General features: G+C 38.3%; 2 protein-coding genes across 4 annotated transcripts; one reads left to right on the plus strand and one right to left on the minus strand.

Moving 5' to 3' along the window:
• Nucleotides 1–30046: 30046 nt before the first annotated feature.
• LOC125109815 (proliferation-associated protein 2G4-like) lies at nt 30047–33705 on the minus strand. The gene is made up of 2 exons (XM_047746946.1): nt 33649–33705; nt 30047–31130 (listed from the first exon to the last, which is right to left on the minus strand). Exons 1-2 carry the CDS (start codon nt 33703–33705, stop codon nt 30288–30290), a joined length of 900 nt encoding a protein of 299 aa, XP_047602902.1. The 3' UTR covers nt 30047–30287.
• A 19441-nt stretch (nt 33706–53146) lies between these two features.
• On the plus strand, nt 53147–117989 carry PELI1 (pellino E3 ubiquitin protein ligase 1). 3 transcript variants are annotated; one of them, XM_047744918.1, is made up of 8 exons: nt 53147–53463; nt 61488–61528; nt 104192–104331; nt 107333–107462; nt 110223–110324; nt 114524–114721; nt 114817–115005; nt 115565–117989. In XM_047744918.1, exons 3-8 carry the CDS (start codon nt 104261–104263, stop codon nt 116129–116131), a joined length of 1257 nt encoding a protein of 418 aa, XP_047600874.1. In that variant the 5' UTR covers nt 53147–53463; nt 61488–61528; nt 104192–104260; the 3' UTR covers nt 116132–117989. The 3 variants fall into 3 exon arrangements, with proteins under 3 accessions (XP_047600874.1, XP_047600873.1, XP_047600875.1); XM_047744917.1 differs by lacking the exon at nt 61488–61528; XM_047744919.1 differs by lacking the exons at nt 53147–53463; nt 61488–61528 and adding an exon at nt 90930–91030.
• The last annotated feature ends 26190 nt before the right edge of the window (nt 117990–144179 follow it).

Consider the following 144179-nt stretch of genomic DNA (forward strand, 5'->3'; position numbering starts at 1 on the left):
ATATCACCCTACAGGATGCTGCATCAACTTTCTGGGCCCCCATTTCTTCATCTTTTAAAGAAGGAAAATAATAATTATACCTGCATGAAGGGTTGTTTGTGAAGCTTAATGATATTCGTGTGAAACACCTAGAACATGAATGTGAACTATTATTCTTAGCTAGCTCTGTATTTCTTTAGGTGTTAGGCAAGGGAAATATTGGAGACAAATTTTTAATTAAAGGCAGAAATTATGCTTTTATTTTTCCAATCCAAATCAACCCGAATGTGTATATCTAATGTCAAGAGGAACTGTCTAGCTGAGGCATCTCTTATACCCCTCCCCAGAATTTAATTGCTTGTCAACTCTAACATCAAGGGAGCTTTGCATTTATGATTATGATTATATTAATTAAATTTCATTAGATTAGAGCCAGTTTGTGGGCTGGGCTGTAACTAGCCACTCCATTTCAGGGAAAGCTGAAAACCTGCACTAAAGAAATAATATCTCTTTTGAAATATCTAATTTAGAGGTTAGGAAAGCTCCAGAGAATTGAGGGTTTTTTTCACAGAATTATATAAGGTTTTATATTTAATGCATTTCTGGTGTCTGAGCTGGGGGGAGGGGTGGGAAATAGGCCCTTTATAAATATCAAATCATGTTGTTATCTATGAAGAGTGTGCCAGTTGGTTACATAGAGCCAAATTCTGTTCAGTTTGATAATTACTGAATTTGACATTCGTAGAGGTTCTTTTTTAATTCTGGAAATAAGAAATTAAAAAAACTCACTAAATTATGAAATGTTTCAACCCTATTTTCCTAATATAATCACCCCACGGGCTACACTGCCACAGGAAGTCTTTAGGACAGCTCCCGGTGTTTGGAAAGTCTCAACAACAGGGATTCAATTCATATAAAAGCCACCACAGTGTGGTTTTAAAACATGAAACACCTTATCCAAGGTTATAGTTAATTACTCCAAGGAAAGATATAGTTACTCATGCCCTACACAGAGTCTCTGTCTCACAAATTCATACTGGTGTTCAAATAGAAGAAGGACAAGAACCGCCCCCACAAAAAAAAAACCAAAAACCAAAAAACAAAAAAAAACAAAACCTGTTTAAGAATACCAAGGGAGAGGAGAATTGGCCACAACATCCGTCTGTTTCTTTTGAGTAGTAGTAGTAATAATTCATTTACATAGCTATATTGCCATTTCTTCCTTAGCCACATCAAGGGAAATCTAATTATTTCTCACAAAATAGGAGTTTCTAATGAAACTTTTCTTATCTAACACATTTAACAAACAATAAAGGTCTACATAACACCTAGATTTTGTCTTTAGAAACCCTGTCTTCATGTCCAGCTTGAAATATTCCTGCTCTAATAAATGGAACAAGCATGGTAGAAAGAAAGCACTTGGGACAGGAAGTCAGAATTCTGTGACTTATAGCATGGACATGGGTGAGACATTCAGTAGTGAAATGTTGGACATTCACATGGTCTCAAAATATCACCCCATGAAGTACTTCTTCGTTACAAAGGGGAAAGATGCCTATATAATGGACATCACCTAGCCTAATGGTCAAACTTCATCATCAGTAAAGGGCAAACTGACATTATATGAGCTCATCCCATGCCCATAGCAGGTATCATGAATGGTTCTCAGCATGGTTTCCCATGAAGTCAGGTCACAGCCTCACAATCTTTCTCGAGACTGATGGCATCCTCCTAGAGAAGGAATCTGAGACCCTAACTTGGTGCTGATGTCATCCCACTTTGGTCTGAAATACTAAACACAGCATAAAGTAGTGCCACTTCTAACAGTCGGGTGGGCCTCCGAGACATCTCCCAGATGGCTCTGAGATCCTTGGTAGAGGAAGGATTGTAGATCCCAGAGCCTTACAGATAGTACAGGGAAGATGGCTTTACTTACTGAAGAGAAAAGAAACTGTGTGTGTGTTTATTTTTAAGCCAAAAGCAAAAAACAAACAAACAAAAAACCCCAAAACCCAAAAACAACAAAAAACCCACAAAAATAAGCCAAAAAAGTGAGCTGCCAAGTGAGACACAATCTATTCAGTATCACAGATTATCTGTGATAACTGTTATTTTTTAGGTCACTTTGCTGATAAGGATCGCACTCCCATATCCTACAGAAAGATTTGCTGTGGGAAAAGTGGGTTCTGCTCAGTCCATTCAGATTTTAAAATTGTCCTCCAAAATTAAAGCTTAAAGCTTACTCATTTGAATAATCCCAATGGTGGCAAGTGGACACCCTTTTAAGCAGAATTCCTGAGTAGATGTCCCTTTTCCCATCTAATAAACTGGTTTCTTCTTGTTATTTCTCAGTTCAGCTCCTTATCTGTTTCCGTTACGCCATTTATCCCAACTGGCAAGTATTTTTTACATTTGTTTGTCAGCATGTTGTTATGGGGGTGGTTTTGGTCTGTCTTTCCAATTACATCAGCTCCAACTGAGCAGGGACCGTTTCTGCCTTATGCATCACAGACTCCTCAGCTTCTAACACACAGCCTGGCACACGGGGCAGTCAGTGGATTTTTACTAAATAAATAAATCAATAGATGAATGAATAACTGAATAGATCTGATTTTTTTTAATATCTCGAGTTACTTGGCATTAAGTCTATGGAGGAGAAAAAGAAGTAATCAACCTTCTGTGACATGGCTAAAAATTGATGTGAAACACTAAATAGTTCTAAGTGATTCACAAACCCTACCCCTGCTTATAAAGGCAAGTCTAAAATAAAAAGTTTCAAAATGCTTTGAGCAATGGTGTCTTTGTGAGAATAAGTATATGTCTCCCAATGTGACTCCGGGAAGGATAATACTAATTTGAATGTATAAATTGTGTCATTTTTTTTTAGTTGTGTCTGTTTTTAAAGCAAGTTTTATTCATTGCCTCAGAGTCCTGCATGCCCCAAATATCTTACATAACACATGGAGAGGAATGTTCTCACTATAACCCTTACTTTAGAAAACTCTCTGGTTGTCAGCTGAAGCCCATGAACAAAGTGTTCTTTCAGTGCTGAGCAAGACCACAGCTGAATAGCAGATCAGATTAACCAATGCCACCATAGCTGTAATGACATCCTTAGAAACACGAGAGTCCTCACTAAAAGAACAAAGATCAATATTTAGTTTCTTATATTCCTTCTGGGCGTTCCATCACATTTATGGCCTCCTGTTCTGCCACTTCCCTCATTTCAAACTCTATATTGCTCTTCTGGGAAAATGAAAAGGCCAGACTAGAAATAATAGTCAGACAGATATAAAAACACTTTCAACAAAATGTAAAGTTAGATCACAATATTTGTGTTTTGTTAACACCAAGGTTTGTCTTTTTCTTCTAAATACATTTTTTGCTGATATATTTTCAAACCTTTCTGCGTATTTTTAGTACAAGCCAGATGGACTTTACTCTTGATTAACTCTCAGGTGAAAGGAAGAAGTAAAAGTAATTATCTAATTATTTTATATCCATTTTATTCACTGAACCCCACAATCCTAAGCATTGCAATTAAACTCTTGGCCTCAACCATTCCCAGATATAGACTTTACACACTGCTGCCAAAGTTCCAACTCACTCAATATACCAACCTCCTAACTTTCACACATTTAATTTAATTTTTTACATGGGCTGAAACATTCTTTTATTGAAAAACTATATCCAGACATATAAAAACTATATATTTATTATAAACACCTTTCACTTATGTGACTTTACATAGTGTAATCCATGAACAGTGCTGCAAACACATTTTTTTTTTTTTTTAAAGATTTTATTTATTTATTTGACAGAGATCACAAGTAGGCAGAGAAGCAGGCAGAGAGAGAGAGAGGAGGAAGCAGGCTCTCCACTGAGCAGAGAGCCCGACGTGGGGCTCGATCCTAGGACTCTAGGATCATGACCCGAGCCGAAAGCAGAGGCTTAACCCACCAAGCCACCCAGGTGCCCCGCTGCAAACACATTTTTAAAAGAAATAACACTGCACTTATTCATATCCAATATTACCTACCATCCTTATCAACATCTGGCATGGGCATTCAGATAATCTTAATTTAATTTTTAATGGAACAAAAAAATTAAGACTAGTTTTGGAATAATAGACTTAAACCATCCATCAAAGCATTTGGGTTTGGAGCTAATGGTGCAGTGGCAGGGGCAGGGGGTTTGCTGGTGGCCCATGTAATGTGACATAATATCATGTGCCGTGAGGACCTAAGCCTGATCCTGGTCACCATCCATCTTTCCTGTTTAGAACACATGACATAGTTCTGAGACTCAATTTCCAATGGAGGAGGGGGATTCCCCCTACATCAACAAACAATTCTCAGACAACCTGTTGGTGTCTGAGAATCCAATTCAATCCTGACACTACCTACCCAGAGACAGCATCAGATTCCACAGGTGAAGGGTTTAGTCCTACAAGACCACCCTTTCCCCCACCTCACTCATAGTCGCAAGCCCAAGTTTTTACCTGTGCTTCTGACCGACTAACTATAAATATCAGAAGTTCCATGAACCCCTCCTTAGGTTCCATTAATTTGGAGAAATATTTATTTTTAATGTTTATTTTAAAAGAACATCATTCAGGAACAACCAAATGGAAGAGATGCATAGGGGGCGGAGATTACACACCCTCTCCTGGAGCACCACTGCTCCTGTACCTCTGTGTGTTCACCAACCCAGAAACCCTCTGAACCCAGTTCCTCTGGATTTTTATGGAGGCTTAGTTACGTAGACATTGATTAAATCACTGGCCATTGATTCAACCTCCCACCCCTCTTCTCTCCCAGGAGGTGGGAGGGGACTGAAAGTTCTAACTCTCTAATAATGTGGTTGACTCCACTGGCAACCAGCCTCCATCTTTAGGTAGGGTCCAGAAGTCACATCATTAACATAACAAAAGACACTTTTGTTGTTCTCATTGCTTAGGAAATTCTAGGGGTTTTAGGAACTGTGAGTTAGAAACCATGGGCAAAGACCAAATACATATGACAAATATATTTTGGTCATCCAAATGACCAAATATGTATTTCTTAAAAATCACAATATTACACAACATTTCCATTAACATCACCAAGAGTTTCCCAGGGTAAAAATAGAAGTTGTCTACCAAACAGAATATGTTGAATGAATGACCAATATCACCTGAGCGAGTCTACAGCCAGAGGGTGATGAGACAGGGCCAACTAGATTTTCAAAAGACCTGAGTAGCACATGGCCCTGAGTGTGACAAGACTTCTCATCCCACATTCTCGTGGCAGATGTGGTGGAGAGCATGGAAAATGGCAGAGCTAATGGTTGCAACGTACTGCCTTCTGCAACTCAGTCAGACATCACCGTGGACGTTTTTGTTCTCTAGGTTGTGAATAATCGTTTTTATGCCTTAATTATTTTCCACACATTCATCATTTGTGGAAATAAATTCCTTGATCATGATAATGAGATAAATAAAAATGACAGAATTTTTTTCAACCTACTGGAGCACATTTCATTTTTTTTCTTATGACACAATCTATTTTTATGTTTTTAAATTACTCACTTCTCAAGAGCCTAACCATCCTGTTGAGCAAGAGAGAAATAGGGTTCCTTGTCCAAGGTGCCCAGGCATTAGCTGATTGGGTCTCTGGGCAATGGTACCACTGTAGATCTGTCACAAACTTTCCTCTCCACCTCTTCCCACAATGCCCTGCGGACATACCAACCCAGTATGCTTATCTCAGGGGGCCTTGGATCTCCAAAATGATCCTAAAATGATCCTATCTTTTTTTTTTTTTTTTTTTTAAGGCTCATACAAAGAGGCCAGCCATGTGAAGGGTCCAGCCTCATGCAAAAATGAGAAGTTGAAATGTTCCTTTGTTTCTATCTTATCTGCCCTTCTGCCTCATATCCCTCTCCTCTGACATTCCAACAAGGAGGAGGAACAGGGAGAGGGAGGTGGTCCTGGGGTTGCAAGGAACATAGACTCTGTGTAGGATCATCTCTTTTTTTGGGTCCCTATCTACCTCTTCAGAATCTACCAAAATTTTCCTTTGGCTGGAGGAGTCAGATAGCTCAGTGGAGCCAGAAGGTGGTCCCACAAGCTTAATGATTTGTTATCCAGTTTGTGTTTGATTTGCAGTTTCACTGGTTGTGAGTTGCCAATTAATATTTAATAGGACTTTTAATTCTATTAGAGTATTTCATGTTTAGCCATACTTTAAAAGAATATTTTATATTTTGTTCACTGTTGCCTACTCTCCAGTTTTCACACTCAATTCTCTCAATTTCAGAGTATATTAGTTAGGGTAACACTAAGACTATGCTAGATAACTATCGAAATGTCAGTGGGTTAGCACAATATATCGGACAGCCTTTGCTGGGTTATTCTTCCATGACAATCCCCAAATCAACAGCCAAATCTTATTTTTTGCTCATGGTATATGTTGACTGTATGTTAGTTGCAGCCCTGCCCCATACATCTTCTTCATCTGGAACCCAGACTGAAAGAAAGCCTCTAGCCTGAACAAGCAGCTTCTACATGATGCTTGCTGTTCTCAGGGCAGAACAAAGAATAATAGTGGAGCCATGCCACAACTCTTGATGTTATGCTCATGTGTGGTCTATATCAATTCTGCTGCATTTCACTAACCAAAGCGAGTCATATGGCTGAGTCCAATATCAGTGAACAGGAAGTACAACCTTTCTCAGGGAGACTCACCTACATAGACCCCTGCTGTACAGCAGCAGATAGTTGGGAACAATAGTACAATCTATCAAACAATAGAATTTTGTTTCTCACTCACATAACAGTCCAGTACAAGTGTTTCTGGTTTGTAGGCAGCTTTCCTCCTCGTGATCATTCAGACTCAGGCTATTTCCATCATGCGGTTCCACCATCTGTATCCAGCCAGCAGATGGGGAAAAAAGAATGTGAAGAAACTCCACTCACTTTTTAAAAGCCTGGCCCTAGAAGAAACACATATCCCTTCTGTCACATTTATTGATGACCACCTGGATACAAGGAGTCAGAGAGATGGGGCATGCTGAAAAATGTAGCCTCTGCCTAAATGACCACCTCCCACAACTCCACTGGGGACGGAAGAGGATGAATTTTTGGTGATCTCTTCATCATTTCTGCCACAAAAAATTTCAAGTTTCCTATCCTGGACATGCTTAGGCTTTATTTCTAGATCTATTTATGCTGAAACTTGAATGGCCAAAAAATATTCAGGATCTTGTGGTTTGGTTTTATTTTTCTTGTTGTTGTTGTTAATATAGATCTTCCTCAAATAACAAAGCTTCAGCTACTTAGAAAACTTCTGTTCCTTGTCTAAGAGAGACATTAGTCCTATCTATCATATTCCGAAGACCAGTATAGAAGGAAAACATTAGTAATAATTTTCACAGATTACCTGATAATTTTCCATCATCACTTTGGGGTAACACAACCACTAAATAGTTGTGTTTGTCTCCAAACCCCTGAATTTGCACATGCAATTACTCAGTTGCTTACCTACCCAAATGGAAAGAACATTGGTTGATTATTTACAAGACTGGTGAGTAGGAAGAGGGGACTCACAGAATCAGGGATGCAAATATATAGACTAAAATTGAAAATTGGCCTCAATGACCACAAATACCTTATTAAAGTAGATGCTTCTGCAGTCAACTGATAATCTCTTTATCACTAAATCCTCCAACTAGCTGCAACTCACTCCCTAACGGGCCCTCTACTTTGGCCTTCTTCAAACCTTATGGTAACCCATATGTATAAGATATTATTTCCAGAGTTCTATGCAGACATAGCCCAGGACTCCCAAAGAACTTTGTTTTTACTTCTTTAACAGCATAGTCACATTCTGTCTTGTGCCTTAGTGGTTTGTATACAGCCCTTCCATCTCCTTCTAGATAATAAGCTTCTTGAAAGCAGGATCCACACCATGTTTAATCTCCCTATTTCCCACAACACTTATTGGCACATAATCAGTCCTTAATGTTTATTTGTTGATGTGAATTAGGTCAAGTTATAGATTAATCCAGGCCCAAACCTACAACAGAGGCCACGTCCAGATGGTGCTTCCACTAATTTAGCTGCTGGACACCCACATTGCATTTGCTAGGTTGGGTGCCTTCAGGCTGCTAATTCCCTTCTTACATACCCTCCACTTCTGTCTTCCTTTTCAACAAAGATGCTGATGTCACTGAATCTTGCTTCTACAGCTTCACGTGTAAAGAAGAGGAACTTGAGAAGGAAAGGGAAATCTTTGTCCAGACCTCACCCTTAGCTTCCTTTTTTCCTTTCTTGGTTTCCATTTTGGTCATGTGACAAACATAGGAAAATGTTTTAGAGTTCTCTCTATAAGGTTTCTGAGAATACAGAGAAGACTCCTAAAACTCTGGGCCTCCTTTGTGGTCTCTTCATACTCTTACATTCAGAAGCCAGGACATCCTGTCATCTTGTTTCCTTCAATTCTTTAGAAAATTGGAATCTAATCCCAGCCAGACCTTTCAAACTTCTCTACTGTGAGACTTTACACGTCTCACTAGTATCTGTGAAGAGACCAGAATCCAATGTTACAACAAAGGAAAGGGAAGGAACCATGGGAAGTAACAATGACATGATGGAAAGAACCATCTAGGCAGGAAGGAGAGGACTTTAGGTTTGATCTCTGGCTCTTCTTTTTTATCTGGCTAATTCTGGACAAATCAGGTCACCCTTCTTGATCACATTCCTCCATATAAAATAAATAAGTTCATTAGGCTACCACTACAGTCCTTCCCAGGCTAGGAAGTAGGAGTCACTAATTAGGCAGATGATGGCCATTACACTGGACCCACCATCTCTAGCCTACCAGACCAAGTGGTTCTCAATCCAAGCATCCACTATCTGTCTTTTTGCATGTTGGCTGCCAACCCATCACCTGACCTAGACGTGAAAACTTATCCAGTGAATTAAGTGACTTTTCTCCCATTTTCCATCTAGAAGAAGCACAAAAATATACATCTTATCCCAATAAAACAGATTTTCATTTTTTAAAAAGTGTAACTAGTGGAACAAGACCTTCCCACCTGATCATATCTCTTCAAGCTGTTTACTCTGGTGGGACCAATAACAAGGCCTAAACTCCCTCTCTTCTGTATTGAGCTCAAAAGTAAATAATGGTCCCAAGCAAAGAAAAAGTTTTAATTTTTGAACTCTAGTTGGAGCAGGGGGTTCTGTTGTTTGGCAAATTGTTCAAGTGAGGTTCTCACAGTGGGAATTAGAGCATTATCTTGGCAACAGGAGAAAGGAACTGAAAGTATTCTACATAAAAAATGTAAAATTCTATCTCCCTTGTGGGCACAGGGATTTGGGCATATATGCTGTATTTAGAAGGGAAACAAGGTAGGGGGTGGTTCTTACTCTTAATTTGAATTTAGGTTACTCAATCTCTGATAATTGTTGCACTTGCACTGATGTATGTGCTTGTGGTGTGTGTGTGTGTATTGTGGGGAGGAGGAACAGAAAGGAGAGTCTCCTGTTCAGCCATTCAAAGCCTGTGCAGAGAATAGGAAACATCTGCACATCCCAACAGTGAAAGAAACCATGGAGAGAACCTTTCCTGGAGGGCCATGGCCTCCTACCGACCTTCCTACAGAAGTTCCCACAGGGCTGTTCTTAACTGAATAACTCACACCTTGGGAAATGCTGTTGTGGCATTGTTAGACTACCTGGTCAGATAAAAGGAAGCATCTGGTAGTCCATTTAAATTGAGTTTCCGCCTTTGGTGGAGAGTTTTACCCCTGAGGCCAGCTAGTAGAGAACTAAGAAGGAGAACATAAGGTTTTGATTTCTTGGGTGGCGGTACTGTCTCTCTTTCCATCTCACACCTTTTAGACCTGAGGGGGAGAAATGGAAATGGGTTTTCCTAAAAAGAGGAGGGTCAGGGAAAAGCTGTACATAAGCTCTGGTAAAACCAAAGAATGGACCCCTCTCAGAGAGAAGAGACAAGAAAAGTCTTTGAAACACTAGAGCAACGTGAAGAACTAAGTGTGCCCACAAAGAAAACATGGACAGTTTAAATTGCTTTAGTAATTTTACCTTACTCTGCTAGAATATGCATCCTTTAGCAGGGGTGGTATCACCCCAAAAAGACAAAATTGGTTCTTGGTAGAGATAAAATCTTGGTGTAAAATCTTAGGTATTACAGTGGTTTATGGCCCTTTAAAAAGGCTACGGTAAATAAACAGATGTACAGTATATCATAGTGTTTAAATTTCATGGGCAGGGATGAGGAAATGGATGGGGTGTAAGTAGGAGGAAAAAAAGGACTAAAAAGTCTCCTTAGGGGGTGATAATGAAAAAATGCTAAGGAACGGAGTACTAGAACAATCATACTTACCATCAGTTTCACATTATCCACTTCTGTTTGCAATTCCCCTCCTATCCTTCCATTAAAAAACATACAAGTCTTGTATTGGGGGGGAGGTGGAAATGGGCTCCCAGCAGGGCCACATAGAGGGAGCAGCTAGAGTCCAGGGATCCCAATGAGGACATGCAGTGATAGAAGCAATGGCAGAGATAAATGATGGTGGGAGGTTGGTGGAGAGAATATTATGGGACAATTCAGGAGCTGACAGGAGGCCAATATCCTCTATGATTCTCAGAGTACGGTCCCAAGATGGTCAACATCAGCAATCACTGGCAAATTGTTAGAAATGCAAATTCAAATTCTCAGTCTCACTCTAGACCTGTGAAACAGAAACTCTGGAGGTGGGGCCCAGCCATCTGTTTTAACAAGTCCTCCAAGTGAGTCTACAGTGAGTCAAATTTGAGAGCCCCTGAGCTAGAGGCAAGTGACCCAAGAGAGTGGAGCCATCCTTTGGGTGATAGAAGGAAGTACAAAGTAGGGGCTCAGTAAATGAAAATGTTCTACTCTCTAGTTTTTAGTCCTCTTTTAAAATTTTCTTTCAGGTTTGATTAAAATAAACATTGCTCATTTTCATAGGCAAGGAAGACAACTCTGCAGTCATATTTGCTGAGTACAAAATGGAGGGAAGTCTACACAAAGCTGGCTAATTAAGGCCACTTGATTAGTTACGTAATCAAGGCAAGCAAGTCAAGGACAATAAATCTCATCTGTGACTTGTTCTGCTGTCTTCACTGATCACCCAAACTGAATGATCAGCAATCGCTTCTTTATTTCCTGCTATGTAGACATTGACAAAAAACATTCATAAAGTATTTCTAATTTATAGCAGAAAGATCAAGGTATTTTCTCAAATCTCTCTGTAGGGAAACTAAGTTGCCTATTCAGAATCACACCATCCCTGATGGCAAGATCCAAGATTCTGATTCTAAACTTGCAAAGTTATCAAGTTGAAATTTTTTCTTTCCCTTTTAACTCTTTCCTTCTTTATGAACTATAAGAATTTAATGTATAGCTCTAATTTGCTCTGTTTATGAGACATTCATAGTATTTGTCTTGAAAACATACTGCCTTTTTAATAAGAGGTAAACTAAGGTTGAATGCAAACAATCTGGTAACAATTGACTTGAATTTGGCTCATCCTGCTCCTTAGGCCCCTGCATATTGTATGAGCTTGCAAAACCCTATATTAAAACCCAGGTTCCTGATGATGCTTTTTCTTAGCATTAACATCCATCAGGGACCTACTAATCACAGACTGATAATAGAAGATACCTTAAAGAATAAGGCCTTTCCACCACTCGCTCCAGTATCAGTCCCTCCCCCAAGTTACACTATGAAGGTAGACTCCAGTGAAAATACACCAAGGATATTTTTTTCTTGACCCAAACTAGCTGGGTCAATAAAAAGTTGTTTGCTGTGATTAATGTTTATGATATAATAATTATGCCTCCACGTTATTCCTGGTTTACATTTAAAATGACCTTGTATCAAGGTAAAGAGGTATTCCCATAGTAAATAGGTAGTGGGGATTAACCTAGAAGGTTATTGACTTCCCCTGCACCCCAGGATTTAAATTTACATTTACACCCCAGGATTTTTTTTTTAAGATTTAATTAGTTAATTTATTTGACAGAGAGAGAGAGATCACAAGCAGGCAGAGAGGCAAGCAGAGAGAGAGGGGAAACGGGTTCCCCGCTGAGTAGAGAGCCCGATGCGGGGCTTGATCCCAGGCCGCTGAGACCACGACCTGAGCAGAAGGCAGAGGTCCAACCCACTGAGACATCCAGGCACCCCTCCAGGATTTTTTTTTTTTACATTATTTTACATTATTTTTTACATTATTATTTTTTTACACTACTTTTTTACATTACTATTCCCCTTTCTCCTACTGGGCCAGGTGATGTATCACTTTTACAATAACTTCTCCCCTGTGTTTCTCCAAGGCTCATCCTGGCCCACCTCACACATTGAATTTCAGATCCGTGTAGTTATTTGAAAGCTCACAGCATCTTTCTTCTTCTCATGGACTTTTAATCAGATCCTGTTGTACCTGGGTACAGAGGTCTGCCTCAAGCCAGCACTCACTCCCAAACCCCAGATGCAAACTGACCAACGACCTAATGAGAATATATTCCTGCAGAAGAAAAGAACCCCTCTTGAGATGTGCACTCTCTCTTTTGTGAAGTTCTTTAATTGCCTTTTTTTTTAACAAGTGAGACAGTGAGTCACTAAGTGTTCTATTATGTTATCAAATGAGTACAGATGTAAGGAAAGCCTTTTTTTTTTTGCATTCTTTTTTATTTGTAACACTGAATTAACCGAATAATTCATAGTTAATGGCAGTTGTAATCCTCCTTAAGGACATTTCTTAAGGATCACCAGCCTTTAGGTGTACCTGAGTTTATTCACTATGAAGTGATATCCAGTGGGACCTCTATACAAGAAGCTGCCTTGGTACAAATCATCAATAAACAAGTCAAGCCACATCATAAAAGCAAGGCTGAGCTACAGATAATAAGAGCTAATGTTTATTGACCTTTTTAGCTTTTGGGGTTTTTTGGCCAGATACAGACCTATATGTTTTCTGTTTATGAATTTGCTCTTCTTAACAACACAATGACATAGGTGCTTTCCTGATCCCCACTTTAAAAATGAGGACAGTGAAGCCCAGGAAGGTTAACTTAGACAAGGTCATACTGCTGGTGAGTGACCAAGCCAGCTCACATGAGCTCTAATATGCCATTTGCAAAGATCTCTCCCTCCCTCACTCTTCCTTCACTGACTCCCACGAGCCCTCCTTCCCATACAACCCCCCTAACCCCCCGCCATGCATTTTATACTGTGGGGTTAGCCTGGAGCCTTGGTTGCCTCCAAGCTCATTTATCTCCCCAAATCCTGTGTTCCTGGTAGCCGCATCCCTGTCCCTGGCTGGAATCACACAGAAAGCCTGAACATCTGATACACATTGGTCATGCCTCCTCCCTTTGGGGACTAATTTCATGCTGTGCTTAGTGATGCATACAAGAGCATTATCTCCTGCTGCAAGCAGCAGCCTCTAAGGTATTGTGTACTCTGCCCATGGCTAAACTTGGGGAAACTGAGGCACACTAACTGCAGGAGCAACTTAATTCCTCTAATGCTTGGCCGATGAGGTAAGGATGAGATGGATATATTTGAACCTACGTTTCAATCTGGTGGCTCATCTACCTCACTGCCCCTCCCCTTAAGCCTTTCTCCCCTGAGGACTACTTTTTTTTTTTTAATTTTATTTTTTATAAACATATATTTTTATCCCCAGGGGTACAGGTCTGTGAATCGCCAGGTTTACACACTTCACAGCACTCACCATAGCATATACCCTCCCCAATGTCCATAACCCCACCCCCTCCCCGCATCAACCCTCCCCTGAGGACTTCTTGGTGGTGAGTTGCCCAGTCCACACCCAAGCCAAAGCTGACTGGCAGAGCACTGCCAGGGCACCACACCATTTCTAATAAAGTCACGTGGCTACTGCTCCTTGCTCTTTCCCCTTACGTGAGTGCCCAGTAGATACAGGGTATCTGACCTGTGTATCTTACCTTCAGCTAGTTATCATTAGCTGACAAAGCCTACAGGATAAAAATGAAAAGAGTCTGTCCATGAATAGTGAATATGCCGTCCTCCTCTGCTCCCCCCCCCACCAAATACTTGCGTCAAAAGCAGCTGGAGGTAGCAATTGTTCCATTCAACATTTGTCCTCTTGAGACCATCTTGGGGTGTGCCTTATCTCTGCCAGCAACTGAAACCATGGGGAGTTTTAGGATGGGTCCATACTAGTCCAGGTTTATCTTTGCCACATAGGACTTGGACCATATTGAGGTCATCCTCCAAAACTTACTTGAGGAACGTGTACTGTAACATCCACAAGTTTTAGAGCTTACTTAGGGAGAGCTTTAACAGGAAGATGAAGCACAAAGCCAGGCTCCTGGTATGGCTGAACTGTGGCATAAATAATTTCTCTTCATTCCACAGTCAACGCAGATTTATGGCATCTGCCAAGTGCCAGGCCCTGGGCATGCAGAGGTGAGTGCCACAGACAAAGTCCCCTGTCCTGATGAGACTTTACCATGGTTTATTCTGAAAGGATTCTTGGACATCAACTATTTGCTTTCAAAAGATTCAGTGGGAATTATTTTAATTTAAGAAATACTCATGACAGCCGGTTCGGGGGCAACTTTTCCAAACATGCTGTAACAAAATTGGCAATTTTAGCTAAATCACACCCTGTTCTTCAGACACTTGACTTAGATTTTTCTTTACTACAGTAAATCTGTGTTCAGAACGTGGAAACTTGTAGGGACCAGCCACTCCAGCTCAACCTTAAAGACAACTTTTCAGGCTAGGCTGCATTTTCTAGAAGAACAAATCCTTTAAATATTTTCATTGATAAAGGACAGTAACTGACAGGACTGACCAGACAGGTAGGCCATTAGTGACCACTGGTGAAATGAAGGGAATTCTGTTCCCCTAACCACTATTCTTCCCTGTCTCCCCCTCCACACACAGAAGCCTGTGCAACAGGAACTCCTTCATATAAAAAAGTAGGTCAGAAAGAGTCAGTGTAGGGTAATAACAACTTAGGGAATTCCCTAGAACCAATGCCTGACACTGGGAAGAGAATGAGCACATATCCTGATGAAAGCAGTCAGTGTGGATTTTATAGAAAATTGAAAACAATCAACAAAGCACAGGGGCTTCAGAGTATCTGCAGACTTGAAATTTGAGACAGTATCCCCTCCCTCTGACCACTCATGAAGATCTTACAGGAGGGCACAGGGAGGGGTATGTGTCAATATTTGTAGGTGACATAAAACCGTCAGTACTGCATCAACCCAAGAGTTCTCCATGGCTCTATATAACACACATCTCCAGAATGTTCCGTAGGTGTGTTATGTAGTGGTTTCTGTTATTGAAATGTAATATAACTCTGATGAAGGCCTGCCCCTAGCCTAATTCAGATGCTTTCGGACACACTGGGTAAAGGGTGGGAGGAAGGATAGAGCTCAGCCATCTGGCAGCATTCCATAAAACTGGACAGATTTATTACAAAATATGGCACTGGCAGAAGTAGTAGAGACAACTTTATACCCTTTTGAGGTTGATAGAGTATATTTCCCTTAGATCCTGCCTGGATATTTTACCAGGGTCAGGATGTTTTGAAGAGGCATTGCTACCCTGACTCCAAACCCCAAATTAAAAATACAGCAAGTAAAATTACAGAGTGTCACATGCTATGTTAATTCTGAGCCACCGTACTTTAGTGGCTTCTTATTTAAGAGTACATAATTATTTTCAAATTATCATTTATCATTTTCATGGTTAAATTAGATTATCAGCTAGAACTTTCAGGGAGATTGAAATTCTACATGCAAACTAGATTCTTCTGTTCACTATTTATGCTCCTTTTGGTTAGCTTTATTTCCTGAACCCTCAGATCATCTGTTTCACAGATAACCATCCTAGGGCACTGGGAAATATTCAGATGGGAAAGATCAGTCCTATTTCATATGGCATATTTGCAAAAGACATAGTTTGTCTATAATAGAAACTTAGCATTCAGTAGTGGTCTAGGTTTCCAAGAATATTAAAATATTTCTTCAAGGAAATGTAATTTATGTGACCTCTGACTTCTTAATTATACCCAGGTGTGTGCACAAGTTTTTTTTCTACACGTTATTTTAATAAAAGAGAAAAAAGTTCTTCAGAGGGTCTCTACCTTTTTACACTGAGACAAAATGACTTGGAAACTCCCTGGATATCCTCTAATCAACTGTTCTTCTTGCAATTTTGACAACTATAATGTTCCTTAAAACACCCGCTCCTGATGTTCTTCTTCTTCTTTCTAAAGAGAAACAGTGATTTTATTTACACATACAATCAGTATGATAATTTTCTAAATGTGTTTCTACCAATCCTGCATGATGTCTGTAGTGTCAACTGATAAAATCTATCCATTTCATAGGGTCAAACAGCTTTTAGATCCCAGGTCAGAGGTCACTTCCTTGGGGGAAATCAGAAGACTAAAAAAGTTGAAAAGACTGGATTTCCTCAAAGAAATTGTCTACATGGGATGATCTTACAACCTTCACATTTTCCTAATTCCCACCAGCTACGTGATTATTTGATTCGTGTTCATCTATTCCATGAGGCATTATAAATTCCATGAAGGTAGCGTCTGGGTTAGTTTTGCACCCCATTGTATTCCTAGTGCCTGAAACAAAGAAAGAGCCCAAAAAGCATTTGCAGAATTAATGAATGTAAAAAAATATATATGTGTGTGCATTGATAAATGAGTGAAGTAAAGAAATTGCTCAAAGAAGCTTTATCCATAATACTTGGGAACTGCACTCTCCATACAGTAGCCACTCGCCACATGTGGCTATTTCAATTTAACCTTAAATGAATTAAAATTAATAAAATGGAGAATCCAGTTTCTCACTAGCACTAGCCACATTTCCAATACTCAATAGTCACAACTAGTGGCTATTGGAATAGCACAAATTAAATTTGACAGTGAAGATTATAGGGCATTTCCATCATTGTAGAAAGTTCTAGTGGACAGCACAGCTCAAGTAATGCTAACATTCTTGTGAAAGGGGAGTCTTATTCTTCCAAACTCAATCAGCTCATTATTATTGCTGCTATTGCTAATATTAACTGGGTGACTTAGACCCCCTTTCCTATAAAACTGTTCCCCACTCAATGATTGAACGTAATCTTCATCTTCTTCTTCCAAATCATCAACAAATCATTTGACTGCTTTGATTTCTAAGGTCCAAGCACCTTATTGGTTCTATATACTTTCCCGAGTACTCAAAAGAATCCTTGAAATTGAGAAAAATTTACTGTTCTAAAAGTGCATTTATTATATAGGCCAGTTCTCTATGTGCTATACTGAGAATAAAAATGGGAAAGATGTGCTCTGGAAGTCATCATTAGTGTACAAGGAATTTGGATTTGTATTAATTATGTTAAGTGCATAATTGCACACATTCCGAAATTGTAATTAAGTGTTAAACTGGTATAGACTTCCAAATGAATAATATTCAATATGTTTATTGAGTTTTTTTATTTCCACAACTAAACATTTTTAAAAAAATAAGACTGCACTTACAGCCATCTTATTCCATACACTATAAGCAAATATTTTGTCTCTGTCAGCAGAGACTAGAAAGTTGCCAGGGGGTAGGATAACAAAACTATAACATTTATACTCAATTAAAAGTAATAATTTGATTTAGGGCACCTGGGTGGCTCAGTTGGTTGAACGACTGCCTTCAGCTCAGGTCATGATCCCGGAATACTGGGATCAAGTTCCGCCATCGGGCTCTCAGCTCCATGGGGAGGCTGCTTCTCCGTTTGATCGTCTCCTTTCTCATGCTCTTTCTCACTGTCTCTCTCTCTCAAATAAATAAATAAAATCTTTTTTTAAAAAGTAATAATTTGATTTAAATACCCATACAAGCAAAAGTATCTTTAGTGATGATACAAGTGCTAGAACGAAGGTAAGGGGCTGATGAAGATGATATGCTCGATTGAGGACCACAAACCAGGAAACTGAGCACACTGGGAGAAATATGAAAATTTCTAGGAAGCTTTGTCTTTTGTAATAAAAAAACAGGTTCTATGCCTCATTTTAGCAAGCTAGATTCTATATAGTCCCATTTTTCTCTGTATTGCTATTGAAAATGTGTTCTCCAATAAATACTTTGGTTACCTTAACTACACCCACATGTTTTAAATTATATATCACAAACTTTTGTCAGTCTGTATTGTAAAATACCAAAACAAGCTTTTGAACCAAACACATTTACCACACCATCATTATCATGTCTCAGGTTTCAGTGACAGTTAATAAATTCAATGAATACTAGCCCTATTTTTGACAGACAACAATCTCAATCCCAAACATGCTTGTCAACATAGCTAAAACACTATCATTTATCGTATTCTGATAACTTCAAATTTTCATACCACAGGTGTTCCAAACCATAGGAAATCAAATATTTCCCTAATACCACACTTCAAAACTTCAAGACCTACAAACTGAAAAGTACACAATTAACTTTTTTCCAGGTGCATTTGCAGGGATTGAGCCTGGTCTAACTATGAACAGCCTCAGATTTTCTGCTTCACTCTCAGCCTTTATGTCTCAGGACTTTTTGTTTACAAATGCCTGTCATGTTTGGCAAAGGTGAAATTGTGTGGTTCCACTACTGGGCTTTTAAGCAACTCAGATATTCTTTCTTAGAAGGCAAACCAAGTGGTTGTCAGAATGCCACACAGCAAGTCTATCAGTAAAGAACTTTAAAGAATGGGTTCAGAGGTGAGAGGCCAGAGGAGTAGGAAAAAAGAATTGAGAGGATTCATGCCCCTCATCTCTGCTAATTTCCATGTGGAAATCCAAGACTAGCCAACCCCTTTGAAGTCTGTATTTTTTTTTTTTTAAGATTTTATTTATTTATTTGAAAGACAGAGATCACAAGTAGGCAGAGAGACAGGCAGAGGGAGAGGAAGGGAAGCAGGCTCCCTGCTGAGCAGAGAGCCCGATGTGGGCTTGATCCCAGGACCCTGGGATCATGACCTGAGCTGAAGGCAGAGGCTTTAACCCACTGAGCCACCCAGGCACCCCTGAAATCTGTCTTTTTAGAGATGGTTATTTTGCAGGAATTAGACACTCAATGTCTTCTAGGTTAAGGGATATAATATTCGATGAGTGAAGTAAGGCTACTTGACAGATAAGGACGGATGAATGGGAACTGTGATAAGCCCCACCCGAAAACATTAAATTTTTTTAGAAGTATGTAAGAGATAGCACAAGCCCATCAAGTACAATCTATGGAGGTGCAGATTTGAAGTTTCTGCCTGAGCTTAGGCCAGAAGCCAGAGTTCCTTGCTGGACTTTGCATTCCAATAAAAGTCACAAGGCCATGCTTTAAACGGGACCATAGAGTCCATTTAGAACAAGTTTTTCAAGTTTTAGGTTGTAAAATTGTATCTAATTACAAACTAACTTCAACCTTTCTTCAACTTTCCGCCATCTCTCAAGTCCCTCAACCTTCTATTGGCTTGATCAAAGCTGCTTCACCCAACACTGCCCCCTCCCAAGTCCTTTTTGACCACTGGTGGTGCAGTCTGTATCGTGGAGAGCAGATTTAGAATTTGCCCCACTTTTGTGTGAAACAATAACAACAGAAAGGGAATTCTGAGATCCTTTGTAAGTTCTGAAGGTGCTATATTCCTGACAATAATCCTCTGACAGGTGGTATTCCCACTTCTAATGGCAACAGAGTATTTAAAAGGGCTGGGCTTACATTATTACACTGTAAACAAACAGGTACTGCGTTCAAATCTTTTGAGATTTGGGGCAAGAAAATAATCTTTCTACTTCAATTTCCTCAACTTTTAACATGAATGATGATGGTAGCTAGCTCATAGGGTTGTTGTCAGCATCTTGTGTGTTGATGCATATAAAGGTGCAGTCATATCACCTAGTAAGTAGTCAATAAAATAATATCTATTTTATGGTAACACTTCCCACATCATTTGTTAATAATCCGGAGCATTGATGATACAATGCCAATGACAGTGAGAAATCTGGTTATAGGGCCTAGGTAGAAGATACAACGTAAGAGTAAATGGATTGAAAACAAAGGAGAATTTATTTACCGGGTGCTCACAATGTGTCAGACACGGTGATAAGTACTTTATTTATATATATTAAGTCTCATCTACTTTTCACAACATCTCCATGGGTTATGAATTCTTAAAAACTACATTTTGAAAATGACTCATATGATGGTTTGTACTGCAAAAACCTGGTTAGGTTAGACCTAGTTTCCCAGAACCACTTCCCTGTATGGTTCTGGGTTTGATTTGGCCAAAAGTGGAATTCACATGAGCTTTGGAATACAGAAGTAAGCAGCAGCCATCACTCTCTGGAGGTCATCATGGTTAGAAGCATCAGTGGCAGACATAGCGATGCCAGTTCGTTCTCCTCCACTCCAGATCCTGTTCTTTGGAGGACCTCTGGCCCTGCTGATGAAACGCAGCATCACTGGATACTTGCATGCAAACCTTTCAAGGCTGCAGCTCCCCCATGGACTTCTTTACAGCTCCCTCCTCACAGGCCCATTCCTGCAATTGGTCATGCCTGTCTGATCTTCACTTCCGCAAAGCCTCCCACACTAGCTGTTCTGTTTCCCTAATCAAACCTTGACTGATCCAAGGTAGTGGCATCAGGACAAGATTAAGTAGCTCACTCACCCAAGATCACTCAGTGCATGACGGAGCCAGAATTGGAAGCCTTAATCTGCTTCCAGAGCCCACACTCTTAATCACCAGTATTCAGGATTGCCCAGGAGGAAGAAGGAGAAGGGAGGGAAGAAAGAAAAGAGGATTTTAAATTAGGAGGGAAGGAAGCAAAGGTAACATGGCTAGACAGAATGAGAAGGAAACAGGGAGGAAAGGATAAGAACTACATCCTAAGCAATTGGGAGAGGGAGAGGAAAATGCAGAGGAAACACATACTAAGCAGGGACAGGATAATCGCCTTCCCAGCTCTACTTGCTTTGCCAGTATGTCCTCCTCAGCACAAAGAGGGAATTTTAAGCATGGCTAATATATGCCAGAGAACTGCAGAGTTCTAGTGCTCAGTTGTTAAGGAATCAAATGCCCTTTAGGTTTTATTCTTCTATTAGAAACTGAATCTAAATTTTCATAACAGTTTCTTTTTTTATTTTTTTAACAGAGGACCTAATAATATCTCAAATTATTCTTTTCTTTAGCCTCTGCTAATTAATTTTTTATAACCTTGCATAAGTCTCGGCAAATATCAACTCATAAGCCAGCAACCTTTGTTATAGACTTTGTCCATAAGTTGAGAAATCAAATATTTTTATGCAACAGAATAATGACTAATAATTTAATTACAGATCATCATGTTCAACTGGGGTGAAAATCAATTTAACTATGTGATATTCAACATGAGGGATATGGCAAACTTCACACATAATTCCAAAATAGAGGTGTGAAATATCATTTTCCCCTGTGGCTACTTGGTTTACCCTAGATATTTACTATATTTAATATTAAAGCTGCCAAGGAGACATAGAAATTAATTTAAAATCTTGCTGGACTTTATTTTCTACTTTGAAACAGCTAAGACTTTTAAAATATCCTGTTCAGGGTACAGAACATGCTCTCCAAGTGTCCTGATGTGCATAGAGGTGAGAGGACATTATGCCTGACTTTGAGGACAAATCATCTCATCCCCACCATCCTCCTGCATGATTGTCCATGCATTGATCCTGACTTGCATTTTAAGCATTTGTCAGCATACTTTTGGCAAGATTGTGCCAGGAGAACAGGTTTTATGAGAGGACAGTGATAGAAGATATGATAATCTGGCCCTAATACCATCCCTTCTCTCCTCTGGGCCTTGTCCTCCTCTAAACTCCATGATGTCATAGTCTCTAGTTAAGGGGCCAGGCAATAAAGGGACAAGGGGATGCCAAACTTTTTTTTACAACTGGTTGGCCTCTTCCTGCCCCAAGATGAGGTTAAGAAGGACAGGCCTGAGTCAACATATTTTTTTAAAAAATTTTTAAATACTGGATTCATTTCACTGGATTTTGGTGAGTTTTGTCTCTTAAAATGTTATCACAACCTCAAAATGACATCAGAAGCCAAACTTCCATTCATTATTTATATAGAATTTATTATTATAAATCATTAACATAGGAAGTAATTTTCTTATCATTATAATAGGTAATGGTTCATTGTTTGCTATCACTATAAAAGAAGGGGCAATATTAGTCCCCTGGAGCTTCTGGGTCCAGGCCTGGAAAACCACCTGAACCTATCCAGCTCACCCATACAGCAACCATCACCATGTGTAACTGGGCACATGGAGCCCTAACACCTTCAGCCTTTGTCTACACCTTTTCAGGTGTCCTACACCTACATCTTTTTTCTTTACTAGTTATCAGACTTTCTAGATTTTAGCCTCCTGGGTTATTTCCTTGTCTGTAGCCTCAGGCATGATTCTGCTGACAACTTCCATGGTGCTAACCTCTGCCTCTCTCTCTGTTCACAATCTGGTTACCCAGTTAAGACCATGCGTTCCCACTCTTCACCATGGACCTTCCCACGTAGCAACTTCCCAGTTCACCCAGCACCAAGGGGGACTTGGACACAAAGGTAGAAAGCAGAGAGACATGGTATTCCCTTAAGTGAGCCTCAATTCTGGGGGTAGCTATTAACAGCTTGCTCTCATACCTGCATTGTGGCTCTGGGGGATAGTGGGGCCATGGTGGTGTCAACATTATACCTGCACTAAGCTTTCCTCTACCTGAACCCTGGAATACATGACAGGGCAGCGGGGAGCAGTGGACAAAAAATATGGGGGGAATTGCAAAGCAGGGAGATGGGCATTCAGAGATCCAGCATGTTTGCTTTGCCTGAGCTTATGAGCGGCCAAGTTTTCCTGTACCAAAGAGGCAGGACCCAATAAAGACCCAGCTCTGTTACCTCATTCAGACTTCAGTCAGGACCTTTCTTACCCGATTCAACTTATACTCAGCTTCCACAGTTGGTTTTGGTTAACTGATATTTCTGAGTTTCTGCCTCATCTCCTGGCAATAGTTTGAGCTCTTGGGTTAGGTTTAGATGTGATGGTGATCTTCTGTTATAGACATTGATTTGCCTTCTCAGGAATACTTCAAACATGCTTTGTAGAACACATATGTTATGTAGCTAGGCGACAGCAATAACCCCTATGCTCACTTCTGCATGGAGCTCTAGCCCTCCGCCCAGCCCAGTTAGCTCTAATCCCTAAGAAAAGGATTTGAACAACTTCAGAGCAAGGGAAGAAGTCGCTAACATTTATTAAGCCCTTGTTATAAACCAAGTATTCTTCTAGACATTTTGTTCATAGTAACATGAACATAGTATCATTTTGTTCATAGTATTTCATGATTCATTAGAACGTAATTTCCATGAGGTCAGAGAACTTTGCTGTTCCATCTCCAGTACCCAGAACAGTTCCAGGCTGATAGAAAATGCTCAGAAAATATTTGTTGAGCTCACACAGGACCCAGATTTTGTTTTCTAAATGCCATTCCCTAATAAAAGGAACCAGGGCTCTTTGGAGAGATGGCTGACTTTAGAACTGGAGCAGAGAAAATACAAGATGAGCCTAGAACATCTTATAGTCCTAGAAAACAACGAAATGCTCAAAACCACAAAAGGGTCAGAATATGTCAAAGGGGCACAGGAAACAACCTGAAAGGGCTCCCCATGGACAAAGCTGGAACAATTTGAACAGCAAAATAAACAACATAGCATTAGATTACTACCTAAATTATAAAATATTTGTAAGTCCATAGTAATATAAATGAATGAATAAAAGTTAATTAATTAATTAAGAAAAAAAAAATTCTTCCTTACAAAAGAACTCCAAATATTATTTAAGGACATTGCCCCTCTAGGAGGCAGAGCTTAATCCCCCACTCCACACTCCCATCTTGACTGTCTGCAACCTATGCCCAGCCTCGTTCCCAGAGCTCCCCATTCTAGCTAGGCATTTACAGCTTGTAATGACAATGTCACTATAGGTGTCCCAAATCTTAATAACTATTTGCTGCTTAATATAATCAAGTCAAATTCTGCCCCTAATATACACTATCTGTATTTAAAGTATTTGAGTATTTTATACAGTTATCCAAGGCCTCATAAAATATATATATTTTTAAAGATATTATTTATTTATTTGATAGAGAAAGAAAGAGAGACAGAGAGAGCAGGAACAGAAGCAGGAGTGTCGGAGAGGGAGAAGAAGACTTCCTGCCAAGCAGTGAGCTTGACCCAGGACCTGATCCCAGGACCCTGGGATCATGACCTGAGCCAAAGGCAGATAGATGCTTAATGATTGAGCCACCCAGTTGCCCTCAGAAAATATTTTCTTTTGTGTCTTAAGGTTTGAGTAATAACTTATATTTGTTGAAGTCATATGTGGGGGCATAGTGTTCACTATAATCCTGTATTATTATGGCTCGTTTTCTCAAATAAGGAAACTGAGAGTCAGTGAGGTTAAAGAACTTCCCTACACAACTAGTAAGTGGTAAAGTAAAAATTTAAACTTATTTTGATTCTTAGGCCTCTATTTTCCCACTGTGCCATCCTGCCTCACCAAAAAACAAACAAAACAAAACAAAAAGACCTTAAAAGTTCTATAGATTCAGTAGTCCATATGCAAAGTGCTGTGAAAACAGGTAGAGCTAAAATTATGTCTTCCAACTTTGTTTCAGATTCTACATGTGTGCTGAGCTTATTGTTTCTCACCTGATGATTTACTTTCTATACTTGCCTGACAGAGAAGGTAACAGATACAGTGTGAGAGCAAAAGAGTAACAAAACGTGTCCTGATGCCAAAGTCAAAATTAACAAGAGGGAAAAGTTGAGAGAGGGAATTTTCTTTTTGATGAGTTTGCTTTGGATCACCCGTGCTTCTATAACAATTTACAAATCACAGAATATTTTGGTACTCTACCTTGTTTTTAAAAATTGTTTCTTTAATGGAAAGGTTTGCAAATTTTAAAAGAATAGATAGTTTAATTGTTCCCAGTTATTTGGTTAGATGCATTTCTTTTTCTACCAGGTTCTGTGATCTGCAGAGACCACCATGTCTTATTCATTTTTTAAATCCCTACTGCCTGACAAAAAGTAGGGACCTCCAAAATAATGACTGAGTGAAGGAATAAATGAATAAAGGAACAACAAGCAAATTATTATCAAGTCAAAAATAGTCCAAAGGAGTCGGGCATTCACCCGAAGTCTTCTCTACCAACCAGAGAGTTCTTTCCAGTCTTCTATCAATCCTTTTGATAGGACAGATTTTCTTTCCTCAAGACTACAGGGTGCTTAAAAAGCAGATTCAAATTCAGTTAACACCCACTGAGTACCTGCCATGTGTCAAGATAGTTCATGTACAATAGCTTATGTAAAACATCTAATAACCTTGTAGCTATTATTATCCCCATCTTTCAGATGAGGATGCTCAGGCTCAAAGAAGTTAAATGCTTTGCCAAGGGTCTCACAGCTAATAAGGGGCACAACTGGAAGCTGAACCTGGTCTCAATTAAATTTCAGCACTCACTCCACTCCTCTGCCATTTCCTCACAGTGTACCAACCCAGTGCCACATTTTGGTAGAATTTATGGAACACCTTTTTTACCACTTAACATCCCTGAAATAAGAATGCATATTATAAATGATAACCTTTAAAATTCCTTGAAATGTGGTAATGGTTTCTCAAAAAATATTGAATTCGCCACCTTCATCCTGTATCATTTCCTCTGACCAAAAGCTAGTATTGGAGACCTCTATTCTGTTTATAATGTCAAAAGAAAGCTGAAAGAACCTAACTACAATAATTTAAAGAACTGTAGGAAAACAGCTCTGATCAAAAACCTTTTCTGCATTATTTTGTCACTTAACTATCAGAAATTCTTAGCTTAGTTAATAGCGGTTTAATTAGCTCTTTTCCTCTTAACTTCAATTGAAATCACCTCAGAGGCAATGAGGGTTTTGACTGGGAGTGGACTGGAGGGCCAGTGAGGGAGATGATACCACTGCAGAGGAAAGATAATAAGGTTCCTCAGGAGAATGTTAAACAACAGGGACAGGTTAAGGAGTGGAGCTTAAAATGAAATAAACATTCTAAGACAGTAAATAAATACACTCTAAGTAGAGACTACTATACATCAATAAGAGTATTTGTAAGAAACTATGGCAGGTAAGCAAAGGGAAGCTGTTATTTCACATTTATGAATAAATCAACCAAATGCTCAGGTTGAAGTGATATAGCCCTTTATTTATTTATTTATTTATTTATTTAAAATAATTTTTATTAACATATAATGTATTATTTTCCCCAGGAGTGCAGATCTGTGAATCATCAGGCTTACACATTTCACAGCACTCACCATAGCACATACCCTCCCCAATATCCATAACCCAAAGTCCCTAATTTATACTCAGACATCAAAACCACTTTTAAATCACTGATTATTACACTGCTCTAAAGCAACTGTTGCCTTTTGTACCTATTACCAACCAAAACACTCTCAAAATTGATTATCTAGGTCTTGATCAAAAGTATCTAAGAAGTCATCGAGTTCCTGCATTTGACCCAGGGTCATTGGATCCACTTTTTCTGTCTCATCTAGTAAGATTCATGGTCAACTCAACAAAAATTTTGTCCTGACCCAGAAGTCCCAGGTCAATTTCCAGGTCAAGACCAAGGTACTTGCACAACCAGTTCAATGCACTGTGGGTACAGCAATGGAGTACTGTCCTCTCACTGGCCTGCAGGTCTGTGTTCCAGTTTACTGGATAAACCAAAATGGACTCCAACCCATAGTTCCTCCTTTTAAGCATGAGGGGCCATGTTTTGTATCTCATAACCCAACCCCATGGTTATTAGTTGGATCAGGGGATGGCATCTAATTCAAGGAAAGCCCCTTTGTAGACTGCCCAGAAATGTACGTAGTCTGGTTCAAGAACACTTTCTGATAGTTGCCTAACTTGGATGAACTGAGTTCTCTCTCTTTGAAAGATGAATGTTTCAGGGATGAAGAGATGCAATGATGCAGAGAAAGTAAACTGGCCATTGGAAGTGGGGGAAGAAGACAGACACAAAAGAGAGCATAATAAAAGGGAATAGCTAAGTTACTCTACTGTAGAACAGCAGAGTAGATGTGGGCAACAAGGATCATGAACAACCTTCCAGTTCTGTTTTCTGAGACAGCTGGCCATGGTTCTTTTTCCTGAGATGTTTTGTTTATTCAAATTTATCCTGAGTCCTCATGACCCCCAGAGCTTTGGTCAGATATGGTTAAGTTTTAACCAAATGGTTAGGGTAATGTGTAACATGAGTACCTCAGCAGTTTAATACAATGAAAGTTTATTTCACTTTTTACAGAATTTGCTCCAGATTTAAGAGACTGTACAGGGCATATGTTTTTCAAAATTCCAGATTTCTAGCTGAGAATTGGTCACTGACTCAAAAGTCCTCCTTATATATGATGCAACACTTCTGCTCCCAGTAATTGTCCAGAGCTTATCACAGGGTCTTGTTAATGACAAGGGAACTGAGAAATGTGATTTTCCAAGTACTGGGAAGAAGAAAACTGGAAATAGGAGTGAATCAGGTACCTAAATATGGGATACCTTGCTACCATATTTTTAACCTTTTCTTGGTGCTTTATGTTAATCATTTTAGCCCTTCCTATGCTTCACTGAAACACACCAGGTAGTGTTACATTCATGTCATTTAACTCACCTTTGATTCACTGTCAGACATATCTAGTCATGCCTCTCTAGTCACTAGCAAGTTTGATGCTTCACAATAAATTTAACAAAACTTGTAGCAAGCAGGGACTTGCACTGTTGAGTAGATGCTTTTAGTAGATGCTTTTTTTCCCTACTAAAATAAGAACAGTAGCAGAGAATGACGGATTTTTGCCATGTGTCAGGGAAGGCAGGGGAGTGGGGTGAGAAGATAATGAGAGCTACTGGGATCATCTCAGTAAGAGCAAACTACTGTAATTTATTTTTTTGTAATTCTGTAATTTACTTCTTCTCTAGGAAGAGTAAGTTCAATCTAAAAAGAAAAAAAGGCGGGGGGGGATAGATGGAGCTAAAATTTACTGAGTATCTACTATGTGCCATCATTTCATACAGATATTACCTAATTTACTTACAACCAACGAGTGTCTATGGGTTAGATATTACTATTGTCCAGCTGTAAAATTGAGACATGAAGAGGTTATATGATTTTCCCAAAGTCACACAGTTATGATGACTGAGAATTCAACCCAGGCTTCTAAATCCAGATCTTCAAATCCATGCTTCAAATCCAAATTCACAATTTCATGAAACACAAATAGGATCAAACCTAAAATACATCTTGGAAGACACAATCCAGATTATCTGGGGCTATTCCTAAAGGAAATAAAGTTCAGGAAGGATTGAGTTGATTTTAGAAAAATCCCTGAGGAATTTGAAGATGGTGATTGCATGCATTTAATTACTTATTCATTTATTCAAAGAGATTTAATAAATGAAGACAAAAAGGAAGTGAAGGTAAAAAGACAAAATGGAAAATCCCTGTTCTCAAGTTGCTCACGGTACTTAGGCATAGCCCCACAAGTAAATAGACAATTATGATGATATAGTGGGATAAGAGTTGTGATAGAAATAAGCAAGTGCTGTTGAGAGTCCTAAGTCAGTGTTGCTATGTAGTTCCCTGTGAAATAGTCTGTAAGGTGGAGATTTGTACATAGGAGTCTTGCTTTCAGGACTGATCGCCTGTAGGGGAAGTGAAAGAAACTGAGCAGAAGAAGAAGTTGGGCTATGATGCAGTCACAACAAAGTTCTCAGCCTTTTCACAGGAAGATTATAGGGATAGGATGCCCTGCAGAATTGTCCCAACTGGGACAATGGGACCAAGCCTCTGTACTTTTGTATCAACTAGTCATTGCATATGGGCTGCCCATAGGAAGGAAGGCATAACTTTAACCAAGTGGCTCTCTTCAACCAAGGTCAATCTCCAAAATGAAACTTGGCTGAGATCTATCTGTTACCAACACTCTCAGAAGTTAGGGAATGAATGTTTCAGTCCTGAGGCAGTAGAGGAATCCAAGCAGTCCCACTGGAATCCACTGGACCCACCATACCCACCTTTGTGGAAGGTTTTCTGGAGAGAATGGCTCTGGAGCTAAATCCTAAAGGACAAGCAAGGGTTATCTAGAATGGCACATATGAAGATATGGCAGCCTGGGGAAAGTTTAGGACAGTTTATCATGCCCTTGGGAACAAATAATGCATAAGAGAAAGCAGCAAGTGCTGAGGTTTAGATGTAGAGGTCAGATCCTGCAGAACATGGCACCCTATGATAAGGAGTCTGACCTTCTTCCTGAAGGCAATGGGAGGGCATTCAAAACTTTTATTCAAGGAGTGATATAATCAGAAAGATCATTCTGACAAACAAGTGGAGAGTATATCAGATGGGATGAAACTGAAGGTAGAGAAGCAGACTCATTAGGAAGCTATGACAGTGATCCCAAAGAGAAGAATAATACCTGAATTCACAAATAGCAGTAGCAGTGAGGACAGATAAAAGTGAATATTAAGGATATTGCAGAGATATTAAGTGGGCAAAACTGAGAAAACTCAAGAAATCAATTAAATGTTGTGGGTAGGGAAAATTTTAAAGTCAAGAGTAACTCAGAGGATGGTTCCATGTATTGTTGATATAAATTGAGAGGGAAACATTTGTGGAGCATTCATGTGGGGATCTCCTCCAATAGATATTTGCCCTCCTCTTTTATTATTCAATTTCTCTTTTCTTTTTTTTTTTTTAAGATTTTATTTATTTATTTGACAGAGAGAAATCACAAGTAAGCAGAGAGGCAGGCAGAGAGAGAGGAGGAAGCAGGCTCCCTGCTGAGCAGAAAGCCCGATGTGGGGCTCGAACCCAGGACCTGGGATCATGACCTGAGCCGAAGGCAGCGGCTTAACCCACTGAGCCACCCAGGTGCCCCTCAATTTCTCTTTTCTATTTAAAGTAGTCTTCAGTGGTTGGGAAGCCTGGCCTCCCAAGACCAGAGTCAGTTGGAGCTGGTTGTTGTTGGAAGGGGTTGGGGTGGGGACAGGGATGGGGGCAGGGAGACCCTGCTCTGTTGGTGGTCCTGGGTGGAGAAGACGAACTGCACTTCACAGAGCCTGGGGTGTGGTGGGAGGGGGATGAGGCAGGAGCAGCAAGCTGGGGAGATGGGACCCACCTCAGTCCCCAGCTTCATTCTCTTCTAATGTTTCCCCACTGGTGGCATTCTCTGCAGTCTTGGAGGCCTTCTTTTTTTTCTTTTTCTGGGTTTTCCAACTTGCAGAACTCTGGAGGAGGGCCTTTAGCTCTGCATCTTGGACCTCCATCTCAGACTTGTAGAGTTCAGGTTCAAAGGGACCACTGGTTATCCGCATGGGGCCATTGGGCATGAGCAGGACTGTAAATTTAAACTGGGCAACAAATTCACCCTCCTTCTCATAGAGAACATTAAATGGCTGCAGCAGTTCATGTTTGGCGCACTCCACCACACCCATCCGGGCCTTCTTCTCGTCTTCAAATGCTCTTAAAGTAAATGGCATGGCATCAAAACGCCTTTCAACCTCACTGAAGAAGGCACGTGAAGTTTTCATTTTCAGACCATACTGTTTAGAAGGGTCTCGTTTGTAAATGGTGGTTCTCTGTCCCGCATCCTTGGCCTTGCCCTCTCCTGAGCTGAAAAGCACATCCACGGCATATACTTCATGTACCTCAAATTCAGCTTTTTCATGGTCCTTCTTCTGCTGGTCTGTGGGATTCTGGATAATTGTTTTCTCTCCATCGATGACATGCTGCTTCAACTGATGAGACAACATACCTTCTATTGGTGTGCAATTAAACGAGTGGGCAACCTTGTTCCAGGCTTCTGTCACTTGTGTATTCTGGTTTCCAGGTTTGACCAGGCGCAGGGCAGCTTCAGCACAAAGGTGAGCTGCCTTAATAACATCTGCTTTCCGCCCTGTTACTTGGGTCCCCTGAGCTACGTCAACCACAAAAGGATCTCCTCTGGATCTCAGGAGATAAATCTAGGTTGACGACAGATTCAGAATTTGCATATGGATGACGATAGAAGTTATGGGAATGGAAAATTGTGTTCTGATGTACATGGACACAGAAGAAAAACTATTTAAGGTGAAGAGGAGCAAACAAAGAAGAGTTAGGAATGTAGGAGGAAAATCAGGAGAGAGGGATGCCTTGGAATTGAAAAGAGAGGAGAGTGTTAATAAGTTCCAAGTGCAGTTGAATGCCACTGAAAATTTTTTTAAAAAGACAATTTTCCACAGTATTGAGTAAGTTGGGGGTCACTGGTGACCTTGGCAAGGAACAGTTCATTGACATGAAAAAAATAAAACAAAGACAATAAAAGAAACATGACTGACCTTAAGGACGTTATGCTAAATGAAATATTAGTCACCAAAGCACAAATACGGTATGCTTCCCCTAATATGAAGTACACAGAGTTGTCAAACTCACAGAGATAGAAAGTAGAATAGTAGTTACCAGGGGCTGCAAGTTGGGAGGAGGAATAGAGAATTATTGTTTAACAGATATAGAGGTTTGGTTTGGAAAGTGAAAAAGTTCTGGAGATGGATGGTCGAGACAGTTGTAGAGCAATGTCAGTGTACTTGGTGCCACAGATCTATTCATTTAAGCTTTATGTTATGTGTATTTCACTGAAAGAAAAAAGAATAAATAGATTAAATGAGAAGTGAGAAAATGTAGGGACTGAATATAGCCTTTTCTCAAGGCTATATTGGGTGGGAAGAGAAGGAGCAAGAGAAGGTAATAGCTAAAAGAGGGTGTACAGTCTTGGACGACATTTTGAGGAGGGCCAGTAGAGAGATTTCCTGGAGGGGGGCCTGGGTGGCTCAGTTTTTAAGCGTCTGCCTTTGGCTTGGGTCGTGATCCCAGGTCCTGGGATTGAGCCCCACATCGGGCTCCTTGCTCAGTGGGAAGCCTGCTCCCCCTGCTTGTGTTCCCTCTCTTGCTGTGTCTCTCTCTGTCAAATAAATAAAATCTTAAAAAGACAGAGAGAGAGAGAGACTCTCTGGAGATGTCAGAAGTGCATCAAAGAGAAGCAGTTCTGTGATCTGAGCAAGACAGAAAGATGGTGAAATGGGGACCTTGAGAGCAACAGTTGAATCTCATTCTGGTGAACACTGAGAAGGGTGGAGTAACATAACAAAAGAATGACTTTTGACCCAGGAAGAATAAAAAAAAGGTCTTGCTCTGCCCAGATGATGAACTTCAATTGAGAAAATTTAGTAAACCATTAATGCTCCCTTGAGGTTTAAAAATCAACATCTAGGAGCACCTGGGTGGCTCAGTGGGTTAAGCCTCAGGTCATGATCTCAGGGTCCTGGGATTGAGTCAGGCTCTCTGCTCTGCAGGGGCCCTGCTTCCCCTTCTCTCTGGCTGCCCCTCTGCCTCCTTGTGATCTCTATCTCTCTGTGTCAAATAAATAAATAAAATTTTTTAAAAAATCAACATCTAGTTTATTTGACTATTTTAAGCAGCTAATAGTGGCCACACAGTCTTTTACAGATTACATTGGTCAATCACATAATATAGTGTGTTGTATGCAATGAATAGACACCATGATAATATTGTGATATGTAAGTTTTTATTTTCCCATTATATGTTGGGTGACATTTTATCCAATAAAGGACAAAAACATACATGAACTTCAGAACTCACTAAAATGTCAAAAAAGAGAATTGTCTAAATTTTAAGAGAGAGTATTGTCTGAAAGTTACACTCTTTTTTTTTTTAAAGATTTTATTTATTTATTTGACAGACAGAGATCACAAGTAGGCAGAGAGGCAGGCAGAGAGAGAGGGGGAAGCAGGCTCCCTCCTGAGCAGAGAGCCCGATGTGGGGCTCGATCCCAGGACCCTGGGATCATGACCTGAGCCGAAAGCAGAGGCTTTAACCCACTGAACCACCCAGGCGCCCCTGAAAGTTACACTCTTTTTTTTTTTTTAAAGATTTTATTTATTTATTTGACAGAGAGAGATCACAAGTAGACGGAGAGGCAGGCAGAGAGAGAGAGGGAAGCAGGCTTCTTGCTGAGCAGAGAGCCCGATGTGGGACTCGATCCCAGGACCCTGAAATCATGACCTGAGCCGAAGGCAGCGGCTTAACCCACTGAGCCACCCAGGGGCCCTGAAAGTTACACTCTTAAATAGTTTCCTTTTTCACTAAATTTGAAAATACTATATACTTTTATAGTATGTTATTTTAAATACCTAGAAGAAAAATATATTCAAATCATGGGTCCCCTTGAGTTACTAGAAAAAAAAAAAAAAAGTAAAGTAAAACAACAAACTATTTTCTCCAGAGTGAAAAACAGAAGGGTCTTTTTAGAAGCACCACATTTAATTCATATATTTTTAGTCTGTCTAAATGGTCTGTGCAAATTAGTATCATACACATCAGAAATAATGCTCAAACATTGAACTGTATTTATTTGTCTAGACATAAAAGTTTATAAATTACAAAGTTAGAAATCTTTAGTATACCTTTTCGTGAACATACACATACCCTCACAAAGTGCTTTGGGAAGTCATGGCCGTTGGCCACAATTATGTGAATTCGCATCATTTCTTAGTTATATAAAGACACAGCACCAGGAAATCAAATACAAACAAATGTTCTCTCACTTCCAGTCCCCTGATGTGAATGGAGTTTTGGGCTTTCTGTGGCAGTTTTAGATTTACCCTATATAAATATGTAGGTGGTTATAAGAGCTCTCCTGTTGGGTACATGTGTATGAACTTGTCATTAAAAAACTTCAGGGTCATAATATGAGGTGGTAATAATGACACTAATAAACAACTTTCTGTGCCACTATATGATTAACCTCAAAAGAAGTAAATTTAAAGTCTATATTTGGCAAGAAGTATGTCATAACCATCATAAAAGATGTGTAACACAAGTATGACACAAAAACAAGTATGTCTTAGGAAGCGCCAATATCACACCCATTGTGTGTGCTTGGGCATTTGATATTGAGGATACGCCACATTCAAGATGAGAGTTCAAATTGTCCCCTGAGGTCTGGAACATGTGAACCAATTAAAAGTTGTAAAGAGAAAAAGGAAGGAAATTAAAAGTTTGTTCTTCTCTGAGAAGCTGTCAAGCAGGTAGAGATAAGATTCCCTTTCAACATTTTCTTTTTTTTTCTATTTTATTTTACTTTATTTCTTCTCAGTGTTCCAAAATTCATTGTTTATGCACCAAACCCAGTGCTTTATGCAACATTTTCTTCTAATAAGCAAGGACCGTCTTTACACTGCTGCTGCTAGAATGCTTCCTTTCCTTTGAAGGGGAAGAAAACGGGACATTGTGTTCTTTTAATGAATTTACTATCTGAGACTCATCTAGGTGTGTAAAGTACTGTTCTAGGCCAGTTGTTCAATTGTTGCTTTGACAAGGCCTGTCATACTGATTGAATGTTTAAATGATTTCTTAGAAAATAAAATAAGAGTAAATTTTTTTAAAAGGAGAAATGCTGTCCTAATAATAGATGGACTCTTCCCAACTTACAGACTAATCAATATACATGTGTTATTTGAAGCCTTAAACTGGAAGAAAGAATTTTCAGAGTATCTCTGGTATAATACAGCTTCATATGTTCTCTATGTTGTTATAAACTCAGATCATATTTCATAAAATATCTGAAGCCCATCAGAAGACCTGTTCACAATCAGTTACTCTTTTTTAATTAAATGCTCCAAGTCTCCATGAGTGTGGGATCCACCTATAAAAACTCTCTGATGTTCCTAAGCACCATTTAGAAACAAAGTCAAAGTAAGATTTTCCTAAAAATATTGATCATTACTCTCTATGGTGTTCAAACACTTTGAAACAAAAATCAAAATGAATGGTTTAACATGGTTTTTAAATGGAGCATTAAAATTGGAACTGTCTTAGAAACTCTACAAAAAGTAGTTATAGCTACACATCCTCCATCTACTGTGAATTTGCCCGGGGAAGAAAATATTTTCCTTTTTCTTATACTTTAAACTACATCCATTTCTTTGACTTTTTAAAAAAAATAGCAAAAGGGCTTGAACAAAACTAACTTTCGGGGGCACCTGGGTGGCTCAGTGGGTTAAAGCCTCTGCCTTCTGCTCAGGTCATGATCCCAGGGTCCTGGGATCGAGCCCCACATCGGGCTCTCTGCTCTGCAGGGAGCCTGCTTCCTCCCCTCTTTCTCTCTGCCTGCCTCTCTGCCTACTTGAGATTTCTCTCTCTGTGTCAAATAAATAAATCTTAAAAAAAAAAAACTAACTTTATGCATAATTATGTTTCTGTCATTGACATAAAGCACCACATCTGAGTGAACAAATATATATGTCTAAATTAAGTAATTATCTCCAACACAAAGTTTTCTTGCAACCCAAACAAAATGTTAAAGCTATTCAGTAACAAATGGTATTTTTTTGCTTGCTTGAATGTTGTCTATGATCATTAACCAATTGAAAATTTCTTAACAGCTATTTTTAAATTGTTAAAATTTTTCATTAAATATACATCAAACACCTAAGCAGGACATGGGATTTTAAAAGAACATGCAAGTCTTGGGGAGGGTATGTGCTACGTTGAGTGCTGTGAAGTGTGTAAACTTGGTGATTCACAGACCTGTACCCCTGGGGATAAAAATATATTAAATGTTTATAAAAAATTAAAAAATTTAAAAAAAGAACATGCAAGTCAATAAAAGTAATGTGCAGTAAATGAAAACATTATTTTCTTATATTTCTAGGAATACTCTTCATAAATTTTTTTTAAATGTTTTCATGAATAGACTGGAGAGTGAAATTTTCTAATTAGTATTTGAGTTATCTGAAAGTTACTAGCTAAGCAATACTTGGCTCACTTTATTTAAAGGTGGTAATCGAGGGCACCTGGGTGGCTCAGTGGGTTAAGCCACTGCCTTCGGCTCAGGTCATGATCTCAGGGTCCTGGGATCGAGTCCCACATCGGGCTCTCTGCTCAGCAAGAAGCCTGCTTCCCTCTCTCTCTCTGCCTGCCTCTCCGTCTACTTGTGATCTCTGTCTGTCAAATAAATAAATAAAATCTTTAAAAAAAAAATTTAAAGGTGGTAATCGAATCTATTACTCTCAAATTACACTGAATGTAGTTTTTAGCTTTTTTGTCTTTTCGTAGCTCAGGGTCTGTGCTCAGCTCACTGTGGATCATGATTAACATCATGATCCACAGTGGTTGATGAGACCATTCATGGTTGATGAGACCATTCATCAACACAGCACTATAGGGAAAGTATAGGAAATACAGTTCAACATTGTATGTAAGACCTACCATATATATTACTCTTTAAAGTAAACTCTTGGTTTATTTGGTGCTGAATACCTGAATTTTTAAAAATTATTTTTATTAACATATAATTTATTATTTGCCCCAGGGGTACAGGCCTGTGAATCATCAGGCTTACGCATTCCACAGTGCTCACCATAGCACATACCCTCCCCAGTGTCCATAACCCAAACACCCTCTCCCTACCCATCCCCGCACCCCCAAGCAATACTCAGTTTGTTTTGTGAGATTAAGAGTGTCTTATGGTTTGTCTCCCTCCTGATCCCATCTTGTTTCATTTTTTCCTTCCCTACTCCCCAAACCCCCCGCCCTGCCTCTCAAATTCCTTATGTCAGAGAGATCATATGATAATTGTCTTTCTTTGATTGACTTATTTTGCTCAGCATAATACCTGAATTTTAAGTTCAGAGATCTCTGAAGAACATCTGGTATCCTTTTTTTCTTACAGAAGTATAGAATGGGGAGAAATCCAATTATTTTACTTTCCTGATAGCTTGAATTCCTAACAAATTATAATTTCTTATAACTTGAAAAAACACATTTTAGATACTGTATGATTCAGTATTAACACATAATCCAAGTTGGTATTAAAGTGCTGGGACTGTTTTGTTGGGCTCTATGACACAAAATAGTGTTAACCTTTATTTAATATGTCTATTTGTACTGTTTCCCAATATAGGAAACTTTAGTTATCTGGCATCATTAGAAAAGAGGTATTATTCCACATAGGAAAATTTTGCAGATACTTGAAGCTCATCCCTTTGAATGCACGTTTAATTTTAACCATATCTATTTTTAAACTTTTTAAAATATACAATACTTTCCCCTGTTTTCTTAAACAGAGAGTGATCAACATAATGTCACTGATTCTTGATTACTGGGGTCTTAATTGTACACATTTTATTGTACCACTGTTACATTCAACCACTTTATGCATTCAACAAAACTCTCAGGCTGGTGTTGTGTGTTCAGGGCTCTTGCCTTTTATACAGAATTGTAGACAAAGTGCTTTATAAGTTCCTGTGTTCCTTGGGCTTGTAAGAGGGGTGAGATGTAGGAGAAAGAAATTAAGTTTCATATCAGACAGACATGAATTCAAACCCCAGGTCCACTGTTTACTAACTATGCAATTTGGGGGGAATTTATTTAATGCTTCACAACCTCAATTTCTTCATCTAAAAAAGGGCTGCTTCTAAGTTACAGAATGGTTGCAAAGAATGAATTCAATAATCAATGTAAAGGGTCTGGTGCTCCCAATCCTCAGCCTCCTGCTGTTGTGCTATTGGCATCAGTTCTTGCTCCTACCAGCTCACTCCTCTCACAGTTCCCCAGCCCCTGCAGACCTTGACAGCAGGGGCCTCCCCAACCTGTTCATCACTGGATTCACAGTTCCTGATGTCTGCCATTAATGTCCAAAAGGGTGGTCTCTGGTAAAACACTTGTATTGGAACCCTGACCCTCCTGGTTTCTGTGTGATTGTGGGCAAATTTAACCACTTCCTTCTACTTCTGTTTCCTTGTCTAAGAAATGAGGGGAATCATAATACATACCTCATAGGATTAAGATAGCTATTTATGTAACTATCCCTCACACATAGTAAACATAATAAACACAATACATGTTAGAGTCTCTAATAACTGGGGGTTAAAAAATATTGCTTCTAATTTTCTGTGACTAGGGGAATGAAATATCAAGTTTATTTAGATGAGTTTAATATTAGCACATTTTCTACTAATACAGTTGTGACTTTTAATATATAGCTTTTTAAACATTTTTTTGCCTTTTTTTCCCCCCTAGCAGCTCAGAAGTTTTACCTTTGGGTTATTGGGTCCTATTTTGATTGCTGGATAAATGATCTCAAGATAATTGGGATTTTTATGCTATAGGACTATGAGATAACCTATCTTTTTTTCTTTTTTTCCTCCCAGTGTCATTTGGTTTCATTTTCTCTCCTCCATTTATGGAAATAGATTTGAAGTTTCTTCTAAGCTAACCAGTTTACCTGTGTGCAGGTATAGAAATGTTTGCCTTTTATTCATGTGTGGTTGACCATATCAATAGCCTAGGTCACAAATGGCCATGTCATCAGTAAAAATTCATAGCAGTTATATTTCTAAATCTTAGTGTCTAACTTATTTCAAAATGAAATGCTTACATTATGTATTACATTTCTTTATGTTAAGTATCACCTATTTGTCTTCAACTCCTAGCTCAGTCTAATCATCCTGTTGAATAATCCGTTGGAATTTGAAATTGGAGAGTGAAAGATGAGGGTAGAGAGCTATGGTTATGGAATGAATAGCAACAAATTGCTTTGAATAGCAAAATAATCTCATGAGTGTTATTATATGGTTCTAATTGAACAATAAAATTTAGAAATTAAATAAAAGTTCAAACTGAACCTGCAATTATGAAAGTTTTTTTTTAATTTCATATCAATTCTACTACTTTATATGTATAGGACAAAGTTTTTTTTTTTTTAAGATTTTATTTATTTATTTGACAGACAGATCACAAGTAGGCAGAGAGGCAGGCAGAGAAAGGGGAGGAAGCAGGCTCCCCGCTAAGCAGAGAACCCGATGCTGGGCTCAATCCCAGGACCCTGAGATCATGACCTGAGCCAAAGGCAGAGGCTTAACCTCCTGAGCCACCCAGGCGCCCCTAGGACAAAGTTTTTATTGAATTCCTGTTTATTCTTTTCAGTCAGCAAGATCACTTCTGAGTGGCAGAGCTTTCCTGAATTCTAGTCTTCTGGGGGATAAGAATTACTTTTCAGGATTTCCCTAAATGTTAAGTCTGGTCAGTAAGAAACTAAAATGTAGATGTCTGTCATAGTAATGATAATCTTCATATGAGTCAAGTTGCTTTCTTTAAAAGTATATAATACTAACGGGCTTTTCCAGTACCATTTCCCCCTCTACATCAAGAAGGTTTTTTTCCTGCTTCCTAGAGATGATCTTTGAAATTCTTAAAGCCAGAGAGAAACTAGTGAGTGTAGGCAAGATGTTCAATAAGCAAAGGGAGACCCGGGCTAATGACCCATGATTTAGAACACGCTGTTTATGAGAGCATCTTAGGAGAGGGAATTATAGGAGGGGTTTATGGGAATCCTGGTTGGGGCTGGGAAGGAGGCTGGAATTTCTCACCGTAGGGATATAAGTGTTGTGGTCAAGCACTAGAATGTCTGACTTGACTTCAAGAAGTATCTTCAGCCTGATATCTAACCTTGAGAGAAATGTTAAGGGTAAGTCTGAAGCAAAAATCTAGTGGTATATTTTCTACTATTGCCTCTCAAGAGAATGGTATTAGGGATAAGAGATGGAAAAGTAATTGTTATGATATATTTGGAAAATATGGCCATTATGCAATGTGTTGCCTCTAGTATCTCTGATAGTTCTTTATACCAGCATTTGCTTAATTTGTGGAGAGCCAAATGTATGACTATAATTTACAGAGGTCTTGGGGAGCAGAAAATCTATCTCAATATGTAAATCACCAGGCATTCAGTTTTATTTGTTATGCTGATCTGCTGCCACTTAATTAATTAATCAGACTCTTTACAAATTGTTTTCGAGGTTCATACCTAGAATAAGACAATTTTTTAATCCATATTCTGGACTCACTTGGTCTGTTTTTACTATTTTCCCATACATTTTATGGGGATACTATTTTATATATTTTCCTATACATATACCTTCAAGTCCAAGTCAGAGCTTTTTTTTTCTTTTCATTAGTGAGGCAAAGGCTTTTCTGTTTCTATTACTTCTCAGCTCCCAGGTAAATTGATTCTTCTCATGACCACACATCTTCATTAGGTAGTATGTCTCTCACTCCCCATTCACTAAAATATGTTAGAACTATATTCTTTGCATTTGTTATGTACCAAGCTCTCAGTCTTTTCTTTCTATCAAGTCAGATTTTAAGCTAGTTTTCTTAGGCACTTTTACATTTATCTTTCTAGACCTCATGCCATTTCTACCTCTACATTATGATATTGTTTTTCTCACCTAAGTAGGTTTCTTTTTAGTAAAAAAGTTAGCCTATCTAAAACCCAATCTACCTACACCTCCTATCACAATGAGTTACGGTTACACTTAAATATACATATTTTGAGGCAGGATACCCCCATCAAGCCTAGTTCTTATGGGACTATAGTCCTATCGAGCTTGCTGAAAAGAATAATTTTATTCTTTTTAGTTGCCCGATTTCTGGGGGATTAGAAAGAGATGCTAACCCTGTTTTATGTATAGAGTTGATTCTCATTCTTCATGGAGTATGTATTCATGAATTAACCCACTAGCTAAAATTTATTTGCACCCCCAAATAAATGTTCATAGTGCCTTCGCAGGTCACTCATGGACATGCAAAGAGCAGTCAAAAATTTGAGTTACCTGGCACCTGCATACCTAGCTGAGGCTGAATAAGGCAATGCTCTGCCTTCTTGTCTCAGCCCTCATAGTGGAAAGAAATATCCTTTTTGTGGTCTGGTTAGCACCAAATTGTTCAAATTTTTTGCTTTTTTTATTTCGGTGATTTCAATGTTTAAAATGGCCCACAAGCATAATGCTGAGGTGCTGTCTACTCTTTCTAAGTACAGGACAGCTATGACGTTGCCCTCAGAGAAAATATGCATCTTAGATAAGTTTCATTTAGGCATGAGTTATAGTGCTGTTGACTGTGAGCTCAATATTGATGAATCAACAATATATACTAAATAAGTTGTCTTTAAACAGAAGTATACATAAAATAAGTTTATCTATCCCTCAGTTGACTAAAACGTTGTCACCAGATGCTCACAGATCTTAATCTTGTATTTCCTTGAAGGGGCATGGTTTAGTATTCACTAATTCAGTGTTTGCAGCAACTTTATAGATCGTAGCTACTATGAATAATGAGATTCAACTGTGCATGTGTGTACGTAATTTCTATGTAGCAAAATTACTGCCCCTGGCTAATACCAGTTACTGAACCACATACTATAGTTTATAATACACCTCTGAAAATCCTCTAAATTAAATCTTGTGAAATTATAAACACATTTACCCTTTGATCCAACAATCTTATTTCTAGAAATCCATTCGAAAGTTATAGTGACAAATAAAAGAACACCCATAACTGTGAATCTTCTAATGGAAGCACACAACAGCACCTTTGAAACAGTCTTGACAAAATTGAACTTGAATCTTTTATGCCTCTAGATCTAACTATCAATTTACAGAAAATTCAAGGGACAGAGGAAAATGTAAAACATATGTAGATGCATGGGGCATCTGGGTGGCTCAGTGGGATAAAGCCTCTGCCTTTGGTTCAGGTCATGATCTCAGGGTCCTGGGGTCGAGCCCCACTTCAGGCTCTCTCTGCTCAGCAGGGGGCCTGTCCCCCCGCCCCGCCTGCTGCTCTGCCTACTTGTGATCTCTCCCTCTCTCTGTCAAATAAATAAATACAATTAAAAAAAAAAACAACATGTAGATGCAGTCAACAGAATCCAGACTAGACATTCTACTGGACAAATAACCTTATTTCCTCAACAACAACCAACCCCCTACAACCACCTACACATACACACACACACCACTTAAACCTTAAAAGAGACTTAAGCACTGGTAGTCTTATGGAAGAATGTTCATAGCAGCTTTATTCTCAATAACAAAAACTTTCATTAACCAAATATCCATCAACAGGAGAAAAGAGACACATATTATAGTAGTGATAGCAATTATAGGAAGTAGACTAAATGAATCTCACAAACATTATATTGAGAAGAAGCTGGACTTAAAGAGGAGAAAGGCCTAGAACACACACTAATGTAAGGTTCAAAAAAGTCAACATAGAAGTTTCCTGTGAAGGAGTAAGAGGCACAAGGGGACTATCTAGAGAGATGTAAATTCCTGTGTGATGATAGGGATATGGGTTATATTGACATATCCATTTATCAAAACTGTACAGCTAAGATTTGTATGTTGAAATATATGTAACATTTTACCTCAAAACACTGTTAAAAAAATAAAGTTGGAGAGTGGGTAGAAGTAGAGATGATAGAAGGAGATAGATCACTGGTCATGGTTGAACTGGGTGTTACATATATATATTACACGGATACAAAGCTTTTTTAAAAAAGGGACTTAAGTGATAATAACAACCAATGGCATTTTGGCCATTAACAACTGTCTGGATAAGACTACAAGCTCTATTACAAAGCTGTAATCATCAAGACAATTTGGTACTGGCACAAAAACAGACACATCAATCAATGGAACAGAATAGAGAGCCCAGAAATGGACCCTCAACTCTATGGTCAACTAATCTTCAACAAAGTAGGAAAAATGTCCAATGGAAAAAAGACAGTCTCTTCAACAAATGGTGTTGGGAAAATCAGACAGCCACATCCAGAAGAATGAAACTGGACCATTTCCTTATACTACACACAAAAATAGAGTCAAAATGGATGAAAGACCTCAATGTGAGACAGGAATCCATCAAAATCCTTGAGAAGAACACAAGAGAACACAAGAGAAGAACACACAATCCTTGAGAATAACGAAGCACCTCTTCGACCTCAGCCAAAGCAACTTCTTCCTAAAAACATTGCCAAAAGCAAGGGAAGCAAGGGCAAAAATGAACTATTGGGACTTTATCAAGATCAAAAGCTTTTGCACAGCAAAGGAAACAGTTAACAAAACCAAAAGACAACAGACAGAATGGGAGAAGATATTCGCAAATGACATAACAGATAAAGGGCTAGTATCCAAAATCTATAAAGAACTTATCAAACTCAACACCTAAAGAACAAAGAATCCAATCAAGAAATGGGCAGAAGACATGAACAGACATTTCTGCAAAGAAGACATCCAGATGGCCAATAGACACATGAAAAAGTGCTCAATATCACTTGGTATCAGGGAAATACAAATCAAAACTGCAATGAGATACCACCTCACACCAGTCAGAATGGCTGAAATTAACAAGTCAGGAAATGACAGATGTTGGCAAGGATGCAGAAAAAGGGGAACCCTCCAACACTGTTGGTGGGAATGCAAGCTGGTGCAGCCACTCTGGAAAACAGCATGGAGGTTCCTCAAAAAGTTGAAAATAGAGCTACTCTACGACCCAGCCATCGCACTACTGGATATTTACCCTAAAGATACAAATGCAGTGATCCGAAGGGGCACATGCACCCAAATGTTTATAGCAGTAATGTCCACAATAGCCAAACTATGGAAAGAACCTAGATGTCCATCAACAGATGAATCGATAAAGAGGAGGTGGTATATATATAAATGGAATACTATGCAGCCATCAAAAGAAATGAAATCTTGCCATTTGCAATGACGTGGATGGAACTAGAGGGTATTATGCTTAGTGAAATAAGTCAATCGGAGAAAGACAACTATCATATGATCTCCCTGATATGAGGAAGTGGAGATGCAATGTGGAGGGTTTTGGGGGTTAGGAAAAAAATAAATGAAACAAGTTGGGATCGGGAGGGAGACAAACCATAAGAGACTCTTAATCTCACAAAACAAACTGAGGGTTGCTGGGGGGAGGAGGGTAGGAAGAAGGTGGTGGGGTTATGGACATTGGGGAGGGTATGTGCTATGGTGAGCGCTGTGAAGTGTGTAAACCTGGCGATTCACAGACCTGTACCCCTGGGGCAAATAATACATTATATGTTAATAACAATAGTTTTAAAAAATTGTCTGGATATTTGAGTGTATTAAGGAAATATTCAGGAAGTTATATTTAGGCGTGATAATCATATTATAGTTTTGTTTTTAAAATAAAGATGCCCAGTTTTTAAGAGACATGTATGAATATGCAGATAAAATTATATGGCATCTGGGATTTGTTTTGAAATAAGCCAGTGGGTGTAGTGGAGGTAGAGACAAAACAAGGTTGGCCAGGAGTTGAAATTTCTTCAAGCTGGATGATGGATGCATGGGATTCATTGGACTACTTTCTGTTCTTCTGTATATTTTGAAATTTCATATAATAAAAGGATCTGTAAATAATGCATTAAAAACATTCTCCCATAAACTGAAAAACTCCAGGCTGCTAAGTCTGGTTGAATTGATGGAACTATATGACTTGGCTAATGTGCAACTCTGATTTTATCAGAGGAGAGATAGGCTGGGAGCAGGAACCCCGGCTGGTAACACTAGCAGGGGGCGTGTGGTGACTCAGGTTGGGAGGTTGGGAGTTTTATACAGTGACACAGCAGGGTGGGGTTGTGAAGAAACTGATCTCTGAGAGGTAACTGTGGAGGCAGGACAAGCAGGAGACAGATGCTTAAGGCAGGTTGTGAAACTGAATGGGGGAATCATCTGAGAAAATATTAAAGCAGTACCAGTTCAGGAGACCTGGTTAGGAGGGATCAATCCTGAAAAAAGCAGAGCTTAACTAGGAAAAGTTTATTGGCAAAGTCCAAGATTCCTGTACTCAGGCTACAAAGAGATGTTAAAACAAAATGAAATGAAACAAAAACCAATGAGTTTAGAGAGTAACTTACTACTTTACTTACTAATTCAAAGAACTAGAGAAGACTACCAAGGAGGGATTGGGTTGTGGGGCACCAGCCTAGTTGGGGGGATGAAACAAGGAGACTTAGAGTGAGCACCATGAACTTATAGTCCTATAACTTGCCAACTTTAAATATGGTTATTTACCCTAAATTCCCTCCACACCCCAGCCTGGCTCCCCAATATTCCCTAATCATGCCTCGAAAGTGTATATACTACCACTCCAGAGATGGTAATGCTTCACAGTCAGTGTATTTCTTTTGTACTTGAACGTGAAGGAAGTAGTATTTTAGAAAGTCAGAAATGTTCTTAAAGGTATCAGTAAAAGATTTTTTTAAAAAGAAGAATATAGGTAGTTATGGCAAAATATTTGAAACTGCTTTTAAAAATGAGTGAAAAGTTAAAAAAAAAAAAGTGAAAAGTAGACTTCCACAGCATGGCTGACTGAGCTAATTGTAGCCACCTTTTCTCATACAAATACATAGACATCCTGGGTAAATGTAACAACATAGCTGAACTGAAAGAAAGAGAAATCCTTATTGCCAGAGGGGGAAAAGTGTTGTGTCAGGAGAAGGGGACTCAAAGCCAGAGACCTAAATCTCAGTTTTAAGGGCCTGGGGCCAAGGTTTTAATGCCCCTAAAGGGATTTGTAGTGGTCTGGCAGTGCTGAGGTTAGAACTGGGACCTCTGCTAACAGCAGGACTTTCAGATAGCTGAAAGCCAATGTCCAAGCTCAAGGTAGTCAGGCAGGAGGAAATTCCTCCTTATTTGTGAAAGATTCAGGCGTTTTGTTCTATTCAGTCTTTCAACTGATCAGATAAAGCCCACTCACATTAGGGAGTACATTCGCTTTACTCAGTCTAGTGATTCAAACGTCAGTATCATCCAAAAACACCCACAGAGACACACCCAGAATAATGTATAAGCAAGTATCTGGCCCAGTCAGACACATAAAATTAACGATTGCTAGTACTTATCTATAGAGTTGTGTCAAAGATAAAATGAGATAACGGAGCAGGATGCTTGGTACAGGTAAGATCTTAGTAATGCAATAAATGTTAACTGTTGTTATTGTTATTACTCTACACACTCTCCCTGGGGGATCTTTTTTAAAAGATTTATTTATTTATTTGTGGAGGGGCAGGGGCAAAGAGAGAGGGGGGAGAGAGAGAAGCAGACTCCCCACTGAGCACAGATCCCGTAGCGGGGCTTGATCTCAAGACCCTGAGATCGTGACCTGAGCTGAAACCCAGAGTTGGAGGCTCAACTGACTGAGCCACCCAGGCACCCCTGTCCCTGGGGGATCTAACTTCAGTGATGGTATGAGTCCTCAATATTTATCTCATGTCTACTGGATATCATCACATTCGCTTCAAACTCTGTTGTCCAAAATGAAACTCATTATTCTCTACAAAGTTACTTCTCTTCCTGTGTTCACTATTTTAATGAGTAACTTCAATGTATAATGCCCAGTTACACAGCCAGGAACCTCAAAATTATCCTTCTCTCCTCTTCTCCTCACTTCCCACATCCAATCAGCAATTAAGTCCCATTCATTCTATCTCTTGAATGTCTTCGGTATCTGTTCTCTTCTCTCCATTCTCCACAGCTACTTAGTTTGTCCATCATCTCTCACCTGAATTATTACATATTCTTTAACTGGTCACCCTGCTCAAACACAAATATGATTTATATCACTCCTTGGTTTAAATCCTTTCAACAATTTCTCATTGCCAAACTCCATGGCATGGCATGGCATGGCATGGCATAGAAAGATTTCTGTGATCTGATCCCAGAAAAATTTACCTAACCTCATGATTCCGAGTGCCCAGATCACACCCTATCATCTGTCCTGAACTGCTTATAGGTCTCCAAGTGGGCCATGCTATTCCATCTTGCGTGTTTTTTCTTATAGTGCAAGCTGTATTGAAATGTCCTTGGTCACCTGGTAAGTACCCAGTCATTTTTCAGGACTCAGCTCAACCACTACCTCCTCTTTGAAGTGTTTTCTTACTGTATTCTCATGTAAAACGATTATTCCCTTGTCTACATATCCACTGTTTCCAAAACATACTTCTAGAAAAGTGGTAAGATTTTGTTTTACTTATCTATTCCCTGGCTTAGAAGATTTTGGAGTTTTGGAAACATGACTAATTAATCTTTTACATCCATAGCTTGGCACTATGATCAATGAGTATTCAATGAAAGAATTAATGCATGAAATTTGAAGTATAAAAATACAAGTAATTATTCCATGAACATATAAATCAGGGGTGGAAGCACAATCTAAATCTTCTCTCCATGAGTTTTCCACTTCTCTCATTATTTAGTATTTTTTAAAGTTCCAAAATGACTGCTTGCATATGTGTTGGTTGGCCTAATACTGAGAATATACAGGCTGCATTCTTTGGTATAAAAGCATACTCCTTTAAAACATTAAAATCTTAACTAGCTTGTCGTTGACATTTTCCAAATATATCTAAAATGTCAGAGACAGCATTTGGGGCCTACAAATCTTTTGAGTGAAAGCCCAGGCCTTCAAATTGTGTGCCATTCACAGGTTTAAAATAGGAACATGTGCCATGTTGACTGTGAGCTATTTGGAGACTCTGAGAACATTAAAAGAGAATAATTTTATTTTAGGGAGGACTATTGGAAGGTAGAAGTTTTAAGAGTAACCTACATAATATATGAATATTAAAATGCATGCCTCCCCCCAAAACACACGTTATTACTCTCAAATCTGAGAGTCTTAGCAAGAGTTCAATATGTGGTCTAGGTCTTCCTGATCCCAAAGAGAAGACTGCCTGCATTTCTAGTAAAAAAAAAAAAAAAAAAACCAAACCTTTTTTTAACATACATGAACTAACAGGATATAATCATTTGTCAGCATATGAGAAATTTGGACAAAATATGAAAAGGTACATTCATATGCTGCAGATGAAACATTTGCAATAAAAGGAGAAAAATAAGTTTGTAACAGTTTTTTTCAAGGCATAAGGAAAGATTGATGTATCTAATTCCTGCTACATCATTTACAAGCAAATTAGATTAATTGCATGATGTTTTGGAGAAAGGTATCAATATTGTGATTTTTTTCCTTTATATTCATATTCTAAATACCATTGTCATGTATGTTTGGAATGAGGGTAGAAACACAGTTTAAGTTGATTTTTATATGGTCCAATGGTGGAGGAAACATTGGGATTTACTGAGCAAATTCTCAAGATCAAGAATTTTTTAGAATTTAAGAGATCTAACAAAACCCAAGTTATTAATCCTCCAGGATTCACTTTCTTACTGAAATGACTAGGTATTTGAATATACCAAATTTGAAAGTGCAGATAAGCAAAAAGGATAGCTGTTTTGGTCAAAGAAATGTTCAGTATTAAACTAGATACATAGACTGAATAGATGCTGGTAAGTGAAGGTTCACTCATTTCCTGTGACTAAAGTTTCCTGAATTCAAAGCAGGGCAGATTTTGAAGAACTATACAGAAGTGTATGGTGAACACAATTTCAAAAAAGAGAATCACTCTTTTCATATATAAATGAATGCAACCTTGATTTTCTACCTGACTTTAAAGTACAAACCCCATAATGTCTAAATTGGGCTATTTCCACGTTATTATGGTGGCTGTTTCAAAGTAGTATATATTGACTGAACATTTGCTCTATTCTAAGGACTTTACATGTATTTCCTCTTTCAAGAAAAATTGATTGAACTAATAATAAGTGATGATCATACAAAAGATAAACTATTCCCTCAATTTTAGTGACAAGTACACAAACTCCAGAATTATGTTGAAGTTGCTGCCAATGAAACCAAATTTTGAGCAATGTGTGGGTCTACCTGATTCTGGGAAATATACTTTATTTCATGAAGCTACTTTATTTCCTGAAACAGAAGAGCATGTAGCTCTTCTATGTTCAGCTGTACATACATAGAATACAAAATAACAATGCCTATAAATAAGAAAGAAGCTTACTTCTGTCACACTTAAAAGAGGTGAAGAGATAGAAATTCCAGAACCCATGTCAGCTCTGTGGTTATTAAGGATGCAGATTTCTTCATATTTCTGTTTCTACATTCACACATACTTTTTTTAAGATTTCATTTTATCTCCACTGTTGACTTATTAGCTATACCTGTTTTATTTTTGATGGGTGTTCTAAGATTTAGAATGCACATTTTTAATTTATCACACCTGACCTTCAAATGAGAGTACAACATTTCACATATAATTTAATTCTAACAATATAATTCCATTTCACCTTCCATCCTTTGAATTATTATTGTCAAGTATTTTACTTCTACATATATTATGAACCCTATAAAACACTTATATTTTTAAGTAGTAATTATCATTTAAAATTTTTTAAATGGGGGGCATCTTTTGTGTTTACTTACATAGTTACCATTTCCAGAACTCTTCATTCTTTACTATAAATCCAAGCTTCTGTGTGTGTATGTGTGCATTTAATGCTGAAAAAGTTGCTTTAACATTTTTTGTGGTGCAGTGCAACATTCTCTCAGCTTTTGGTTTATTTAGCTTTCATTTTTAAAAGATATTTTCTCTTGATAGAGGATTCTATGTGACAGACTTCTTTTCTTTCAGCACTTTTTAAAATCCCCTTTCATTGTCTTTTGACTTGCATAGTTTCTGATCAGTAGTTTATTGAATTTTTGTCTTTGTTTCTCTATACTTAAGGTACCTTTCTTCCCCCCCACCCCCGGCTGCTTTTAACATTTTCTTCTTATCACAAGTTTTCAACAATTTAATGATGATGTCTTTTGTGGTGGTTTTGTGAGTATGTGTGCTGACTCTGCTTGGGGCTCATTGAACTTTTTGAGTCTTTAAGTTTATAATTTTTATAAAATTTTTAGCTATATTACTTCAAAGAATTTTTCTGTCACTCTTCTCACCTTTCTCTCATCTGGAACTCCAGTTGCACAAAAATTAGAATACTTGGTATTATCCTACCAAGATCACTGAGGTTGTTTTCCTTTTTTTACTTTTTGTTGTCATTTTAGTTTTTTCCTTCACATGCCAGACTCTACTGCCTTGTCTTCAAGTTTACCAATCTTTTTCCTGAGCATCCAATCTGCTTGAGTGTGAATCTCACCCAGTTAAATTTTTATGTTCAATGAAATTCCATATTTTTATATCTTTAATTTCTCTTTCAGTATATGGAGCATATTTATAATAATTTTTAATGTTGTCGACTGCTAGTTCTGCCATCTTTGTCATTTCTGTGTTTATGTTGACTGACTTTTCTCCTGATTATAGATTACATTTTCCTACTTCTTGTATTTTCTAGTTCTCTTGCTAGTTCCCCGGCATTTTCATGATCTTCCTGCCTACGCCTTACGTGCTGGTGTTCCCCAGAATGCTATTATTGATTCTTCCTTTTCTGCTCTACATACTCCCCCTGGGATTATTTCATCCATTCCCATAATTTTGACTGCCATCTTAGTGATGGTATATTCCAATTATAACTTCTGCTGTCCAGATCTCTCTTCAGAGCACTAGAGTCATATATATATACATATACATATGTATATATGTATGACTGCCTACTCCACTTCTCCACAGAGATGTCCAGAATTATCTCAAACTCAACATATCCAAAGTGAATTCATCAAATTCCCCCTCAAAAGCTGTTCAATCTCCTGTATTCCTTAACTCAGTGAATGGCATCACTAGCTCATAAATCTGTGACTCATCCTTCTCCTTCCCTATAATAGATATTGTGGATCCCTCCCATCCCGTCAGCCTTCGTTCTTCATTTTCTGGGTAATCACCTCAGTTTTCACTGGGATAGCCAGACTTTCTCATCACAACTTGGGGGAATCTGACTCCTTTGGGTCTAGGGAAAGGGTATATGTCTTTATCCTTAAATAATTAGCCTCATGTCATCCTCTGGTCATGTATAGACATGTGAATCAATTCTTAAGGCTTCTGGGAAAGGTGTTTTCTCTCCTTCCTCAAAGACTTTTCAAAAATTACTCTTTTTTTTTCTTTTCATGTACCCAGATGGTAAAACTTAAAACCATAGGAATTTCATAAAACCACTATCACTTGACCATAGGCTAATACTAAGGAAGGAAAAGCAATGAAACTAGAGAGAAACATGACATCTCTGAATTGAATCATTCAGCTCTGTAGCTCACATTTTCATTGGACTTTCTATCTAAGACAGGTAATACCGGTTTATTGGTTAAGCCAGTTAGAGCTGGGTTTTTGCTGCTTGCAACCAAAAGCATCATAATTAATAACTTTCCTTCACCTTTCACCCCCAAACATAGGTAATTGCTCACTAGATTCTATTAATTCTCTCTTTTAAATAGTGTCTGATTAATCACCCTCGGTTCTGTCACTAGTGTCATTGTCCCTGCCAATGCCTTAGTTCAGGCTCTCCTCTTTTTTTAAATGCATAAAATGCATTTCTAAAATACATATCTTATCAAAATTTCATCTGCTTAAGTCCTGGCATGAATTTCCATTGCATCTAGAAAAGAGTCCACATTCCTTAGCATATTGTATAAGATTCTTCATGATCTAAGCAGTTTCCCTTACTTTTTCTGTGTCTCCTCTCACCACTCCCTCAAACCCATTCTACCAATGCTGAACTCTTTGCATAATCAAAATACTGAACAGTCTCCTGCCTCTAGCATTTTGCTCTTGCTACCTTTTACCTCCACCCCCAAGGCTCCCACCCACTTCTCTCTTCCTCTCCTCCACCAAAATGCACAAACACGTTGACACATAGTCATCTTCAAGTTCGAATGTTTTGGAAGCATCTCCTGATCTTGCTTGAGTCTGGGGCAGCTGTGTATTAAAGTACCTGGTGTACTTTCCTGTTATAGTATTTATCACATTGAGTCCCTTTATTTACCTGTGTGCTCTGTGCATGGCAAGCACTTTCAAAACAAGGAAACTTTCTTTTACATTCTTGTATCTCTACTTCTGAGAACTAATAAAGTGCCTGGAACATAGTATACTCAATAAATGTTTTTTTGAATGAGTAATTATGTGGTCTACAAGCATAAGGATTTCTGATCTTGAGATTCTATTTGAAAACCTCAATTTTTCTCTCACGAAATGTGTTTCTGATTTATAAACATTAATCTTTTTCTTCCAGGATATGGGTTTCTAGCTAGGCAGAGCAGGAAAACAAAACAGCTTGCTTGGGACAGGTTCCTTTTAGTCCTGTAGAGATCCAGTAACTTTATCCTGCCTTTCACCACCCTCCTCCACTACCAATTTGCACCTGGGTGCTCGATATGGGTGTAGACTTAGCTGACCAGCCCAACAGCATACTTAGACCTTAGTTCAGACTTCTGTTATTGCCAAATGAAAGTTTGCCAATATATGTACAGTAAACAATTTTCAACATCCCACGTATTGTTTGAATTTATATTTCTCAAAAATCGTAGACTAAAATAAACAAATCTGGATTATTTTACACTGAGCAAGTAAAAAATACCAATCCAATCCTGAACTTTTACCTTTGCTGGTCTTAAAATTTGATGTGACTAAGTGAAAAAATTAACTATGTGATTCCGACAGTTCTAATAATAGTTTCATCACTTGTTAGGTTACTGGAAGGCAGCTACATTTCTACAAGTCTTACGTAAAACAAAACAAAACCAAACCTTGAATTTAAGGCAGAGAGGATTCGTTTGAGGGAAGGGAAGGAAAACTGTATTTGTGATTCAGAATTTTGAAAGAAAATTAAGCAGCAAGGAAGACCGAAATAGCGACAGGAAGTCAGACTTCACTGGCACTTGTGAGTGGTGAAGCTAGGAGCTGGGGGTGGAGCAAAGTAGGAAGGACTAGCTGAGGGCGGGATCCCTAACAGCACCTTAAGACAAGAAGGGCCTTGTTCAGCCCGCTGCAGCAAAGAACACTTCTCTTCCTCGGTGTGTGTCGGTGACCATAGTAACAGTGGGGGCCGACCCTCTCTCCTCGAGCATGCGCAGTGCAGAAAGAGTGGGCCCCATCCTCAACCACAAGGTTTCCCTCTTTTCTTCAGTCGGAAAACTACAACTCCCAAGAGACCACTCCGCGAAGCGTCACCGCCTCCCGCCGTGGCCCTGCCTAGTCCCCTCCCTCCTGCCCCGCCCTCCTGTTAGTCCCCTCCCCTCCCTCTGAGTGTGTGTCAGTGACCCAGAGGCGGTGTGAGGCGGAGGGACCGTCGGGGGGCGCCGCCGCGGCCGCCGCCTCCACCAGCAACCCCAGCCGTGCCGCGCGTTCGGATTTGCCTCGAGCCCTCCGCGAGCGCACCACAAAGCGGGCCCCGCGCTTTTCCCTCCGCCCGCGGCTCCTCAGCACTCGGTTCCGCGGCCAACTTCCCTCGCCGGGCTTGGCGGGTTGGCGAGGAAGGCGGCGCAGAACGCTGGGCTGTCTGCTCGCGCTCCTCGCGTACGCACACTTCACCCCCTCGCTCCGGCTCTCGGGGCCGTGCTGGGATTGCGGCCGCCAGCAATTGTCCGGTGAGTGTGGCGGCGGCGCGCCGCGGGAGGGATGGTGACGGGGTCGGCGAGGGGTGCGGGCAAGGCGGGCGCGTAACTTCCTCGGCTGCTGCTCGGGGCGACCGGCCGACTCTCCCCGCCCGCCTGCGCGCCCCCGCGCTGGAGGCGGCCGAGAGCGGAGTTTGCGGCGCGGGCATCCCGCGCCCTCGCAGGAGGAAGCGCCTTTGTCAGGAGCCTGCCCGACGCGCCCTCCCCCTCCGCCCGGGAGTCCGGCGCGCCGCGGCCAAATCCTAGCCCCGCGCTCTGCGCGCGGCCGCAAGCTGCGGGAGGGGAGCTCCGCGGGGGCAGGGAGGAAGAGAGAACTGAAAGAGAAACAAAGGGGGCGGTGGGCTTTTCTTTTGTTTGTGTGAATCTGCTAACTTCTTTCTCCTTCCTTACATAACGCAGACTTCCAAGTTAGTCATTCTTTTTATTGTTGTGATTATTGTCATCTTCTCTGCGTGTCTCTCGCATTTCCTTTCATCTCTGGATCTCATAGCGTTTAAAAACACTAATTAATTACACCTCTGGGGTCCCTACGAAACAAGTTACTATGCCCGTTTTCGTAAGTGGGTAAACTGAGGTCCGGAAGAGCTCTCTAATTGATGGATGCTCTTGATCTTCCGCCGCGCCTAATGTCTGAGGACCTGAAACCATTTATGAGTAAGAACTCGTTCTCCAATGGCCCGTGGAAAAGTTAAAGATGCTCATTTTAGTTACAGGTTAACTGAAGTCTAAAAGAAGTCTGGGTAATTGTTAGGTAGTTCAAACAATAATTCTTCTTAAATAGTATTGAGGACTATAGTCAAAGGACTCTTGGAAAATGCTGTAAATCATAAACTCACCTCAGCATCTACTTTTATTTTTGTACACTCAGGTCTCTTATGAGGCAAGAGAGCAATGATGGGGGGCAGGAGGGCAGAGTTTTTTTTTTTTTAATGTAGATTTGACAGATATTAATCACTACACACAAGGAAATGTGTCTTGGTTTTAACAGCATCAACAGCCTTCTCTTGGTGTAGTCGTCAAACAGGATGTTAACAAAAAATTGAGGGAACATTTCATCCATAAGGTGCTGATTGTGCCATGGACTGAAGCTTTAAGTGTTTGAAAAAGTCATTTGTTTGTTTTGGTTCAAGGCTGTGTACTTTTCCTCTGCAAAATGTTTTGTTTTCGTAGCAGCTGATCTTTTGTTTCAGAACTGGCTTTGTCTTTTTCTACATTGAATATGTATTATAATTGAGGAGAGATGTAAAGTGCTGTTTTTTTGTTTGTTTGCATTGTAGTGTGAATTTAAATTTTTGAATTGTGGAGAAGGTTCAGTCTTTCAGTTCTTCTGTTACAGTTTATGTTTCCTTTAAAACAGGAAATGTTTTCTCAGTGATCAGATTTACATCTCTCAAAACATTGTCCTTATTGTACAAATATATCATATGAATTCCTTTTGTTTTTTATTCACACCAACAACCTCTTCTGGAGGAAAATGCTTAACTCTGAGAACAAGCTTGTTTATTTTGGTAGTTGAACCAAACTGAAGGGTACCAAAAATTCAAATTAAGCATCGTTTCTCTTAGTTATTTCCTGAGGTGAATAATGATTAGAACTGTAGTAACAGTGAGTACTTTCACTTATCCTAATTACTCCTAAATTTAACTTTGTGTAATATAGTTGTCCCCAAATTTTAGATTCTGGTGGTTCCATCAGAAAAGGAAAGTGAGACATTTGTTCTTTTCATATTTCTCTGCAGTCCTCTAACCTGCCCCCTTCCTGTAGTATATTTAAAGAGGTCTTGAGTTTAAAACAAACAGTTGGAAATCAAACAGTTAAGTGTATGGAAAGCTGCATGTAGTGAAGTGGTTTTAATGCCTCATCTAATAAATTTGCACCTTTTAAAGGGAAAACTGTCATCTAGGTTTTAATTAATGTATTAGAGGTGCTGTATTGCAATAATGGTAGTATTTATTGACTTAAAGAAAAAGCTAGAAATTGTGTCTTAGTGACAGATCTGGGGTGAAGGAGGAGAAGCTGTGCTCTCCTTAAAATTGTCATTTCAGTGACCTTGCAGTTAGTTGGTTATGTTGAACTTTTTCTGAAAGCTTTTACAAACCAGATTTGCCAGAGGCATTTGTGCTTTAAGGAAGCTACTGACAAAACATCTTTACTCAGTCACTGGAGTCCAAAGGCAGAAGCTAGTGTTGACTGGCAAAGGCTGGCGTTGCAGGTTTCCTGATGTCTTTAGGGGAACCCTGAAAGAAATGACTGAAAAGCACAGGTTAGGGAATGAGTCTGGTACCACTGAATGCTAGTCAGGCATGTTTCAAGGGGAAACCTCTGTAGACTGCTATTTGACTTTATTTCAGCTTCTTTTCAGATTGTTATAATGTCACTTGTATATTCAGAATCTTGTGATTCAGAATATGCCTTATGGTAGTTGTCCAGTGGGTCAGATGATAAGGACTATACTGTAGTAATCCTGCTTTGTGAACAACTGTTTACAGACAGAAACTTCTGGGGTTGATAAATATTTTAAGCCTGGGCTTAGAATTGAAAACTATCTTTCTAACATTCTCACACACATACATCTTACCACTGCATATCAATATAGATCTATCCTTGTATTCATTAAATCAAAAAGATTTGTGTGGATTATTTTATTACTATATTTTAACTGTACAGTATATATTAAAATTTCAAAATGACACTTTATGATGGCACTAAGATGGTCCCAGGAGTTTCTTTGGAAAAATCATGTTACATTTATGTCATTTAATTAAAAAGAATGATTTAAGAGCCAGTGGAAAGAAGGAAGAGGAAAATCAACAGAAAGAAGGAAACCTGATAATGTTTTTAAAGAGTACAATATAAAAGATTCCTGGCAACATTATATAAGGGACAAAATGCTAGCTAAAATCTATAAACAGTGAATTCCACTTAGCACTTTCTGTTTATAGATTTCTAGCCATCTTTTCCAGATTCCTTCTAAATATATTACACAGAAAAAGTAAACAGATCATTCTTTCAAGGGATTTGGGTTGTTGGAGATTTTTTTTACACATGTGTTAAGGGGGTGGGTGGGTTATTGTTGTTTTTCTTTAAGTTTGACTTCTGCCAGAGAAGATTTCCCCCACAGTAATGTGTGGGAATCTCAAAACAAGAAATATTGGTCACTGAAACTAGACATAATTTCAAGTTATGCCACTAGCTTTTTCTCACATTGTCTTGAAAGACCACTTCTAATTTTCCTTTCAAAGATTGAAAATAATTGCCTAACATATTACACTTAGTAGGCCCTACATAAGTTCTGTTGTTGTTGCTGAATTAATTTGCAAGTAATAAAGAAGCAGCAATGATTTCTTGAGGGAATATCAGGGAATTTGTGTTTTTTTTTTCATTTTTAAATAGAAATAAGTAATCAAAACATGAATATCTGATTGAAGCCTTTCAATTAGCATAGCTTCCTTCAGGAGTAAACTTAGGAAAAGAGCTTCATCAGGTAATTTAAGAGAAATGAATTGTAAATGAGTCATGAAGATGTGATTGTTTTTTCAGAATGTGTAGGCGATGTTTTAGATTTTTTTTCTTCGCTTCAGTAAACTCTGTTTCAAAGAACAAGAATCTACATAGTATTCCTTGTATTACCCCTATAAGACTTTTATACACCTCAAAATACCATTTACAGAAAAATAGAATATGTTGCTATTGCCTGTAAATGGCAAAATCCAGACATTTGTCATTCCTCAGTTAATTTTGACCATTCATGTAGTTTTTAAAAAAGTTCTAAATTCAATACACATGTAATTTACTTCCTTTTCAAAGAATTTATTACTGATTTTTCTTTTATAATGAACCCTTGGGATGTTGCTAATTCTAAAAATATGTAGTACCCCTAGTTTCCCACCATCTTCTGCAGTTTCTTTTCCTATCATTTTTTGGCTACAATTTGCTTTCTCCCCTAAATTGTCCAAAATGAGCTAAGAAAAGTTTTCACATACTTGACAAGAAATATAGTCAGTTATTTATGATGCTAAACTTCAGCTAAATTTCACTGTACAATGTGCATTAAATTTGTTTTGGAGATAAAAGTATGCTTACTTTGAAAGAGGGAAGGTAAAGTAGGGATAACAAATTTCACCTTGGGTACCAAATCTGGCTCCCTGCACAATATTTAGAAAACTGGGAGTCCCAGTTCAGACTCAGCAGGAAAGAGTGCTATGATTAGCAATCTCTGCTATTGGGTGGGCAATGGACTTTTGACATGAATGCCAAATATTCATTCAGTATTTATTGGATGTCTTTTATGTATTGGGCCCTGGTCTAGATGCTAATATCACTCACACAGACTAAAAAGTAAAAACTCTACCTTAATGGTGTTTACATTCTAAACCAAGACACAGGCAATAAAATAAGTAAGTAAAATACTTCATGTTTTACCTCATTTCTTCTTCTTCTTCTTTTATTTTTTTAAAGATTTTATTTATGTACCTATTTGAGAGAGCTAGAGAGCATGAGCGGGATGGGGGAGGGTGGAGAGAGAGGGAGAAGCAGACTCCCTGCTGAGCAGGGAGCCCTGATACAAGGCTCAATCCCAGGATCCTGGGATCATGACCTGAGCCAGAGGGAGATGCTTAACTGACTGAGCCACCCATGTGCCCCAAATGACCTCATTTCTTCAAAAAATAAATAACGGGAAATAAGAAATGGAGAGGAAGCTGTAAGATTAAGAGAGACTTCAGAGGCATATCCACCAAATGTATAGTGTATGGACCTTAGATCCTGCTTTGAGCAAACTAACTATAAAAAGATGTTTGTGAAAATTGGGGAAATTTGGACATTAGATATTTGATTAAAAGGAATTGTTAGTTTTTGTAGGTGTGATAATGTATTATGGGTTTTAAATACACCTTTTAGAGATCTAATGTATTTATGAATTAAAATACCATGTTTGGATTATTGCTCTAAAGTAATTTGGAGGGGAGAGGAGCATAAATGAAACAAGATTGGCCATATATTGAAAGTTGTTGAAGGTAGATGATGGATACCTGAGATTTTTCATAGTCTATTTTTGTGTATGTTTGAAATTTTCTGTAATGAACAGTTTATACACAAACACACACACACACACACACACACACACACACACACACACACACACGTGAGGTAAGGGGGTAAACCTTGCAGATAATCCTGGGGCAGGACACAGGCAAAGAGAACAGCAAGTATGATGGCCCTGAGGTAGAGAATCTTGACTAGAATGCAAGAAACTACAAGAAGATGGGTGTGACTGCGTTAGAGTGAGAGAGTAGCAGGAGGTTGGGTAAGAAAGGTAAAGGGAGGGGCCAGGAGACCAGATTTTATAGGACCTGCTTGGTTATCCATCCTTGCTTTAAAGTAAGGACATTTATTTTACATACTTTACTTTAGTCACCCTGAAAGCTATGCACTTATTTCAAGAATACTAGCATTAGTCCAAATATTTTTGGAACTACCTTTTTTTGGGAATTGCCTTCTAAGCAAGTTGAAGAGCCACACACAAAAATAACTCAGTACTTTATATTTGTTACTTGTTTTTAAGGAAAAGGGGGGTATTAGCCACATGATATCTCATTTCATTTATCAGATATGGTTCAGAAAAGATTTTGGACAGAAAGAAAATAGGAAATAACTTCAGGCTGTTTCTAAAATTCACATCCACTCTGAGAATGCAATTACTGTTTCTAAATATCAGATCTACCCGTAGACTGAAAAGGAATTTTAATAATGTTTTGGACAATTATAGCATCATTTAGAATAAGGATCTACCTCTGAGAGTGACTAATATGGAAGAGGCTATTACACTCATTGTGATATTTAAGTTTCGTCTGATGCTTTATAACACATATACACACTAGACCATGCACACTTCTTAATAATTAGGTCCTCAAAACAATCATTGCAGGTAAGTTTCCGTGTTGTGTATTCAAGACTGAAGAGATGGCATTTATAATGTATTGAAGTTGTATAACTTTCTTGTTGCTATGGCATATACTTAGGGAATTGAAAGACTAGCACACATTTAGTGTTAGAGACTAATCTGATTCTTAAGTCTTATATTCATGCTTTAGTTCTCAGATTAGTAGTTGTTTCTGGAACATGATGATTTGCCATAATAAAGAACCGTGTTTAAATCTTTTATTACTATAGAAAAATTGATCTCATCCTCCAAATGTTTGACAGTCCCTCTCAAAGAAACCCTCCATAAATATGGATTTTTAAAATCTTCCATTCATGGGACAATATACATGTGGAGATTACTAACTTTGAATGGTTTTACACTAAATTACTTAAAATGATAAATGATTTTCATTCTCTGTAGGGATAAGTTTTCCAACCTGAGAAACTAAACTTATTTCAATGAGTTTTACTGTGTTGATAACATTGAATTTAAAAACAATTTTATAGTTAATTATGCATAATAGGGCACAATGTTTTCTCTTGTATTTTTCATCAATAATATGTAGGATTTAATGAGATAAGTAGAACTTGTGAACTTTTATTATATAATAAATTGCAAGGGCACCTGGCTTCCTCAATCAGTAGAGTATGCATTTTTTATCTCACGGTTGTGAGCTTGAGACCCATGGTGGGTGTAGAGATTACTTTTAAAAAATAAAATCTTAAAATAATAACAAAAAAGTTGCATAAAGTGACCACTGGGAATATAAGTATGTAACAGTATACTTTAAAAAGCTCCCTATTTTAAACATTTTTCAGAAAATTCTTTAATTTCTTTAATTCAACCAGAGTTTTTGGTCCTTTTGGTGTGTATATATGTGTAGGTGTACATATAGACAAATAGAACCTTCCTTCATATACTGTATATATTATCAGGATTTAGATGTTAGGTTGGGTTATTTAATGTATTTTAAACACTAGTCTATTGACATGAAACAGAGAGCCCATGTTTAATTCCTGGGCTTTCCATTAACTCTGAAGATCTTTACAAGCTATCTTTGATTCACCTGTAAAATACAATAAAAAGAAAAATAGTTTTTCATGAAGAACTTTGAAATTCTATGATGGGAATTTCATGGTGTGTGGCTCATCTTAGAAATTGTTTTTAGTCTGTTGATTTGGTAGTAGGATTATGAATCTTTTTCATTTCCCTTTTTGTGGAATAAATAACTTATGATGGAGGAGGAAGAGTAAGAGGGGGAGGGGAAGAGAAGGAAGGAAGGAAAAAAATTGGCTCTCACAAAAGAGTAAACATGTCCATAGATAATTCTTGTAACTTGGATCTACTTAAGTGTCCATGACTTAATGAGCTAAGACTCAAATTTATAAATTAAGTGGAGAATAGTAATAATAATACACCTTCCATTTCAAGAAAAAAAGTTGCTTTGCAAAAGGGACATCTTAAATTTCATATTGGCTTAAACTTTTTCACCATGATAAAGCCTGTATTTATTTTGGGAAATAATAACAATAATGAATTGATAATAATGTTAATAATGATGGTGATGATAATTAACAGAAATAAAGAATTATTTGAAAATTCACATTTGGGGCACCGGGTGGCTCAGTTGGTTAAGCATCCAACTCTTGATTTTTGTCTCAGGTCGTGAATTGAGTTGGGCTCCATGCTCAGTGGGAAGTCTGCTTCTCTCTCTCTCCCTCCCTCCCTCCCTCCCTCTGTCCCTCTGCCTTCTTCTGTCCCTATTCACCTGCTCACATGTGCACGTGCACTTGCATGCTCTCTCTCAAATAAATAAATAAACCTTTTTCAAAAAAAGAAAGTTCACTCTATTAAACTCTGTAGATTTTTATAGCATCAGGTTCCAAGATGTTCTTTTCAACTTGTGCTTTGTAAGATGCTAGTATTCCATGTCTCAGCAGGTCTCACTTCATCTCTCTTTCTTTCATCTCTTTCTCACTTTGTCACTGGCTCTGTTTATCTTCCTTTGCTTGCTTTAGTGCCCATTGCTCCTCCACCATGTTTTCTACATGTCTCCCATTTTTTATACTTACAGAGTGGGCTTGGAATGAATGAAGAGTGTTAAAGAAGTAACAGGTAGGTGACAAATATAACACTTGTCCTATTTGTGTCTTACCTACTTAGCTTCTTTTTTATCTTTTCTTGCCCCCCTTTTTTGGTGTGTGTTCTAGTAGAGAGATAGCATATCCCATCAGCTAGGCACTAAGAGATAAGTATGTGACCCAGAGAACACAGTACTTTTTGAACTGAATAATGTAGGAAGTAGTAGTACACTCATTGAACTGAAAGCCTCATGAGTTAATTCTGCATCCATCCAGAACCTATACCTAAACTAGCAAAAAATTTTTTTGAAACATTTTATTTATTCATTTGACAGAGATCACAAGTAAGCAGAGAGGCAGGCAGAGATAGAGGAGGAAGTGGGCTCCCCTCTGAGCAGGGAGCCCAAAGTGGGGCTCGATCTGAGGACCCTGGGATCATGACCTGAGCCAGAGGCAGAGACTTTAACCTACTGAGCCACCCAGGCACCCCTAAACTAGCAAAATTTAATAGAGTTAGAAGCCTAGTAGAATTTCAAAGGCCATTTTCAGCTCTTGGTGCATGTTGTCTTTTCCAAAAACATCAGTCAGGGACTTCATCATCACTGTAATAATAAATGGCCTTGGAAAAAAACTGCCTGAACTTCTGATAAGGTGCTTTTTGACAATGAAAGGGAAAGGATAAGAAAATCAGTAATGTGGTAAAGAAGTTTATAACTTTTCCATCCTTGCGTGGATTAAATTACAAGGTGATTGGCCCTGATTTTTGGCTAGTTAGATGCTCATTGTAGTGTGCATCATGTCAGTTGGCTTAATCCTTAGAAGGCATCATAAGGTTTAATTTTATTTTTTAACAATAAGTAAAAATTGGAGGCGATTTGTTGGTTCCTCAAAACCTTAGTGTTGGACAGACTTCATGAATCTGAAAGCTTTTTAAATTTACTCACTGCTTTACTGTAATTTTTGTTTAAAATGGGATGATTCAGCCTCTGAACTAAATCCTATCAGTTCACCAAAGGAGCAATAAATGTTGAGTTAGGCCCTTATTAAACTGTTCAACCTGGAATCATGTCTGTGACTTCAGTGACACCAGACCTTTTTTTTTTTTTTCCGTCACTGATACTTAGTTAACAAAAAGAAAGTCACAACTTGATGGTTGTGTCTCTTTTAGAAATGGTGTACCAGTTTATTTGTATATAGTTCACCTCTTAAAGACCAGTGTTTAAAGGCTTTAGCCAGAATCTGCCTCCTTACGCTATCCGTAAAATGGCTTCCAAAAAGGATTTTCTAGATTTCAGAACTGAGTAGGTTGTTAATGATTCAGTATGCCCCCTCATTCTCCTCCTACTTCTTAAATTGAAAGCTCCTTCATAGCATCTAGGTGCCCTGAGTCATCATGGCCAAACTCTAAAGAATTTTAACATGGAAAAACTCACCATGATGTAAAATTGTCAGAAAATAATCTGAGTCAGAAATCATTCACTGATCACTATGATACAACCTAGAGATTGTGGGCTTCATATAAATCTTTGAATGTACTTACATGTAAGTCGTTGTTATAGGACTTCTAAATCATGAGGACTTGTTTATTCTCAGTTAAATTTTAATTGGCTTGATTTTTGCTATTACACAAAAAGGATTTTCTCTTTCGTTGAATAGATGTATCAGAGAGGAAAAGCAGGTGGATTCTGGATAAAAACCAGTATACCAGAAGTCAAGAGACCTAGAACTCTTGTCCATTTATTTGGTGTATGACTCATATTTCATTTAACCTCCCTAGGCCTTAGTTTCCTTATCTTTACAAGGTTAACAACTCTATGGTAGCCCTCTTTGGGACCAACCCATGGCAGATATACCTTAATAGCTGACCCCAAATCAGCTCATACTCCCTTTTTGGTACTGCACTGTCAGCAGCTAGATAGTTGGCAGTCTAGATGAAATATGTCACCTCAGCCTTGTAAGGTGTCTATTAACTCCATGATTCCATGATTTTAAATGACTTGCCAATAAAAAGTCTTTTTCTTAGTCTTTACTGTTTTTTCACGTTGAACGATCAGAGTTGAAACTTACTCTGTGAATTAAGAATTCTTGGTAGTTCTGACTACATGGCATGTGTGTGTTTCATTTAGGACTATAGACTGAATGTTTGTATCTCCCCAAAATTCACGTGTTGAAACCTAATCCCTAATACAATGATGTATTTGGAGGTAGGACTTTGGGACAGGGTTAGGTCATGAGGGGCGCCTGGGTGGCTCAGTGGATTAAAGCCTCTGTCTTCAGCTCAGGTCATGATCCCAGGGTTCTGGGATCGAGCCCCACATCAGGCTCTCTGTTCAGTGGGGAGCCTGCTTCCCTTCTCTCTCTGCCTGCCTCTCTGCCTACTTGTGATCTCTGTCTGTCAAATAAATAAATAAAATCTTTGAAGGATTAGGTCATGAGGGCAGAGCCTTCATCAATGAGATTAGTGATCTTATAAAAGAACTCAGATATCCCTCACTCCTTCTGTCAATGTGAGGACACAGTAAAAAAAGATGACCATCTTTGAACCAGGAAGCAGGCCCCTCCCCAGACACCTAATCTGCTAGTTTTGATCTTGAACTTCCCAGTCTCTGGTACTTTGAGGAATAAATCTGTTGTTTATAAGCCATCCATTCTGTGGTATTCTCTTAGAGCAACTCAAATGGCTAAGGTATATTGTGATGTTAAAAACAGGGGTGCCCGGGTGGCTCAGTGGGTTAAAGCCTCTGCTTTAACCTAAAGCCTTCGGCTCAGGTCATAATCCAGGGTTCTGGGATCCAGCCCCAAGCCGTGTCTCTGCTCAGCAGGGAGCCTGCTTCCCCACCTCTCTCTCTCTCTCTCTGCCTGCCTCTCCACCTACTTGTGATCTCTGTCTGTCAAATAAATAAATAAAATCTTAAAAAAAAAAAAATACATTGGCAGGGACACCCAGGTGGCTCAGTCGGTTAAGTGTCTGACTCTGGTTTCAGCTCAGGTCATGATCTCAGGATTCTGAGATCTAGCCCAAAGTTGGCTCCACGATCAGAAGTGAATCTTCTTCTTTCCCTTTCCCTCTGGCTTCCCACCGCTCTCGCTCTCTCCCACTACCCTCTCTCTAAAATAAAAAAATAAATCTTAAAAAAAAAAATTGGAGAAAATTTATGGGAACACTTAAAATTCCAAGTGAAGTGGAAACATTCAAAAGAGTTGGTGAAGACTTGTTTTAAACTCATTTCAATTCCTAAATGTTGTGATGGCAAAACTGCAGGTTAGTGAGGTTCAACTTGATGTGTCTGTTTGAAAGGTACATAGTGAATCAGAATTAATACTAGCCTGAGAGGCAAAAGGCCTGACTTCTAGCTCTGCAAACTGTTTTTTTAGCCTGGTTAGTGTCTTCATCTATGTAATGTTATCAGACCATTGCTTCTCAGGCATTAATGTGTTATGCAAGTTATCTGGGGGTCATATTAAGATGCATTTTCCAATTCTGTAAGTCTGGATGAGACTTGAGATCCTACATTTTTAACAGGCTACCAAATGTGTTGATGCTGTATGCCATGGAACATATTTTATAAAACTATTATGACAGTTTGATGTTCTTCTGGCTGGGTCTTTAAATCTTAACTACTTCTTTTTCTCCAACTCCTTCACATGAATTTTTATTAAACTTGTTTTTGAAGCCTCATTTCTCTAGGTTCATTCCCTTTTTTTCTCAGTCTGATAGCTCCTTTAATTTTGTTGTTTTTCCCTTCCCAGAACCAACTTCATAGGTGGTCATTCAAGTTACAAGTAAGGTAGTATACAGAAAGAGGTTTTGATATAAAGAAAACTGGATTTAAATCCTTCTGCCTCTGATTAACAGCTCTGCTGCCTTGGGCAGTTGACTTAGTTTACTTAACCTCTCAAAGCTTTAAATACCTTCTTAGTAGAGTTGTTGAAAGGAATAGAAATACATAAAACCCTCAGCACAATGTCAAGCATAATGTAGGTCATCAAAAATTGGAAGCTGTTTTTATTCCTCCCGACATCGTGATTTGTAGAGGTGGGAGAAGAGAGGAAAAGATCTGTTCCCCAACCCAGGACCTCCCTCCTGTGTGCCACATTTAAATTTTCAGCTGCCTACTAGACCTATTAATCCAAATTCTTCAAACTTACCATTGTCAAGAAGATCTCTTCATTCTTTCAGTATCTGTTCTGTCTCCTTCAATCCTGATGGAAGTTAAGGTTTCACTCTATAAATGCCCAAGCCAGGAATTTGTCAGTTCCACCTTGGTTTCTCAAGTACTACTATTCTCTATCCTCATTTCCACATTCCCCTTTGCCTGGGCTCTTTTTATCTGATCTGATCTTGTTGGTTCTAGTCTCCTCCTGTTTTTCACACCCTCTTCCTCCTCACACATCCTCCATAGTGCTTTCAAAGTTATTTTCCTAGAAATTACTTTTTTTCTTACAACGAGTATTTCTTAAATGCTTTACTATGTAGAAGGCAATATTAAGGCATTGAATATATGGGGAGAGAACAGAATGAGACAGTTCCTAATGAAAAATCACAGACTAGGAAGGGGAGTAGATATTAAAAACAAGTAAATATACAAGTAAATACAGAACAGGGTGCTGAGAGAGAATAACAGGAAGGCATCTGTGTTATATTGTATATTGGATGGTCAGAGAACACTTTCTAAGGAATTAACATTTAAGCTGCTATCTCAAAAATGAGGAGCCAGCTAGGCAAAGAACAGGGAATATTGCTTCAAGCTGAGGGTATAGCATGAGCAAAGATGCTGAGTATGTTTTAAAAGTGATATGGTAGGGCATGGTTGTAGACAGAATATAGAAAATGAGGAAGAAGGAGTTATTAATCACTTTCAGGTTTTTGCTATGAGCAATTGCTGGGTTAATAGTGGTGCCATTTACTGAAATAGATTAGGGATAGGATAGGTTAGAGCAGGGGGTACAATCATGACTCTAGTTTGTCAGGTTTGAGAGTCTGAAAAAAATAAATATAGTTATGTCAGTCCATTCTGATTCTCCAGTTAAGCATCTGACTCTTGGTTTCAGCTTGGTTGCAATCTCAGGGTAGTGAGATCAAGCCCCATTTGGGGGTGGAGTATGCTTAAGACTCTTTCCCCTTCTCCCTCTGCCTTCCCCCTACGTCTGCCCCTAGCTTGTGTATGTGCATGCACGTACTCCCTCCCTCTGTCAAAAAAATAAATAAATCTTTAAAAAAACAAAACAAAATGCCAAATTCTGTCTTGGCTTATAAAGTCCTTAAATTGTTGACCCTCATCTACCTTTAGCTTCCCTCTCACTTTCCTTCATTACTGTGCATAAGTCATAATGAAATTCTCATTGTTCTCAAAACGGTTTTGAACCTTTGCATATGTTATTGCGTAGAATAAACATCTTTGCCTGAGACCTTTTCATCCTTCAAAGCCAATCTTCAATATTACTCTTTTATTTAATTTTCTCCAAGTTCTCCATGTTTGGGTTAAGGTCTCAGGCTTTTACTTTTTATTGTCATTTGGTTAATATTTGTTTAATACCTCTGTTACAGCACTGATCACATTGTATTAGAATTTCTCTTTTGACATATCTAGACACATTTTACTAAACCCTGAGCTGTGTGGATCCAGAGATCTAAGCTTATTGCTTTTGTGTTCCTGGGGTCTAGTGCATAGGAGCTGCTCAAAATGAATGAGTGGGTATGTTTCTTATACAAAGCAGTCTGACCGTACCCCCTGAACTGGAATGAGTATTCTTTGCTTCCATGGGGTGCAGACACTACTTTTACCATATTACATTGACTTAAAATTGTTTTACATACATTTCTTAAGGACAAGAACTGAGTCTTGGTTTTCCTTGTTTACCTAGTGCCCAATACTGTGCTTAATGTGCAATGAAGAAAATTACAGTAGGCTTATAGTTTCATGGCAGAATATCTCACCAATATAGCCTTCCTTGGATGGGCATTATGGGGGCTGGAGGTAGGAAGAAGGGAGACCCAATATAATTATCAGTATATCTCAAATGTTTGCTTGCTGTTTTTGATAAAGAGATGTGTAAGTGTGTTTAAAATAAATCCCATTATTCCTTTGAAATGGCTGTGAAGATCATTTACTATCTCCCTACTGTATTAGTGATACTTTTTTTTTTCCCAGTATTTATCTTACTTGACCTCTCAGCAACATTTGACATTGCTAACTACTTCCTACTTTTTGAAGCATTCTTCACTTCCAGGATGCCATACACCATAGACCAGCACTTTGATACTGTCACTTTTTTTTTTTAATTTATTTATTTGACAGAGAGAGATCACAAGTAGACAGAGAGGAAGGCAGAGAGAGAGAGAGAGGGAAGCAGGCTTCTTGCTGAGCAGAGAGCCCGATGTAGGACTCGATCCCAGGACCCTGAGATCATGACCTGAGCCGAAGGCAGCGGCTTAACCCACTGAGCCACCCAGGCGCCCCGATGCTGTCACTTTTTAAAATCTCTTTTAGGGGGCGCCTGGGTGGCTCAGTGGGTTAAGCCTCTGCCTTCCGCTCAGGTCACGATCGTGGGGTCCTGGGATCGAGCCCCACATCGGGCTCTCTGCTCAGCGGGGAGCCTGCTTCCCCTTCTCTCTCTCGCTGCCTGCCTCTCTGCCTACTTGTGATCTCTGTCTGTCAAATTAATAAATAAAAAAATAAAATAAAATTTCTTTTAGGCGGTGCTACTGTTCTTTCAGATTCCTAAATTTTTGAACTCCTCAAGGCTTACTCTTGGGCTTTCTTCTCATACTCTATACTCATTGCCTAGGTAATTTCATTTGTACTTTGAAGGTTTTCAGGTTTGTATTTCCAGCCCAAGCTCCAGACCTGTGTGTATAATTGCCTCTAATGCTCCATGGATGTCTCAAAGCTACCTCAAATTCCCATGCTCAAAGTCAAACTTATGGGAGCTTCAGCAGTACCTGGCTATAAAAGTTGTTGAAGAATGATTTATTACCCTTCATAAAAATTAATTTCTAGGGTTGTCCTTCTCCCCCACCAAATTCTCTTGAGCAAGAAAGAGTTTCTATACTAAAGTAAATATTTAACTGACAATATAAAAATCCAAGTACATAGAAATTGACTATCAAAAGAACTACAATAAATCTTTATTGTACTATGAGCTCTGCACTTGGTCTAATTCTCAAAACAACACTTTGAAGTGGGTAATATTATATTGTTGTAAGGTAATAGACTGTAGTGTTTATAAGTGTGGTCTCTTAACCAAGACTTCCCAGGTTCCCATCCCAAATGCCAGCCCTACCACTTATTAGCTGTGTGACCTCTGGTGATTTACTCATCTGGACCTCAGTTTCCTCATAAAACAGAGAAGATATTATTTCTCTCCCAAAAACACAATTAGGAGTTAAAGAACTAATATGTAAAGTTCTTTCAAAAATACCTAGTACCTATTATGATAAGCACTGCATACATGTTAATATTATTACTTATTATCTTGGGCTTACGGGTGAGGAGATTGAGCCTCAGTAGGGTTGGTCCAAGACTTATAGCTATTAAATAACAGTGCCAGGAGTCAACATAGACAGTCTGACTACAGAATTCCCTCAACCACTCTATTTTATTTCATCTCAACTAATAATAATGTATCTCATCCTCTTGCATACCAGACTCCATATATCTCACTGTGATCATACAAATATTGTAAATCATTCTAGTACTCATACCTGGTGTTTAAAATGTAAAAGATCTAAAATATGCAGTTAAAAGCTCACTTGAATATGATATAGGAAGCACAAGTATATACATCTAAATTCCATATTATTCCACATGCATTGTTTTTCTCTTTTTCTTGTTAGCTGTTAAGTCTCCAAAATCCCTAGAAAGGAGGAGTACTAATTTTAAATATTAAGGTATCTTTAGTTGTTGTGAATTACTTACTCTTTTAAATCTTCTTTTGCTAAATATTTTCAGAATGACTTGGAAGCTCAAAAGCATGTCATATTCACATATTATGTTTAAAATCAGTAATTTTTATGGTTATGATGAACTATACCTTTTGAAATCATGTAGTTATTTGCCTATTTTTAAAAGTCATAGACATTTCAATTTCTTAAGGAAAAGTTTTCCTTTTAATTTTTTCAGCTGCTTTTTGAATCACAACTTTGACTTTAGTATTTTGAGGTCTTGTATTAGATTTTTTATATAGTTGAATCTGCTTAATTTTGTAAGTTTTAGTCCCTGACTCTCATTTAGACCTTTAGTAAAAAAAAAAAAAAAAAAAAAGTACATCTGGTTATAGTTTCTATAGATGATTTACTCCCCCACTTCCCCATTGCTTATTATTTCTTTTTTCTGTTGGTTTTTTATTTTATTTCTTTGTGGCCAAAAGAGAAATTCCTTTGTATTAAGACAATATAAATGCAGAAGATAAAAAGTCTTCTACAGCCTTTGAACTTAGCAAGGAGGGGATCTTGAGAAGGAGAGTGGACTTTGAAAAACAAAATCATTTATGAAGAAGAGTCCATTTTACCATGTTTTTGGAATGGAATTCTGTGGCCTAGTGTATTTACTCTTGGGGAAACAAACTCTATTGTGACAGAAAACTCCACTCAAACTGGCTTAAGAGGGGAAAAGTTTTATTGGTCTGTATAAACTGGACCAGGATAGGTATGGCTTCAGGAATGGCCTCACCCAAGGCTTTAATAATGTTAAGACTCAATTTCTGTGCTTTTCCTGCCTGGCACTACTTCCTCTCTGCTGGCTTTATTCTCCAGCCCTACCTGAGTAGCAGATAACTTTAACCCCTTCAGCTCCTAAATCCCTGCAGGGTGATTTGTATCCAGAAAGATGTGACCATCTTTTTCCTAGAAGGCCCAGCAAAAGCCTCACTGCATCTTATTGGCTCAGACTGGCCTGCTCTGTGGCCACAGGAATGTGAAGCTTGGATTGTCTGGGAGTGAGCCATATGCCTACCCATCAAGTTTGAGGAGTGAGCCATATGCCTACCCATCAAGTTTGAGGAGTAGTCCACTCCACCAGATATATATAGACTGTAATTTCCAAAAAGGAAATGAGGATACCATTATATTGCAGGAAGGGTGATGTATGCTGGGCAACAGAAAATAGATGTCCTTAACTCTTGTTGTATATTTTCCATTTTAAGAGTTGGGGCTCAACTAAAGAAAGACCAGTTTGATTGTTTTTTGGTTGTTTTTTTTTTAAATTTAGTATTCAGTGCTAATTTGGAATTTGTATGACTTCCCTTCCAAATTACTGTTTTAAAGCAATATATAAATGGGAATTGCTAGGACTTTTCAACTTTGAAGAGCTTTGAGAATATCAAAATTTTAAAATTGGGGCTACTTTAACAAATTCCATACTATTAATTTTTGTGTTAGTTATGGAATCACATTTGCTGATAACTAGTTCTTGTGATATGCAACAGTGTCTTTAGGGATTCACATGTTTTTCTAGGTTAATACTTCTTTAATGCCTTAAGCAGACTGGGCTTTAGACCAAAAAGTTCATAAAGAACCATGAAATCTAAGGTTCTCTTATAGACACTCAGGGCCTTGGGGAGAGAAGGAGCAGTAAGTGCTGCTAACAAAGTGCACTAACAAAGGCATGTATTCATTAATGTAACTGATTTTAGTCTGAAAATGGAAACTCAGTTATTACTGAAAAGGCAAATAAAGTACGTATTATACTTTTATTCTTTTTGACATCAAAAATGTGAAATGAAGTGGAAAATTATATTTACATTTCAGTCTCTAATATAATTATTTAGATAGCTCCTCCCATTTATTTTTTTAAAGCTTTTATTTATTTATTTTGTCAGGGAGAGAGAGAGAGCACGTACACAAGCAGGGGGAGCAGCAGGCAAAGGGAGAAGCAGGCTTCCCTCTGAGCAGGGAGCCTAGTGTGGGACTAGATCCCAGACCTTGGGATCATGACTTAAGCCGAAGGCAGAGGCTTAATTGACTAAGTCACCCAAGGGTCCCACTCCTTTAATTCTTTATGTTACATTCATATATATGTGAATGAGTACAAATATCCCCAAAAGGCTTTACCATCCTGTAGTATTCAGAAAATTTTAGGTTTTTTCTTTTAAATTTTTTTTTTTTTTTAATTTTGTTTAATTTACAGAGAGAGGGGCAGAGAGAATCCCAAGTAGACTCTACACTGAGCACAGAGCCTGACTCAGGGACTGAGCCCAGAACCCTGAGATCATGACCTGAGACGAAATCAAGAGGTGGACGCTTAACCAACTGAGCCACCCAGATGCCCCCAAATTTCTTGACACCACAGAAATATTTATGCTTTACTCACCAAATTAAAATGAAGACTTCAGGGGTGCCTGAGTGGCTCAGTTGGTTAAGCACCTGCCTTTGGCTTGGGTCATGGGGCTCCCTGCTCAGCTGAAAGCCTGCTTCTCCCCTTCCTTGCCCCCCCCCCCCGCTTGTGCATTCTGTCTCTCTCAAATAAATAAAATCTTAAAAAATGATAACAAAATGAAGACTTCATAAGATCTAACTTAAACATACATTTAACATTTTCTTTTTTTTTTTTTTTTTTTTTTAATTTTTTTATTTTTTTTAAGCATAACAGTATTCATTATTTTTGCACCACACCCAGTGCTCCATGCAATCTGTGCCCTCTACAATACCCACCACCTGGTGCCCCCAACCTCCCACCCCCCACCCCTTCAAAATTCTCAGATCGTTTTTCAGAGTCCATAGTCTCTCATGGTTCACATTTAACATTTTCTTTTCTTTTATTAACCAATTTCTGCAAAATGAGCAAGGCAATTTTTCCCTTAGAAGAGTTTTCAGCTTTAATAGGAGGTGGCACAAGACCCATATCTACTGTAATGCAAAGCTGGATATAAGGATAAGTATTTAGGAAATAAAGAAAGACTTCCTCACTGGAAAAGGCATATCAAATGGGTCTTGAAACATTATCAGAATTTTTTTACAGGTAAATAGTGACAAAATTAAAACAACCATTGTTTACTGAGCATTTAATTATAATCAGTTTTGTTTTTTTTTAAGATTTTATTTATTCATTTGACAGACAGAGATCACAAGTAGGCAGAGGGGCAGGCAGAGAGAGAGAGAGAGCCCGACGTGGGGCTCCATCCCAGGACCCTGAGATCATGATCTGAGCCGAAGGCAGAGGCTTAACCCACTGAGCCACCCAGGTGCCCCATAATCAGTTTCATTTTTTTTGTCAGAAACATGATATATATCATTTTTTTTAATTTAATTTTTTATAAACATATAATATATTTTTATCCCCAGGGGTACAGGTCTGTGAATCGCCAGGTTTACACACTTCACAGCACTCACCATTGCACATACCCTCCCCAATGTCCATAATCCCACCCCCCCAACCCCCCTCCCCCCATCAACCCTCAGTTTGTTTTGTGAGATTAAGAGTCACTTATGGTTTGTCTCCCTCCCAATTCCATCTTGTTTCATTTACTCTTCTCCTACCCCCTTAACCTCCCATGTTGCATCTCCATTCCCTCATATCAGGGAGATCATATGATAGTTGTCTTTCTCCGATTGACTTATTTCGATAAGCATGATACCCTCTAGTTCCATCCACGTCGTCGCAAATGGCAAGATTTCATTTCTTTTTATGGCTGCGTAGTATTCCATTGTGTATATATACCACATCTTCTTTATCCATTCGTCTGTTGATGGACATCTAGGTTCTTTCCATAGTTTGGCTATTGTAGACATTGCTGCTATAAACATTCGGGTGCACGTGCCCCTTCGGAATACTACGTTTGTATCTTTAGGGTAAATACCCAGCAGTGCAATTGCTGGGTCATAGGGTATTCTATTTTCAACATTTTGAGGAACCTCCATGCTGTTTTCCAGAGTGGTTGCACCAGCTTGCATTCCCACCAACAGTGTAGGAGGATTCCCCTTTCTCCGCATCCTCTCCAGCATCTGTCATTTCCTGACTTGTTAATTTTAGCCATTCTGATTGGTGTGAGGTGATAACTCATTGTGGTTTTGATTTGTATTTCCCTGATGCCGAGTGATATGGAGCACTTTTTCATGTGTCTGTTGGCCGTCTGGATGTCCTCTTTGCAGAAATGTCTGTTCATGTCCTCTGCCCATTTCTTGATTGGATTATTTGTTCTTTGGGTGTTGAGTTTGCTAAGTTCTTTATAGATTTTGGACACTAGCCCTTTATCTGATATGTCATTTGCAAATATCTTCTCCCATTCTGTCAGTTGTCTTTTGGTTTTATTAACTGTTTCCTTTGCTGTGCAAAAGCTTTTGATCTTGATAAAATCCCAATAGTTCATTTTTGCCCTTGCTTCCCTTGCCTTTGGCGATGTTCCTAGGAAGATGTTGCTGCAGCTGAGGTCGAAGAGGTTGCTGCCTGTGTTCTCCTCAAGGATTTGGATGGATTCCTTTCTCACATTGAGATCCTTCATCCATTTTGAGTCTATTTTCGTGTGTGGTGTAAGGAAATGATCCAATTTCATTTTTCTGCATGTGGCTGTCCAATTTTCCCAACACCATTTATTGAAGAGACTGTCTTTCGTCCATTGGACATTCTTTGTCCTGCTTTGTCGAAGATTAGTTGCCCATAGAGTTGAGGGCCTATTTCTGGGCTCTCTATTCTGTTTCATTGATCTATGTGTCTGTTTTTGTGCCAGTACCATGCTGTCTTGATGATGACACCTTTGTAATAGAGCTTGAAGTCCGGGATTGTGATGCCACCAACTTTGGCTTTCTTTTTCAATATTGCTTTGGCTATTCGAGGTCTTTTCTGGTTCCATATAAATTTTAGGATTATTTGTTCCATTTCTTTGAAAAAAATGGATGGTACTTTGATAGGAATTGCATTAAATGTGTAGATTGCTTTAGGTAGCATAGACATTTTCACAATATTTGTTCTTCCAATCCAGGAGCATGGAGCATTTTTGCATTTCTTTGTGTCTTCCTCCATTTCTTTCATGAGTACTTTATAGTTTTCTGAGTACAGATTCTTAGCCTCTTTGGTTAGGTTTATTCCTAGGTATCTTATAGTTTTGGGTGCAATTGTAAATGGGATTGACTCCTTAATTTCTCTTTCTTCTGTCTTGTTGTTGGTGTAGAGAAATGCAACTGATTTCTGTGCATTGATTTTATATCCTGACACTTTACTGAATTCCTGTACAAGTTCTAGCAGTTTTGGAGTGGAGTCTTTTGGGTTTTCCACATATAGTATCATATCATCTGCGAAGAGTGATAGTTTGACTTCTTCTTTGCCGATTTGGATGCCTTTAATTTCCTTTTGTTGTCTGATTGCTGAGGCTAGGATTTCTAGTACTATGTTGAATAGCAGTGGTGATAACGGACATCCCTGCCGTGTTCCTGACCTTAGCGGAAAAGCTTTCAGTTTTTCTCCATTGAGAATGATATTTGTGGTGGGTTTTTCATAGATGGCTTTGATAATATTGAGGTATGTGCCCTCTATCCCTACACTTTGAAGAGTTTTGATCAGGAAGGGATGCTGTTTTGTCAAATGCTTTTTCAGCATCTATGGAGAGTATCATATGGTTCTTGTTCTTTCTTTTGTTAATGTGTTGTATCACATTGATTGATTTGCGGATGTTGAACCAACCTTGCAGCCCTGGAATAAATCCCACTTGGTCGTGGTGAATAATCCTTTTAATGTACTGTTGAATCCTAGTGGCTAGTATTTTGGCGAGAATTTTTGCATCTGTGTTCATCAAGGATATTGGTCTGTAGTTCTCTTTTTTGATGGGATCCTTGTCTGGTTTTGGGATCAAGGTGATGCTGGCCTCATAAAATGAGTTTGGAAGTTTTCCTTCCATTTCTATTTTTTGGAACAGTTTCAGGAGAATAGGAATTAGTTCTTCTTTAAATGTTTGGTAGAATTCCCCCGGGAAGCCATCTGGCCCTGGGCTTTTGTTTGTTTGGGGATTTTTGATGACTGTTTCAATCTCCTTACTGGTTATGGGTCTGTTGAGGCTTTCTATTTCTTCCTGGTTCAGTTGTGGTAGTTTATATGTCTCTAGGAATGCATCCATTTCTTCCAGATTGTCAAATTTGTTGGCATAGAGTTGCTCATAGTATGTTCTTATAATTGTCTGTATTTCTTTGGTGTTAGTTGTGATCTCGCCTCTTTCATTCATGATTTTATTTATTTGGGTCCTCTCTCTTTTCTCTTTGATAGGTCTGGCCAGGGGTTTATCGATCTTATTAATTCTTTCAAAGAACCAGCTCCTAGTTTCGTTGATTTGTTCTATTGTTTTTTTTGGTTTCTATTTCATTGATTTCTGCTCTGATCTTTATGATTTCTCTTCTCCTGCTGGGTTTAGGGTTTCTTTCTTGTTCTTTCTCCAGCTCCTTTAGGTGTAGGGTTAGGTTGTGTACCTGAGACCTTTCTTGTTTCTTGAGAAAGGCTTGTACCGCTATATATTTTCCTCTCAGGACTGCCTTTGTTGTGTCCCACAGATAATTGAACCGTTGTCTTTTCATTATCATTTGTTTCCATGAATTTTTTCAATTCTTCTTTAATTTCCTGGTTGACCCATTCATTCTTTAGAAGGATGCTGTTTAGTCTCCATGTATTTGGGTTCTTTCCAAATTTCCTCTTGTGATTGAGTTCTAGCTTCAGAGCATTGTGGTCTGAAAATATGCAGGGAATGATTCCAATCTTTTGATAACGGTTGAGACCTGATTTAGGACCAAGAATGTGATCTATTCTGGAGAATGTTCCATGTGCACTAGAGAAGAATGTGTATTCTGTTGCTTTGGGATGAAATGTTCTGAGTATATCTGTGATGTCCATCTGGTCCAGTGTGTCATTTAAGGCCTTTATTTCCTTGTTGATCTTTTGCTTGGATGATCTGTCCATTTCAGTGAGGGGAGTGTTAAAGTCCCTATCCCTACTATTATTGTATTATTGTCGATGTGTTTCTTTGATTTTGTCATTAATTGGTTTATATAGTTGGCTGCTCCCACGTTAGGGGCATAGATATTTAAAATTGTTAGATCTTCTTGTTGGACAGTTCCTTTGAGTATGATATAGTGTCCTTCCTCATCTCTTATTATAGTCTTTGGCTTAAAATCTAATTGATCTGATATAAGGATTGCCACTCCTTTCTTCTGATGTCCATTAGCATGGTAACTTCTTTTCCACCCCTTCACTTTAAACCTGGAGGTGTCTTCAGGTTTAAGATGAGTTTCTTGTAGGCAACATATAGATGGGTTTTGTTTTTTTATCCATTCTGATACCCTGTGTCTTTTGATTGGGGCATTTAGCCCATTAACATTCAGGGTAAGTATTGAGAGATATGAATTTAGTGCCATTGTATTGCCTGTAAGGTGACTGTTACTGTATATTGTCTCTGTTTCTTTCTGATCTACTACTTTTAGGGTCTCTCTTTGCTTAGAGGACCCCTTTCAATATTTCCTGTAGAGCTGGTTTGGTATTTGCAAATTCTTTCAGTTTTTGTTTGTCCTGGAAGCTTTTAATCTCTCCTTCTATTTTCAATGATAGCCTAGCTGGATATAGTATTCTTGGCTGCATGTTTTTCTCGTTTAGTACTCTGAATATATTATGCCAGCTCTTTCTGGCCTGCCAGGTCTCTGTGGATAAGTCTGCTGCCAATCTAATATTTTTACCATCGTACGTTACAGACTTCTTTTCCCGGGCTGCTTTCAGGATCTTCTCTTTGTCACTAAGACTTGTAAATTTTACTATTAGGTGATGGGTGTGGACCTATTCTTATTGATTTTGAGGGGGGTTCTCTGAACCTCCTGGATTTTGATGCTTGTTCCCTTTGCCATATTGGGGAAATTCTCTCCAATAATTCTCTCCAATATACCTTCTGCTCCCCTCTCTGTTTCCTCTTCTTCTGGAATCCCAATTATTCTAATGTTGTTTCGTCTTATGGTGTCACTTATCTCTCGAATTCTCCCCTCGTGGTCCAGTAGCTGTTTGTCCCTCTTTTGCTCAGCTTCTTTATTCTCTGTCATTTGGTCTTCTATATCGCTAATTCTTTCTTCTGCCTCATTTATCCTAGCAGTGAGAGCCTCCATTTTTGATTGCACCTCATTAATAGCTTTTTTGATTTCAACTTGGTTAGATTTTAGTTCCTTTATTTCTCCAGAAAGGGCTTTTATATCTCCCGAGAGGGTTTCTCTAATATCTTCCATGCCTTTTTCGAGCCCAGCTAGAACCTTGAGAATCGTCATTCTGAACTCTGGATCTGACATATTACCAATGTCTGTATTGATTAGGTCCCTAGCCTTTGGTACTGCCTCTTGTTCTTTTTTTTGTGGTGAATTTTTCCGCCTTGTCATTTTGTCCAGATAAGAGTATATGAAGGAGCAAGTAAAATACTAAAAGGGTGGCAACAACCCAGGAAAATATGCTTTAGCCAAATCAGAAGAGATCCCAAATCGTGAGGGGGGAGAAAGGGGATAAAAAGAGGTTCAGAAAGAGAAAAAAAAAAAAAAAAAAGAAACAAAAAAAGAAAACCAATAAAGAAAAAAAATAAAAAGGAAAAAATATATATATAGATAAACTAGTTAAAAAACGTTAAAAAAGAAAAGGGTAAAAGTTTAAAAAATTTAGCAGAAGAAGAAAAAAAAATTGAAAAAGAAAAAAAAATTAAATTAACTGCAAGGCTAAAGAATCATGGGGAGAAAACCATGAGTTCCGTGCTTTGCTTTCTCCTCCTCTGGAATTCCGCCGCTCTCTTTGGTATTGAAACTACACTCCTTGGTAGGTGAATGAACTTGGTCCTGGCTGGGTTTCTTGTTGCTCTTCTGGGGGAGGGGCCTGTTGTAGTGATTCTCAAGTGCCTTGCCCCAGGCGGAGTTGCACCACCCTTCCCCGGGTCTGGGCTGAGTGATCCGCTCGGGTTCGGGTTCGCTTTCGGGAGCTTTTGTTCCCTGAGCGCTTTCCATAGAGTTCCAGAGGGCGGGAATGAAGATGGCAGCCTATTGGTCTCCGGCCCGGAGTAGCCGAGAGCCCGGGGCCCCACTCCTCAGTGCGCCCTCAGAGAACAGCGCCCAATTACTCCCGTCACCCTGGCCTCCGGCCGCGCTCTGAGCTGACCGAGCCTGCGACCGGTTCAAGGTAACCCCGAGATTAGAGCTCACTCCTCGGCTCTGTCTCTGTAGCTGGCTTCCCCGTTCTAATACCAGTAAGCTCTGCGACACTCAGACACCCCTGATCCTTCTGTGACCCTGCGGGACCTGAGGCCACACTGACCCCGCGTGGGCTTCACCCTGGTTAAGCCTCTAGAGCGATGTCCCTCAGTGGAACAGACTTTTAAAAGTTCCGATTTTGTGCTCCGCCGCTTGCCGGGAGCCGGCCCCTCCCGCCGCGGTCTATCTTCCCATTGCTTTGGATTCACTTCTCCGCCAGTCCTACCTTTCAGAAAGTGGTTGATTTTCTGTTTCTAAAGTTGCTGTTCTTCTCTTCGATCTCCCGTTGGATTTGTAGGTGTTTGCAATCTTTAGATAAGCTATCTAGCTGATCTCCCGCTACCTGAAGTAGTCTCAGCTGCTACTTCTCCGCCATCTTGACTCCTCCCCTGATATATCATTTTTAAATCTGGGGGAAAGTTGGAAGAATTTGAATTATGGTGGGTCCTAAAGACACGTGGTTTAAAACTTAAAAACCAAAAGTAATGGATCTTATTGGGACACATCATATGGGAAGCTTTCTATTTCAGCCACCACAATAACTCTTTGTAGTATAAATAGAAGTTGAAAATCATTTCTAACAAAAATTACATTGTTTCTCAAGAGGTAATCGATCATTTGAATAAAAAAATTCTACACACATTTCCTTAGAAGGTTCTAGATTAATCTTCTAACATTGTTAAAGAAATTCCCGTGACTGTATATGGATCAGCAATATTAGCAATTGTAGTCTGTACTCTATACATCTTCTAGAATCAACAACATATTAATGTGCTTGGTTTATATATATATATATTAGTGTGTTTTTCAAATGTAAGATCATTCATTTAAAGTGAGCTTTCCAAAATACAGTGTGACTTTAAATGAGTGGTCTTGGAAAATTTATAAATACTCTAAATGTTTACTGAAGAACATTTTTATAATCACAAAGAAGAGAATAATATATTTCATAGTTATTAAGAAGTTAAGTCTTTTTTTGAAGTACTAAGAGGAGTAATTAGACAAAACCTATTCAAATATTATTTTAATTGCAGTTTATTGAGTTACATATAAAAAAGAGTCCAAATTAGTTTAAACAAATAAGATTTGAATTTATGGTATTCTGAGTCTCATATTTTTTCATTGAATATCAGGGGTATGTTAAAGTTCCCACATTTATGTTTCTCAACAAAAGATTGTTCTGACAGTAAGTTTAAGTCATTTTCACAAATTATTGCTGTCTAAAAATTTCCCTTGACTTCACATTTTGTTCTGAATGTCTTGGTTTCTTTCCTCCTCCTACACAATGTAGAAGGCAAGTGAAGCAGGAGTTGCAAAGTAACACAGTAAATTTAAGAATGCTGGCTTTTTTCCAAAACAAAAAAACCTTTATTATAAGAATGCTTTTTATTGATACCAAGGGGGGGGTGCTTTTGGCAAGTGTTCAATAAATGTGTGAATAACCTAATTGATTTAGCTGGAATGAATAGTAAAAGCTTTGCCATTTGTCCTTGTAGATATTTGGCTCAGTAAACACAGTAATAGACCAAACACTTTCTGGTGAAAGGTTAAGATAAAAAAAAAAATCCACCAAACTTACTGATCCAAATATCAGCAATTTTATGTCTGTGTCAGGGACTTCAAAGAGAAAGAATAATATGTTAATTAAAATATGTTTTATTCTGTTATGAAAATTTAATTTTTAACTTATATAAAACCCAATTTTTTGACAGCTGTTAATATGTGAAAATATTAATAGAGGAGATCCTTGCTGAGAGAATTATAAGCTATATGAATTTTAAAGATGTGTGTAGAAATTAAAACATACTGTCATATACTCTACAATAAAACCAGTAAAAGCAGGAATCATTATTAGGACAAATAATTAAAGATGACAGTAGAAGCAAATTAAAATTTTTTAAAAATTCATTAGAGATGTCACATTAGTTTTAGCTCAGTCTTTAACTGTTTAAAAATATAAAATTTTAGGAAATTTTTGAGATCCTGTAAAAAAATATTTTCCCTAGTAAGAGGAAGAGAAGAAAGAAATGTTGATGGCAGTTGAAATGCATACAGTACTTTTATTCATTCATTCATTCTTTCATTTATGTGTGAGAGAGAGAGTGCACAGAGCCAGGGGTGGGGAGTGGGGGGTAGAGGGGCAAAGGGAGAGAGAGAATCCCAAGCAGGTTCCATGCTCAGTGCAGAGCAGACCCCGGGCTCAATCTCACAACCCTGAAATCATGACCTGAGCCAAAATCAAGAGTCGGATGTCCAACAGACTGAGCCACCCCAGTGGCCCTACAGTGCTTTTATTTTTTTTTAAATTTTTTTTTAAAGATCTTATTTATTTGATAGAGATCACAAGGAGGCAGAGAGGCAGGCAGAGAGAGAGGGGGAAGCAGGCTTACTGCTGAGCAGAGAGCACGATGCGGGGCTCGATCCCAGGAGCCTAAGATCATGACCTGAACCGAATGCAGAGGCTTAACCCACTGAGCCACCCAGGCGCTCCCCTACGGTGCTTTTCAAAAATACATTACTGGGCGCCTGGGTGGCTCAGTCAGTTAAGTGTCTGTCTTCAACTCAGGTCATGATCCCAGCATCCTGGGATCGAGACCCATGTTGGGCTCCCTGCTCTGTGGGGAAGTCTGCTTCTCCTTCTCCCTCTGCCTGATGCTCCCCCTGCTTGTGCCCTCTATCAAATAAATAAATCTTTGAAAAATTAAAAATTAAAAAATAAGAAGTGAATCCAGTCTTTCAGTCTTCTAAAAGCATAGAAGTAGGGGCACCTGGGTGGCTCAGTGGGTTAAAGCCTCTGCCTTCAGCTCAGATCATGATCCCCAGGGTCCTGGGATCGAGCCCCACATCGGGCTCTCTGCTCGGCAGGGAGCCTGCTTCCCCCTCTCTCTCTCTCTGCCTGCCTCTCTACTTGTGATCTCTCTCTGTCAAATAAATATAGTCTTTAAAAAAAAAATTTCCAATCCTCTTTAAAAAAAAGCGTAGAAGTATACCATGTATAACTTTATTTGCTTATAAAACTATCACATGATTTAAAAAGGATATCTCAGAAAAATTCTAGTGGCAAAAAAGGGTGTTTTTCCTAATTTTAATAGTTCCTTTTGTAGAGGAATATTTCTCATTTAATCTTTGTATCTGCAACTCCTTGCACAGTAGCTGACCCATTGTAGGCACCATGTAAATGTGTACTGAACTAACCTCAATTTTAGAAATTCCGGAATAGGATAGTGTTATCTTTCTGGGCTTTAAAACTATACTTCTCCCCTCCCCACACACCCACTTTTGTATCTCAATTTTGGTACAAATAGGTTCTCAGTTTTGAGTGTGAAGAAAACTGGTTGATATTTTCATCTCCCCAATCTTAGTTTGAGCTGAAAGTACTTAAAAGAGAACTAGATTTAACAGCATACCATCTTTTCAGGTATCTACAGTAGAGAATATAGTTTCTAAATGATATGAATGGGAAGAATCTGTTTTTATCTGAGATGATTGATGGGAAAAAGTCAGTCAACCAAGGAGAGAAGCTTTCTGAAAAAAGGATCTACTCCTATCTAGCAGTCAGTCCTAATGAATGTAATTAGAGGGAAGCTAAATTCTGATTTTCAAATGTTAACTGAGGCAAAAACCTAGATTTTCCAGGTAAGTTCCAATTTCAGGTATAGTAATCCTTTGACAACAAGGAATAGAACTGTGATTAGCAAAGTTGCAGTTGTTTCAGTCAAGCTCTCACTGGAAATAGACTTGGAGAAAAACAGTTAAAACAGCATTAAATGAATACATTTTTAGCACAACAGAGTTCCGGAAGACATCCACTACCAATTCAAGCCATATTCACCAGAGTCAAAAACTCAACTCACTTAACATTGTTTAGGAAACATTGCTATGGTATCGTAATCTACTAAAGCATAGTCTCCCAACAAGTGTATATGGAATCGTGTCTCTGAAAAGTTTTCAATTTTTTTTTAATTTTAAGATTTTATTTATTTATTTGAGACAGAGAGGGAGAGTGACAGAGAACACCGACAGGGAGGAGAACCATAAAAGACTCTTAATCTCACAAAACAAGGGTTGCGGGGGGAGGTGGGTAGGGAGAGGGTGGTTGGGTTATGGATATTAGGGAAGGTATGTGCTATGGTGAGTGCTGTGAAGTGTATAAACCTGGTGATTCACAGACCTGTACCCCTGGGGCTAATAATACAATTTATGTTAATTTAAAAAAAAAGAAGAAGCAGGCTCCTGGTTGAGCAGGGAGCCTGACTTGGGGCCCCACCCAAGACCCTGAGATCATGACCTAAGCCAAAGGCAGAGGCTTAACCAACTGAGCCACCCAGGTGCCCCTCAAATCAACTCGTAATGTCATGGAATTTGATGGGTTTTATGGGGTTTTTTATACATTTTTTTGTTTTTTTAAGATTTTATTTATTTATTTGACAGAGATTACAAGTAGGCAGAGAGGCAGGCAGAGAGAGAGGAGGAAGCAGGCTCCCTGCTGAGCAGAGAGCCCGACATGGGGCTCAATCCCAGGACTTTGAGATCATGACCTCAGCCGAAGGCAGAGGCTTTAACACACTGAGCCACCCAGGCGCCCCCCAGGTTTTATGTTTTGATTCTACCTTGTTGTATTGTTTTTGTTTAATAAGCATCAGCAAAAGGGTTAATAACAACCTGGGCTTTGCAAATTAATATGTTTTGAGGAAATGTTTTTTCTGGTCTTGGTAGTCTGTCCATCATTGAAAAAAAATATGAGGTAAAGAATTTTCTCTATTGTGAGACTATAAAGGGGAATCAAAATTTTTGTTTGCACTAAATTTTTAAAAATGAAGTGTTTTATTTTGGTGTACAATACTAAAAGTCATAATTGGTGATTTCTTTGGTTTTCTTCCAAAGAAATCACCAATTATGACTTTTAGTATTGTACACCAAAATAAAACACTTACCCCACTTACCCCACCCACACTTACCCCACCCAGCTTCTCAGTAAACTCAGACTTGGTCAAATTTGTCCTGGTTCTTAGTACCTTAAAATATAAAGACCATGTCCAACATCAGAGATTTCTTTTGATCAGTTTTGACCTGGCTGGTTTCAGATAGTTTGATAAGCATCTTCTAGCTCCATATACAGTTTTTTATTCCTATTACATATTTGCATTGCAGAAGCATCTATGCAACTCACTTCATTTGAGGAGCCACATTACTGGCCTGTTCTAAACCCATCCCTCTCTGGTAACCTTCCTTAGGAAAAGAACCCTCCCTTGGGAGATGTTGAACAATACACAATAGTACACAAATACTGAGGGATCCCACACCAGCCCCCTATATTCATCAATATAGATTTTTCTAAATAGTAAAAAATTGATAAGACATGTGAGGAGAATTAGTAACTAGGAAAAAAAGGCCATGCTGCCTGTGCCTTTGGGGCTTCCCATAGCTTACTTCATCCATTTTGGCTTAATCCAAATGGCATATATTTCCCTCTCCCTATTCAGATTGACTTCTCATATTGGTTTACTCTCTTCTGAAAGAGAACTCTTTTTTTTGAGATGACTTCCCAAGAATCCCTAAAGTGAGTTTCATGTCTACAGCCTACATTTTGGGTCATAATATTCCAAAATTCCACCCAAATTTGGCAAAAACCCATTTTTCCATAATTTGGTAGTAATCCAGTAATCCAGACTAAAAGTATGAATTTGACATAATACATTATTTTTATTGTGGGCATTTTTGGCAGATGACTTCTGGCCCTGGTTTGATTGATTGATTGACCTTTTCTGTGTAGAATGATGGAAAGGACAGGGCCTTAAATTCAGATCGTAACTTTTGCCACTCAGTGTCAGAATGTTTGAGTTTAATGTATATAAAGTTCTTAATACCTATTACCTAGTAGGTAATATGTTTGTTTGTTTGTTTGTTAGTTTGTTTTCGCCTCTCTGAAACCTTGTTTAAAGAATTTTGATTAATTCCAGAATAAAGTTCAATCTCTTTACCTTACCCTGATCCTTAAGGCCCACTATATAGGGCACGTCTTTGCCTTTTAGCTGTATCTCATTCAGGTATTAGACATTTATTCAGTGCTGGCTGATAGTGACTGAGCTTATAGAGACATACTGCTTTGATTTCCAGACTTACTGTTTATTGGTCTAACCAGTCCCTCACTCGAGGGAATCTGCTTACTTGTTCTTTCTTGAGACTCACTATAGTTTTTACTCCTTGCCTTTTTTTGTCTTGATGTATGTGTTTCTTCCACCTGACCTGCCATTTCTCTGGTCTTGGTATCTGTCCATCTTCTGTTTCACAAGGCCCAACTCAAATACCCCTCCTATGAGGATTTCCCTGGAGGTTCTTCCACTGAAGTGGTAATACTTTTCTTTGAGGTCTTACAGTACCTCTGGTCTTTTGCTTTAATATAGTTATCTATCCTGTACTGATTTGGGTTGGGCTGATTGATTTGTACCCTTTTTCCTAACAATAAGGAAATAGTGGTAGTATAGGAAATCACACTATTTGCACTCATTTGAATATTCCCGTAGCTTTTATAGTGAATGCTCACTAATAATTTGTTGGATTAGTAATTGTATTATTAGTTATCTAGATGCACAAAATTAAAAGTAAGGAGACGGGTACCTGGGTGGATCAGTAGTTAAGTGTTCAACTATTGATCTCTGCTTAGGTCTTAATCTCAGGGTTGTGAGTTCAAGCCCTGCATTGGGCTCCACACTGGGCATGGAGCCTACTTTAAAAAAAAAAAAAGTAAGACGACCACAGCCCTCAGTATGAAAACTGTTCAAACATCTAAGTTAATTAAACTGTGAGGGAAGCCTACAATTGCTGTTGTAAGTACCAAAAAATCACAAATAAGCATTTAATGGAAAATACCAATCTAGAATATTGGAAGAGGGATGGCTCTTTATAATCTTGTTGTGTAGCGATATCATCATCTGGTAACCTAGAAATAATAGCTTTTAAACTATTTTTAGTTATTTAACCAAATAGGACTGTAAGCTAATATTTGTAGCTAATATTTCCTTTTATAATAAGGTGGTAAATGTAAGTGAAGTGTATTCCTGAATTGTGTAAATCATATTCGTAAACTATGGAACATGTGGAGTGGGACATGGAAACCCTCGATTTATAGTCTGTTAATCAGAAGTAGAAATAGCCTAGGATTTGCAACTGTCTTTGGAAGTGGGATGGTCTTTTGGGACTGAGCTCTTTAACTTGTGGGATCTGAGTTAACTCCAGGTAGGTAGCGTCAATTGAATTGAATTGTTGGACACCCACTTGGTGTCAGAGAATTGATGAACTGATTGATGTCAAAGGAAACACTGTGCTCCATTGCATTCATTGAAGGTGATGTAAGATGTCAGCAAAGCATAAACCAAGAAAACTCAGGTCTGCAATTAAAGCCAGATTGAAACAATATGAGGTTAGAAATTCCAAGCCTAATTGTGTATTTTGTGATTTCTGATACCAAAAGCATTTGGTTTGGGAAAGTCTTAAGCTGTTTGTAAAAACTTGTAGAATATTCAAGTGATTACTTCCTTCCATTTCTCTGGTTCAACAAGTAATAGGAGTTAAAATAGGTAGAGTTTTTTAATTTGCAAATTCTAAAGTTGCGTAAGTTCTTCTGATCTTTTATTCTTCAAAAGATCAGTATTTTAATTCCAGATGTACTCCAGTATTCAGTAATCTCAAGTTTATGGCAGGGTGTTTTTTTTTAATGTGGTACTATTTTGTTTCTTTGTTATTTATTATAACAGCTTTATTGAGATATAATTTATATACCATACAGTTTACCCACGTTAAAGTGTATTCTTCACTTTTTAGCATAGTAACAGAGTTGTGCAACCATCATCACAATCAATTTTAGGACATTTTCATCAGCTGGAAAAGAAACCTCATAGCCTTTAGCCATCACTCTTCAAACCCTACTTACCTGCCCTCATCCTGTCTCTGGATTTGCCTATTCTGGACATTTCATGTAAATGGAATCATATAATAATGTAAATGGAATCATATAGTAATGTAGACCTTTGTGAGTGGCTTTCATTTAACATGATGTTTTCAAAGTTCATCCATGTTGTAGCATCTATCAGTACTGTCAAAAGTTCATAAAACAGAAGTAATATCAATCACTTACGTAGAAATTAGTAAAAGTTTATTGAACACATATCAAAAAGTTTGCAAACCAGGAGCACTCAAACCAAAACATGGAATGAGGCTCAGACGTATATTGTTATAAAGCACCTTATATAGTGTGAAGGCATGAATGTTTATTCTTTACGGTGACAACTTGCAATATTGGAATTTTCTTAAAGAGAACTGGTTACTGCTCACCCCTTATCAATTTGGGGGAAGTGTTTTGCTTTTGATTTTTAGAAGTGACCCAGGTCAAGTTACCATCACTTATTTTGTTTAATAAGCTAAATTAAACTTTGTATGACTGTTCAGGGAGTTCTCAAGTCTGGTCACCATTTGTATTTTATTCTAACGAGTCTTTATTCCTTTTTATTACCGAATATTCTATTGTATGGACAGACGACATTTTGTTTATTCATTCATCAGTTGATGGACATTTGGGTTGTTCCACTCTGACCATATGAATAATGGTGCCTTGCCCATTCATCCATAAGTCTGTATGTGAACATATGTTATCATTTCTTTTGGATATATACCTAAGAGTAGAATTTCTGGTCATATGATAACTTTATGTTTACTCTTTTAAGGAACTGCCAGGCTGTTTTCCAAAATGACTGCTCCGTTTTACTTTCCTACCAGCAGTGATTGAGGATTCCACCTTTTCTACCTCCTTGCCAATACTTATTTTTATCTGTCTTTTACTATCCTAGAGGCAGTACCTTTGATACCTAGGTTTCTTTGATTTGTTTAAGGAGACTTCCAGGTTAGCAAAAGCCCACAAAGTGGGAGAGTGAACAGACAGTTCAGGCAGGCATAGCCCCTCTGATGAGCAAAAAGAAACAAATCTCCATGGTATGCCTGTCATCAAACTTTTATTTATCTAATTTTCAGCTTCCTCTTTATGATATAAATTATTATAACAACCAGCACAACAAATAATAGAGCTAAAGGTTAATACTTGGCTGTCTCATATGATAATACTTGCACAGTATAAGATATGAGTTACATGTTGGGTGACTGGTCTGTTCTTTAGTGCTTGTGGTCTTGCCTCCAAAACTAATGAAACAGATCAACAGAAGTCAAAAGATCTGGGGGTGGGGGAAGAGAAGAAGTCAGAAGATCTGTTTGCTAGCTCCACTACTTAGTCCTGTAACTTCATCAAATAACTTACCCTCTCTGGGTATAGATTTTTCTCATCTATAAAATGAGGGAATTGAAAGGAAAATTGTGCAAGTTGAATAGGAAGGGTATTTTTTAAGGTTCTTTCCAGCTTTAGAATGTGATTATATGGGGCAGTAGTACTGGTGACTTTCTTCTCCTTCTTCTTCCTTTTCTTCTTCCTCTCCTCCTTCTTCTTCTTATTCCTTCTTCCTTTTTCCTTTTTTCTTCCCCCACTCCTTGTTGAAAAATCTTAGGCTCCATTATATCTTTTTCTCAGAAGGATTGGAGGTAGATGGACTTGGCAAGTGAAAAACTAGGAACATGTAGATACTCACTAAAGACGTTATAGAATAGCCAGTGCCATCTGTATGAATTTACTTATGTATTAGAAGAACATGACCTACACATCATCAGTGAGGCAGAACTAAAGGATGAAATAATTTACACACCTGCTGTAGGCGTGGCTAGAGGTAAAGGGAGTATGAGGAGTACGTCCTTAATTGCTTCCGTGGAAGTTTTCAGAGACCATTAGAGAAGAAGCACGCTCTCAGAGGTTAGTTGTGTCCAAAGGTGAAATCAAAACCTAAACTACAACTTATAAGAAGAAAAACAGGACCATAAGAAAAGAAACATCTGAAAAGGCCTAGAAATTATGAGGTAAGTATACTTTGTTTTGTTTAGCCTTTTTCCAGAATGATTTTTAAGTTTTCAGGGTACTATAAGTTTATCACTGGTCCTGAAGCTCAACTGAGATACTTGCCTGAAGTTCAGACACTGTAGATAGAGACCAGGAAGTTTAAGATACCTGTAAACCAAGCTAGATATGGAGTAGGGGGAAGGTCACTGAAATTCAGGCCCATTTGTCAACATTTGGGAACTTTGATTCCCACCAACCAAGAAAAGTGCTTAAAGTTTTTGTTTTTGTATTTGACTGGTCTACATGGTATTATTAATCAGACATTCTTATAAATAAAGCACATGTAAAAAGCAAAAAGTAGGGGCATCTGGCTGGTTTAGTAGGTAGATCATCTGACCCTTGATCATTGCAGTCATGAGTCGAACCTCACATTAGGTGTAGAGATCACTTAAATAAATAAAACTTGAAGAAAAGGAAAAGAAAGAAAAAAGTAGAATTCAGACTGGGAAAGAAGAGCTTGGGAATTTAATTCTAGCCCTTCCATCCCTTATGAATATGGGTCTTTGTCTCATTTATAAAAATAACTCACCATACTCACTTAGAAAATATGGAGGTTTTGTCGTTAATGTTTTCTTAGAGTTCTTTAAGAAAACTGTATTCCCTCAGGAGACTATTTGGTATAAACACAGAGCTTGAAATACATAAGGACCTTTTATAACCTTAGTGCTCTAGTGTTAATCATTAAGGTAGTTCAGGAGCTACTTATATCTCAGTTACCTTAGTTGTTGAGCAAGAAACACACTCCCAAAATTAAGAGAGTTGATATGTTGGTCTAAAGACTGGCACGTCCTCAGGTTTTGTTGTAGACTCAGGTTTAAGGCATAGTCTCACAACTACATTCTATTTCGTATGAGTATTGGACCTGTCATGTCTGGCTTCTTGAGCAGTTTCATCAGCCCAGAATCACATGACAAGGCAGGATCACCAAATAGCAAAATCTTAGAATATGCCCAGATCATTTTTACAGATTTATTTCCTGAACTGGACATGCATCTACACTAGTTAGACAAAAGCAGACCACTGGAGCAGATTTTCTTCATGGTAACTGAAGTGGACCTGCTGCCAGCAGAAGGGGCGAAGGAAGCATTATGCAGATTTACTGAAGAACAGCTTCAGGGGATATGATGCAGATATGGAATGCTGGGAAGTAAGAGAAGTAAACTTGCAGCTATAATATGGTAGGGGGTTATTTTATGACAGGGTGTTAGGTAACAAGGTATTATAAGACTTAGGCCAACTGAAAGCATTTTTGTATAAGGGAATATCAGCCCCTGTTAGTGGGTGGAGAGTATGGATGGGTTTGCATATACAGCTCACTGAACAGGTATGAACTAGCCTTTACTCTTGTGACTTAATTGGCATGCTTTAAAAAAAAAATCTTAAATGTAATTAAGCACAGAAAATCTTAAATGTAATTAAGCTCACCTTTGACTGTGTAGAGGAATAGAGAGGAATAACTGAGTTCCATGCACAACCCTTCACCTTAAGAAAACACATTTCTTAGGAGGAATGGGGGAATTTGGAGTAGCAGGGAATTAACTCTTCAAATGAAGTTTACAAGTGCAGCTGAAGTATGTAAGTAGGGTGCCCTCAGTAGCTATTTGAGGAATGTTAAACAATCCCAACTCACCGCTGGGTATTGCTGTTGATTCTCCATGTTCATGAGCACCAGATAAATCTAATTTATTTTAAAATACAAAGCTAGAAATAAAAAAACATGATCAATTGAAAATGTGATTGAATGTTCAGCTGTTCTTATGCCTGGGTTAATGTAGTGTTTTGTAACAAGACCAAAAAAGTCTGATTCATTAGATAATGCCAAATGGATACTATTTCTTTATATGTGAATTGCATTGATTCTTCTGGGTTTTTTTTTTAATGGAATATTTCTTAACAGATTTTTATATTAAATCTGTTAAAAATAGGTTATTACACTATCATGGAAAGGTAGTTATACCTCTGACATTTTTAGAGCATTTATATAGTTAATTCAGTCAGCCTTTTAAGAAATAGAATACTGCCTTATTCCATAACTTGAAATTAAGCCTGTGTTAAAAACTGTTCTGTGCTTCCCTCTTACTTCCGTTTCTTCCCTTTTGGGCTATAGGCTTCCTTAGGGAGGACATGAGGGAGAACTGAGTTCCTACTTCAGCCAATAGAATTTAGAATTATATAGTGTTTACCTATTTTGCGTAACACAGGCCCACCCACACACATTATGAGGTGCTTAAGTGAAAGAACACTGAGCAGACAGCTATTCCATGTGTGATTCTGAGTGTAATTGGGAGATGCTTTAATACTGTCTGGATTTTATCTGCTGGTGAGAAGATTGTTTATCTAGCTTATGCTGATAGCAATGGAATAAAGAGGTAGGTATTCTATAGCTTTATTTTAAGTGTCACATTGTCAGTACTTCAGGTTAAAGGTAAGGTTCTAAGAGGAACAATTTGAATCATAATCAGATCTCTTATGTTTAATTTTTTCACATTCAGCTTTAGAAGTATGTTATGTATGAATTATATTTCCTTCTGTCTTAGAGAAAGGTTTGAATAAATCTCTAGCTCTGAGGCTTTTGTGTTTTTAGGGAGGCTTTACACTGTTAATCTCACCTCTCCATCAGTCCTGAGAAAAATATCTATAGGTGTTTATTGCCTCTTGACTGTTGGTCAACAGAAACCTGCAAACTTTTCATGTGTAATATTTTTCCAATCCAAGCTAGTGTACGTAGCTTTTTTTTTTTACACGCTTTAGAACTTAATGTCCATTGTTTTCTTTTGAATTATTAAATTTGTGAATTATGTTGCTCTCTGAAGAAAATTGTTTGGAGGCCAGAATGATGGTGCTGTCATTGTACTTTGATTAGCTATTGAGAGTTTATTCAGAATCTTGTTGTTTGACCATAAATCTCCTCTTGAGATTCTCTCAAGAGATCTAGGCCTTTGAAATAAATACAATTTACTATTTAGACATTTTCACAAGGTAGGAAAAAATTATTAAGATTTTTTAAAAATATTGAGTCTTGCTTTATAAGGATTTTAAGTCATGTTTCTATCCTGAATGTTTTGTTGTTCTTCCTCTGATATGATGGGAAGAAATTTAATAATTTTAGATCTGATCTTTGATGAGAGGGGACTCCTTTCTGCTTTAAAATGAACAATCATAAGTTCCCAGTATTCTTTTCTAAAGCATTGTGTTTTCATTAAAAGAAAGGGTTATAATTGAGGTTTATTTTTCTTTTTATAGGAAATTTATTAAAAATTGAATCTTTTTGCTAAAATACTGACATGCTGCCTAGTAATGTGTGTTCATTTTTTGTCAGATTTTCTAATTTGTTTGTGATGGGAAGTATTCACTCTCTTGTACATGTATAAAATGGAAGTAATGGGAAAAGTTGCAAATTAGGAAAAATTGATCATAGTAATTTTGCATAATTAGGGTATTTGTAATGTGATAATATAACAATAATCAGAGTAGAGAGAGGAAATTTGTAAAACTACCTCAGCTGTATATATGTATGTATCATTTTCCTAATGAAAAGCGTTTAAGTAGGAATACCACACTGAGTGATTTAAAATATTCACTCTGCTAAAAAAATAGATGTTCTTAGCCTCCCACACACAATGTCTCTAAATTACTGCTATAAAAATTTATGGGGAAAACATGATTTGGTCAAAGAAATATCAGTCGCTACTTTGAGAACTTTTCATGAACTAAAGAGAAAACTAAAATTCTCAAAAGATGAAACTTCTTTTTGTCACATGAATAATAGTTGTCATCTTGTAATAATGTTCTCTTTCTTTAGGTAGCTAACCTTACTTTTAGAAACAATATTGATGGTTCATTTGTAATTTGAATTTTCAACTACATTTTTCCCTTCCTTTTTAATAGAATTTATAATGGAATTATGAAACTATGAAAGAGTTAAAAGTTAACTTCCCTTTAAGAGCAGGGAATACATACACTAACTCTGACTTAGGTTGCTGTTTTTCCCCGTTTTTGAAAATCAAACATTTAGACCACATTCAACCTTGACACTAATTGCAATGATTTTTGAGGCCTTTGATTGTATTTCAGAGCCTGTTACATGTTACAAGTAGTAGAAAACTAGAAATTGCATGGTGTCAGTTATCTACCAATAATAGATTATACACATTTGTTTAGATACCAAGAAATAGAGATGAATCTCTGAGAAAATAAATCTAAAATGATGGAGCAGAATTACTAAGTATTAGTAAGACCTACTTGTATGCCTAACTAAATATAGTGGGTATTTAGCAAGTACTTTTTTAAAGAAAAATTTACATTACATTAGGTCCTGGAAAATCCCTGGTTTAACCCTCACAGTTTGAATAATTTACCAAGCAGATGGCCCAACATCCAAATCTCAAAGCAACTTTGTTGTTCTCATTCAGCCCTGGTGACAAATTCTATGAAGTGTGGAAAATACTGTTACCATTTTATAGGTAGAGCAAATCACTTGCCGCAGAATAGGTTTAATAGATTCAAGAATTTATGAAGGACCCTGGATATAGCCCTCATGACTATCCGGGGCCAGAATTCTCAGGGTTGGCCCTAGGCAGTCACAGCTTGAACTTTTGCAGTGTCTTCTCTAATCTGAAGAAAACACCATTGTAATGAAGTAATTTAGTGAATAATTCAGGAAAGTCCTTGACTTTATAGCTTTTCAAGATTTTGTTTTAATGAGGTATACCAGAATTACACTTTGATGCTGCTTTTTCCTAACCAGTTCCCTTTCTATTCCTTTTCCTCCCAGTTCTATTCCTTTTCCTCCCAGTTCCCTTTCTATTCCTTTTCATAAACTATTTAAGACGAGGATTCATTCATGTGTGTAGGTGGACAGAACTCAAATTCAAACACTGTTAAAGATTTCTACCTGTAAAAGTACATATATTAACTGAATTTACATGTATTAACTGACTTAATCCACAGAACAACATAATGAGGTAGGCACTATTATAACCCTGACTTTATAGATAAGAAAAATAAATGTAAATACATTAATTCAGAAGCTATGATACTATTGCATATACAGAGTGTTTTCTAATAAAGCCACCTACAGTAGATTAATAGTAAAGTTGCCCTTCTGTGTCATAACTTCTTTTTCTTTCTTAAAGAAAAATCCATGAAACATAGTTCTGCAAAATTCTAGTCATTGTGGGAAATGGATCGCTTTGGGTCTGGTATCACTTAGTCTGTTGAGTGGCCATACTTGTATAACAACCTTCTTGACCAGGGGGCTGTGTGAATTGGCAGTTTCACATCAGAGAAAGGATGGGAGGCTTGGGAGGTTCTGTGACTTGATAGGACCAGCACAGCATGGAAATAATTGTACTTTTAGGTTGTGAGAAGGCTGAAAAGTCAACTTAGAGTTTTGAATTTGTTCTTTAATGCCTTTTATTAATTTAAGGGGCTATTTTGTGTATTTTCTGTTTTTATTGTTTCGTTTTTACTTTTGATTTTGGAGTAATTTTAGCTTATAGAAAAATCAGAAAAATAATTTGACTAGTTTACATATACCCTTTATTCAGCTTCCTCTAATGTGAACAGTCTATATAATCAGATTATTTTAATCAAAACCAGGAGATTAATGTCTGTACAATAAGATTAACTAAACTATAGATCATACTCAAATTTAACCAGTTTTCCACTAATGTCTTTTTCTGTTTCATGATCCCATACCCCAGGCAGTTACTGCATCTCCTAATCTCTCCCAGTCTGGGAATTTCTCAGTCCTCCTTTGTCTTTTATGACTTTGGCACTTTGAAGGAGTACTGAGTTATTTTGTAGAATGTCTGTCAGTTTGCATTGGTCTGACATTTTCTGGTTACTAGATGGAGATTATGCATTTTTTGGTGACATACCATGGAAGCAATGTGTCCTTTGGTGCAGCCTAATCAGAGGATACATGATATCAAATGTCTTATTATAGATAATGTTATCCTTGATCAGTTGATTAAAGTGGTGTCAGCGAGGTTAAAACACTGCAAAGTTTGTTTTCTCCTGTATAAATAATAAATGTCTTGGGGGAGATATTTTGAGACTGTTCCTGCCTTTTTTTATTATTTATTTATTTGAGAGAGAGAGAGCACACGTGCACAAGTGGTGGGGGAGAAGAGAGGAAAAGGGACAAGCTGACTCCCCACTGAGTGCAGAGCCTGACTTGGGGCTCAATCCCACAAGACCCTGAGATGATAACCTGAGCTGAAATCAGGAGTCTGTTGCTCAACTGACTCAGCCACACGGGCGCCCCTGTTGTTGCCTTTTTAAAAATGCATGTAACTTGGTCAGTGTTTCAGTAAAAATAAGGACTAGAGAAAACCCAGGTTATTCTCTTTCTGGAAGAAATTTACCTGTCCAAAATAATTATTACATCATACTCCTTTTGGAAGGGCCCATAACCTACATTAGATTAATATGGTTTACTGCTGGAATATAAAAAAAAGATGACGATGGGCTCAGTGTTCCATTTTTAATTTCATAGGTTAGTATACATTTAAAGTGGTTGGCAAAGAAACCATTTTATCATTTTTTCCATGTTTAAATTTTATTCAAGGGACTTTTAAATTCAGTTTTAAACAATTAGTTGAATTACTGAGAAAATTTAAAATGGCTAGTCAGTATTACTTTATTCCCGTGTTAGGACAATAGCATGTATCATGTAGCCTGTAAACTCTCTTTAAAATTTTATATTAGGAATAGTTAGAGGATATTCTTGCTTGTTGTTTACCATTGTAGTTCTCTCTGTACCCACCCCCTGCCATGTACTTTTAAATTCCATTATTTCAGCAGTTCCAGAGAGCTAGCGTTATAACCTCAGTTTTCTTATCTATAAAGTAAGAATTGAAATAGTTCCTACCTCATTAAGGTTGTTCTGGGGATTAAATCAGTTAATACATGTAAAGTGCTTAGAACAGTCCTTGGCACAGGGACAGAACCCAGTAAGTGTTAGCCACTATGAAAAAAAAAGTAGCATAAGTGTGAGTTGACTGCCAGTGTTGAGTGCTGACTTTAGAAAATGATAGAATTTTCCATGGATATACTCTTACCCGATGTTTTTGTTCCAAATAGCTGTCAAAGCCCACTGAATTTGCTGCTTTCTACAGACTTTTGTTTGGGATTTTAGTGGTTAAACCTAAGGGATTCTGGTCTTGCTTTCTGAGAAGCATATTCTCATTTTAGGAACTTTGGAAATCTGAAAGGGTTGCACACAGGCCAAGTATGAGCAGAGACAGTAAAAATGTTTGAGGCCTTATTTGAGTCTTTTAAAATACATTTCTAGGGGCGCCTGGGTGGCTCAGTGGGTTAAGCCTCTGCCTTCGGCTCAGGTCATGATCTCAGGGTCCTGGGATCGAGCCCCGCATCGGACTCTCTGCTCAGCGGGGAGCCTGCTTCCCCCTCTCTCTCTGCCTGCCCCTCTGCCTACTTGTGATCTCCATCTGTCAAATAAATAAATAAAATCTTTTAAAAAATAAAAAATGAAAAATAAAATAAAATACATTTCTAGGTGTAGGGTATTAAGTGATCATTTGAGGTCAGCCAATCAGGAATACTGCCCTGTAGTTTTTTCTTGGTTGTTACTTTTTAGGGAGTACATGAAGGCTTCTGTCCATAAGCTGTCTTGACTCACTTCCAGTATATTTTTTTCTTTCCGATGGTACCAGGAATTTGCCTTAGTGTAATACCTGCTTTTCATCTTGGTTTCCTTTCTCCCTTTCCATTTTTTAAATAGCCATGCAAAGTCCACTTCATATACTGAAGCTTTTATTGTTGGTTGCTACCAGGAAACAGGATTGACAAATACAGTGAGCAGTGAGGAAGTGACAGTTTCAAACAATCTCAAAAAACACTAGTTATAGTTGCATAGTTGTTACTATTCCATACCAGAGTAACTTGTTTAGTTCATTTCACCCAGGTATACTTTCTAGTCTCTCTCCTAACCCATAGTAGAGTCTCCTGTTCTTATTTAGGAAGTACCCCCACCCAATCTTGTATGGGATTTGATTTGTGGTATCAGAAAACCCAGACTACTTAACTTGTAGGAGCCACAGTTTCTCTATTTATAAAATGGGGATAAATGAGTTAATGTATGTTGAATTAATATATGGGTTTCAGTTCTAGCTTTGCCAGATATTACCTTTTTGGCCTTGAACCCAGTAGTGGCCTTTCTGACTAACACACTCAGTTCCCTTATCTGGAAAATGGAGTTAATAAGACTTTCCTATCTAATTCACAGGGCTATTGTGAGGGTCAAATAAAATAACCTTATGTGAAAGCACTTTGCTAATTAACATTCTGTGCAAGTGCAAGATAGACTTTAATCCAAGGTTGATTCAAGTTGACACCCCTTTTGATTTAAAAAGATTCCCCTATGCTTTCCAAAGCTTGCTTTTAATTTCTCTAGTTATGGGCCCCCTAGGTCAAGAAGATATTTGCTTATCTGGCCCTCACGGATTAGCCTTTCTCCAAATGTCAGACTACCCCGCACTGTCTTGTAAGACTACTTCTGTGGTCACCCCAGCTCCAGTCCCTTTCCTTCAACCACTTAAGAGAGGTTGCTACAATATTAAAATATTTTAAATGCACAGAAATATTAATAATTAATCACCATCAAGGTAAGGTGATAGTTCAATTTTCACTTCCAGCCACTCTTATCAATTCTAAAAAAATACTGAAACTGCAGCTACCTTCTAAGCCATTGCCTAACACAAGGTTTAGTAATAACCATTTAAGACATCAGATGATGAGGTAAGAAAGCAAACATTTGTTAATTATCTTACTAGGTACCAAGTATTATGCCAAAAATAGGGGAAATTCCCCTCCTAAAAACAAGCTGTCATCCTCAATTTGAGATTAGAACAGTGGTTCTCATAGGGTGAAGGGTGAGAAGGTGGGACATTTTCGATCATCACAAGTAGGGATGCCACTGGCACCTAAGGGGTGGAAAGGCCAGGAGTGCTACCAAGCCTCCTGCAGTGAACAGGCCAGCCACCCCACAATATCAAAATATCGGTAGTGCTGAGGTTGAGAAGCCCTAGTTTAGAGGAGCAAATATTGTCCACGTGAAAGATGTTAACTGCTTTCCCATCAGGATGAAAATATCTTGTCCCTGTAAGTGGTAGAATATCAGTGTGTCATTTAGCTATCCTGATGGGGGGAAGACTAGGTGTTTGCACAGGGGGTATCCTGTATTTTGGGAAAGGGAACGTGGACTTCACTTCCTCCATTGCTATATTAAAAGGCTTAAAGTCATTGACAGGCAATATTAACCTCATATTCCTTTTGGCTCCATTGTTTCTTCTACCCTTTCTTTTATGGAAGAATGCTGCTTATTAATCCTGCTGATTGTGAAAGAAGGTGATTAGATTTTCACTCTTATCAAGAAACTGCTGTAAATTCACCTCCCTTCAATGGTAGCTTAATTGGTTTCATAAAATGGCTCCTCCACAAATATACCAAAACAGTTCTGTTTGAGTCATCCTTTTGAAATCAACCAAAGGGGAACTCTAGTGTAGATGGGAATCTGTTTCATTAGAGATAATATATGCAGTCCACACCATTTTTCACCATAAAAGAAGCATTTCATGTTTTAAAACATTTTCGTGTTTTTTTTTCTCAGCATCCCTTTGTGCCTATTCACTTCTCCACCAAAATAGAAGTGTTCAAAATATTATGTAAACATCTACGTAAGATCAGTTTTGCTCTTTGTTTAGTATTTGTTTTGCTTCTTTTTATTTTTCAGGGCAGGAGTTCTGTGTTTAGTAGGTAGTAAGCAAGAGGCTGTGTGCAATGTAAATAAAAGAAAAAAACCGTGTTATGCTGAGGGGCAGTTTGAACAAAGATTGATTTCCCAGTTTTCCTTCTTTTAAGTGAAACTGACAATTATATGTTAAAGAAAGTCATTCCTTTGGGAAGAGTTGATACAAAACTTTAAACAACAAATGATTAGAATGTTTTATCAGTCAAATTAATGAGACTGTTTATAAGAAAACTATATAGTTTATAGCTCTTTTTTTATGTTTTCCCAGCCTACACAGAAAATAACACTATTTTAGAATGCGTTTCTTTAAAACAATTTAACTAGGGAAGGTCCCTGCCAATGAAAACATGCTTACTTTCTAAGGATCAAGCAGAGTTTTAAAATAATAGGTATAACAGGAAGCAGCCTTATTATTAGCAAGATTTTTTTCTTATCATTTTTTCCCAGTCTCAGGTAGAATTGTGCTATTTAATGTTTTTGGTTTTTTTTTAAGATTTTATTTATTTGACAGACAGAGATCACAAGTAGGCAGGCAGAGAGAGAAGGAAGCAGGCTCCCCACTGACCAGAGAGCCTGATGTGGGGCTCGATCCCAGGACCCCGGGATCATGATCTGAGCAGAAGGCAGAGGCTTTAACCCACTGAGCCACCAGGTGCCCCATATGCTATTTAATGTTTTTTTTTGTTAGATCATTACATTGGGATAGAACTGAATATATGAGATCAAACCAGCTAACTTAATTGAGTATCAACATGTGGGGCCAGTAATTGAGGCACTGGAATATACTTTATAGAGATACTCATTTCACATTCTCAAGTGAATTTAGGAATGACTTTAGGAATTAATTTTGAAGAGTTCTGTATTTTATTCAGATTTTAAATATAGAGAATACAGAAGGAGGGTGGGTACAAGAGCACCATCTAGCAACTTGGCTTTGTAAAAGATTCTAAACCACTCAAAATCATGACTCTTCAGAACATGTAAAGATTCTAACACTTCTTTCCAACAAAAACCTGTCAACAACATGTATTAGAATTACAATGAAAGTTTCCAGAAGTAGCTTTCATAACATATGTTATTCATAGTTTAAGAATGCCAAGTTATATATCATTGTTTATATACCATTTTGAACTTAAGAAAACTTTATCTTGGGTGATTTAAGTGTATAAACAGTACTACTAAAGTGTTTTATTATGGGTTTCAGATTATTAGATACAGAAGTAAAAGCCAAGCTTGAGTGTGTTCCCATGATTGAAACTTTGATATTACTGATAAAATATCCCAAAATCTAAGGGACCTAAGAAGAGTAAGAATAATTGAAAGTCTGTTGATTTTCCTTGGCTAATTTGGCCAGGGTCTCTAGGAAGTATGGAATGGTGGATGTATGCTAGCCCTATTCCAGTTATTTGTCAAAGCTAAAAATTGTTCCTTTTGCTATCAAGGCGATGGGACTAAATCTATAGTCCTACATGTACATTCCTTATAAATTCTTATGTTAGAACCAGATGGTCTTGTATTTTTTACAGCTCTAAAATTCTCTTCATTCGACTTTAGTCCCATCATTTTTAGAAATGAGGGAACATTGCTTTGTTCAAAGAACTAGAACTAGAACATAGGCTAATATTTGTTAACCATGCTATACGCTAGTATCAGCCAAATATGGGCATTCATATATATCACTTTCAGATTTCAGCCATATATATGTACTTATTGATACTATTTAATACTATTAAATTGACTTACCTCTTTAAGTGTTTCTAAAAGGAACATTTTACTACTATAAATGGAAAATTATCACTTCCTAAAAATAGAAAGTAACTCTAAATCGGAGTCTAAATCAAGACAAAGACACAATATTAAAATTTAGTTTAAACTTTAAATTTAATTCTTGTTATTAAATTTTTAATTTTTTTTGTTCTTGGTTAGAAATGTGTCAAAGCAATGTTTTTTGTGTTTGATGGCAGTACTTTAATTTCTAACAAGAAAAGCACAGTTAAAGCTTCTAATTAAGCTTTGCTCAGCTTTTTGTAATGGGATGTTTCTGTGGGGGGGGATAAGAGGGTATGAATTCTTGTTTGTATATTAAAATCTGATTTAATATAGATTAGAAGGTCTTGGTAAATGGACCAAAATTGTTCTTGGGTTAATTTGAATTAATTTGTTTTAAAACTCTTCAATTTTTTCATTGAAGGTTTTAGTTAGCTTCATGTTATTTCTTTTTCTAAATGGAGGATATGATCATTATTGTTTATTTTACTGAAATAAAACATTTCTTTGGGGAGTTGAGAGGATTTTTTTTTTTCATAGGATTGTAGCTCTTTATTTTTTTTTTAATTTTTTTTAAAGATTTTATTTATTCAACAGACAGAGATCACAAGTAGGCAGAGAAGCAGGCAGAGAGAGGGGGAAGCAGGCTCCCTGCTGTGCTGATCCCAGGACCCTGAGATCATGACCTGAGCCAAAGGCAGAGGCTTAACCCACTGAGCCACCCAGGTGCCCCGAGAGTTGAGAGAATTTTGTAGAGTATTTGAATGGAGGAAATTTTTAAAAAATAGTTCTTAAGTATATTTTATTTATTTAAAATAACCTCAGTGTTTCTTAAATTTACTAACAATAAAAATTAGTGTGTTTGAATTGCTGGTCTAAATGGGTATGTCAGTTATGAGGGGTAAAAGAGGGTCAGAATGGTTAAGCCTTCTTTTACTTGTTCTTACTCATTGGGCTACAAATAGTCTGTTGCCTTCTCTCCAAAAGTGCTGCTGTAGAGGCTGTATTTCACTGTACTACAGAAGAAGACAAATAGGCATTTTTCATTCATTTTGTTTCCTGTGAAACTTGTTGGTGGAAGTATAAAGTCAGGAGACTGTCATGGGTTAGCTAGTAAGAGTTGTGAAAAACCTTTGTAACAGGTCTAACAGGAAGATCATGGAGAGAATAGATGTAGGAAATAACTAGTCCCATTAAGCTGCTGATGAAATAGATATAGTATTATGGGGATTGTTTATTGTAGCATTTCTTCTGGCTTATCAGAAATATTAGTCTTGTTTTTCCTGTCAAATTTATATTCTTAATTAAGCTTTTTAATTTGAGATCACTGTAAATTCATATGTGGTCATAAGTAATAAGACAAGAGATTCTGTGTACCCTTCACACAGTTCCCCCCAATTGTAATATCTTGCAAAACATAGTAAAATATCACAACCAGAATATTGACACTGGTAAAAAACAGAACATTTCCATCACCACAGAGGTCCTTTCTGTTGTCTTTCTGTTGCCACGCCCACTTCCCTTTTACTCCCACCTACTCCTTAACATCCTAGCAAGCATTTTTTTTTCCCATTTCTATAATTCTGTCATGTTAAGAGTGTTACATAAATAAAATCATTTATGTAACCTGTTGAGGTTAGCTTTTTTTTTTTTTAACTCAGCATCATTCTCTAGAGATTCATCCTTGTTATTTCTTCTGTGTTCCTTTTTATTGCTGAGTACTAGTCCACAACATGAATGTACCACAGTTTAATCATTCACTCAGTAAAGAACATCTGGACTACTTCCAGTTTTGGGCTATTATGAATAAGGCTGCTATAAGATATTCATGTACAGGTTTTATAACATAAGTCTTCATTTAATTTCTCTAGGATAAATGCCAAGGTGTGCCATATATAATTGTCTTAAATATTCCTTTACATACATTTGAAACCACCTCTGACAGTGTTAATAATTTTTGCTTTGACTTTCAGACATACTGTAGAAATCCAAGAAAAGGAAAGTTCTTTGTATTTACCTGTATTTTTACTTACCATGTTCTTTCTTCTTTTCTGATGTTCCAGGGTTCTTCTATCAGTTTTCTTCTTAGAGAATTTCTGCTAGCTGTTCTAATAGAGTAGATCTGTGGTGACAACTTCTGTTTAATTTTCTCTCACCTGATACTGTCTTGATTTCCCCTCCATTTTTGCTGGGTATAGGATTCTGGGTTGACAGTTCTTTTCTTTCAACACCTGAAAAAGATATGTTACTTTCTTCTGGCTTCTATGATGTATTTTGGCGTGGATTTTTTTAGGTTTATGCTCTGTGAGTTTTGTTCAGCTTGAATCTGTGGTTGTGGTTTCTTTTTCCCAATTTTGCTAAGATTGCAGCCATTATATGAATACTTTTTCAGTTCCATTCTCTTTCTTCTCTTTCTGGGTTCCAGTGATACAAATATTAGATCTTTTGCTGTGATCCCACAGGTTCATGAGGCTCTGTTCTTTCTTCATTTTTTTTTCCTCGTCTTTCTTCTTGTCTATTTTCCCTCCTCCTCCCCCTCCTCCTCTTCCTTCTTCTTCTTCTTGTGTATTTTCCCTTCTTCTCCTCCTTCTTCTTACCGATTTTCCCTCCTCCTCCCCTTCCTTCTCCTCTTCCTCCTCTTATTCTTGTCTGTTTTCCTTCTGTTGTTCCTCTTCTTCCTCTTCTTGTCTGTTTTCCCTCTGTTGTTCAGATTAAGTAATATCTCTCTTCTGGTTCACTGATTCTTTATTGTGTCACTTTTATTCTGCTGGTAAGCCCATCCTAAAAAGTGAGCATTTAAATTTTTGTCTCTTTGTCCAGACTTTTTTGTTTGTCCCAAATATGTTTGCATCTTACATTTTTATCATGATTGGTTTAAAATCCTTGTCAGGTAATTCTGATATCTCTGTCATCTCAGCTTTTTTTTTTTTTTTTTTTTTTTTTTTTTTGCATTGTCTTAAATCTTTATAGTTCTTAATACAATGAATGGTTTTCTGTTGAAACTTGGACATTTTGGTATTATGTTCTGAGACTCTGGATGTTACCTAAACCTACTATTTCCACTGTCTTTTTCTCTCACTGCCTTGGCTGGGGAATAGTGGCTGCCTCCTTTTTACTGCCAAATAGGCATAGAAGTCCAGGTTCCATACTCAGCCTTCATTGACACCCAACGCAAGGGAATCCTTGTTACTGCCATGTGGCGATGGAAGTCCAGGCTTCCCTGACACTGCTAGAGTAGAGGTGGGGGCATGTTACCAACCAGCAGGGCGAAAGTCTTGGATCCCTACTTGGCTGCCTGACAGTACCTTGGTTGGGGGCAGGGGACTAGGCTTCTTTATTATGGCCTTGTGAGGTGGAAGTCTAGGCTCCCCACTAGGCTCTTGCTTGTGTGGGCAGTGGTAGGGCCAGTGTTTTCTGTGGTGGTTGGCTATAGTAGAGTAGTTATTGTCAAAAGTTATCTCTCTTACTAAGGCTGCCCCTTCCTCATTCCCTTAACTGGAGATATAAAGCTTTGGGGGTGGCTTTTTGTTTGTTCATTTGTTTTTTGTCTCTGCCAATTGCTATTTCCAGATTGCTGGATTGTTCAGCTCTAAATCTGAGATATAGTAACCATAAAGAAAATGCAGAGAAACTCAGCACTGTGTCACTCCTTGTGCCCCAAGGTCCCTAGCTGGTCTGTCTGCTCTCTACTTTTCAGAGTCTTCTTATGTTTTGTATATAATGTCCAGAGTTTGCAGTTGTACTTAATGGAAATAATAGGGAAATACTCCTATTCCATCTTCCTAAAGTTACCAAATTTACATTTTTAAACTATTTAAATAGTAGAACTAAATATATAACTATTATTGGGGAAAATGTCATGCACTTTCTGTATTATATGATAACTTTGCATCATAATGTGCTCACAAGGACTGCTGGAAGATAACATCTTTATTTAAACTGAAATTCATTGTTCACACTATTAATGAAAACTTTTTGCCTCTAGGAGATAATGCAAAAGGTGTCCCAAGGCTCCTGAACAGTGAACAAAGATTTGAGAAAGACAGCCAAGCTCATGTTTTCTCCTGATCAAGAAAATCATCCATCCAAAGCACCAGTAAAATACGGTGAACTCATTGTCTTAGGGTAAGTTTTCTCCATCTGATGACACATAAAATTGAATAATATATAGTGACTTTAACATCCAGATTGAAATTACTTTTTAGATTGTATATCCTATCTATTTCCAAAAATGATTTAAAGCTACAGGATAATTATCTCAAAATAATACTGATAATGTTAAATCAAGAAACTCTTAATCCTCATTTTTATGCCATCTCTTAAAAGTGCTCACGTATGCATAAACTTTGCCTTACCGTTACTCTCAGAAAGAACAAAGCTTCTTAAAGATGAAAAATGTAAAATCTAAATGTCTAAAGTCATATAATTACTCCATTTGTCTTCCCTGTCCCATCTTTTAGAAGAGTTTGCCTCAGCTGCCTTTACCAAAATCCCTTCCCTGTTTAGGTCATTTCACGTAAGTTAGTATTTATTTGTTCCTTTGTCTTTCTGAGATAGTTGTTTCTTTATGCATATGGTCCTATTCTTCTTGTAATAGAGTTGTACAGGCTAAAGATATGATGACTCTGAAGCCCAGAGTCTCACTACTTGTTTGCTTCCTAAGTGTTCTCATCCATACAACTTACATAGACATAATCTAAAGAATAAGGAACAGATGATTCCATATTTCAATTTATTCAGTCTAAACTTGCATTAACTGTCAAAACTGAGAATATTAGTCCATTAGCTAGAGATTTCAGAAACTAGAAATTGCAAATTTTACTTTCCCCCTGATGTTTCTTTTCTTCTGTCTAGAAATCAGCTCTAGGAACAATTATATGACTTTAGATATTTGAAACAACATGTTTTAGTCATGTTGGTACAAGTTCTTGTTTAAGTGAGAATGTGTCCCTTGTTTCAGAGGAGAGATTGAGAGAAAGTTGGAAGATAATATGGAGTTAATGAGCTTGACTAGAAGTCATGAATGCTAGATTCCAGTGCCTATTCTACCATTGCTAGTTATATGACCTTGGGCAAGTCACTTCACCATTCTGGGTCTTGGTTTCCTCTTCAGTAAAAATGACAGACAAGATCATCTAAGGCCCATTGAGACCTAAAAATCTCTTTTCTCAAAAACAACTTAATACAACTTCAGATCACATAGATCCTAATATAGTAATGACTAACAGCTTCTAATTACCAAAAATTATTCAAAGTTAAATTCTTCTACCAGGAATTCTGAGTCATTTGAAGACTGGAATTTAAAATTTAGTATATGGTTTAAACCGCCTTTCTTAGCCCAGCAGTTTCTCATAGTAGTTGTCTCTGTATCTGGCACTTGATTTCTTAAAATACAAATAATACAGGGGGCGCCTGGGTGGCTCAGTGGGTTAAGCTGCTGCCTTTGGCTCAGGTCATGATCCCAGGGTCCTGGGATCGAGTCCCGCATCAGGCTCTCTGCTCAGCGGGGAACCTGCTTCCTCCTCTCTCTCTGCCTGCCTCTCTGCCTGCTTGTGATCTCTCTGTCAAATAAATAAATAAAATCTTTAAAAAAAAAAAAAAAAAAAAAAATACAAATAATACTTCTTTCCAGCCCTCAGGAGAAATAAAGCTGGATAAGGTTGTCAGTTTGGTGTTATTGCTACTTTAGAATAGAGTTTTGAGCTACACAAACACAGTGTTTGGGAATAGAGAGTATATCCCCAGAAGAGAAACAAGTCAAGTAACTAAGCAGACAGAACAGTCAGGATCCACAGTGGGACCGGTGGCAAAACACAGTCTAGATAGAATTAGTGTTGTATTAACTAAGGGGTGTGATTCTGAGCTCTTAGCAAGGCTAGCAAGATTAGCAAGGGCTTTCTCCAACAGAAATCAGTGTGTTTTATTTTTTGTAAAGAATTAATATAATTTCTATATATGGCAGTTTGAGTAAAGCCCCTTCTCTTCCTTGTCAGCCACTACTGTAGGCCATTTTACAATCACATTCTCCTCCAACCTCAAAACTGTCCCTGGTCCCTCCTTCATTTTCCTTCAAGATTGACCAACTATATATGAGAGACCAGGAAACAAACCAAAGATTTGTCAGGGGGCAGGGGACAGTGAATGAGGAGAGATTATTATTAAGCCACTACTCAGGCCAAATGAAGCAAAAAAGAATTCAAAGCATGACACAAACACCTGGATTCAAATTCTAGTATTTCCATTGTCACTTGTGTGACCTTCAGAAAATGACTTAATTTCCTGAGCCTCTAAGGAATTTTATTCCCCTGAGGAATAACTTAAATTCCTAACCAGTAAAAGCTGAGTGATGCAAATCTCTAGAGTTTTTATGAGGATGGATTAAATGAGGTGCTATATGGTAGAGAACACAATAGTGCCTAATACACAGTAAACACCTAAATGTTTTCTTGTGAACTTCTTTCCTATCCAATCCTCACTTACTTGCTTATTTTCAGGACATATATATAGTATCATGGAGAAATGGTTATAAGATCTGAATGACAAAAATGTGTTTTGTCACTGTTTAGCAGGCATCTTAATTGGATAGGTTTTCCCAACATAATGTGAATGTGTATGTGTGCATTCATGTCCTAAGACTTATCAGACTTATCAAATGAGTCTAAAAATTTCTTATTTCAAAAGTTAAGCTATTTAAAATATTTAGTTGACAATTAAAGGAGATTCTGTTTTAGACAATTCATACTGTACTTTTAAAGGTTGTATTAGCACATGCAAACATCCACCTTTTAAAAAACATAGAATGAGTCATAAGGAATCAGATATGCCATTAATCAGCTCTTGATTATCTTGAATAAAAGAGGGAAGAAAAATATAGATAATTTAAAGCTATTTATAATCCAAAAAATACTTCTTTGTGACTTGGAATGTAACCAGAATATCATTTTGTTTCATACTCAAGACAGCTGGTCTAGGGATCAGCAATTACTGAAAGGAATTTGAGATACTTACAGTGTGCTAATAGGTAATTAATTGGAGATCGATCCATATTTTAAGGCAAAGTAAAACATTTGTTTCAGAATTGTGTGGTTCTTACAAGAGATCACCTAAACTTTTTTCCCCCCACCAGGTATAATGGATCTCTCCCAAACGGTGACAGAGGAAGAAGGAAAAGTAGGTTTGCTTTGTTTAAAAGACCTAAGGCAAATGGGGTGAAGCCCAGCACTGTGCATATCGCTTGTACTCCTCAGGCTGCAAAGGTAAAAAGCAAACAAACCCAAATTAAACTAAATAAGTTAACTTGAGAAATTGAAAGACCCGTACATGTTGTTTATGTTCTCTAGGGTTCCCTTCACATTCTGTACCAGAAGTTTCCTTTTGTTTCGATGGGAGCAGACACTTTGGAGACATTACTTGAAAGGCTGCCATATGGAAGGGCATCAGACTTTTTTTTTTTTAAATGACAAACCAGGATCAGTGGGTAGATATTAGGAGGAAACATTCCCTTTCAATAAGAAATTTTTAAAAAGGTAGGTTGGGACCAGGGCTTTATCTAGTATTTAGAATTATACAGCTGTCTACCCTGAGAAGTAGGGAGTTTCCACTGTTACTAGAGGGGCCTTGCCAATGAATGTAGTATATAATAAGCATACTCAGGTAGTAGAAGCATTGTTTAGATGAGGTGATTTTTTTTAAACTAAGGGTTAATTGTGTGATTCTTACAGGAGATCTTTATCAAAGATTCTGCTTACGCTCTTATTTTTTTGTTTGCTTGTTTTATGGGCCTCAAAGCTTTTAACATAGTGCCTTGAACAAAATGGACCACAGTTAACTGTTAAATTGAATCAAAACTATAAGAGCAAATACCTAACTGTATTGGCTCCTTTTTCTTTCCCTGCCAAAATATCCAGAACCTGAGCCATCATTTCAGGACACTTGGGCTTTTCCTGGAGTGATAGACAGTTTAGGGGGAATTTTAAATCTTTACATTTCTGTGAATTCTTCTACTTCCAGTTTCATAATACAGAATTAGTATTGGATATTGTGTTGAGTGAATAAAAATTACAAAGTCTCTCATCTTCTGGAAGTAATTGTATCTTTAGCTAGGCAGCCCCAACATGTGCATTAATATTATACCCCTCAGATATATCTTTGTAAGTTAAATGAACAAGAGATGGAGAAATTGGCATATGGTGACTTGTTTTAGGTCATAGCTCCAGTCCCTGAAGTTAATTGAAGTTTTGTATACCACATGGTGTCTAGAACAGTCTTCATGTCTTGATGCGGCCGCATCTATTACTGTTTGAAACCCAGTAAATGTAGAAAAGGGACAGTTTCTTTCAAGTGTTTCTTTTTGCTCCTTTGCAGAGAAAGGTTGTGCTAAGCAGGTAGTGAGAGTGAGTGAAAGCTAATGACCCAACCCGAGGAGCTCGATGCCAGACCTGTCCCTGCAGCAGTGCTCTTGCATTGGGTGTATGCCACTTCTTTGTGCGGGTTGTTACATCTGTTGTCCCCAACCACTAATGCCATGTAAGCCTGCAAATCACAGCCAGAAAATGCTCCTACATATTTCCAAGTGTCCCTTTCACAGCTACTACTACCTCTGGTTGAGAACCACTAGCAGAGGGAAAATAGTTATAATCCCTATATCTAAAATACCCTGTTCTGGCAGTCATCTGGGATAAGGTTAAACTCTGCCTTTCAGTCCAGTGAGAACTTAACTAGACATAGTTCTTACTCTTAATCTAAGACTAGGTTTAATTGCTAAAAAAGCCAGAGATTACAATGTCAAAGTACACAAAAACCTGTGTTTTTTAAATCTCTCTAGCCATTAAGAACACGTTACTTCCAAGATTCTGGGCAGTTATTTGATTGAAAAAATCATGCTTTATGCTAAGTTAAAGTAATTATAGGTTTTAAAAATCTATAAACAATTTTATATTTATTTTTAAAACGTCAGCAACATTCATGGGAATGATCTACATGCATTAATGAGGTTAGATACCTCTATGAAGAGAGCAGAGTGAGAGAAACATGTAAGCAGCCTTGATACTCTGTTGAATTTAAGAAACCGGAAGCAAAAATGGCATTGTTATGCTTTGATAAAGCTGGGTAGTTGGTACCCAGGTGGTTTTTTAAAATTTTCTTTAAATATTTGAAAATTTCACAGCCTTAATTAACTTTAAATCTATTATTTTAAAGCTTTATCTATTACAGATTACCTACAAATTGAAACCAAGTGAGGTTTTATAATGCCACTGTTCTAATTAAGAAACGTTTTTTTGAATTTAGTTTCTTTGCTCTATGTCTTTGTATCTGTTTTCCTTTTACACAACCTGTTTCCACTTCCTTTGTGCAGGTTTTCCCCCTTTCTGATATTATCTTCAACTCAAATACATAGAAAACGCCCAAAAACAAAACTGAAAAGTTCTTTTTAGCAATGTTTTTAGTTTTAGTTTGGGATAAGTCAGAAGTGCAGTCGTAAGCATTATGTCCATTTCCTTTGGTGTAAGGTTTAATCATTCTACGAATTTTTCTGTATTTGCCCAGCATATGGCAAATATTTGTCACCTATAGAGTCATAGAATGATTAAGAAAAACATTTAACTCTGTGTGTTGCTAACTTGTTTATAACTCTTTGAATTACTTGAAATATAAGAATCTTATCTTGTAAAATTTTGTATTTTCTCCTTAATAAAGTATAATCGAGTACTATTTTCAGTTTCTACATGGGGTCTCATTTTGATTACTTTATAATTTAAAATATTTATAAGGGAAACCCAGATTTTACAGTGTTTTCATACAATGAAATTATGTTTACTCTAGAATCTTCAAAGTATTCTTGTACACCCCACTCAGTCTGAGTAACTACTATCATAGCTCACGTTACAGAAAAGTTACTAATTTCTACCTTAAATTTTGGGAGAAAATATGTCAAACGTGATAGATTACTTTTCTTTTTTGAATTTGATTTGATTGGCCTACCAGCTTATTTTTGCTATTAATATTTTCTTTCTTAGGCAATAAGCAACAAGGACCAGCACAGCATATCATATACCTTATCTCGGGCCCAGACAGTGGTGGTTGAATATACTCATGACAGCAACACTGATATGTTTCAGGTACTATAACATCTGAATTTTTTTTTTTTTTTCTTAAAAAAACAAAAAAGTTGACAACCTATTTTCAGTGACTTCTGCTGTGGTCAGTTTAATGATTATCATATTTTTAGTCATGTATTACATTAAAATATATATTGATTTCTAAATCTCATATATAGAAGTCAGCATAGCATGGTTAAGAAATGGGCTCTGGTGAACATTACTTAATCACTCTATGCCTCAGTTTCCTCCTGTGAAGTGTAGATAATAGAGCTTCCTTCATATGACATTTAGGAGACTTAAATGTGTTAGTACATGTAAAGTGCTCAAAGCTGGGCCAGGGAGCTGGTAAACACTTAGCAATTAATAATAGTGGTTATAAAAATAGCTTAGTTAGCTGTTACCAGAAAAAAAAAAAAGCAAATATTCTGCACATACTTGTGACTTTTTTTTGCCACTGTTTCCCACCTTCCTCTCTAGGTAGCAAAATGTACAGGCAATCTCTAATTATCTATATCATGTTTGTGATCAGACTTGTTTTTTAGCACATATTTTCGGCTACTAACGCAGTTAAAGTTTTTTTTTTTTTTCCCTCTCTCTCATTTTTGTACCAATCCAGTACTGATGTTTTCATAAACTTAATAGATGAAAGAACAGTCAAACCCAAAGATATAAACAGAATCCATGATGTCTTCTCTTGTTTGGCTTTGTAGAGCCTGGATTTTTGGAAACAAATAGAACATAACGTACCCAATAATGTTGCTTTTGCAATTACTGTCCCAGTGACTTCTCAAATTTTTTTTGTTTTGTTTTATAAGATTGAACAGAAAAGGCCTGGAGATGTCTTTAATTATAACCAATAGCAAAATATTTCTCATTGAAGTCACTTTTTCCCCTCTAGCCCTTCCAGTAGAATACTGAATTTTTTAGAATTGTGTCTCTATAGTTAATATCAGAGTATGGATGTATGTTTGTTTATCTTTCTTGCTTTTGCCAAAAAAAAATTTAAAATAAATAACACCCTTAATGAAGATTAAGGTTGGGATCTTAATGAGAACCTAACAGAAGCTTTAGGATGATTTTCCACATTTTATTTCACTGACAACCAGTTAAAATAAATACGCTTAATTAGCTTTTTTAAAAAGTCAAGATGTTACCTAGATGTTTGACCCCAGACTAGAATTTTTGTTTCAGAAAATACCTTGTATTCATTTGTTTACCCCTTGTTTTTTGTCAATAAAGTTACTGAAGTCTTGTTAGTTAAAGGCTACAGTTAGTTGGGGGCAGAATTGGGATTAAACCAGGCATTCTGAAATATAGAACAGTGTCTTTGCGATCTTATGAAGGTCCTTAAATAAGTTGCAACATTTTTTTTCCTTTTCCTAAAGGAATAGAGTTTTACTTAATAGTCTTCATAATGTTCTTTCTACAAAGCATGAGACCAGTGAAAAATCCAAACATTTCTACATCCAAAAAAAAAAAAAAAAAAAAAAACAGAGATATATCCGAAACTACCCTGATAAATTAACCAGTCTTTGAGGAACTGGTTTTATAACCATTCTGATATTGCCTGCCTTCCACACTGAACAAAGAATATTTATTGTTCAATTCATCAACTATTCAAACTCTGACTCTCTGCATTGGTTAACACTATGAAGTAAATAAAGGAGACATTACAAGTTGCTTATATTCATAGGTGGTACACTGGCAGTCTAAATATGAAATACAAGTTTCTGATTGGGTTGAAGAAGGGTGAGGGAAAGACTTCATAGTAGTGCTTTTTTATCCAGATATGTTTGGTTTTTGTTTTTGTTTGTTTGTTTGTTTGTTTTAATGAAGTTTGAGTAGGATTTTATCAGTCCAGCCAGTAGAAAGGCATTCTGACAAAAGAGATGGCAAAGTGTGGTAGAAGATTGACCAATGAGGGGCACCGGGTGACTCAGTGGGTTAAAGCCTCTGCCTTCGGCTCAGGTCATGATCCCAGGGTCCTGGGATCGAGCCCCTCGTTGGGCTCTCTGCTCAGCAGGGAGCCTGCTTCCTCCTCTCTCTCTGCCTGTCTCTCTGACTGCTTGTGATCTCTGTCTGTCAAAATAAAAAAAGAAGAAGAAGATTGACCGATGAGCTGCTTGCAGCTACAATATGCTTTTTGTGTGAATAGCAATGATAGGAAATTAAGCTGCATCAGTGGGATGCAAATTGTGAAGTCAGTTTCTAATTATTACAGAAATAAGAAACTAAGAAGTTTGAATAGTCTGTAAGGAACCATTAGGGTTTTTAATGAGAGTGGGAGGGAATGACATGATAAGATCTATACCTTAAAGCTAATAGTGGCAGTTAGAAAGAGGAGGAATTACTAAAATTTATCTTATCACATGGTTGTATTTTGGCAACTGATCATGATCACATAGGTTTTTTTCTCTTTGTAGATACTTAACATATCTTCCTTCTTACCAATCTTGACCAATATTGCTTTGATGTTTTAAATCTCCTCTAAGACACAGATCAAATATCAACTGTTTTGGAACAATCTCTCCTTCCAAATAAGTGCCCCTTCTGAATATCTTGATTCTAAATACCAATCCTCAATCCATTCCTGGGCCTACATCTTTTGGATCTAAAGGAGTCTTTTATTCTTAGAACTATTTTTAGTTTCAAAAGGCTAAGACCATTTTCTTTGGATATCCTATCTTAAAATACAGGAAAAGGGACATCCAATCTTAAGTTTGTTAACCAGCCAGTTTTCTTCTAAAACTATCCAAACTAAAGAAAGTCTTATACTTGATGATAGGACAAAAATGCTAAAAGGGTCTTATCTAAAAGTGTGTGGTTATGAGGAATTCTTGAGACTCAACTATGCTAAGAATGACTTTGAAGTGTCATCATCATTGAAGAGGGTCAGTGTTTTTTCTCAGTATCCACTTTCTTCAATTTTATGATATTACTTTATAACCAGTACATGAATGAACTCATCATTTTTAAATGTTTGCTTTAAAACCCTGTGACACTTGATCAGTTCTGTCATCTGTTTCCTTTTTTTCTTCTCAACTTTCATCTTTCAGAATGAAAATTAATTTATTTACTAGCTAGTACCTCTGAAGATGTTTAATTTGCCCACCCATCCACCAGAACTCTGATCTGGGAACCTTGTCTCTCTAAAATACAGCTGAGAACCAGGAAGAAAATAAAAAGGACATCTAGGCATATAAAATAAAGGCCACATAGGCCACACACTAAAATTCCTTTTCTTTGCTCCCTAGAGAATCTTTTAGGTATTTACCAAGAATCTTTTGAAATACTATTCTTTAAAGTTTAGTTTTTTGTTTTATTTCTCAACCCACAGCAGAATAATAGTGACTAGTTAGAGGAGGGGTATGCTGCTAGAGTCAGGTATGCCCAAACGCAAGAAGTAATAGCTGACAACCTCACAAAACACACAAGAATATCTATAAAGTATACATAAGCCCTCAAAGGAAGCTATGTAAACCCATAACGTAAGGGTCAGCCTTCTTGTACATTGCTCTATAGCACCTGAAGACATCACTGCATTCAGTGTAATATAAATGGTATTTATAATTCAATGTCCTGGAGTCATCATAACATAGTGTATGTTCACTATATTCTGTTAAAGAAGGTAAATACATGGTAGCCATATTTCCATCCAAAGGGATTAAAATGAAAATCTGCAGCCATCTAGAAATCTCAGCCATCCTAAATTCTGCATTCCCTGAGGGTTTCATATATTCTGGATGTTAAGTTCCTACTTACTCCTATGCTCTAAATAATTAAGTCACAACAAGTTTGACAGATTAGTTTTCTAGGGTGTAAATGCTCTCAGAGTTATGTTTGCACTTTAGAAATTTCAGAGGCTTGCCGGGCGCAGTGGCGCGCACCTGTAGTCCCAGCTACTCGGGAGGCTGAGGCAGGAGGATCGCTTGAGCCCAGGCGTTCTGGGCTGTAGTGCGCTATGCCGATCTGGTGTCTGCACTAAGTTCGGCATCAATATGGTGACCTCCCGGGAGCGGGGGACCACCAGGTTGCCTAAGGAGGGGTGAACCGGCCCAGGTCGGAAACGGAGCAGGTCAAAACTCCCGTGCTGATCAGAAATTTCAGAGGCTTAATGATTTCATCATCTTCTACTTTTTTTTTTCTTGTACCTTTCTTGAATGGATTTTCCACAGTGTTCCTTTCAATAGGTTTATAGATATTTCTTTTTCCCTTAGATTGGTCGGTCGACTGAAAGTCCCATTGATTTTGTAGTAACTGACACAGTTCCTGGAAGCCAAAGTAATTCTGATACACAGTCAGTGCAAAGCACTATATCAAGATTTGCCTGTAGAATCATATGTGAACGGAATCCCCCCTTTACAGCACGGATTTATGCTGCAGGATTTGACTCATCAAAAAACATCTTTCTTGGGGTAAAGAGCTTTTTTCCTGAATGGTGCATTATTTTTAACCATTTCTGTTTCCAAATTCCAAAGAACTGAAAGCTCACTATTTTTATTGCTACTAGGAGAAGGCTGCCAAATGGAAGACATCAGATGGGCAGATGGATGGTTTGACCACTAATGGCGTTCTTGTTATGCATCCACGCAATGGGTTCACAGAAGACTCCAAGCCTGGAATATGGAGAGAAATATCAGTGTGTGGAAATGTGTTCAGCCTGCGGGAAACCAGATCAGCCCAGCAGAGAGGAAAAATGGCAAGTATTGAGATGTAACTTCTCACTTACTTCCACTAAGCACATTGGGTGTGTTGGATTGAATGCATTACATAATTCCAAAAACTTAAATCTCTTGCTGTACACAGAGTACTTAAGTCTGACTATCAAAAATGCTGACCACTAAATATTATACTAGAGGGTATTATCTTAAGGTTTCAATCAGGACCTTTAAAAATTTGTTCTTTCATATTATGTTAATATATTTTAAAACCTGAGCTTTCCTAAATTAGATAACACTGTGTATTTTCTACCTCTTTGGCCATGATATATATGGGAAATATTAGACTTACAGAGTAGCCAGGTGTTTTAATCATAAATTGTCTTTACTATAAGGCTGAGAAGAAATATGTTCCTGTTCAATATTTTATCCTTGATTTTCAGACTTAAATTTTTCATGACTGCCAGTAGAGTTTCTTATATTTAGTAATAATCATAGGAAATCTCAGTTCTTGAGTAAGGAGCATATAAGACCAAAACTCTCATGTAAAAATTGAAAACATAGTGGTGAATGTGTTTTTTTATTCTTGTTTCCCTCTAGGTGGAAATTGAAACCAATCAGTTACAAGATGGCTCATTAATTGACCTCTGCGGTGCAACGTTGCTGTGGCGTACTGCAGAAGGCCTTTCCCACACTCCTACAGTGAAGCATTTAGAAGCTTTAAGACAGGAAATCAATGCAGCACGACCTCAATGCCCTGTAGGGTTCAACACACTAGCATTTCCTAGTATGAAGAGGAAAGATGTTGTCGATGAAAAACAACCATGGGTGTATCTAAACTGTGGCCATGTGCATGGCTATCATAACTGGGGAAACAAAGAAGAACGTGATGGAAAAGATCGTGAATGTCCCATGTGTAGGTCTGTTGGTCCCTATGTCCCTCTGTGGCTTGGATGTGAAGCTGGATTTTATGTGGACGCCGGCCCTCCAACCCATGCATTCAGCCCATGTGGCCATGTGTGTTCAGAAAAGACAACTGCTTATTGGTCCCAGATCCCGCTTCCTCATGGTACTCATACTTTTCATGCAGCCTGCCCCTTTTGTGCACATCAGTTGGCTGGTGAACAAGGCTACATCAGACTTATTTTCCAAGGACCTCTAGACTAACAGACAGTTGTCCTCCAGGACTACATTATAAATTTATAAGCTAAGTGAGTTGGGTTTTCCAACCTGTTGTCCATGTCACAGTTTCTCTGCTCTGGTCATTTGCATTAAGATGAAGAATTTTTTTAAACATTTATAATAAAAAGTAACAATTTCTGATCAAAAAATCTGGGAAACTCAAGGAAAAGAATTTCTGAAAGTACCAGGCTTCTGAATTCTGAGTTTTGGAAATATATTTTGAGGATGAAAAGACACAGTCTAATTTGTTGCCTTCCTTTTAGTGTTTTTGAATCACCCATCCTCAGTGTTGAAAAACTGTTTTATATAACTGAGGGTACTGTTGGTTCAAACTATGTTAGTTTACAGTTTGTTGCAAACATTGTAAAATACAGCAACATGTATATTAACTTTTTTCTATTTATCTTTATTATAGAAAACATCTTAGAATGTTCTTGATAGAGTAGCATGGTAACGATGGTGTCACACTCTTGGTGTGAATGGTAGTTTAGTGAGCACGGCTCAAGGATTTGCAAGCTTAGAAAGAAGGACAAGAGAGCCTCTCTCCCTAACCCCTTCTAAATATGGAATTTGGTAAATTAAAATACTTTGTAAAACCAAATTCATATTAATTATTATTGTGTAAGAGCTGTTTGTTTTTAACCACATTGAATATAATCAGGAAAGTTTTTTTCTTAATGTTTCTCTCAAGTGTAGTATATAACAAAAAATGCTAAGAAACATTTTATATGCTCCTTTGAATATGCAATTTAATCTAGATTATCTATTTTTCTCCCATGATAACTAATCCGTTTTTAGTACCAGCAACATTTGGCAAGTTTATTTTTTAGATATAAACTGTGGTTCATCTGTTCACTGTTTCTAGAAAAAAAAACATTCTCATGAGAAGACGCATAAATTAACGAGGAGGAGAGTGACTTGATTTGCTTTTAGAAAAATAAATAAGTTGATTATTCTGTGTGTGATCTTATCCAGGCATTAAGAAATGTAGAGAGATATAAAGGGTTCAATGACAATAGTGCCCCCTCTTTTTTTTTTTAACCTAGCAGACCAGCCTTAACTTTGTGGGCTTTGAATCCTAAGGAGAGTTGCCACCGTGTGACTCAAGGAAATGTTTGGTTGGCAGATGAGCACCAGTGACAGCCGAGTAGAGGAACATACTTGCATGGTATGTTTATTCTCTCATTCCAATAAGTTATTTGCTTAAAGAAGCAAGAAAACGTTTCTTCACTCCCTCCCCTCCCCTTTCTTTAATACACAAGGGAAGTATAGACAGTTGCACTACATCAAACCCTTTGTGACACTTGTAGAAATCAGTACACTTTTAGAGTAGACAGAATCTTTTTTTTTAATCTTTTGATTTGTTTTTCCTTTAGTTCAAAAGTTGTGTAATAATTGACTCTAGCAAATTTTCGTATGTGGTAGTATAGCTTTAATTTATCATAACTATTTCTATGCTGTTCTGAATTTTCTTTTGGTTTAAAAAAAAAAAAAAAAACTGTTGCTTAGAAGCCATGAACTATTTTACTTTAATTCAACTTGTCAAAATTTCCTTGTTTTTAAAAAATGATCATTTGGGTTCACTCAGGAAATGCATGTCAGGAAACTTGTATTATAAGTTTACTAGTTGTGATGTATCCATAACTGCTGTTACCCCCTTTTCAAAGAAATATAATTGATTTTGAAGTTTTCTAGTCACATGCTTTGTGACTAATGCAAGGAAATCAAGCCCTGTGTTGTATTTGTTCTAGTCATTTCTATTCAGGCTATATATTGTAGCTAATTTTTATTTGCAATTAATTTATTCAAACTAAGTAAATACTTTTCAAAATAGATACTTGAATTTGTCTCTGTGAGTTCGTTTTTGCATAACTGAGAATGGGAAACCAGAAATGAAAACTTGTGGACAAATCTACCCCTGACTTCAAAAATACTCACTTGAAATAGATAAAGAATTTGCATTTAATGTAACACTTCAAATCTCTGGTTCTTTTGGGATAGCATCTCTTACTTATTAATAAAAGAACTTTGTTTAGTGGTCGAATAATTGATGCTTTAGTTAAGTCCTGCTACGGAGTTGGCTCTCTGCAAGAGTGTGATACTAGACAGTGCTTCACTGACTATGAAAAGTTAGGTTCATTTTCTACCAAATTCCAAGTTTTGAAAACTCCAATAATTTAAATTAGGTGTATTTCTGTTCAAGCATTTTGAATATTGGTTCTGTCATTTTGCTGATGCCTAATGGAACACTTTTAGTTACTTAGTTGTATTAAGGGAATATCAGTATCCTGGACAAGGAGAAAAAGTCGTATTTAGATCTCCCAAATGTACTTGAAAGAAAGATCATCTTTACGGCTTAACTCTTTTATCAAAGTGATCTTACCATCTAAATGTTCCTTAATTTATATAGGGAAGTTCCCATCATCTAAAATGTTAGGGTCTTGATGTGAGATAGGCTAAATAACCCGAAGGAGGAGTCTTTTACCAGGCTATCTTCTGGAAGCTATAATTGCTTACTTCTACCATTTTAAAAATATTCTGGAACATTTAAAATAGGATAGGAATATATAATAATGTAAATAAATATATAATTACATCTAACCTGAGTACTCCTATTCTACTTTTCTCTCAGGATACCTCAAGAGCCATGGGTGATGCATGATCTTCTGACACATAGACTGAGTGAGTGAGGGCACCAGTGAAAGTCCATCCATTATTCTTTAGGACTATATTTTTCATATAAATTTAAACACTTGGGCCCTCATCCTCATGGGTTATCTAACTGTTCTATTCCACTTTAGAGACCACTAGCTAAGAGATCTATGATCCATTCTTTTGTAACTTGTGTTCCAAGCATTAACCCTGTAGCAAATCAGATTACCAAAATACTGGGCGCCTGGGTGGCTCAGTGGGTTAAGCCTCTGCCTTCGGCTCAGGTCATGATCTCAGGGTCCTGGGATCGAGTCCCGCATCAGGCTCTCTGCTCAGCGGGGAGCCTGCTTCCTCCTCTCTCTCTCTACCTGCCTCTCTGCCTACTGTGATCTCTGTCTGTCAAATAAATAAAATCTTTAAAAAAAAAAAAAAATTACCAAAATACTGCTTAGGGAACTATATTATTCTGTCATCCACTCCCACTTTCAGAAATAAGTATACTTTAAGACCATGCCCTCAAATTTTATCTACACATGCTTGCAACAGATATTTGAGTATCTGCTACACACCAAGCCAACTGGGTGATTTAACAGGAAAAAAATACCTGCCTTCATGGGGCTTATATTTTAGTGGGGAAGATAAAAGTGAATAAGAAAAATAAAAGACACAGCATGATAGATAGTGAATAGTGCTGAAGGTTCAAATAAAGCAGGAAAGGGAAATACAAAATGTCATGGGTGATGGGTGTGGGGTGTTTGCAATATTAAAGGGAGAGCAAGGGAAAGCCACACTTAGGGGAAGAGCATTTAGACAGAGGGAATAGAACTGCAAGAGTCTTGAAGTAAAAGTGTGCTTGGAATATTTCTGTAATAGCAAAACGGCAGTGTAACTATATAGTATGAGAGGGAGGAGTAATTGGTAAGGCCAAAGAGGAAAAGGGATGAAACTAGATCATGGAGTACCTCCTGAGGCTGGTTTTTATTCTGAGAGAGATGGGAGCTATAGGAGGAATTTAAGCAGGAAAGTAACATGATCCGACTTAACGTTTTTTATAGATACAAATAGACTGAAGTGATCAGGGGGAGACCAGTTAGACCATTGCAGTAACCCTGGAAGGAAATGATGGTGGCATGGGTCAAAGTGGTGGCGGTGGAGCTGGTTTGAAAAGTGACCAGAATCTGGATATATTTGAAGGCAGAGCTGACAATATTTGCTGGCAGATCAGACATAGGGTGTAAAAGGAGAGGAGTCAAGAATGACTTGGCCTCACCAACTGGAAGAATAGAATTACCACTTAAATAAAGTGGAGATTATGAGAAGAGAAGTTGGGGAGGAGGGCTCGCTACTTGAGAACCAGGAACAGAGCCCTGGACATTAGACTGAGACTCCTCTATTAGACAAGGTACTTGCCAAAGGCAAGCTGGCTCCGCTTTTTTTAAGCTGCTGTCAAAGTTCTTTTTTTTTTAAGATTTTATTTATTTGACAGAGATCACAAGTAGGCAGAGAGGCAGGGGGTGGGTGGGGTGGGGTGGGGTGGGGGGGAAGCAACCTCCCCGCTGAGTAGAGAGCCCCATGCGGGACTCAATACCAAGACCCTGAAATCAGGACGTGAGCAGAAGGCAGAGGCTTAACCCACTGAGCCACCTATGTGCCCCTGCTGTCAAAGTTCTTAACCATCATGAACAAAGTTCTCCATACATGCTCTGTTAGCTTAGAAACAAAAAGTGTTTCTCCTGATTAATGGCAAACTTCCTGTCATTAGATAGAGTTGGGACACCTCTCATGTTTGTCTCTTTGCTTTGGCTGCCCTCTGAGGAAATGCAGTTGTTTTCAACTATAGTAACTTCCTTTAACCAATGTGTTCTAATACAGTTTTTCTCCCTTCTCTTCATGTACATCTTTTTTCTGTTGCTCTTGCCTTAAAAAAAACAAAAACAAAAAAGTCCTTTGGCTAAGAACAAAAAAAAGTCCTTTGAATCTTAATATTTTGCTGCTTCAAATTCTTTCTGGCAAAGTACAAGTTGTGTTTTGTTTTTAAAAATGTCAAATATTCAGATGTTTACAGAAAACAAATCTTGAACCTATAAATCCAGATTTCAATATTCAGCTTCCCTTAAAGAAGTATGCCTGTATTTGATAATACTGTCAGCAGAAAACAGAGTAAATGAGATCAGAGTATCAGAGTTTCCTTAGTGACTGTTGTAAAGCATCATGTCCAAACATTCTGTTAGATGATCTGGTGGGAATACTGGTCTGTTTAGGTTGACATTAGATTGTAAACTCAGCTACGTGTGTTAAAGTTCAACCACAGCATAAAATAAATTCCTCACAACTAACATATGACTATTTGTTATGTGTCAAGCACTGTTCTAAAATGCACAATTTTACATAGATTATTTAAAGCTGAAAAGAGCTCTGTGACACAGGAATTCATGTCTCCATTTCATGACAAAAACCAGGTACATTGTATTCTAGTATCTTGCCCAAGGTTCACATGGCCCATGACTACAGAAGTTGGAATTTGAACCTTGAAATTCTTGCTCCAGGGCGCCTGGGTGGCTCAGTGGGTTAAAGCCTCTGCCCTCAGCTCAGGTAAATGATCTCAGGGTCCTGGGATGAAGCCCTGCATCAGGCTCTCTGCTCAGCAGGCAGCCTGCTTCCCTTCCTTTCTCTCTGCCTGCCTCTCTGCCTACTTGTGATCTCTGTCAAATGAATAAATAAAATCTTTAAAAAAAGAAAAAAAAGAAATTCTTGCTCCATTCCTGTTTTACACAACCACCATGTTTGCTCCTTACCCCTTTTTTATTGAGTGGGATTTGAAGTCTATTTCTTTCACTGTTTTTAAAATGATTTATGGTAGCTAACCAAAATTATAATTAAGAAGATTAAAACATCAATAACAAAAATTTTTAAATGAACAACAATAAAAAAAAAAAAAAGCGTTTGAAATTAGAACAAAGTAAGATAGAACCAGAAGTGGCATGAGTACATGAATGGATTTAATGAAGACCTATAGACTTGTTAGATGAGAGTCACAAATCAGTCTAGCACAAAGGTGTTTAGTGGGTTATTCGGTAAGGGTAACATGATCAGTTATAAGATCCGGGCAGCTGCTTAGAAAGTAACAGCAAACTCACTGATGAAGAAACTCACGATCATTTCTAATCCTACAACCAGAGAAATTCACATCCGGGAAATAGTGCCATTCCTTCATATAGGTAGATTCATGGAGGATTGTCTTTCTGTGACTGGCTTATTTCACTTAACACAATGTCCTTAAGATATTATCCATATTGCATATTGTAAAATTTCTTTTTTAAGGCTGAATTACATTCCAGAGTATGTATATACCATATTTTCTTTATCTGTTCACCTGTTGGACTTTTAGGTTGTTCCCATACCTTCGCTCTTGTGAATAGTATCATGGTGAACATGGGAGTGCTAGTATCTCCTCTGGAACCTGATTTCAATTCTCTTGGGTAATACCCAGAAACGGGATTGCTGGATCAAATGGTAGTTATATTTTTAACTTCTTGAGGATTGTGTGTGTGTGTGTGTGTGTGTGTGTGTGTGTGTTCCATAGTGACTGCAACATTTTGCATTTCCACCAACAGTGTGCAAGAATTCCAATTTCTCTACAACCTTGCCAGTGCTTTGTTGTCTTTTTTTTTTTTTTTTTTTTAATAGTCAACCTGACTGGGACACCTGGGTGGCTCAGTTAAATGTCTGCCTTCAGCTCAGGTCATGATCCCAGTGTCCTGAGATCCAGCCCTGTGTTGGGCTTCCTGCCCAGCAGGGAGTCTGCTTCTCCCTCTCACCCCCTCCAGCTGTGCTCTTGCTTGCTCTGTCTCTCTCAAGTGAATAAATAAAATGTCTTTTAAAAAGACCCAACCTGATAGATATGAAATGACATCTCCCTGTGGTTTTGATTTGCATTTCCTTGATGACTAGTGACATTGAGCATTTTCATATACTTATTGACCATTTGTATATCTTAAGAGAAATAGCTATTCAAGTCCTTAGCCCATTTTTTAAAATAACCTTTAGTTGTTTTTTTAAAACTATTGAATCGTATGAGTTTCTTATAGATAGTTTGCAAATAAATTCTCCCATTCCACAGGTTGCCTTTTTGAAATTCTCTTGTTTGCTGTGCTGCTCAAAAGGGTTTTAGTTTGATATTGTACCACTTGTTTATTTTTGCTTTTGTTGCCTGTGCTTCTGGTGTCCTATCTGCTCCTTCCCCACTTTAATGAGAGAACACACTGAAGGAATTCTTTTTTTTTTTTTAAGATTTTTATTTATTTGACAGACAGAGACCACAAGTAGAGAGAGAGGAGGAAGCAGGCTCCCCACTGAGCAGAGAGCCCGATGTGGGGCTCGATCCCAGGACCCCGAGATCATGACCCGAGCCGAAGGCAGAGGCTTTAACCCACTGAGCCACCCAGGTGCCCCACACTGAAGGAATTCTTAACCCAGTTGATGAGCTATCATGGTCCCTCGCACAAGGTAGATGCTCAAAAACTATTTCTTAGGTAATTGTAGGAAACTGTTAGAACTCTGAACTATTAGCTACCAAAACAGTCTCTAAGTAGGAGCATTAAAAACAGTCAAAAGAATGAAGGTTACAGAAGCTACTTGTTTGATCAGAAAATGGTTTTTATTGGCTGAAAAGATAAAAATGGAAAATGTGGAGACATAACAAACGGTGACAATAGTAGGTAACTGGGCAACAAAAAGAAACCAGGGATGATGCCAGAAGAGAACAAAAAGGATTCTCCTGGAGAAAAGACAAGGAATATCAATTACAGCCCAAAAGTATGTCATCCAGACTTGAGAGCCTGTCTTTGGTAGGAAAGGCACAAAAATCAATCCAAGACTGAAACGGAAAATTAAGATCTGTCCACCTTGGAATTTCCTAAAGTGCTACTATATCATATTACTGTGTAACTATTAATAAAAATACAGAATATGAAACTAGGACTATCCCTCCATCAAGCAAGTTACAGTTGAGAAACCAAAGCCTAGTCAGGCAAAGTCAAAGCTCTTGACTGATAAATTTGGTACTAGAACCTCTCTTTCCTATGTCCACCTAATTCAGGGACTTAGGTCACCAAGTTTCAGTTAAATTCCCAAGTTTTGTTTGTTGAAGCAGAGATAACTATGTTGCACTTTAATAGTTTCTATTTTTAAATTATAAGTGCCAGTAGAGTCAAAACATCAACTGTCATTGTGTTATAAACAATGATTCCCAATTGTAGGGGATGATCTGCTTCAGAATTCTTTCAACTAAAAGGCTGCCTAGTTTGGAAATGAAAGACAAGAGGAAGTGAGAAAGTGTGCAGTAGTTTGACTAATCGTCCTTTGGTACTCTGCATGAATCATTCAGCTAACAGGAGCACTCACTCAGTGACAAGGCTCTTCTGTCCCTTTTTCTGTTTATTGTGTGGTTAGCACAATTGTTTTGCATACCACACCTATACAGGAATGCAGCCCGGGAATGCAGCACGTTCAGATACTCCTCATTTTGAATTGGCTTCTTTGTCAAACAACCTTTGGAAAATGAGTTATTTGAAATGGTGATGTAATGTCTCATTAAAATGTTAAAATTAGGGGTGCCAGGGTGGCTCAGTGGGTTAAGCCTCTGCCTTCAGCTCAAGTCATGATCTCAGGGTCCTGGAATCAAGCCCCACAGTGGACTCTGCTCTGCAGGGAGCCTGCTTCCCCCTCTCTCTCTGCCTACCTCTTTGCCTATTTGTGATCTCTCTGTTAAATAAATAAAATCTTTTAAAAAATAGTTAAAATTATTGCATTGTCTAGCAACCCAAAATCTTTTTTAATCCATGATGTAATTAACAATAGTCACCTGAATCCTAAGTGCCCATAAAGTTGTCCAAAGCTTGAATCATGAAGGTGTTGGGTCCCCCCAAAATTGGGTACCCCAATAATGGGTCCGTTTTTAAAGGAGCGAGACTGATACAAAGCGAAGGTCAAGCAAAACTTTATTTCGCTCCAAGTATCAGGAATCAGACCGACTGTCAAACAGACCAGTCGGGCCGCCACTACACAGAGGACGACCCCTCCCTGCTTTCCAGACTACCTTTTATAGAGCAAAGGCCATGTGGTTGGGCCTGGCCACACACAGGTGGCCAATGAGATTGTAACACACACAGGAAACTCCACAGTGATGCTAGGTGACCAATTGAATTACAATTTACCCTAGTAGACATTTGAACCAGCCTATCACCTAGTTCAGAATTGGCGCCCCAAAGGTGCCCAAAGGGAGGGGCCCATACTCCTTGTTAGCTAGGAGACAGTATGCGCCGCCACAGATTGAATACCTCCACCTGGCCTGACCCACCCTTGTATTTGGACTTTGTTACCTGGGACTGGTTTCCCGGACTTGCTTTTAAGTAAGTTCCTTGGGGGGGGGGGGGGCAAAGTCAATTTAAGTTTTACAATAAAATGGCAGTTCAACCAGGGTGAGGCTGCTCTGGCTGAATAGGCCCTTACAAGGGAGAGTTCCCTAGGTAGAGAAACAGTAGTTGACAGTTGTACCTAGCTGTACAAGGACATTCCTACAAAATGACTTCAAATACCTACAGCAGGTAAGAGCTCTCAAAGCAGAGATGGGCTCAGGTGCAGGTGAGAAGGGGTAAGGAAAGGAATTCTTAGTAACATATTAGGATCTTAGTAACATGATAAGAGGGGTCTTAGCAACATGTTAGGATCCCTAAAGTAATTACTTTCAGAGTTGAGTGTAAACAGGGGTTGGGGATGGGTTGGTGGATTTGAGAATTAATTGTGCCTCTCCCCTGAGAAGCCATAGTAATTATCCACATGTCCAGGTGTGGACATTATAAGAAGGAATCCTAACAAGAAGAGATTGGCAGTTTCTTGGAGCTCTCTGTCCCTCTATCTCTGTCTCACACACACACCCACCAAACAGCTGCTTACAATTCTGGAATAACTATAGCCTCTCAAGATGACTTTTTGAAAGAAACAGTGTTCACTTGAGTGTGTAAATTCTAACAAGTTTGTTAGTGTAATTTCTATACTAGTCACACTGCATGAATGCAAAAGTTAATTATATTTTTGATTGATTTTATTCAAAGAACTCAACTATGGCAGGAATTCCTGAATGCGGTGTCCTATGCAAAGTTGGTATCTTGTGGCAGAGGTAACAAATACAAATAACTATGAAGTGATACCTGTGATATGATGAAGCAAAAGTCAGAGATACTACTCTTGAGACGTGGCCTTTTGCAGACAAGCACTAAGAGAACGTTTACGCTTCGGCATGTGCTTTAGGAGTTTAAAAGGTTGAGAGTTTATAATCAACGGTTTGTTTAAAGGTGCTTTTATGGTTTCATTATTACTCCTGACTTCAAATATGACCATATTTATTTACCAAAGTGTTTTAATTCCTCTTCAAATACAAAAGAACCATTGAAAATGTCTGGGTGGAATTTCACAAACACAAGGAATTCTTCAGACAAGGCATGAGTCCAAGCCTTAATCCAGTCTGGCCCCAGATACCAGTGCTTAGATGTTCTTTTATCAAAGTAGGTAACAATGAGCAGTTATTCGCTGTAAATAAACTAGAGACTGGAGTGAGGGGAGTTCAAAAATATGAAGATAAGTAGTCCCCTTTTGGAGATGATCCAGTTATGCTGAGGCCAGCATTTCCTGTAATTTTGCAACATACCTTTTATGTTTAGCTCCCCGGCTCTACTGTGGTTAAGAATCTCATTACCTGCTAACCTATGGGAACAAGATAATCTGACTCTTTGGCATCAGTGCATTCACTACCTCATCTTAGGCCTTTAGGACTTGGGTGCTGGTCCTTTGTGTGGAATGAGACTTGTCAGAGCAGATGGTCCCAAACTAAGAAAACTTCAGTTGAAGAGCTCAGTAGCCTCTCTGAAATATAACAGAACCAGAGAGTCTTAAAGAAATTCTGAGATTACCTTCAGTTTGAGTATTTTTAAGTCATTTGATGGCTAACAAAAAGGATATTCCAAATTATTCATGGCTGAAACACTTCTGAAAGGGTCTATCTAGTTTGAAGGGACAGAGGTCAGTGCAGTGATGCAACATTTGAAATCCCCTAACAGATTCCAAGGATCTGTCCATATTAGCCTGTATTGCAATTTAGTTATATGTTGATCTATGACAGCAGTTTGAGTATCTTTTTGATCTGCAAAAATATTTGGTTATGATGGCAATTTGAATAGATAGTTGATCTTAACCTTTTTATGTATTTATTATGAATTAAGCCTGCTCACCCATAAAATATACCATCAAATGAGAGAAACATGAATGAAAGAATGGGCAACACATGTAGTAGTTTAAATTTTTACTGAGAATATTACATTAATTTGATGTAGGTCATTATCGTGCTCATAATGGCTGACACTTTGAGCTACCAGTCAACTTTCTGGATTCTGAAATACCCTTGGTCTGAATCGTAAGTTCACCTGTAACCACATTCACTAGAGAAGATTTACACGCAAACAAGTGAGAATATTTCCAGAAAACCTATTTTGTGACTGCTTTTTTTCAATTTCTCTTTATGTGGAAAAGTGATAAGAAGTCTTTATTTATTTGGAGAACTAGGTGTAATGAAACAAAATGGAATCTTGGGCAGTGACATTATCTTCCTGGCTGGCAAACACTCTGTGACTTTTAAGGCCCTCTTTCATTTGCTTCTGTTTGCATGCTTTATTTCCAGCTAACACAGCATTTCTGAAATGCCAGCATTGGCTTTCTGTTTTCTGGTGTTGTGTTTAAGCAAGCTCAACTTACATGGGGGCCAACAAAAGTAATGCCATGTTTTTGGAGAATTCCAGGAGTTCAGTTCTCTAAGTGAAGTTGGAGATAGTGAAATGGGTTTTTTAATAACAGTAAAATTTCTGATCCTTCTGAACCAATTATCTTCTCAGGGAGAAAACTATTTTATGACCAACAAACATGTATCAGGGGCTAATATATACAGATCTTCCTTGATTTACAGTGGGGTTGCGTTCCAATAAACCCATTATAAGTTGAAAATATCTTAAGTTGAAAATACTTTGAATACTACTGCACATCATAGCTTAGCCTCACCTACCTTAACTGTGCTCAGAACACTTACATGTGCCCACAGTTGGTGAAACCAAGCCTATTTTATAATAAAGTCCTGAATATCTCATGTAATTTACTGAACTATATTGAGAGAGAAAAATAGAATGGTTGTACGGGGACAGAATGTGTGTAAGTATATTGATTGTTACCCTCCTGATTGCAAGGCTGACTGGGATGCTATTGCCCAGTGTCACAAGAGCTCAAACTGTCCATCATAGTCCAGAATAAGATCCAAACTTAAAATTCGTTCTACTGAATGCATATCGCTTTTGAACTATCATAAAGTCAGAAAATTGTTAAGTCAAAAAAAAAAAAAAAAAAGAAAATTGTTAAGTCAAATCATTATAAGTTAGGGACCATCTGGAATGACTGGATTAGAGCATGTAGTGCAACGCATCATGATCAATATGATTAGAAAGACAGCTCAGAGCAAAAACTTTTTTGGTGTCTTAAATCTGTAATGTGATTTAGACTTGAATGACTGTGACTGAAACTATATCTCTGATTTCATTCTGCTTCTTAAAGGCCAGGGGGCCTCTTGAAGGGAGGTCTGCAAGAGAATAAAATACTTGCAAAAGACAAAAGTTTGATCCTTTTTTTTTTTAGGGTGGTTTTTTTTTTTCATTTTTTTAAACATATATTATTAGCCCCAGGGGTACAGATCTCTGAATCGCCAGGTTTACACACTTCACAGTACTCACCATGGCACATACCCTCCCCAATGATCCTTCTTAAAACCTGAGATTGTGACAAATAAGAGGTGTCTTGCATATAGTCAGCATTCAGTTAAATATTCATTGAATATTTGAGCAGAAGTGGACCCTTCATCCTTCATGAATGATGAAGAACTATTTTTAATTTTTTAGCAACTTGAGATCACAAGATGGAAGAGAGAGGAACTCCACTTCTGCATGGAGTAGGAAATTAATAAGGGTCTTTGCTCACAGTTAAGATAAACCTTTTCTCTTTCCTTAGTCTGTGGGACTCCTGGGGAAACCTCAAAGAAGGAAGCCTGTTGACAGCTTAATTGGAAAGCAAGAACTGATTTTAATTTGATCTTTTTCTCTGAAAGAGCGTCACAATTTCCAGAGCTTTGTTAAACTTAGCAATATTAAAAAAATTTTAAATAAAAATGTCTAAAGAGAGGGATTCTTTCTTTTCACTCACCAGGAGCGTTGTTTCACTGAGTATCTCTCAATTGCCTGACTACTCAGATGAGTTTAGCCACTGAGAAAAGGACACATGTATTGAATACCAGATACCTACTTTGGGCTCATGTAGTCACTAAAAATATATTGAGCATCTACTAAGCGGGAAACACTGGGGATATAAAGATGAGTAAAATAGAAATTATTCCTACCCTCATAATGCCAAAAATCTAGTAAAAGGAAGTGGGTAAGTAAATAATTACAATGTGATGTGTAAGTGCTATGACAGAAATAAGATCTCAGTCTTTGTGGTTGGCAGAGAGCACATAGGAGGGGTACTGAACCAAACTTGGGAGGTCAGAGAAGGTTCTTTAGATGAAAGTGATAACAATCAGGGAACTGAAAGAAGGGGGAGGTAACCAAGGATGAAGGAGGGTGGCAGATGAGGGCGGTGGGGAGAGGATTCCCAGCAGAGGAAACAGCTTAGCCTGTTCAGAGTCTCAGCACAAATAGAGAGCCACACATATTTGAGGAACTGAAGTTGAATGTGGCTGAGTGGAGAATAAAAGGAGGGAAATGGCAAGAGAAGAAGCCTAGACACAGGCTGGAGACATATCCAACAGCTTTTGTAAGAAAGCCAAGATATTAAGCTTTATACTAATGGCCACAAGGAATCAGGGAATGCCAAGGGCAGATCTGCACTTTTGAAAGATCACTCAGCTGTACTGCAGAGAATGGGTGTGCACGACTGGGAAGCAGAGCTTAAGTTGTAGAATAGCCCAAGGGAGAGATGGTGGGGAACTGCATGAGGGAAGTAACATTGAGAATGGAGAGAAGTGGATGGATCTGAAACATATTTAACACATTTAAGAGTAAACTTGGCAAGACTTTATGATTGATTAAAGAAGACCCATGACTGTTTTGGACAATTAGATGGATGGTTGTTTATTTACTGAACTGGACTAACAGAAGAGCAGGTCTGGGGGTGGGGGATGAAGGTAGTTTGAGATCACTATAATACATCCATGATGCTGCTCTGTTGCTTGTTGAATGTATGACTCTGAAGCCCCAAAATGAGATCCACCTTGGAGATGGTAATGAAGATTTGGGGATCACCAGCCTGAGGTCCTATAAGTGAATGAAACTTCCTAGGAAGTCGTGACCTAGACAGACAGGAAGATTAACATCTATGGAGTAAAGAAAAAAAAAAAAATAACAAGGACTGAGAAAGAGATGTCATTGGGAAAAAAAGACAAAGCCAGGAGAGATAAATGATGTGGAAGCTAAGAGAAGAGAACGCATTAAGGAGTGATGGTCTACAGAGTCACATTACTGAGGAGCAAAGCAAGTTGGGGATTGAGAAATATCCATTGATTTGGCTACAAGGAAGGTGTTGGTGACCTTGACAACAGTATTTTTGTGGAGTGGTGGGAGCAGAAACCATGCTCTGGAAGTTTGAGAAGATCCTGGAAAAGTCAAGTAGTTTGACTGTGGAGAGGAGGAGATGGGGAGGGTGTTAGAGAGGGAAGGAGGAGGAGAGGGAAGCAGGGAAGAAGAGAAAACTGGACAGGAATGCAAGGCTGAAGGAAGGTTTTTATGTGTCTGTTTTGCAAATGAGAACTACTTGAGGATGCTTGAAACAAAAGGAGCCAGGGGAATAAGGAAGGAAATAATGGACAGTAGTAGGGTAGTCTCTTAGTAGGATGGAAGAGACTGGGTCCTTAGCAAGGGAAAGAATTAGCCTTCAGAAGCTAATCTCACTGTAAATGGTGGAAAGGAAAAAAAATGGGTGTGGATATGGATAATCTAGGAAGTGGGTCATGGGGGGGATAGTCCCTATTTAATGGGTTTTTGTATTTTCCTTCTGAAATAAGGAGAGACCCAACTGCTGAGAGGAAACGGGAGAAGGAAGAGAGAAAATTTTGAAGAGAACAAATGAGATCTGAAGTGGTTACTGGAGAAAACTGGACACACTGCTAAGCAGCACAGGTGAGGTGGGAGAAGGTACTAGGTATTGGCTGTGATCTCTTAGTCATTTGACCATTAGCATTTAGAAACCCCAGGATTGGTATGGGGGAAGAAGTTAGAATGATCATGATGCAACTTTGTTATATTCATTAGATTAGGTTACAAGTGACAGAAAAGCCCAAGTAACGTAAACATAAGAGATTCACTGCTCTCTTACACAAAAATCCGGCTAGACTAATAAGGCCAAAGTAGAGCACCAAGGTGTCAAGAACCAAGACTCTTTCTAGCTCCTAGTTTTACTGTCCTCAGGATTTGACTTACACATCCTGGTCCAGCAGTTTCTTCAATTCCTTCCTTTTGTTTGTGTTCCAGTAAGCAGGAAGGAAGGAAGGATCAGGAGAAGCCCATATGCTACGCATACTTAAATCCATTGGCCATAGAACATGAGACATCTAGTTGCAAGGGACACTGACAAATAGACTTTATTATAGGTGGCCCTGTGCCCAGTTACATTTTAAATTAAAGGCTTGAACCCAGACCATAGCAGATACTAATAGGGTTTATCAAGGTAGGTACAACAGAATGGGGGTGGGAAGAAGAGATCTGCAGAGTCTGGGCAGATGCAAAATTTTTCAAAAATTAATCTCTGTTCTCTTGGACTGGGGGTTGGGAGTAATCAGAATGATTCTAGCATTGTGTTAGGGTAGCCCAATGAGGTTTGTATGAACTCCACTGTGTGGAAGAAGACTCAAGTCTCACTCAACAAATTGAAGCTCGCAGGGCTCGGTCCTGGTGAGTCTGACTCCCATGCCCAAATTCTTTCCATTACTTCCACGCTGCTCTTTGATGCCAAAGGGATAGACATGTCCAGCATGGGGACAAATACCCCTCATCAATCCTTTCCACGCCTCAATCCAGGATGGCAAGCAAGACTGGGTCAGTAGGATTATTTTCCCTATAGAAGTGATGGCCTACCTACTGAATGTATGGTATGTGTTTGGGGTACAAAGCACAGACGGCATAGCCAAGCTGGAGAGGCAAGATGGACAGCTTACAAAACATCAGTGCCAATGAAAGGAACAACCACAAGGTGCACAGAGAAGATTCCTGGCAAGATAAAAAGTATTTCATGTCAATTGTCAAGCATTCACTGTCAGATTTTGTGTATCTGCCCTTTTTGGTTTATTTATTTATTTTTTTGTAATCTCTACACCCAATGCAGGGCTCAAACTCACAACTCTGAGACCAGGAATTGTATGGTCTACCTACTGAATCAGCCAGGTGCCCCTGCATTTTTTTTTTAAATTTCAGAATCTGTTCTTTTTCCCATTTTAATTTATTTTTGAAAGTTAATGCTTATGCCTGACACATAATGCAAAAGGTACAAAAAGTATACAGTAAAAAAATATGTCTTTCTCCCTCTTCTGTGTCCCCGTTAACTTCCCTGGAGGCATCCAATGTTGACAGTCAACCCTTGCCCTCTTTTTTCCTTTCTCCCCATCTCCCCATTTTGGGTGAGGTACATCAAGCTGAGCTTTCCTCATTCAGTAAAAAGAAACAGACTTTCTTAATGTAGCAATCTTGAAATGTATGCACTAAAAATCAGATATGCCAATAAAACAAAACATTTATTGTCTATAATGACTTCTTGCTAAAAAGCTCCCATTCCTCATGTGAGTGGAAAGAACCTGATGTTGCTGATTAAGCATAGCTCAGTCCCTTTAGATTTAAAACAGTCTATCTTGGCAAACCCTCAGTCCTTCCTCAGTATTTGTCCTTCATCCCCAGGCTTCTCTTCTGCAGGAGAGCTGCAGGGAAAGTCTGTCTGCCAATATCCAGGCCTTCCCAGCTTCCTCTGGTGAGGAGATTGTTCTCGCCAGGCTTTGGGCCTACACCAGATCCACATTCTACCAACAGCTACAGTCCCTGCCACAGCCTGCAGGGGTAATGACTCTCGCACCTTCTTGGCCCAAAGCCAGGCCTCCTCCAGCCCATTCATCCTGTTAGCCTTTGCCATTCTCTCCTACGGAAAACACACAGGCCTAGAACTGGAAGCACGGTCATAAGGCCTCTTGTTGCCTAACCACAGCATATCCACTTTTGTGTAGTTGGCTGGTTCCAAATGGAAAGCTGGGTACACATCTCTTCAGCTTTAGGACTCTGCCACCACTCGCCTAGGGCAAGCCTGTGCTTATACCCTCTGAATCTTTCAACTTCCTGCCTGCTGCTTAAACTTGATCTTTTTTTCCTCTCATGGGAAAATGACTCTGACATCATATCCTGTGTTCTTCCTGGCACTATCTGCGATCTGCTCAGGGGCAGTTCTCCAAGCTCTGCCTCATTGATAGATAAAGTTACATTTTTTTTCCCCCTCTCAACACAGTCTGGCCTTTGCTAGTCAAAAGCAGTTGATTTCAAACTATTGTCTTGCCCGGATTTTTTAAAAATCCTACTTTGAAACTCAAAGCTAAATGATGACTTACCCATTCTTAGCTGTTTTTTTTTTCCCCTCTCTCTCTCTCTCACTCGCTCTCTGTAACTCAATGCATGCCATTGACTCAATGGGTGGGGGAGCCATGTGGACAAGGGTTTACTGGGAAGGCAACATAAGTTGGTTGGATATCTCACAAATGCTATTTCCATAACGTCAGCATAAGGTTTCCAGTGCTGGTCAAAGTGGTAACTTCCTTCCATAGCCAAACTACTTGACTTTGTCCGTGTGATAAATGCTACTAAGTTTGCATATTAGGAAATGGGTACACCCACTTTATGGTGTTGTAAGTGAACGTGACCAAAACTGAACTAGTGATTCCACCACAGTCCACCCCATTATGCCAGTACAAACCTGAGTCATCTGGCTTCCTTTCTCCTCCACACCCCACAGTTAATCCACCTGGTATTTAGGGCCACTAAGGGGAAGGGGAGACGTTCTCATCTTCACAGAAGCACTGTATGGGCCAGCATGTCCTCTTTACTGAAACCCTAGGCCAAGCCACCAGCTCCTGCAATTGTCTCCTCCCAGCCATTGTCTCCCCATTTCTGTGTTTAATTCCTACAATCCATTCTCCACAAAGCTCCAGACTTATCTTTTTCACATATCCGTTAGATTGTATCAACTTCCCAGCTTTCCTGCTTTTTAAAAAATTTTTTATTTTTTATAAACATATATTTTTGTCCCCAGGGGTACAGGTCTGTGAATCGCCAGGTTTACACACTTCACAGCACTCACCATAGCACAAACCCTCCCCAATGTCCATAACCCCACCCCCCTCTCCCAACCCCCCTCCCCCCAGCAACCCTCAGTTTGTTTTGTGAGATTAAGAGACACTTATTAAGAGTCACTCCCAATCCCATCTTATTTCATTTATTCTTCTCCTACCTGCTTAACCACCCCCGCCATGTTGCATCTCCACTTCTTCATATAAGGGAGATCATATGATAGTTGTCTTTCTCCAATTGACTTGTTTCGCTAAGTATGATACCCTCTAATTCCATCCACATCGTTGCAAATGGCAAGATTTCATTTCTTTTGATGGCTGCATAGTATTCCATTGTGTATATATATACCACATCTTCTTTATCCATTCATCTGTGAATGGACATTTAGGTTCTTTCCATAGTTTGGCTATTGTAGACATTGCTGCTGTAAACATTTGGGTGCAGTGCCCCTTCAGATCACTACGTTTGTATCTTTAGGGTAAGTACCCAGTAGTGCAATTGCTGGGTCATAGGGTAGTTCTATTTTCAACATTTTGAGGAACCTCCATGCTGTTTTCCAGAGTGGTTGCACCAGCTTGCATTCCCACCAATAGTATAGGAGGTTCCCCTTTCTCTGCATCCTCGCCAGCATCTGTCATTTCCCGACTTGTTAATTTTAGCCATTCTGACTGGTGTGAGGTGATATCTCATTGTGGTTTTGATTTGTATTTCCCTGATGCCGAGTGATGTGGAGCACTTTTTCATGTGTCTGTTGGCCATCTGGATGTCTTCTTTGAAGAAATGTCTGTTCATGTCTTCTGCCCATTTCTTGATTGGATTATTTGTTCCTTGGGTGTTGAGTTTGCTAAGTTCTTTATAGATTTTGGACACTAGCCCTTTATCTGATATGTCATTTGCAAATATCTTCTCCCATTCTGTCAGTTGTCTTTTGGTTTTGTTCACTGTTTCCTTTGCTGTGCAAAAGCTTTTGATCTTGATGAAATCCCAATAGTTCATTTTTGCCCTTAATTCCCTTGCCTTTGGTGATGTTCCTAGGAAGATGTTGCTGCAGCTGAGGTCGAAGAGGTTGCTGCCTGTGCTCTCCTCAAGGATTTTGACGGATTCCTTTCTCACATTGAGGTCCTTCATCCATTTTGAGTCTATTTTTGTGTGTGGTGTAAGGAAATGGTCCAATTTCATTTTTCTGCATATGGCTGTCTAGTTTTCCCAATACCATTTATTGAAGAGGCTGTCTTTTTTCCATTGGACATTCTTTCCTGCTTTGTTGAAGATGAGTTGACCATAGAGTTGAGGGTCTATTTCTGGGCTCTCTATTCTGTTCCATTGATCTATGTGTCTGTTTTTGTGCCAGCACCATGCAGTCTTGATGATGACAGCTTTGTAATAGAGCTTGAAGTCCGGGATTGTGATGCCACCAACTTTGGCTTTCTTTTTCAATATTGCTTTGGCTATTCGAGGTCTTTTCTGGTTCCATATAAATTTAGGATTATTTGTTCCATTTCTTTGAAAAAAATGGATGGTACTTTGATAGGAATTGCATTAAATGTATAGATTGCTTTAGGTAGCATAGACATTTTCACAATATTTGTTCTTCCAATCCAGGAGCATGGAGCATTTTTGCATTTCTTTGTGTCTTCCTCCATTTCTTTCATGAGTACTTTATAGTTTTCTGAGTACAGATTCTTAGCCTCTTTGGTTAGGTTTATTCCTAGGTATCTTATAGTTTTGGGTGCAATTGTAAATGGGATTGACTCCTTAATTTCTCTTTCTTCTGTCTTGTTGTTGGTGTAGAGAAATGCAACTGATTTCTGTGCATTGATTTTATATCCTGACACTTTACTGAATTCCTGTACAAGTTCTAGCAGTTTTGGAGTGGAGTCTTTTGGGTTTTCCACATATAGTATCATATCATCTGCGAAGAGTGATAGTTTGACTTCTTCTTTGCCGATTTGGATGCCTTTAATTTCCTTTTGTTGTCTGATTGCTGAGGCTAGGATTTCTAGTACTATGTTGAATAGCAGTGGTGATAACGGACATCCCTGCCGTGTTCCTGACCTTAGCGGAAAAGCTTTCAGTTTTTCTCCATTGAGAATGATATTTGTGGTGGGTTTTTCATAGATGGCTTTGATAATATTGAACAGCTTTCCTGCTTTAAATCCTCCATAAATTTCCTGTGGGTCTTTGATCTAGTTGGGCTTCCCTCTTAAGTCTCATCTCCTCATCCCTTTCTAAGCTGTCCCTCTTGCTCTGCTCCAGCCCCACTGCCCATCTTTCTGCCCTCACATACACCAGGTTCATTTCTTTTGTTTGTTTGTTTTAGGATCTTATTTATTTGAGAGACAGAGACAAATAGAGCACAAGAGTGGGGAGGGGCAAAAGGAAAAGAAGCAGACTCCCTGCTGAGCAAGGAGCCCCATGGGGGGCTCAATCCCAGGACCCTGGGATCAGGACCTGAGCCAAAGGCAGATGCTTAACTGACTGAGCCACCCAGGGACCCCACACCAGGTTCATTTCTACCCCAGATCCTTTGCACTTACTTTTTCTTTGCTAGCAGAGCTCCTCCCTAGAAGGCCACACTACTGCCCTCTTCTCAGCCTTCAGGTCTCAACTCAGATGTCACCAAATAACCACATCCCACCTCAGGTTCTATCTGCCATATTACCCTATTTATTTATTTATTTTTTAAAGATTTTATTTATTTATTTGACACAGAGAGAGAGAGAGAGAGAGATCACAAGTAGACAGAGAGGCAGGCAGAGAGAGAGGAGGAAGCAGGCTCCCTGCTGAGCAGAGAGCCCTATGCGGGCCTCGATCCCAGGACCCTGAGATCATGACCTGAGCTGAAGGCAGAGGCTTAACCCACTGAGCCACCCAGGCGCCCCATATTACCCTATTTAATCTTATTCATGGCACTTAGTTCCTGAAATTGTATTTATTTATTTACATGTTTATTATCTAGCTCCCTCTCCCTTGGAATGCAACCACCATGGACAGGGACTTGGTTTGCCTTCTTCAGTACTGTTATTTTTTGCAGCAACAGTGCCTGGCACATGGTAAACACTAAATATTAAGGGACTGAAACCAGCTAATTTCAATCAGAGGGGCAAAGAAGGAAGACAATATTTTTTGAACTTCACAAGCACTAGTGGATACCTTTTTATTAGTTTACCGTTTAGAATAAATCATTCTACTAGTTTCCTTGTAAGGGAATCCTACGATTAATGTGGCTTTCTAGGGAGAAATGTGGCTGCAAGACAGAAGAACATCTATATTTATGCCACAGAAAAGTAATTTTTTCAAATAATCAAGTCAGATCAAAGCATAAATTGTTAGCCTTATTTGCCAGGTACGAAATTTGAATGATTGCATGTGTGCTGGTGTGTGCTTAACCTGCTGCCAGCTGCTTACTATTTTAGGGTCCGTGACTGCTGAATGTTGTTGACTTGATTTCTTTCAAGTACGACTAAAGAGGCAGGGCTGATCAGAGGCAAGATGTGAAAAAAGAGGCAACATGATTTTTTTTTTTCAGCCACACTATGAAACAGTTACCAACAATCTTTAGGTATTTCTTGTACTTTCAAAACTGAACACAAGGCTTTCCTTGATATAGGCTATGAATTTGAAAAAGTGATATACCGGAAAATCTTGGAACAGCTGCATAGAACCGAAGCAGGGACTTTAAAGTGTGTCTCCAGGTGACACAGGTTAGAACAAAGATAGGAGAAAAATTAAGCTCCTCTTGGTCAAAATAGAGGAGGTCAAAATCCTTCTCCTACACTGGTGTCAAAGTCTGAAATGCCTACTTTTAGAGCTTCTGTTTTTATCCAGGGTTTTGCTTTTAAAATGCATGTATTCCTGGAAATAGAGGAGACTGATTCCTGAAGATATTGGAAATAATCAGATCCATGTTTCTTCCACGGGGAGAGATTATCTGTAAGAGAACCTGAAAGAGAAAGGCAGAAATGCACTGGAGGAGACTAGAAGCACCAAGTCAAGCTTTTTTGAACATAGAATGGACCCAGTACAGTACAGTAGTCATTGAACTACTTTGGAGGATAATATTGTGGGGAGAGTTTTTGAGAGTGAGTTTTGTCATGTGAGTTCATCTGAAAAAAAAAGAATGGATTTTTTAGACTTTCAGTGTTGCTATGCAATATGAATTTTGATGGATTTTTTTCCTAGTTAAGGTCCCAACAGAAAACAGATGGCACACTTAAATTAGGATAATTTGAAGAGAGTTTCTTTTCAAAGAGACTATTTACAAAGGGCTGCAGGGGTGTAGTGGAAACCCATGGGATAGTCTAGGAAGTAGGAGTTAGAAGCCGCAGAGTGGCTGACACCCTTTAGCCCGAAAGGAGTGATTTTCAGAGCTTGGAAAGGGAGAGCTATTCAGAGTAGACCACAGTAAGAGGAGCAATGACCTTGACACAGCCAGCCAGAGGCAAACCGATTGGGAAAAAGCCAACAGATGAACACTTTGACCTTCTTCTTCTCCCTTCCTCTGGTCTTCCACCAGGGCTGCTCATTGGCCAAACCCAACTGGAGGCTAAAGGGAAAGGGGACACTTTCCTACAGAGCCAGCCTCCCTGGGCAGAGAGGAAGGTAGGCCATGAAATAGTGGGTCTCAGGAGCAAGTGGAAGATACCCAGCATAATGCTTCTGTTCACTTGATAAGACGTTCTGAGAAAGAGCCAGCCAACATCCCTTCCCTTTCCCACTCCAAGCTTTCAGAATGAAACTGCCGTGGGCTGTGGAGAGGAAAGAATGTGTCCTTAAAATCAGGTTTGGCGTTCTGTTTAATATCCCAGAACTATACCTAATTTCTGCATGAAGACTGTGTTTCTAACGGAAATTGTTAGTCCATGACATCAGAATGGCTGGAAAATTTAAGGGCCTACTAGAATTTTCATCCCAGAGCAGAGAAAGGTGACTTTGCTCTCCTCTTGGACTACCTGCCGACTTCATACATATGTAAAGTCACAGTGGGAACAAAAATAAGTACGGGTGCATTTCAGTTAGGTCAGAAATTTGTACTTATTCAACATACCAATCACATCACCTTTACCAACTTTTTCACTTTATAGGTCATGAAACCGCATTCCAGAGAGCTTGATTCCCACGCCCCATATCAGCAAGCCATTTCACAGTCAAATCCCAACTAGAGGTAGGACTTAAGACATCTATAGGATATGCAGCTACAGGCTTCCATAGGCAGTTAGCACAGGGGAAAATTTCAAACAAGATCAAATACTTGTTTAGCTATCTTGGCTGTCTTTTGGGCTGCAGACATCATCCTTAGGTGGTGCAGTATATGGTGAGTAGGGAAGTCCCACTGGCTAGACCAGGCTTCCTTGTTACAATGATTTGGGCCTCTGCTCTGAGGTTTAGACCTTAGTTTTATAATTCAGAAACTCAACTCATCTGTTCACCTGAGAATAATTAGGTCCTGATGAATTGATGCATTTGCCAATCTGGCTACAGGTTTCAGTCAAATGTCCATTGAATTACCCTGAGAAATGTTATTGTCGGAAAGGCAAGAGTGGTATCAGCTGGTCAACACTGCGTGGCTGAATTGTTTGGAGAAGGAATGTAGACAGATCAGACATTCACTTCCATTCTCAAGAAAGTAACTCAAATTATAAGTACCACTGATTGTGGGTCAAAAATAAAAATTCACACATAAATGACAACATATACTATTGATGAATTACTTTAATGATATGCCCTGCATTTTACAAATTGCTGGGTATTTTTTTTATCTGTATATATGACTAAGTAGCAAAACCCTGGCTAAAACTTTGACCAGCCAGAACTTAATTAGAACCCTAAATTTAAAATGATTTCTTTTGGGGACACCTGACTGGCTCAGTCAGGGGAACATGCAATGCTTGATCTTGGGGTTGTGAGCTTGAACCCCACGTTGGAGGTAGAGATTACTTAATAAATTAAAGGTTTTTGTTTTTTTTTTTTTAAAGAAAGACTTTATTTTGGTACATATTCTAGTTAACTAATTCTTCTCAGCTCCAAATCCACTCTTCAGTGTCTTGTTCTGTGACGCGGCAGCTGAAACTAAACATTTTTCCTTTGTAGCTGGCCGTGATGGTTTGTGAATAAAGAGCACTGGAGGCCACTGCAGGGGAAGGGTTCTTTTCTTCCCTGTGTTGAGGGGACTTTCCTTCTCCTGCAGTGCATGACAGCTACGGGCGCCAAAATTTCAGCTGTGCCCAGTCCTGCAGCAAGTCTCACAGGCACCCCAGTCGATGACCTCTTGCTTCCCCACCTGCCTTCCAGCACCTCACTACACCCTCTCCAGTGAGGTCAGCCTCTCAGGCTTGGAAGAAAGGCTCTGTTAACTGTATTCCTTCCTTGGACCTACAGCCCTAGCCCTAAAGCAGGCATCCTCCTGGGAGCAGGATGGGGGAGGGGTGGTGGTGAAAAGGGTTTCTGGGGGCAGGAAGTTGGTGTGAAATGTCAGGGATTTCCAATGGTGTGTGCAGCCCTCCAAAGGAGCACAGAACTTAAACAGATATACAGTGTATCTGCAGCACTAAAATTTAACGCAAGAGAGGCACAAAGGGGGGGAAAAAAAGTCTAGGAAATCTCTTTAGGGGAGCAATGGAAAAAAATTAGGGAATAGTGTTCAAAAAGCAGCAGCGGTTCCCCATACCCACTATCCCTCATTCTTTAGGATCCCCTTTACTCCATAGTAGTTAATCCCATTTAGTTAATCTAATTCATATTACACTTTCCTTCTTCCAATTATTATATGGTTTCTGTCATCTAACTGGACTTTGATACAGTGCACTTGACTTTTATGATAAAAAGACAAATCAGAGGCTGAATTTAAAAAAATTTCAAGACATTTTCTAGAACCTGCAGAGATTAATCTCCAGCTACTCATATCTTGTACAGTAGGAATATATGTTCAGGATGATGATCTGGAGACCGTAATGGATTCTGAATGACCAAAGATAGGCGGTTAATCTGAACTTGGTGAAGCAGAAAGATTGGTAAAAACTACAGTTGAAGCCACGCAGGTTTTCTGGATAGCATTTAACTGGTCCAACATGTACGATCACAATTGAACACCTTTCTTGCTTGTAAATCTTAAATGTCAAACTCTGTAATAATGATGATGACAGTGATAGTAATGATAGCCAACATTCACTGACTACTTACTAAGCTCCGTCACTTGGACAAGAGGGCAGAGAATGAATAGGAAAAAGCCCAAAGTACAAGGAAGGAGGCCAACTAGGAAGCTGCTACAGGAGTCCCAGCATGAGGTGATGGTGGCCAGAACAAGGGAGACAGAGGGCATGCAGCGGCCTCACCAGTGCCCAGAGCAGAAAGGGCTCTCTAGCCAGTTCAGCAATCAGTTTACCACCAGAGAAGCAGGACTTGAATTAGAGGTAGAATCTTTAGCTCCTACCAGGTGGCCAGTACTCTGTTACCCAAAGGTAGGGGGACTCTATAATAACCACATGTTCTTTGGTGCCTTGTGATCCCTTAGAAAGCTATAAAATGATAATGCCAATAGAAGAACACGTAGAATATATTTCAGACTTTGGGGTGGGAAGAACTCTATAAGTCAGACCCAAAAAGCACAGCCATAACCCAAAATTGTGACAGATTTAGCCTCACCAAAATTAAGGATTTCTGTTCAATGAGGGCTGTTGTCGACAAACTTACGCAGACAGAGGACAGACAGAAAATATTTAGAAGATATTTCAAACCAACAGAGAATTAAAACCAAACATATATAGGACTTCATTCATATGTGGAATTTAAGAAACAAAACAAGGGCACCTGGGTGGCTCAGTGGGTTGGGCCTCTGCCTTTGGCTCAGGTCATGATCTCAGGGTCCTGGGATCGAGCCCCGCATCAGGCTCTCTACTCAGCAGGGAGCCTGCTTCCTCCTCTCTCTGCCTGCCTCTCTACTATGTGATCTCTGTCAAATAAATAAATAAAAATCTTTTTTAAAATATAAAAAATTTTTTAAAAAATAAACAAACAAGCAAAGAAGAAAAAGAGAGAGAGAAAGTCAGGCAAACCAAGAAATAGACTCTTACCTCAAAAGAGCAAACTCATGGTTACCAGAGGGGAAGTGGGGGGAGATGGGTTAAATAGGTGATGGGGATTATGGAGGGCACTTGTGATGAGCACAGGTGTTGTGTGGAAGTGTGGAATCCCTATATTATACACCAGAAACTAATATCACACTGTTAACCAACCTGGAATTTAAGTAAAAACTTTTTAAAAACTTAGCCTATATAAGGAGCTCCAGCAAATCAAATGAAGTACCCAAAAGAAACTGTTAGAGAAGAAAAGTACTCAATGACCCTTGTTAAAAACAGTAAAGCAGATTTTATTCAGTACGATTGCCGTGGGGTTTTATGGTAGGAGGAATTGGGCTCAACTCGGAATACAGCGTGGCCAAGTGGGAATTTGTAGCTAAGGAGGGGGTTGGGGTCAGTGGTTGGGAAATTACTAAGAGGAAACATCGGGAGTAAGGGAGCATCTGGCTAACCCCAGGTCCCAAGATTCTTGCTGAAGGCAGGCCAGGGAGACAGACAACCCCTGGGGGGCAGTGGAGCACGAGGAACCTGATCAGATATCAGGGGTGGGGGGTTCTTGCTGAAACTGGATTTTACGAAGAAGTGTGCATAATGTTTCTAGGAGAAGGTTAAGGAGACGGAGTAGTTCTGTCGAGCACAGAATTTTGTCAGAGCATCAACAGAGCCTATGAATAGCCAGTTCTCAGAAGTAGAAAGCTGACCTGGAAGAATGGAAGAGAAGTTCGATATTACAGGTAAACAGGGGAATTGCCAATTAAGATTAATTACTCTCACACCCAATAGATTTGTAAAAATTAGAAAGCTGGGCAGTGACTTGGCAGTCTTGCCAAAGATGTGGGGAAACAACCTTCACATGCCGTAATTAGATATGGGCATTCTGTGTGCGCCCATGCTCGCACACATGTACACTAGAATTCTATGGATGACTCAGGAATCCCTCTTCACACAGGTTCCTAAGGAGACGTGTATGAATGTACGAATGTGTTTATCACAGGCTCCTTCATGGTACAAAGGAATTGGAGGCAGTCTTGGTATCTATCACTAGAGGAGCAGATATGTTAAATGTATTGGACACATAATATGAAACTTTATTGCAGCAGTTCAAAGAAATTAGCTACATGTGCATAAAGGAACAAGGAAAGAACTTAGAAACAGCATTGTGTAAAAAAGCAATAAACAGGGTCACCTGGGTGGCTCATTTGGTCCAACTCTTGATTTCAGGTCAGGTCACAATCTTAGGGCGGTGAGATTGAGCCCTGTGTTGCCCGGTGTCATACTCCCCACTGGGTTTGGAGCCTGCTTACGATTCTCTCTCTCCCTCTCTTTCTGCTCCCCCCGAAAAAAAAGCAATAAACAGAATAAGAGCCATTGAACAATACAGATTGAAAACACATACATTCATAAAACAACAGTATAAAACCCAACTCAGGGATACGTGCATTTCCAAGCACATATTAAATCCATTAGAATGGCTGTGAATGCTGGAGATGATTGGGGAAAGGGGAAAAAAAAAAAGAAAATAATAAAGTAAAATAAAACAAGAAAAGGCCTTGCATGGATGATTGTGTACCATGAGCTCTGGAGGGTGATTAACTCAAGTCTTTGCAAAGTCCAAAAAAAAAAAAAATCTAAACCCTATATTTCTTGAACTTTTTTCATTCCGCAAATGAGATATGCTATTTGCCTTTTTTAGGTAATCATGTAAATGGCTGAGTGAGTAGCCCATCCATCTACCCAGACTTTCCAGGTCTCAGGGCACATTTGAGCAAAGCAGACATCCACGAAAAGCCAGTGGGTGAGAACAGTGTGGAGGATACACCTGTAAACTGAATTCTAGAAACCAAAGCC

Source organism: Lutra lutra, chromosome 9, assembly GCF_902655055.1.
Source record: "Lutra lutra chromosome 9, mLutLut1.2, whole genome shotgun sequence".
Classification (NCBI taxonomy): domain Eukaryota; kingdom Metazoa; phylum Chordata; class Mammalia; order Carnivora; family Mustelidae; genus Lutra; species Lutra lutra.

Coding starts and splice junctions, on each gene's coding strand:
- LOC125109815 (XM_047746946.1), bottom strand. CDS start 33,705: ATGCGAATTCACATAATTGTGGCCAACGGCCATGACTTCCCAAAGCAC. Junction 31,131..33,648: donor TCCCAAAGCACTTTGTGAGG/GTATGTGTATGT, acceptor TCGTCAACCTAG/ATTTATCTCCTGAGATCCAG.
- PELI1 (XM_047744918.1), top strand. CDS start 104,261: ATGTTTTCTCCTGATCAAGAAAATCATCCATCCAAAGCACCAGTAAAA. Junction 104,332..107,332: donor GGTGAACTCATTGTCTTAGG/GTAAGTTTTCTC, acceptor TCCCCCCACCAG/GTATAATGGATCTCTCCCAA. Junction 110,325..114,523: donor GCAACACTGATATGTTTCAG/GTACTATAACAT, acceptor TTTTTCCCTTAG/ATTGGTCGGTCGACTGAAAG.